Source organism: Petaurus breviceps, unplaced genomic scaffold, assembly GCF_028583685.1.
Source record: "Petaurus breviceps papuanus isolate PSGF00001 unplaced genomic scaffold, PetGlider_PUasm1.0 138, whole genome shotgun sequence".
NCBI classification, from domain to species: Eukaryota; Metazoa; Chordata; class Mammalia; order Diprotodontia; family Petauridae; genus Petaurus; species Petaurus breviceps.
The window spans coordinates 19,076,988-19,221,166 of NW_027185694.1; the positions used below are offsets into that span (position 1 = coordinate 19,076,988).

At 38.8% G+C, this 144,179-nt stretch overlaps 2 protein-coding genes and 1 pseudogene across 2 annotated transcripts; 1 reads left to right on the forward strand and 2 right to left on the reverse strand.

The window, feature by feature from the left end:
- Window positions 1-19,495: 19,495 nt before the first annotated feature.
- Window positions 19,496-102,415, forward strand: TRAP1 (TNF receptor associated protein 1). The gene is made up of 18 exons (XM_069106586.1): window positions 19,496-19,735; window positions 38,535-38,699; window positions 41,593-41,675; window positions 43,104-43,244; window positions 60,754-60,825; window positions 74,388-74,548; window positions 84,165-84,274; window positions 85,155-85,228; window positions 88,139-88,294; window positions 90,207-90,327; window positions 90,866-90,935; window positions 92,076-92,223; window positions 93,520-93,705; window positions 94,789-94,927; window positions 95,657-95,742; window positions 97,407-97,552; window positions 100,695-100,767; window positions 101,253-102,415. The coding sequence occupies exons 1-18, from the start codon at window positions 19,639-19,641 to the stop codon at window positions 101,352-101,354; spliced, it is 2,130 nt and encodes a 709-aa protein (XP_068962687.1). The 5' UTR covers window positions 19,496-19,638; the 3' UTR covers window positions 101,355-102,415.
- Window positions 102,416-102,791: 376 nt separating this feature from the next.
- On the reverse strand, window positions 102,792-114,848 carry DNASE1 (deoxyribonuclease 1). The gene is made up of 8 exons (XM_069106598.1): window positions 114,281-114,848; window positions 112,859-112,947; window positions 112,380-112,463; window positions 111,451-111,566; window positions 111,038-111,150; window positions 110,346-110,500; window positions 108,546-108,642; window positions 102,792-104,132 (listed from the first exon to the last, which is right to left on the reverse strand). The coding sequence occupies exons 1-8, from the start codon at window positions 114,425-114,427 to the stop codon at window positions 104,079-104,081; spliced, it is 855 nt and encodes a 284-aa protein (XP_068962699.1). The 5' UTR covers window positions 114,428-114,848; the 3' UTR covers window positions 102,792-104,078.
- Window positions 114,849-135,137: 20,289 nt separating this feature from the next.
- On the reverse strand, window positions 135,138-136,847 carry LOC138175980 (rab-3A-interacting protein pseudogene; annotated as a pseudogene).
- Window positions 136,848-144,179: the final 7,332 nt, after the last annotated feature.

Below are 144,179 nucleotides of genomic sequence, written 5' to 3' on the forward strand. Positions count from 1 at the left end.
TAATTTCAGATAGAATTATCAAGACAGAGAAACAGATCAAGCAGACAGATTTCCATCAGGGCTTATATAGCCTTCTCCCGGCTCAGAGAATGTAACAACCTTCTTTACCCACTGCCCAATCACAAAGTATCTCCTGAAAAACAAGCCTCCCACCACAGGCTCCAGGTGCACTTAAGCCTAGGGACAGGCAAGATCTTAAAAATTTACATTCCCATTACAGTATCCTAAAGAGATGTGTCACAAATGGGGACCAGCACCTCTGGTGAGAGAGCTGCTCACCCAACTTTGGTGTCCACTTGCTACCCAACTCTCACCTGTGACTTCAAGAAGCTGTAGCATACACAATAGCCACAACCTGATAAATTGTCACCAGATGAGCCAAACAAGGATAAGTGTAGCCAACAAGCTTCAGACCTGCTTGTGAGTTAGGGGGACGCCTACCCCAAATATGTGAAGACTTCTCCTGGCAGAATGGATATACAAAAACAGTTTGTTCCAACAGTCATGAAGGCAGCTAAAACAAGTGCTGTGCAGTATGTAGAACCTGGTAAAACATGGAAGATGCCAAGGTTGTCCACTGCATCTCAGGCCATCTCCAATCATCCTGACTTTTGTCTTGCCACCAGACTCTGGAATAACTCTGGAAGAGAGTGAAACTGACAATTGTAAAACTCTGCCTCACAAGGGAGGGAGAAAAATTTGGAACTCAAAATCTTACAAAAATGAATATTGAGGGGTGGATAGGTGGCACAGTGAATAGAGCACTGGCCTTGGAGTCAGGAGGACCTGAGTTCAAATCTGGCCTCAGACATTTAACACAAAAACTAGCCGTGTGACCTTGGGCAAATCACTTAACACCAATTGCCTTCCAAAAAGCAAAAAAAAAAAAAAAAAGAACATTGAAAACTATCTTTACATGTAATTGGAAAAAAAATACAATTAAGTGAAAAAAAAACCTATGTTTCACTTAAGTCCTGTCACATGAAAGTCAAGACATCACCCATGTAATGTTGTTAGGCTTCTTCAAAAATGAAGGATGAACAACAACAGTAATGCCAAAGAGATTAAAAAAGAAAAGAAAAAAGACCCACATGTACAAAAATGTTTATAGCAGCTCTCTTTGTGGTGGCAAAGAATTGGAAATTAAGGGGGTGCCCATCAATTGGGGAATGGCTGAACGAGTTGTGGTATATGCATGTTATGGAATACTATTGTGCTATAAGAAATGATGAGCAGGATGCTTTCAGAAAAACCTGGAAAGATTTTCATGAGCTGTTGCAAGGTGAAATGAGAAGAACCAGAACACTGTACACAGTAACAGCAATATTTTAAGGATGATCAACTTGAATAACTTAGCTATTTTCAGCAATACAAAGTTCCAAGACAATTCTGAAGGACTTATATTGAAAAATGCTATCCACCTCCAAAGAAAAAACTGATGGAGTCTGAATACAAACTAAAGCATACTATTTTTACTTTCTTTTAAAAAAAATTTATGTGTTTTATTTTACAACATGACTAATATAGAAATACATTTTGCATGACTGCACATATATTTAAAAAAACCTATATCAAAGTTCTTGTCTTCTCAACAAGGGGGGAAAGGAAGTATGGAAGGAAAGAATTTGGAACTGTGAATTTAAAAAAAAAAAATTGTCTTTACAAGTAATTATTAAAAAAGTCAACACCAAAAAAAGAAATAAATTAGGCTCAGACCAACATTTTATACCATATTTTACTACAGTAAAAAATAGATGTGAAGAGCACAGGTCCTGGCATCAAGAGGATGAATTCAAATTCAGCCTTAGGCACTGGACACTTACTAGCTATGTGACCCTGTGCAAGTCACTTAACCCTGACTGCCTTGCCAAAAAAAAAAAAGAAGAAAAAGAAAGAGAGAAAATAAGCCACATGGGCCAAGTTTAATTTTTAAAAATATTATTTCTGAGGGCAGAGCCAAGATGGTGGCATTAAAGCAGGAAAACTCCCTATGCTCCCTCCATAACCACTTCAAATACCTATAAAAAATTACTCTAAACAAACTTTAGGGCTACAGAACCCACAAAGTGACGGAGAGAAACCTCTCACTGAAGGCAGTCCAGCAAGCAAACAGGAAGGGTCCCTTGCAGTGAGCTGGGAGCAGCACCCAGCTCCACCTGAGTCTGTGGTTTTAGTCTCAGGGCGGCCTACCAGTCACCAGCTGGAGGGACTTTGGGAGAGTGGATCACCAGCAGCTGTGGCGGTTTCTAGAATTATCAACCCATAAATGCCAAAGACAAAGTGTGAAGTCAGTGTGGACTTTGTGAGAACAGGGGGTCTGGGAGTTCAGTCCAGCCTCTGCCCCGCCCCCCCCCCCCGCGGGAGAAGCGTCTGAGGTGCAGCTGCAGCTGCTGTGTGGATGCTTCAGAGCTCTTGGCCTGCAGATTGTAGGGGCTAAGCAACCAGTCTGAGGGGTAATCACTCTTGCTTTAACCTGCTTGGATCTGGATTGCTGTCTAGAGTGGAGGTCCTGGGATGTGTGACCAGTGTGCCAGAGCCAATGGAGGCTTCTGAGAGGGCAGCCAACTAAAAACTCTGGCAGCTGAGAAAACCCCAGAGATTTGGGACAAAGCTGTCCTCTCTGGAAGCAGAGTTCTACTGTGGCAAAAAGCTCAAAAGTCAAGTAATTGAGTGGCAACATGAGCAAGTAAAGGAAGAAAAGCAAGCACAGCAATCCGACTTTAGATTCCTTTTTTAGGGACAAAAAGGATCAAAGCATGGAACAGGAGGAAGACAACAAAGTCAGAACTCCTGTACCAAAATCTTCCAAGAAAAATATGAGGTGGTTACAGGCCATAGAGGAGGTTAAGAAGGATTTTGAAAACCAAATAAGAGAAGTGGAGGAAAAATTGGGAAGAGAAATGAGAATGATGCAAGAAAATTATGAAATGAGAGTCAACAACCTGACTGGATAGCACCTTAAAAAAATAGACTAACTCAAATGGCAAAAGAGGCTCAAAAAGCCAATGAGGAGAAGAATGCCTTAAAAAGCTGAATTTGTCAGATGGAAAAAGAATCTCAAAAGCTCACTGAAGAGAATCATTCCTTCAGAATTAGATTGAAACAAATGGAAGCTAGTGACTTTATGAGAAATCAAGATGCTATTAAACACATCCAAACAAATGAAAAAATAGAAGGCAATGTGAAATAGCTCATTGGAAGAACCACTAACCTGGAAAATAGATCCAGGAGAGATAATTTTAAAATTATTGGACTACCTGAAAGCCATGCTCAAAAAAAGAACCTAGAAATCATCCTTCAAGAAATTCTCAAGGAAAATTGGCCTGATATTTTAGAATCAGAGTCAAAATAGAAATAGAAAGAATTGACTGATCACCTCTCAAAAAAGATCCCCAAAAGAAAACTCCTAGGAATGTCATAGCCAGGTTCCAGAGTTCCCAGATCAAGGAGAAAATGTTACAAGCAGCCAAGAAGAAACAATTTGAATATTTGAAACAGGATCTGGCAGCTTCTACATTAAGGGATCGTAGGGCTTGGAATATGATATTCTGGAGGTCAAAGGAGCTAGGATCAAAACCAAGAATCACCCACCCAGCCAAACTGAGTATCATGTTTCAGGAGAAAATATGGTCATTCAATGAAACAGAGGATTTTCAAGCCTTATTGATGAAAAAACCAGAGTTGAATAGAAAATATGACATTCAGATACAAGAAGCAAGAGAAGCATGAGAAGATAAACAGGGAAAAGAAATCATAAGGAACTTCTCAAAGTCCAACTATTCACATTCCTACATGGAAAAACTATAATTATAACTTTAGAAACTTTTCTCATTATGAGAATAGTTGAAGGGAATATAAATGTACATATATATATACATGTATACATACATATATATGCCTATATAGGAGGGTATATGGGTATATGAATACATATATGAGTGTGTGTATATATGTGTATAGGTATACATAGACAGAGGGCACAGGACCAATCGAATAGGAAGGGATGATACTTAAAAGGTGAAATTGAGAGGTGAGAGAGGACTATAATGAGAGGAGATGGGGAGAGACAGAATGGGGTAAATTATCTCATATAGAATAGGCAAGGGAAAACTGTTACAGTGGACTGGAAGAACAAGAAGGCAAAAGGGAATGAGTGAACCTTACTCTCAATGTATTTGGCTTAGGGAGGGAATGACATATGCACTAAATAGGGTATCTCACCCTACAGGAGAGTAGGGGGCAAGGGGATGAGAGGGGGGATGATGGAGGGGAGGGCAGGTTGGGTGAGGGAAGTTGGAAGCACACACTTTTGAAAAAGGACAGGGTCAAAGTAGAGAACAGAACAAGTGGGGGGTAGGATAGGATGGAGGAAAATATAGTTAGTCTTTCACAATATATCCACTAAGGAAATGTTTTGCAGAGCTATGCATATACAACCTATATTGAATAGTTTATCTTCCCAGTAAGGGTGAGTGACGATGGAGGAAAAGAAAGAATCTGGAATTCCAAGTTTTAAAATCAAATGTTTAAAAAAATTATTATTATTATTATTATTATTACATGCAACTGGGAAATAAGATATACAGGCACTGGGGTATAGAGATCATTTTGCCCTACTGGAAAGTCAGAGGGGGGATAGGAGAGGATATAAGAGAGAGCAGATTGGGAGAAGGGGTATACAGTGGGATCGCTCTTTTGGGGTGGTGGGTAGGGGAAAGATGGGGAGAAAATTTGTAACTCAAAATATTGTGGAAATGAATGATGTAAACTAAAAATAAACATAAAATTTAATTATAAATAGATGTGACAAAATCATAAAAAAATTTATTTAAAGGAACAAAAGGTCTAGAAGATTAAGGAAAATAATTTTTTTAAAAGTAGGAATAAAGGCAAATTGCATTTCCACAGTACCAATTTTATTACAAAATTTTAATAATCAAAATTATTTGGTAGTATTTAAAAATAGAAATTTAATTAATGGAACAGTTTAGACAAAGAAGAATCAGAATTATCTGAACTCAGTAACCTCAGTGCTCAACAAGCCTGAAAACATAATTTACCAAGGAAAGAACTATTTGACAGTAATTGCTGGGGAAAAACAGGCTTACAGAAGAAGAAATTCAGGCTATCAATAGTCACATGAAAAAATACTCTACATCTCTAGTAATAAGATAAATGAAAATTGAAACAACCACTGAGGTTCCACTTCAAATCCATTACATTGGTAAAGATGACAAAAAGGGAAAATGACAAATGAAGGAAAAACTATGGGAAAATAGGCACATTAATGCATTGTTGATGGGGCTGTGAATTGGTTCAGCCATTCTGGAAAATAATTTGGAACTATGTCCCCCAAAGTCACTAATATATGCATATCCTTTGACCTAGAGATACCACTGCCAACCTATCCTATAAAGAGATCAAAGAAAGAGGAAAGGGACCCAAATGTCCAAAAAGAAAGAAAGAATGGGAAAAAAGAAGAGAATAGAAAAGAAAAGAAAGGAAAGGAAAAGAAAAGAAAGCAACTCTTTTCATAATGGCAAAGAATTGAAAAGTAAGAAGTTGCTTATCAGTTGGGGAATGGTAGAGCAAATTACAGCTTTCAAATGAAGGCTGAATATTAATATGTTATTAGGAATGATGAAAAGGACAGTTTCAGAAAAACCTAGGATGTTATTTGAAAAACCAAAAGCCATACCCCATTAAAAAACTGTTCAAAGTATATGAACAAACTTTTCTCAAGAGTAATTGCCAACTAGTAACAACCATGTGAAATACTGCTCTCAATAACTAATAAAAAGAGGAATATAAATCAAAACAACTCTTTGATTTCCCCTCATACACAGCAAATTGACAAAGATGACAAAAGAAGGCAGGAAAATAAGGATTTATATGGTGCCTATTATGTAGGCAGTATATAATATAAATTTATCTATATTATTATAAATTTAATATATTATACATTTATTTATAATACGAATGTAAATTTATATAAAGCCAATTGCTTTATATAAGTATTATCTCAATTGACCCTCACAACAATCCTATGAGATAGGTGCTATTTTACCTCTATTTAACAATTGAGGAAACTGAGGCAAATAGAAGTTAAGTGACTTGACCAAAGTCACACAGCTAGTAAGTGTCTGAGTATATATTTGGACTCAGGTCTTCCTGACTGAAGACCCAGCACTCTCCACTGTGCTACTAGCTGCCTAATGGGAACAGTTGCTATTGGAGGGATTGTGGAAAGACAGAGCACTAATTCACCCTTGATGGAGCTGTGAATTGATCTAGCCATTCTGGAAAGCAATTTAGAATTATGTAAAATAGCCATACTCTTTGTTTCCTTGGCTGTTTTTTGTATTTTAAAATATATTTTTATATATTATAGTAATATAAGAAATAATGAATATGATAAATACAGGGAAGTATGGGAAGATTTAAATGAACTAATAAAAGAAGAACTGTTATGAAAATAATTGTGAAAATAATATACACAGTTAAGTACAACAATGTAAATGGAAAAAGCAACAAGGTAATCAAAATTGAATGCGGTAAAATTGTAATGAGCAAGGTTGATTCTAAAGAAGAGGCATGAGAAGATATATCCTCCTTTGCAAAGGTGCAGATTATGGATGTGGGATACTGAATAAAATGCCACTCTAAAATATCTTCATTAGTTTTACTGAACTTTCCCCCCTTTTAAAAAAAATTTTACTCTAATAATTTCTTGGGAAAGACAAGGAAGAATACATTTGGAAATTATAGTGATATAAAAATGAAAACTTATTAAATAAAAAAAGAAACCTAGGGGTGGTTAGGTGGCGCAGTGAATAGAACACTGGCCCTGGAGTCAGGAGGACCTGAGTTCAAATGCGACCTCAGCCACTTAACACTGCCTAGCCGTGTGACCTTGGGCAAGTCACTTACCCCCAATTGCCCTACCCTCCCCCCTCAAAAAAAAAAAGAAATCTGAGTCCATCTATTGAGAATTCCTGCTTCTACTTTTCTTAAACTTCAGATCTCCATCCCATTGTCATTCATTCTCTCCTTCCTTGCTCTAGTCTCAGAAGTAGAGGCCTTTGCCCATTCCTTTACTTGTACTCTCGATCCCATTCCCTCCTGTCACCTTTTTGATTATGCCCTGTCTATGATCTCTAAGCCTTCTTTATTCCTTGATTCCCTCCCTGATTCCTACTACAAAGATCTTCCTGCTGCCAACATTTATTTCCCCCATTTCCTAACCTACCACTTACTTCTCAACCCCTTGCAATCTGTTTTTTTTTTTACCCCAAAACTCTTCTGGAGCTGTTCTTACAAGGTTACCACGATCCTTTTATTGTTATATCCATTGCCTTTTTCTCAGTCGTCATGCTTTGTGACCTCTTTCCAGTATTTGATACTATTGGCTATCCCTTCCTTCAGGAAGTTCCCTCCCTTACCTTTGTGAAACATTGCTCCTTTCTGGTCCTCCTTGTACATGTCTGACAGCTTCTCCTAAATTTCCTTTGCTTGATAATTATCCATATCCTACCTCCTGTGTTTAGTGATCCCTGAGGGCTCTATTTTGGCCCTCCTTTCTTTTTGGAGTCCCTTGATGATTTCATCAACTCCCACTGGTTCAATTATTTCCATGCAGGGATAACTCCCGGATCCACAGACCCAGCCCTTTTCTTTTTCTTGAGTCATACATCAGCATCATCCTGGACATCTCTTCTAGGACATCCCAGAGATATCAAATGAACATCAATGAAAATTTAACATATTTACAATGGAACTCATTTTCCCCACTATCCCCAAACCTATTTTTCCTAAACCTCCTTACTTCTCTCAAGGATACCGCTATTCTTCTAGTTCACAATCTCATTTCCAATTCTTCCATCTTTCTCTCCTTTCCTTTTATCCAGTCAGATGCCAAGTTTTGTTGCATTGTCTCCACATCTCTCTTGTCCATCCCCTTATCATCACTCACATGACCAGCACCCTAGTTCAGATGCTCATTACCTCTCTCAGTTCATTGAACTAGACTTCATATTAGCCTCTCTCTACCTCTAGTATATCCCCAATTCAATCTATCCTCCACATAACTTCCAAGTGACTTTCCTAAAGCATGCATTTAACCGTGTCACTAATTCCCCCACTCAATAAGTTACAAGAGCTCCCTATTGTCTCTAGAATGGAACACAAACTCCTCCATTTATCATTTAAATTCCTTCACAATCTGGGCTCCGACTTGTTTCTCCAGATTGATTTCATATCACTTCCCTTATTTTATATTTCAGCTAAAATGGTCCTTGTACTCTTCCCTGCGCACATTCCCATCTCCATGCTTTTCCACAGGCTTTCTTCCCTCTCCCAATTCTCTCCTAGAATGCTGCTCTGTCCTCACCCCTTCCTCTTTGAATCCCTGGCTCTCTACAAGGCTTAGCTCATGTGTAAAAAGCCTTTCTTGGTCCACCCCTGGCTAGTCCATGCCCTCCCCAATTACTTTATATTTATTGTATTTATTTACTACATATTTTTATATACTTCATATTTATTATATTCACTTTCTGTATTTACCTAGGTATATATGCATATATACATATGCGTGTATTCTGCTTCCAGCAGATCCTTGATATAGGGGATTGTGTTGTTTGGTTTTTGTTTTTATATTAAAGTACCTGTTAGAAAGTAGGCATTTAGTAAATGCTTATTTAATAATATTGACCTTCCCTAGACCTCAATTTTCTTCTCTATAAAATGGGGATAAACCCATAGCTTGTAAAGTGATAAGATGGTTGTAAGGATCAAATTAGAAGATGAACATGAAAATGTTTTAAGGATCTAAGGTGCCATGTAAATGCTAGGATTAAATAAGAGTATTCCAGATGAAGCATTGAGTCCTATAGAAGACTTACCATTCCTTCTAGGCTGGGCAGGTCAAAGGCTTACAAGTCCTTTCTCTTAGAAATGCCATACTTCAGTCTGACTATTTTGTCTTACACAGATAAATTTAGCCCTGAGGCCTTAAAATCTGAAATGCCAAGCATTCACAACTCATTTTCTTTGGGGAGGTTTTTCTTTTCTTCCTCTTCACCTCAAAATCTAGAAACTACATGATCTTAACAAAAAATAAAACACCTCCTACTACTCTCCCCTCCCCCAAATTTTGGACTGGATTTTTTTTTATTGATAGAAGAGATTTTTAACAAGTTCTTACAAACCTGAGAGGAAGTGGCTGTGACTCAGGTAGAAATTTATCCAAAAATTGTAGCCTAAATCAACAAAAGCTAAAGAAAAAGGAATGAGTCAGAGTTTAGTTTCCCTCATCAGCAGGAATTTTGCACATCCTGCCTAGCAAAGGGGCTGGTTGAGAAACCACGGACAGCACAGAGGTGGCTATGGATATTAGTCACCCTTTTTCTTTAGCTCCCAACTCTGCGCCTGCTTGTCTTTCTCTTTCTGTGTTCAGAGGCAGAGCACCCTATCTTACCTCATTCAATAGCCATTTCCCAGAACCAGCCCAGCCTGCTGCATGCAGCCTTTTTTCTGATTTAGTACAATTCAGCAAAGGTTTATTAAGTATCTGTTGTGTGTCTAATGTCTCTTCTCTACCTTTTTCTTTTTACCCTTCCCTGACTGTGTAGTCCTAGACATCAATTGGCCCCTCTGGTGGCTAAAGAGGTCACTAACTTAGTGTAGAAAGCATAGGCTAAGTCTCAAGTGAATACCTACTGATGTATCTAGTTTGAGCAATTATTGGTGTATCTAATATAATGCTGGTATTTGTAGGGGCATATAGAGTATGCCTCACACAGTCCATTTTCTATGACGCTTACAATCTAGACCACTCAACCCATATTACATAGTAACATGATGGAAAGATTGGAAAAACACTGAGCTGAGTCAGAAGACCTGGGTTTTAGGTACAACTTTGCTACTAATTTGCTAAATGACCTTGTGCATATCACTGTATCCCACTGGGCCTCAGCTTCTTCATCAAGATGTTGGTCAATTAAGAGATCATTGTATGTGTGTGTGTGTGTGTGTCTGTGTCTGTGAGAGAGAGAGAGAGAGAGAGAGAGAGAGAGAGAGAGAGAGAGAGAGAGAGAGAGAGAGAGAGAGAAAAGGGGGAGGGAGAAGGAGGGAGAGAATGAGAAAGATAAAGAGAGCAGGAGGAGGAAGAGAAGGAAAAGAAGAAGGTGGAGAAGGAAGAGGAGAAGAAGAAGAAAAGAAGGAGAAGAAAAGAAAGAGAAGGAGGAGGAGAAGAAAAAGAAGAAGAAGAAGGAGAATGATGTAGTGGATGCTGTACTTGGAGTCAGGATGGTCTGACACATTAACTGTGTGACTCTGGGTAAGTCCCTCAACTTTTTTCAGCCTCAGTTTCCTCATCTGTAAAATGTGGAGAATGTCTATGTATAAAAAAACACTGATAACCCCAAGGGTTTTGGGGAACTTGCCCTTTCACTTTCCACTAAAGGGCCCTTCTCAGCTTTAGACACACACACACACACAGAGGAACCAGATTCAGTCCTGGGGATCATTGGCCTCTAAAGGGAAGGATTAGGTTCTCTCATAGACTTTCCAAATCTTTAAACCCAAGGTAAATAACGTATAGCTTGAGTTTGTCCAGAACCTTGTGATAAAGAACTTTGCAAAATTTAAAGCCCTATATAAAAATGTCAGTTTTTGGTATTACTAGGCAATCTATGAGGCCTCTTACAGCCCTAAGCTTCTATGATACTGTGATTTTGGTAGGACCAAATCTTTTTAACTTTAGAATGAAGAGAATTTGCCTACTTTAATGAATATCCAGAAAAGGAAATCACACAAACTCCTTCATTGGCCTAATCCTGTATTGAACAACTTTTACAATAAAGAAGAAAATTTTTTTCGTTTTTGTTAAATTCTTTACACAGTCCTTTCAGTATACTTCCTTTGTTCTGTCATCAATGGAGGCTGAAATTCCTGTCATCTGTTGGAGTAAAAACTTCATAAAGTACAAATCCTTCTTTACTTAGAAGTCTGGAGGACAAATGAGTTTGACCCTCCTTTAGCTTTTTCTCATACACTTTCCTTTCTAATACGTTATTCTTTCTCCTGTTATAAATCCTTGCCAGTATTTCTGGGCTTTTCTTAAAATCAATGCATTGGATAGGTGGCATCTGAGGAAGATAGGTCAGAATCAGCTAGTTTAGAAAAGCTAAGTATGGTAGAAGGATTGCTTCAAGGTTCCTGAATCTCAGACAGAATCAAAGAAGTGTCCTCTGAATGTAAGGTTATAAATATTCTAGACTCCAGGTCCTGCACTCTATTCACTATGTCACTTAGTTGCCCTAACTATTCATCTACATAAGACTGCCCCCAACTACTTATCTCTGTGAGATTTTCAAGGGAGTATAGGAGAGGAACGGTTTATATTGAAATGAATCTCCCTAAGACAAGTTAGAATGGCATACTGAAGAAAAGAGCTTTTGAAACTAGGAAGGGTTTTTGAATAGGAGAGGCAAAACTTTTGCCCAGAGGTAATGACCTTAATAGCCTTATAGCCTCAGCTCTGAGGGAGTATAAGAGAAGAGGTTTCTTTTAATCCTAAACTAAGGGTCATTGCTCTAGCTGAAAAGAAACACCACTACACCCCAGATGACAAATGCAGTACCATCCAACAAGTCAGGGCTAAAAGTACAAAGTCAATAGCTTTTCAGAGGCAGAGCATCCTATCTTACCTCATCCAACAGCCATTTCCCAGTGGAGGCCCAGCCTGCTGGATGTAGCTCAGCAGCAAACCGGCCTGGTGTGGACCCAACACAGTTACTAGGTAAACTGTTTGATCCAGTGGAGCATCAGACTGGCCTACGTAGCCAAGACACCGAACCCCACAAGCAATAGTCTCAACTGAGTCATCTATCTAGCTGAGACATCATGGTCTTTGAAGAACCAGTTCAGCTGAGCACTTTTACAAACACCATGAGGACCCTCCAGAGAGAAAAGGGACATGGATATCCCACATTTCTGGAGACATGAGTTGCCTTTGCCATGTGTGTTCTTTACAAGTATGTCTCACTACCACTATATATTAATATCATGTCTACTTTTTTCCCCAAGGACTCTGTGTCTATCTCCTCCATGTAAAATAGTGTTTTCCTGACATTGAAGGAAATGTTTTGTAACCGCTATTCTTGCTATTCCACTTAAGTAAATGCCTTTGGTTAAATAACTGAGTCTACTGGTTGATTGTTAAGAGGAAACACACTGGTGGGGGCTTATGAGCTAGCATTAGGATGATAGCCATTTACAAGTATACTCTAAGAAATCTAAAAGTAGTACCATGTTTCCCCGATAATAAGACCTATCCTGAAAATAAGCCCTCCCCTTACTGTGTAAGATTCCTCTAAAATAAGCCCTATTGAGATTGCTACTGTAGTGAAGGTGATCCCCTGCGCTACACGCTAGCTACATTACGGTACCCTCTGTATGCACCCCCCCCCGTGAAACGCACGCCGCGCTCCGAGCTGCATCCAATCAGAGCTGCAGCAGTGAGCGCGTCATCCTGTTCTTTATTGAATTCATTATTGAATAAAGGTACATTTTTTTGTTCACATTTACCTGTTTATTAAAATTGCTGTCAATGTTCATTAAAATAAGCCCTCCCCTGAAAATAAGCCCTCTGGTGTTTTTCTGTCCAAAAAAAATAATAAGACAGTGTCTTATTATCGGGGAAACACGGTAGCAGCCAAATGGTTACTTCTACTCAACAAACACCATATAAAGTAAACGTTAGTAAATATGTAGTAGAGCAGGAATATTATATATGAAACTGAAAATCTTTATTATATGCTACTTCCTTTTCTTTTCAATTAAAATTTATTTTTTTATACTATTTTCTTTTTTTCTACTTACATTTAAAAATAATTTTAACATCAGTATTTACAATTTTCTGAATATTTTATTTTTTCACAATTACATGTAAAACAATTTTCAACATTCATTTTTTTTAAATTTTGGGTTCCAAATTCTCTCCTTCCCCTCCTCAATCCCTGAGATGATAATCAATTTTATATAGTTATACACGTGCAATCATGCAAAACATATATTCATATCTCTCATGTTTTGAAAGAAGACATGGTCTAAAAAGTATGCAAAAAATAAAGAAAGTAAAAAGCAGTATGCTTCAGTCTGCATTCAGACTCCATCAGTTGTTTCTCTGGAGGTGGATAGCATTTTTCATCATGAATCCTTTGGAATTGTTTTGTATTGTTGCATTGCTGAGAATAGCTAAGTCATTCACAGTTGGTCATCCTATGTACAGTGTTCTTGTGGTTCTCACTTCACTTTGGATCAGTTTGTGTGAGTCTTTCCATGTCATCAGAATCACACACAACAACTTGTTTAGCCATTCTTCAATTTATAGACATTCCCTCAATTTCCAATGCTTTGCTACCACATAAAGAGCTGCTGTAAATATTTTTGTACAAATAGGACCTTTTCCCTTTAATTTTCTTTTAAATTAAATTTTAAAATGCAATAAATTCAACTTATAACTTTTAGAGCTGCCCCATTTATCTGTGATTCTTTCTGGTCTTTTCTGTTCTCTTCTGTAGATTAAAAAAAAGGTTCAATAATCCTCTCTTGTCTCTGTGTCTGTCTTCCCCCTCCCACACCCACTCCCTATGTCTACTAGGAGGCCTGTATAAAGTCAAAGTAATTTACTTGATTTTTTCACATTCTGAAATTGTGTTTCTTATATCAAAAACCTAGTAGCATCTTTTAGTGGTGATGTAGATGGACTGAGATTTTTAAAAATTCTAATATGAATTAAATCTATATGGCACTCCCTCTTGTAGCCATAACCCTGTCTTATAATCATGGGTAAGGTCCCTAGAGGGCAGCTCCTGCTGCCATAGGTTTTGGGGAATCCTGTGGGTTTGAGTTCCTACTACTAAAATCTACAAGTTCTAACCAGTGTGCTTCCTTTTAATAGTCAGCCAGCTTACAGGATTAGATCTTGGCAAAGGCTTTTACTAAAATGGTGAAGTGCAAAACTAGCTACAAAGTGCAAGTGCTAATTGAGAGAGTAGTCTATGAGGGGATGTTGCATCTTGATGTTATTAATTAGGTTATGATTAATTACTTTATATAATTTAAAATTTCCTTCCCATATTTAGGATCACAAGTTTAACAAACAGTTGTTTTTTAATTTGTTGTTGTTTTAGCTATATTAAAGGAAAAAAAGGACTATCAAAGAAGGGTTGGGACTACTGCTCAGCGTGGATGGAACAATGATAGCAGACGATGGAGAAAAGGCAGACACTCTCAACTTGGATTTTGCTTCTTTTTCCTCTGCTAAGGAGAAAAATATTTGAACTGCAAAGCATAAAACAAAAATGGGCCATAAGAATTTGAAATCCCAAATAAGCAGGAAGAAAGTAAAAGACCCTCTTGTGCTCCTTAATGAATGTTAAGTCATCAGATTCAGGACAATTACATCCCAGGGTACTCAAAAAACTAGTAGATGTGATTGTCAATGATCCATGAAAGATTTTGGGGATCAGGAAGATGCTTACAGGTCTTGAGAGGTGTAAATGTTTTCCTGAATTTCAAAAAAGGGAAAGGTGTCTGCAAACTAAGCAAATTTTATTTTTGTTAATAGCAAAATTCAAAAATGTACTATTTTTTATTATTTGTTTTTCTCAAACATATTCCTACTTGACTAGATAGTCAACATCTCAATAAGGAAGCTCAAATCACTATTAACCAGCATGAATCATAATTTAAGATTGGAAGTTGCCTTAAAAATAATTTATTTCACTTTTCTCTCCCTACTTTACATATGAGAAAACCGAGGCTCAGAGTTTAAGTTACCTGCCTGAGGCCCCATTGCTATCAAGTCACAGAGTAAAATGATTCAAATTCAAGTCATCCTTCTCTAAACCCAGTGCTCTTTATATTATTGGACTAGTAATTACCTTAAAATAGGCATATGTTTCTGCACAAATTATATTTTTCATAATTTATTTATTTTTAGTTTTCAACATTCATTTCCACAAGATTTTGAGTTCCAAATTTTCTCCCCATCACTCCCCTACCCTCCACCCCAAGATGGCAAGCATTCTGATTACTCCTTCCCCCAATCTGTCCTCTCATATATTGTGCCCCATCCCTCCCCTTCCTTTCTTGTAGGGCATACCATACCCCATTGCCTGTATATCTTATTTCCTGGTTTCTGCATAAATTATTATTGCCTCTTTTGGCTTCTACAATCCTATCCCAGGGTTGTTACATCTTTCTTCTCTTAAGTTCCTTCTAGCCTTCTGCTTTCCTTTGTGATGGCCTAGGCAAGACTATTACGTGTTATATAATAATAATATCTAGCATTGATATGGTATTTAATGTTTGCAAAGCCCTTTCACAAATATCACTTCATTTTAACCTCACCACAACCTTGGAAGGTAGGTACTACCGGTATTATTATTCCCATTTTACAGATGAGGAAACTGAGGCAGGCAGAAACCAATGAACTTGCCCAAGGTCACATACTATGTGTCTAAGACTGAATTTGAACTCAGTTCTTCCTGACTCCGGGTTCTACTCTGCCACTGTACTTCCATACAATTCTCTCTGAGGCTTTAAAATTTACTCTGCCCCAAGAGGCATTGAGTTACTCATTTTATGGGTACAATCTCAACTATCACTCATGCTTTCCAAGTTTTTTTTTTAAAGGGCTTGTCAAGTCCCTAGTAATCAGGTCTCTGAAATCCATAATGATGTATTCCTAATTGAGTTGCTATCACAAAATTTGTGGTAGCTGGCTTCCTAGTGAAAGGGTTTTCAGAATGATACCTTATTTCCATATATACTTCCAGTAATCTTCACTTCATTCCATAATTCTAAGTCTCTTGTATGGATATTTGGTGCAAAGCTTAATTTAAACTTCTCCATCAGGTAAGAACAAATAGATGCCAAGAGTAGGATACAGGAGCTGAACCTACCATTCCTGTGGGGAATATGCAGGAGTAAATGTTTAACAGTAGGCTCACCAAAAAACAGTACAAAAGACTCATTTTTGATCTGTTTAATCTAATTTACTCAATTAACATTTTCTCCATCACTTTCTTTAAATCTACACAATCAACAAAATAATTAATCAAGTCCTTATTTGTAGCATTTGTCAATTTCCATGGTATAAATGGTCACACTGAAAATTTTATAATTGGCTCTCCTGAGCACATCTCTGAAAATATTTGGCATACAAGGGAACCTGGAATGTATAGAGAAAAATATTCCCCCAATCCTGGCTTCAAGCACTAAAAAGAATCCTAGTATGTGATAGAGGGAAGCTACATAGCAAAGTGGATAGAGTACTGGGCCTGGAGTCATGAAGAATCATCTTCCTAAGTTTATATCTGATCTCAGATACTCACTGGCTATGTGACCCTGGGTAAGTCATTTAACCCTATTTGACTCAGTTTCCTCATCTGTAAAATGAGCTGCAGAAGGAAACAGCAAACCACTCCAGTATCTTTGCCAAGAAAACCCAAAACAGGGTCATGAAATGAGTGAAAGCACTGAACAACAACAAAAATGGGATAGGTGGCTCAGTAGCTAAATTAGGTTGTCATAAGTCATTTCATAGGACCAGGAGGAAGTTTCCTGTGACAATGACAGTTTGGAAAGAAAAAAAAGGAAATACATAGGAAAAACAAATAGATGAAATTTTATGGTCAGAAATTAGTAGCAGATCTCCAATTGATAAATGGTCAAAGGGTATGAACAGGCAGTTTTCAGAAAAAGAAATCAAAGCTCTCTATAGTGCTATGAAAAAATGCTCCAAACCACTATTGGTTAGAGAAATAAAAATCAAAACAACTCTGTGGTACTACCTAACACCCATGAGATTGGCTGATAAGACAGAAAAAGAAAATGACAAATGTTGGAGAGGATGTGGAAAAATTGGGACACTAGTACACTTTTGGTAGAGTTGTAAACTGATCCAACCATTCTGGAGAGCAATCTCCAACTATGCCCAAAGGGCTATAAAACTGTGCATACCCTTTGACCCAGCAATACTGCTACTAGGTTTGTATCCCAAAAAGATAAAAGAAAAAGTAAAGGGATCTGTAGGTACAAAAATATTTATAGTAACTCTTTTCCCCCCCTGAATAGTATTTTTTTTTCCAATTACATGTAAAGATAGCTTTCAACATTCATTTTTGTAAAAATTTGAGTTCCAAATTTTTCTCTCTTCCCCTCTCAAGACAGCAAGCAATCTGATATAGGTTATACATGTACAATCATGTTAAACATATTTCCACATTAGTCATGTTGGCAGCTCTTTTTTGTGGTGGCAAAGAATTAGAAATTGTGGGGGTGCTCATCAATTGAGGAATGACTGAACAAGTTGTGGTACATAATTGTGATGGAATATTATTGTGCTACAAAAAATGATGAGCAGAATAGTTTCAGAAAAATCTGGGAAGACTTATGTGAACTGATACAAAGTGAAATGAGCAGAACCAGGAGAACATTGTACATAGAAATAGCAATGGTATATGATCATCAACTATGAATGACTTAGCTATTCTGATCAATACAATGATCAAAGACAATTCCAAAGAACTTATGATGAAAAAGTGTTGTCTATTTCCAGAGAAAGAACTGATGCAATCTGAATAAAAATCAAAGCACGCTTTTTTGGATTTCTTTATGTTGGGTTTTTTTTTGCAATAGGCCTACTATGGAAATATGGTTTGTATGACTTCACATATGTAATCTATATCAAAGTTGTTGCCTGCTCAAGGAAGGGGGAAAGGAGAAAGAATGGGAAAGAATTTGGGACTCAAAATTTTTTTAAAATGTTAAAAATTCTTTTTACCTATAAATCAGAAATATTTAATGAAATAAAATACATTGGGAGAAAATTAATAAAAGAGTAAGATAAGCCTGTTTCCAATGTGGCTATTGTCTGTTCATTTGTTCCAAGTGGGTAGAGACTACTTGAGGGACAAGCACAAAAATTAATCTTGAGAATAGCTGAGTTACAGCATCAGTTACATCAGCTCATGCTCCAGAAATGCAAAGAAAAGCAAAAACGATTTTTGCCATATACCACCCACTGAATTTCCAATCTCAGTGCCTGATTGGTCCCCATGCGTGAAAAGCACTATACTTCGTCATCACCTCTGCCTCTTAAAAGTCCTAATTTCTTTCAAAGCTTAGCTCAAGCACATGAAACCTTTTCTGATCTATCAATGACTAGTGCTTTCTCTTCTAACTTGTATTTATTTTGGACATTTTTATATATGTACATGTTATCTCCCTCAGATAGAATGTTAAGTCCCTTGAAGGCAGGGATTATTTCATTTTTGTCTCTCTATAGCCACCCTATACAATGAAAGCACTCAGTAGATGATGTTGTTTGCTCTGATGGGATTACCTAAGGAGTATTGGGTTCAGATTTAGGCATCCCATTTTAGGAGACATTCCTAAGCTAGAAAGTCTGGAGAGGAGGGCGACTAGAATGGTGCAAGCCCCCAAGAGCATGCCACAAAAGGAATGAACTGGGTGAAATTTTATTAAGAGTGCTGGGTAACATTTGTCTGACTTATGGGAACTGTTTTCAAGCATCCCAAAGTCTTTCCTGGAGAAGTGGATTAGTTCTGTTTGACTCCAGAAGGCAGAATCTGGAGCAAAGGGTGGAAGTTGCAGAGAGGCACATTTGAGGCTCAGTCAAAGAGACATTTCCTAAAAATTAGAGCTAGCCAAAGGCAGAGAGGACTGCACTCAGGAGGGAGTGGGTTTCCATCTCACCACCGGTCTTGAAACGAAGGCCAGATGACCACTTGCCGGGGTTATTGTAGAAGGGTTCTTGATCAGGTAGGGGCTGGACTAGAAGACCTCTCTCCTAACTTGGATTCAGCGAGGGTTTGTCTGAACAGGGGAGAGGGGAAAGTACTTTAGAAGTTCGAGACAGTCCAGGACTTGGCAGATTTTAACGCACTACCTAAGTGTCACATCATTAACACCAGCAGCAAAAGCAGCTGATTCAAATCCTTCTTTTTATAGATGTGGAAACAGGACGAGACGCGATTTGCAATAAGTTTCGTGCACTCGCGACTTCGACACGATCAAATGGACAGGTCTCCGTCCTCTACTTTAGCGCGTTACAGGTCACACTTCACATCCGTCTTCTTCCTACCTCACCGAAGTGTCTTGGAAGGGAAGCGGAGCGTTGCCCTTGACGACCAGACAGAAGGTCACCGAGGTCCCCTTCCGGGATCATACTGCCGCAGGTATGTCTTCGCCTAAGCCTGGCCGGCGGAGTTCCAATCTCTGCTCAGGGACGCTTTTTCTTCTCTCGCCTCCCTCCCTGGTCCAGAACGAGATTCAAAGGCTATCGGTGGCTCGATGAGAAAGTCTCTGAGGGTCACTTGAGAAGGAGAGGACGCAGAGCGGAACGGAGGGCAGCCTCGGTGCAGGCAAATGGCGTGACAGTCTAGTCGCGCGGCAGGTGACGTCAACAGTCCCCGCCGCTCGCTTCGCCAAGGCCCCGGTTGCTGCCTCGCTCTCAGTCTTCAGTTCTCTCCCCGACCCTGCTCGTTTCCGCCCCTCACTTCTACCCTGGTCAGCTGTGGTGAAGCCTTTTCCCGGGAGTAAGACATGGCGCGGGAGCTCCGCGCACTGTTGCTTCTCGGGGGCCGACACCTACGGCCTTTGCTCGGGCCACGAGAGCCGGGGCTGCGAACTATCGCCCGAGGTAAGGAGCCGGCAGGGGTGGCGACCCCCGCCCCCCGCAGCTTCCTCGGGGCCGCTCCGGAGGAAAAAGTGAGGCGCTGACCGGCGCTGGGGGAGTTGGGCTGGGGAGGATGTGCGGCCGGCTGCGGAGGAGCTCGGACACCGGCGCGGATGCAGCCCACGTGGGACTTGAGAAGCGGGGCTGGCCCCGGGGAATGACGATAATTGAGAGCAACTAATGTTTTCGTTTTCGTTTCCTTATGTTGTTTTCGGTCTTGGGATTTGGCCCGATTATTGATTAGCGGGCGCTTAAAAAAAAAATGTAACTCAAGTAACCGACGAGTTAGACTCGGTCTATGTGGAAAGCTCTGTAGTAGACTTCGAAGGATATAAAAAACTTAAGACCCAGCTCCTGCTTTCGTGGGACTTCATGTCTAATAGAGGAGGACACCAGCAGGAGCTGTAGTATGATATGCATGTATTAGAGGGGTGCAAGAAGAGTGTTAGGGGAAGATACTTGTTAAAAGTGGCTTTGAGTTGGAATTATCAAAGGGAGGAATTAAGAGAAAAGATAGCGTCAAGGAAACTCGGGTGAAGAGAATACTTGAAGGGTCTCAAAATAACTTGAATGACTTGAAGGGTCAGTATGGATTAGTTTGAGCGTAGTAGATTGTATTGAGGTGAGGAATGGGAAATAAGGCAGGAAAACTAAGGTGGTATCTGATTGTGGAGAGCCTTGAATGCCAGATTAAGGAATTTGAAATTTACCTAGTAGGCAATAGGGAGACTTTTAAAAGTTTTGAGAACAACTAAATTGTGCATAAAATTAGTTTGTCATGAAGAATCCTTTGGCTGAGGGGAGTGGAGATGGCAAGGCCTTTTAGGAGACTGATGCAATAGATTAGGTAGTTGATAATTGTCTCCATGAGAGTGGAGGCAGTGAGGGAAAGAGAGGAGGATGGGGAGGGACAAATGAGATGATTGGGTAGGAGAGAGTGGGGAAAGTCAAATCATTGACAGAAATTGTGAAAACAGGAGGAAGATTGGGCAATACCACAATAGTACAGTGGTGTGTGAATTAACTGGGACAAATTAAAACAAATTTATTAACACACAATAAACATTACAACTTTTACTCTTTTAAAGAACTTTTTAATATGCAACATTTCACCTTGCTGCAGTCACTTGCTTTACTTGATTTGATCATGAGTGTGGAAGATTTTGACATTTTCTTTAATTCATCATGAAATCATACTTTGAGCATGTTTGACATTTAAGCTTACCTTTGATAATCGATTTTTTTCCAAGATTTACCCAAAACAGAACCCGTAGATTAAAAAAAATTTAAATTCTGAATTTAAGTACCAAATGACATTTCCATATGTTGTACCTAGTATGTATGTAATAAATTCAACATAGTTTTATGTCCTGCTTGTTTACCTCTGGCTTGCTTTCTGTCTCTTTTGTATTTAAAAATATTTCAGTGACATTTTTCTTTTGACAGCCCCAATAGCCATTTCCTTTCTTCCTCCCACTCCCCACCTTTACTTCCATTGATACAGAAACAACAAAAAACCCTCTTTTGCATAGTTAAGACAAAATTTTGACAGAGATGGTTCAGAGTGGTTCCCTGAAAATGGCTGGGCATTCTGCACTTTGAGTATCAGGAGTTGTATGATGCTAAGTGACTGTGAATCACTTAGCTGTTCTGATCAATACAGTGATCCAAGCCATTTCTGAAGGACTTATGATGAAAAATGCTTTCCACCTCCAGAGAAAGAACTGATGGAGTCTAAATGCAAATTGAAGCATGCTTTTTTTTCCTTCTTTATTCCTTTTTTGTGGGGAGAGGGGAGGAAATTGTGTTTTCTTTTGCAACAGGGCTAACATGGAAGTGTTTTACATGACTTCATGGGTATAATCTATGTCAAATTGCTTTCCTTCTCAAGAAGAGGGAGGGGGAGAGAATTTGGAACTGAACATTTTTTTTAAAGCAAATGGTAAAAATTTTTGTTTATATGTAATTGAAAAAATAAAAAATAAAACTTAAATAAAATTTATCGACTAAGCTAATAAAAAATATTAAAATCAAAAGAAGAAAAAAATTGAAGGAAACATAAGGTATCTTTTAGCAAAAACAGTTGACTAGAAAACATACCAAGGAGGTAATTTCAGAATTATTGGACTAGCTGAAAGCCATCACCAAAAAAAAGCCTAGATATCATTTTTCGAGAAATCATAAAAGAAAGGTACCCAGATCTATTTGAACCAGATAGCAAAGTGAAAATAATCATTTCGTGAAAGAAACCCCCAAGTGAAAACTCCTAGGAACCATCTTGACCAAAATCCAGAGCTTCCAGGTGAATTCAAGTACCAAGAAACTACAGTGAGACTCACACAAGATTTTAGAACCTACTAATGTGAAAGAGTGGAGAGCTTGAAATATAATAGCCAAAACATAAAAGATAAAGACTTGCAACTATTAATGTGTCCAGCAAAACTGAATATTAATACTGCGGGAGGGGAAATGGACCTTTAATGAAATAAAGGTCTTACAGGCATCAATAATGAAAAGATTGCAACTTAGAAGCTTTGAAATACAAAGACAGTAAAGAGAAGTATAAGTGTAAAATGATAATGTGTAAATGAGCATTTGGAAGAGATTTTATAAGGTGAAATATTTGCATTCTAATGTGGAGGTAATAGAAGTAATCAATTATGTGGGGGAGAGAGGGAAAGGCAAGGCAATTTGTTGTGGTTAAGTGACTTGCCCAAGATCACACACCTAGTAAGTGTGTCAAGTGTCTAAGGCTGAATTTGAACTCAGGGCCTGTGCTGCACCACCTAGCTGCCCCTGATAGAAGTAATCTCAGAATTTTAATGACAAAATTAAGTAACACAGAAGTGGGGGGGGGGTGTATGTGTGGTATTACTATGTTTTGATGATCTTAAAATAAGGGAAAATGAAGGCTAAAGGAATAGTTTAAGGAGGAATAGGGGAGGGAAACTTATTTAATTGGGAGCCACAAAGAGAAGTCTACAAATGAGGAAGGGGTTGGGGAGTGTATATTATAGAAGTAATATATTTAAATGAATCTGTAAATGTGAGTAAGTGGAAATGAATATTAAGGAAAACATTGTTTGTGGAGGATTCTATATATGTAACTTCTACCCTGGGTCTCACTCCTTTGATAGTTTAGATCTGATACTGGAATGAAGGGAGACATTTGTATATCATTCAGTAGTTAATATAGCAGTGAGAGGATATGACATCATACGCTGATGGAGCTAAATAGAGCTCCCCTGTTTCTGAGTTGCCCACCATATTAGTTCACTAGCCAAACACCAGAGAGAGGCAGAGGCTCTCTTGTATCTTGTATATGTAGGTGATCACAAAATGATGTCAAAGACCTGAGCCAATTGCATCTTGGAAGGTGACTTCAGCACCTTTTTGTGGGTATAATTTCTTTTTTTTTTTTTTTTTGCCTTTTGGAGGGCAATTGGTGTTAAGTAACTTGCCCAAGGTTACACAGCTAGTTTTTTGTGTGGGTGTTAAGTGTCTGAGGCCAGAACCGAACTCAGGTCCTCCTGACTTCAGGGCCAGCGTATTACTCACTGCGCCATCTAGCTGCCCCATGGGTGCAATTTCTAAGCCAGATGTTTTGGAATGTTAAGAAATTGTGTAAAATGTGGTATCTTGAATTACAGCTTGCTCTGCCTTCAAAGAATATTAAAATATTTAACTACTTAAAAAAAAACTTTTAAAAATGGTTTGCTTTTGATCTTTTGTTTTTACATCACTGAGATTTTCCCTTTTGTCTCTTGCCCTGCCGTCTTTCCCTCCTGGAGAGAGCCATTCCTTATGACAATATTTTTTAAAATAAGAGAAAAACAGGGGCGGCCAGGTAGCATAGCGAGTAAGAGCACCGGCTCCAGTGTCGGGATGACCTGGAGACCAAATCTGGGCTCAGATACTCAGCACCACACCCAGAAATAACTGGCCATGTAACCTTGAGCAAGTTACTTAACCCCAATTGCTTAAAAAAAAAAAATAAGAGAAAAATTCACCAAATCTAATAAATCTGACATCTGTAGTATTCCTTAGCTATGCACTCTTTGCCTCTGCAAAAGAACAAAAGGAGGTGAGATGCTTTCCTTTGTGAGGGACGCTATTAGTGAATGTTAAATGAATGAAGAGCAAGCAAAGGAGACTGCTGGATTAGTTGGACAAATAGAAAGAGAACCTAGAGAGATCATTGTCAAGAAAATCTAGAGAGGAAAGAAGATCCAAGAGGAGAAAGTAATATGAGGGGTGGCCAGGTGGCTCAGTGAGTAAGAGCACCGGCTCCAGTGTTGGAATGACCTGGGAATCAAATCTGGGCTCAGATACTTAGCACCACACCTAGAAATAACTGGCCATGTAACCTTGAGCAAGTTACTTAACCCCGATTGCTTTAAAAAAAAAAAGTAATATGTATGTCAAGTGCTGAATATTAGTCAAGAAGGACCAAAGTTGAGAAAAGGCGATTTAGATTCAGTAAGTTTCTTAAATACCTACTAAGTGTAAGGTATTATGCTAGGCTGGGGATACAAATCCAAAAATGTTTTTAGGGAACTCAGGAGGGATAGAGACAATACATGTTTATATATAAACAGATAAGTAAATCCACTAAGATTTTCTGAGAGAGGCAGTACTTATAAATGGAAGAATCAATAGTGTTCAAAGAAGAGATTACTACCAACCCTAGCCTTGAAGGAAACTAGGAATTCCTAGTGGAGGAGTAGAGGAAGTACCTTTCTACCCTGAAGGACAGTTTGTAATAGACATGGAGGTGAGAGATAGGATGTAGAGTAGGGTGAAGAATAATTCACTTTGCCTGTAATGAAGAGTACTAGAAGGTTTGTGATATGAACAAGGTTGGAAAGGCATTTTGGAGCCAAACTGAAGGATTTTCATTTTCAAGAACTCATTACTCCTATCCCTGGTGATAGGGAAGTAGTGATTACAAAGAGCCAACATGGCTTTTGTCAAGAACAGATCATGCCAGATGAGAGGGGTGCTGAATGCTAATTTAAAATGCTGGTTTATCTAGATTTTAGCAAAGCTTTCATTAAAGTATTTTATATTATTTCTGTGGAGAAGATGGAGAGATATGGATTACAGAAAAACATAATCAAATAGATTCAGAAGTGGTTAGATTGTGGGCCTCAAAGAGTAATTGTTAATGGTTCAGTCTATTTGTGTTGTGCCATAGGGATTTAAATAGCCTTGGACTATTTAACACATATCAAAACAATTTGACTGGATAAAAGCATACATAGCATGCTCAACAAATTTGCAGGTAACACTAGACTGGGAGAAACAGTTAATATACTAAATGACAGTGAAGATTCAGAAGTATCTTGATAGGCTAAAATATTGGGTCAGAGCTTAATAACATGATATTCAGTGAGGAAAAATGTAAAGTTTTATAATTGGGTACCAAAAAAAAATCAGTTTCACTGGTACAAGATTTGGGAGGTATTGTTAGTGTTCTGAAAAACACTATGGAGGTTTTAGTAGACTATTACATTTATAATACTTATATGTATGCCAGAGTAATGTGGCAGCCAAAAAAGCCAGTGCTATCTTAGGCTACATTAAGAAAGCAATATCTTCCAAAAATAAAGAAGTAATCTACTATATCTTGTTCTTATCAGATTTTATCTGGAGTTCTCTCCACCATGGTTTAATAGCGTTCATTAAGCTGGGGTGGATGGGTTGGGAGGTGTTCATAGAAAAGTAGTCAGGGGGGTGGAGCCAAGATGGTGGCACAGAAGCAGGAAAACTACCTGAGCTCCCCTCATAACCACCTCAAATACCTATAGAATATGACTCTAAACAAATTTTAGAGCTACAAAACCCACAAAGTGACAGAGAAACAAATCTCCCACTGAAGGAAGCCCGGCAGGCTGGCAGGAAAGGACCATCGCAGTACGTTGGGAGCTGAGGGCAGTCCCTCCTGAGCCTCGGTTTTAGCGCCAGGGTGGTCCCAACCAGCAGTGGCTAGAGTGGACTTTGGGAGGGTAGATCACCAGCAGGTGTGGTAGTTTCCAGAATTACCACACCAAAAATGCCGAGGACAAAGTAAAAGGTCAGTGTAGAACTCTGTTGGAACTGGGGAGCACAGCACGGTCTGGCCTCAGCCCCGTGGGGCGAGAAGTGGCAGCGGTGCAGCTGCATGGCTGCTTAGGAGCTCCTGGCCTGCAGATCATAGGGTGGCCAAGCAGCCAGTCTGGGGGGTAATCACTCCTGCTTTAACATGCTTGGATCTGGATCTCTATCTTGGGTAGAGGTCCTGGGATGTGTGACCAGTTGCCAGAGCCAATGGAAGCTTCAGACAGAGCACCTAACTAATACCTCCAGCAGCTGAGAAAACCCCAGAGATTTGGGACAAAGCTCCTCCCGCTGGTATCAGAGTTCTACTGTGAAAAAAGCTCAAAAGTCAAGTAATTGAGTGGCAACATGAGCAAGCAATGGAAGAAAAGCAAGCACAGCAGTCAAACCTTAGATTCCTATTTTGGGTACAAAAGGGATCAAAGCTTGGAATGGGAGGAAGAAAATGAAGTCAGAACTCCTGTACCAAAAGCTTCCAAGAAAAATATGAATTGATTACAGGCCATAGAGAAGCTCAAGAAGGATTTTGAAAACCAAGTAAGGGAAGTGAAGGAAAAATTGGGAAGAGAAATGAGAATGATGCAAGAAAATCATGAAAAGTGAGTCAACAACCTGACTGGAGAAAATAACACCTTAAAAAATAGACTAACTCAAATGGCAAAAGAGGCTCAAAAAGCCAATGAGGAGAAGAATGCCTTAAAAAGTCGAATTTGCCAGATGGAAAAAGAATCTCAAAAGCTCACTGAGGAGAGTCATTCCTTCAGAAATTAGATTGGAGCAAATGGAAGCTAGTGACTTTATGAGAAATCAAGATGCTATTAAACAGATCCAAACAAATGAAAAAATAGAAGGCAATGCAAAATATCTCATTGGAAAAACCACTGACCTAGAAAATAGATCCAGGAGAGATAATTTAAAAATTATTGGACTACTTGAAAGCCATGATCAAAAAAAGAACCTAGAAATCATCCTTCAAGAAATTCTCAATAAAAATTGCCCTGATATTTTAGAATCAGAGGGCAAAATAGAAATTGAAAGAATTCACTGATCACCTCTTGAAAAAGATCCCCAAAAGAAAACTCCTAGGAATGTTATAGCCAGGTTCCAGAGTTCCCAGATCAAGGAGAAAATATTATAAGCAACCAAGAAGAAACAATTTGAATATTGTGGAAACACAATCAAGATAACACAAGATCTAGCAGCTTCTACATTAAGGGATCGCAGGGCTTGGAATATGATATTCTGGAGGTCAAAGGAGCTAGAATTAAAACCAAGAATCACCTACCCAACAAAACTGAGTATCATGTTTCAGGGGAAAATATGGTCATTCAGTGGAATAGAGGACTTTCAAGCATTCTTGATGAAAAAACCAGAGTTGAATAGAAAATTTGACATTCAGATACAAGAAGCAAGAGAAGCTTGAGAAGGTAAACAGGGAAAAGAAATCATAAGGAACTTCTCAAAGTCCAACTATTCACATTCCTACATGGAAAAACTATAATTATAACTTGAGAAACTTTTCTCAGTATGAGGATAGTTGAAGGGAATATAAATGCATATATATATATATGTAAACATACATTTATATGTCTGTCTAGGAAGTGTATATGTGCATATGAATACATAATATGAGTGTGTGTTTATATGTGTACAGGGAAATATAGACAGAGGGCATGCGATCAATTGAATAGAAAGGGATGATACTTAAAAAAAATTAAGAGGTGAGAGAGAAATATAATAGGAGATAGGGAGAGACAGAATAGGGTAAATTATCTCATATAAAAGAGGCAAGGGAAAACTGTTATAATGTAGGGGAAGAACAGGAACGCAAAAGGGGATGGGTCATCCTTACTCTGATTGAATTTGGCTTAAGGAGGGAATGACATACACTCTCAATTGGGTATCTTACCCTACAGGAAAGTAAGGGGGAACGGGATAAAAGGGGGGCTTATAGAAGGGAGGGCAGATTGTGGGGGAGAGTAGTTAGAAGTACACATTTTTGAAAAGGGATGGGGTCAAAGTAGAAAATAAAACAAGTGGGGGGTGCTATAGGATGGAGGGAAATATAGTCAATGTCTTTCACAGTATATCCATTATGGAAATGTTTTGTATGAAGACCAAATTTATGTCATAGAATTCCTCCTGTACCTATTTTTTTAAAAGTTTTACAAAAGTATTGGGATCAGTTGTTCTTTAGATATTAGGGAGAATTCTCTTGTAAATCCATCCCTTTTGTTTTTTTTCCCCCTTAGGGGGTCCATTTATGGCTTGTTCCATTTCTTTTTCCAAGATAATATCATTTAGGGGCAGCTAGGTGGCATAGTAAATAGAGCATCGGCCCTGGAGTCTGAAGGACCTGAGTTCAAATCTGGCCTCAGACACTTAACATTTACTAGCCATGTGACCTTGGACAAGTCACTTAACCCCAATTGCCCTGCCCTCCCCCCTCCAAAAAGCAAAAAAAAAGGGCATTTAAGTATTCTATTTCCTGTTCTGATAATCTGAGCAACTAATTTTTTTTTATGTATTCATCCATTTTATTTAGATTGTCAGATATATTGGTATATAATTGGGCAAAATAGCTCCTAGTAATTGTTTTTATTTCATCTTTATTGTTTGTGAATTCACCCAATTTATTTTTAATACTGGTAATTGAGCTTTCTTCTTTCTTTAAACAAATTAGTCAATGTTTCATCTGTTTCATTGTTTTTAAAAAGCTCTTAGTTTTATTTATTAATTCACCTTTTTATTGTTTTTATTTTCAGTTTTATTAATCTCCTTTGAGTTTTTAGGATTTTTATTTTGGTGTTTGAGTGTTTTTAATTTGATGTTTTCCTTGTTTTTTAAATTGCATTCCCAGTTTTTTGTTTTTTTTTTGCTTTCTCTTTTATTGATATAAGCATTTAGAGGTATAAATTTTCTCCTAAGTAATGCTTTTGATACATCTCACAAGGTTTGGTATGTTGTCTCATTTTTGTCATTGAGTTTAATGAAATTATTGATTGTTTTATGATTTGTTTTTTGACCTGCTCATTCTTTAGGATTAGGTTATTTACTTTCCCCTTTACTTTCCCTATTACTCACTTCCTGACTCCCTCCCTCTCTGATTGTGGTTTCCTTGAGCATTAGACTCTGCTACACTGGGAAATTCACAGTTCACCGCACTAGGTGAACTGCCTCCAGCTGACCTTTGGGTGATCAGAACTGGCCCCAGCTGGATAGGCTTTGTGGAGTGGTGTACCGCTACCTATACACATTGTGCCCTGTCATGGTGACCTGTCCTATGCCCTCTCTTTCTTAGTTCTCTTGCATGGCACCATAAATTCAGAGTCTGCCACTTGCAGTTCAGAGCTTTGCAGCACTGTTGCTTCTGTATTGCAGCCCCTGGCAGGCTTTGCCTCCTAAAGGGTTATACACATGGCTGTCAAGGCATGAAAAATTTTCCACAACCAGGAGCCAGAATCTCTATGGCACTAGAAAGAGGGAGCAAGGAACAAAGGTGAGTTTTAATGTAAGCCTATGTCTGCTAGAGTGGCCACCCTGTCATTAGCATGGGAGCTATGAGAGGAGTGCTGAGTGAGTTAGGGTTAGTAAGCATCAGTTACTGGGTTTTGTTTTGTTTTGTTTTACCTCTTTTGGATTCTGGATGTCCTAGACTGTAGAAACAACTGAAGGTGCTTTATATTTGGTGAATGATTTCTGTTTTGGAAAGATCTGAGAGGTCATGGGGATCTGAATATATGTCTAGTCCACCGTCTTGTTGCTCAGGGGACCAAGAAGTTCAGCGCTATGGTATTTACTTTTCAATTAATTTTTTTTTTTTCGCTTTTTGGAGGGGGCAAGGCAGGGCAATTGGGGTTAAGTGACTTGCCCAGGGTTACATGGCTAGTAAGTGTTAAGTGTCTGAGGCTGGATTTGAACTCATGTTCTCCTGATTCTTGGGCCAGTGCTTTATTCACTTTGCCACCTACCTGCCCCTCAATTAAAATTTTAAAATATATTTATTCATGTTGTGGAAGAAGAAACAGAATAAAAGGAAAAGCACACATACATACAAAACAAGAAGGAAAGTGAAAGTCATGTGCTTCGATCTGCATTCAAAGTCCAATAGTTCTTTCTCTGGATGGGGATAGCATTTTCCAACATGAATCTTTTTGAAGTCTTGGATCATTTTATTGCTGAGAATAGCTAAGTCATTCAGAGTCGATCATCCTTAAAACATTAATGTTATTGTGTACAGTGTTCTCCTGGTTCTGCTCATTTCCTCTTGCATCAGTTCATGAAAGTCTTTCCAGGTTTTTCTGAAAGCATCCTTTTCATCATTTCTTATAGCACAATAATATTCCATTATAGTCATATACCGTGATGTGTTCTGCCATTACCCAGTTGATGAGCATAGTCTCAATATCTGATTCTTTGCCCTCACAAAAAGAGCTACTAAAATATTTTTGTGCATGTGGATTCTTTTTCTTTTTTTATGCTCTCTTTGGGATACAGACCTTGTAGTGGTATTATTAGATCAAAGGGTATGCAGAGTTTAATTGCCCTTTGAGTGTAGCTCCAACTTGCTCTCCAGAATGGTTGGATCAGTTCACAACTCCACCAACAGTGCATTAGTGTCCCAATTTTACCACATCTCCAACATTTATCATTTTCCTTTTCTGTCATATTAGTCAATCTGAGATGTGTGAGGTAGTGTCTTAGAGTTGTTTTAATTTGCATTTCTCTCATCATTAGTGATCTTGATAATTTTGTATGTGACTCTAGATAACTTTAATTTCTTCATCTAAAAGCTACCTGTTCATATCCTTTGATCATTTATCAATTGGGGAATGACTTGTATTCTTATAAATTTGGCTCAGCTCTCTATATTTTTGAGAAATGAGGCCTGTATCAGATACATTGGCTGTAAAAGTTGTTTCCCAGTTTTCTGTTTTCATTCTAATCTTAGTTGCATTGATTTTGTTTGTGTAAAAACTTTAATGTAATGTAATCAAAAGTATCCATTTTGGATTTCATAATGCTTTCTATATCTCTTTTGGTCATAAAATCCTTTTTCCATAGATCTGACAGGTAAAGTATTTTTTGCTCTCCTAATTTGCTTATGGTATCACCCTTTATGTCTAAATCATGAGCCCTTTTTGGCCTTATCTGGGTACAGGGTTAGAGATGTTCTTTGGGTTTACTAAACAATAGAAATTGGAAAAACATCAGTTTCTCAGGGGTAGGCCAAACTAATAATAAAAATGACAATTCTGCCTAAATTAATTTAAATCAATGCCATACCAAACTACCAAAAATGATTTATAAAAAAATAATAACAAAATTCATCTGGAAGAACAAAAGGTAAAGATTATCAAGGGAATTAATAAAAAAAAAAAAATTCAATGGAAGATGGCCTAACTGTACCAAATCTAAATTACATTATAAAGTGGCAATCATCAAAACTATTTGGTAATGACTAACAAATAAAGTGGTGGATCAGTGGAATAAAACACAGTAGTCAGTGACTATAGCAATCTGCTGTTTGATAAACTCAGAGTCCAGGTTCTGTAAATAAGAACTCACTCTTTGAGAAAATCTGCTGGGAAAACTGGCACATAGTATGGCAGAAACTAGGCATAGACCAACATCTCACACCTTGTACCAAGATAAGGTCAAAATGGGTACATGATTTAGACATAACTGGTGATACCACAGGCAAATTAAGAGAGCAAGGAATACTTTATCTGTCAGATCTATGGAAAAAGGAGGGAATTCTGACCAAACAAGATAGAGAACATTATGAAATGCAAAATGGATAGTTTTGATTACATTACATTAAAAAGCTTTTGCACAAACAAAACCAATGCAAACAAGATTAGAAGGAAAGCAGAAATCTGGGAAACAATCTTTACACCAGTGTGTCTGATAAAGGATTCATTTTTCAAATATATAGAGAATTGAGTCAAATTTATAAGAATACAAGTCATTCCCCAATTGATAAATGCTTTGTTTGTTTTTTTTTTGGAGGTTTGAAGGCAGGGGGTAATTTGGGTTAAGTGACTTGCCCAAAGTCACTTAAGTGTTAAGTTAGTAAGTGTTAAGTGTCTGAGGTCAAATTTGAACTCAAGTCCTCCTGACTCCAGGACTGGTGCTCTATTCACCGAACCACCTAGCTGCTTCCCTCCCCCCAATTGATAAATGGTCAAAAGTTATGAACAGGTAGCTTTCGGATAAAGAAATTAAAACTATCTCTGGTCGTGAAAAATGGTAAAAATCACTATTGATGAGAGAAATGCAAATTAAAATAACTCTGAGGTACCACCTCACACCTCTCAGATTGGCTAATATGACAGAAAAGGAAAATGATAAAATGTTGGAGATGTGGGAAAATTGGGACACTAATGCATTTTTGGTGGAGTTGTGAACTGATCCAACCATTCTGGAGAGCAATTTGTAGCTACTCCCAAAGGGCAATTAAACTCTGCATACCCTTTGATCCAGTAATATCACTACAAGGTCTGTATCCTAAAGAGAGCATAGAAAAAGAAAAAGGACCTATATGTATTAAGATATTTATAGCACGATAATATTCCATCATAGTCATATACCGTGACGTGTTCTGCCATTACCCAGTTGATGAGCATAGTCTCAATTTCTGATTCTTTACCCCCACAAAAAGAACTACTATAAATATTTATATATTTATACCGATCTTTTTGTGGTGACAAAGAATTGGAATTTGAGTGGATGCCCATCAACTGGGGAACGGGTAAACAAGTTGTGGGGGATGAGGGAGGGAGAAAAATTTGGAACTCAAAATCTTACAAAAATGAATATTGTAACATCCACCCAGAAACACCTGGCCATGTAACCTTGAGCACGCTACTTAACCCCAATTGCTTAGGGGCAGCCAGGTGGCTCAGCGAGTAAGAGCACTGGCCCCAGTGCCCAGTGTTGGAATGACCTGGGGGATCGAATCTGGCCTCAGATACTTAGCACCACACCCAAAGATAACTGGCCGTGTAACCTTGAGCAAGTTACTTAACCCCAATTGCTTATAAAGAAAAAAAATGAATATTGAAAACTATCTTTACATGTAATTGAAAAATATGCTATAAAGAACAAAAAAGATTTGGATGCTGTACTATTTGGTGCATCTATTTTTAGTAATGATATTACTTCATTATCTGTGGCAGGGCTTCTTAAACTTTTTTCATCCATGAAATTTTTTGCATTTTGGCTGCATTTGTTGGCATTGCATGATGGGGGGGTCATGTGTAGTGGAAAGTGCCCATGCTTTGTGTTCAGAAGCAAGGTTGCAGTGAAGTTGTGCCGTGAAATATGGGCAAGTGCTGCCAGAAACTCCTTAGATTCATTATGCATTTGATTTTTAATTAATTTTTGGTTGTTGTACCTTCAGAAACCTTTTACTGTTGCCAAATTTTTTGGGATCCACAGTTTAAGAAATGCTGGTCTATTGTACCTTTTAGCATGTCTCTTTTAATTAGATCTATTTTTGCTTTGAGATTATGAAAGCTACTCCTGCCTTTTTTTTTTTTTACTTAAGCTGAATTATAATAGATTCTGCTCCAACCTTTCACCTTTACTCTGTGTGTGTCTCCATGTCAAATGTGTTTCTTGTAAACAACACATTGTACTATTTCGGTTTTTAATCCACTTTGCTATCTGCTTCCCTTTTATAGGAGAGTTTATCCCAGTCCCATTCATAGTTATGATTACTTTGTATTTCCCTCCATCTTATTTTCCACCGTTTATACTTTTCTTTCATTCTAGGAATTCTTTTTAGGTTTGTGTCTGATCTACATTTTTCTCTACAAGCAAAGCTTTGCAGAGATTTTCAAGTCATTCTCTTCTGTGTTTCAGTCTTGAGCTCCCTTGTCATCATAGAGTAGCTTTTTATGGTCAGGTTCTTTTTCACTTTGCTCATTTTTCCGGACTGCAACTTGACTTTGGATTTTGTGTTAGTGCTGGGCTCTGCTCACTTCTGTATGGAGATGTCTGACTTGAATTTATGTCCTTTTATGTCCTTTTGCTACTTTCACAGCTCAGTTCAGGAACATGAAAGTTTTCAGTGACAAAGTTTAGCAATGATTATGTGATACAGAGCCTGAGAGACTCTACAAATGGTGGTGCTATCAACAGAAATAGTAGAGTTTGGTAAAGAGGTGAATTTGATGGGAAAGATAATTCTGTTTTGGGCATGATAAGTATGAGAAACATCCAGTTGGAAATGTCCATAGGACATAAACTTAGAAGAAAGAGATGAGTTGGCTGTTTAGATATGTGAGTTATCTGGCATAGAGATGATAATTAAACTCATGGGAACTGATGAGAGGGGTGTGTGTGTGTGTGTGTGTGTGTGTGTGTGTGTGGAGAGAGAGAGAGAGAGAGAGAGAGAGAGAGAGAACTCTCAACTGTAGCTGAGTTCAAGTAGGATGAGGACTATGAAAGGGTCATCAGATTTGGCAATTAAACCATTGATGACTGGAGAGCAATTTCAGGAGTTTCCCATCTGCTTGGGAAGACAAAGTTCATGAATATGTGAAAAGTCAAATAATAGTAATAAAAGAACTAAAACAAGGGCCAGTTTTCAGATGCATGAAGTAAATTAAGAGGTATGTGAAGCCATGTGAGCTGACCCCTTGGTCAGTGTAGGTAGACTTCATGGAAGAAGAACGGTTTTGAGCTGAGCTTTTACAGGATAGGTAGAATTTTGGTTGGGATGAAATCTGTAGTGTTGTCCTGCCCTAGGCCTTTTTTGTTTTTGTGGCATATTCTGTCTCTTAATGCTTCCTATTTTGTGTGACCTAAACCACCAAATAATTTAACACTAGAACATTATAGTCTGTCATTGAGGTTTGTGGTTTTTCCTTTGGGGTGTTGGGGAAAAGAGGCAAAGAAAGAAGCACTGTAGATAATATGTTTGGTGTCTGGTTTTTATAGTACTACATTATCTGAGACTTAATTCTGTATGTCCTCATTCACCTGAAAGCTAGTTGGTCACTAGTCATGTTTCTAATTATTATAACCTCAGAATTCTACTGAGAAATATTGAAGTCTCTTTTGGAAACCATTATGGATCATATTCTTCACCTCTTTCCTTTTCTCAGTTCCAGGGTCTGCTATGAATTTGTACTTGATGGAAAGGGGAGCCCCAAAATATTGGAGTCTTGTTTGTTGGATTTTTCTATTTCTTGTGGAGCTCATATATTTGTTCCCTTCTGACTTTATTTGGCAGGGGGAAGGGGAAGTGGGGGGTGGGGGGGGCGGAATGCTAAGAGGAAGAGAATGGGATAGTCTTAGTTAAGGAAAGATGAAGGGCCCTGAAATAGTTCATGGTTCTTTTTAAGGGAGCAAAAATTAGAAGAAGAGTGAAACTGGAGAGAATAAAGCTTTGAAGAAACAGTGTACCAAATGTTCAGTGGAAATGAAGTGTGGTAGGATTTACTAAAGTGAAAAACTGGCAACCTTTTCCCTTTTTACTGTTTAAACCCTTTATGGGCCTGTAAATCAACAGGCATTGATGAAGTACCTGTTCTGTGTCTAACACTGTAGTAGTGCTTTTGGGGGAGTGGTCAAGATGAGCATTCCTGGCTTCCAGGGCAGATAGTTTGTGAACAGGGGAGGATAAGCATCGAATTTCTGAGGAACAGTAAATAGATAAATTGGATTGGTATGGAAAGACTAGATAAGGGTGGGACCAATTGTTGAAGGGCTTTCTGTGTCAGAATGAAGTATTTAGATTTAGTCTGAGAAACAGTAGGGAAACCAACCGTATTAGTTTCTTAATAAGTCAGATATTGACAATGAAAGTAATGTTGGAAGACTCATGTGTCATTAATATATAAGATAGGTTGATGTGAGATGATGGGAAAACAAGTTAGGATAGTCTGTATGAATATAATTGAAACTGTCAGATTTTGAAGCACTTAAAAGTTACAGTTCCTTCATTTCGAGTAGAATGTTAACTCCTTGAGATGAAGGACTGTTTTATTTTTTATTTTTATATGCCCAGGACCTACCTTGTGTCTTTACATAGTAGATTCTTAATAAATACTTGTTAAATTGAATGTTTTCTTGGCCATCTTTTAGCCTGTGCAGTTCAGAAATTCTAACCTGGCACCTCAGATCAGCAGATCATTCATTGATCTTTTTGCTGTGGTGTTCTTCCAGTACAACTTTTTTTTTTTTTCTGAAGTAATCCATTGAAATTTAGCCCTGATTTACTTTGTAATCATAACCTTTCAAGTAGGAATGAAATACATCAGAAAAATGTTGATTCAAACCAACTGGTTGGGATGGTATTGGATCTTTAAAGGTTAGTGCCCAGATTCTCTTTCACCCAGAAAGAACACCCCAGGAGATTAAAAAAAAAAAAAAGAGGTAAAGATTCTTCATGTACAAAAAATATAGCAGTCCTTCTTCTGGTAGCAAAAAAACTGGAAACTAAGGGAGTGCACATCATTTAGGAAATTGGTAAACAAATAATGGTATATTAATATAATGGAATCCTATTATGTTTTAAGAAATCAAGAAAAAGATGATTTCAGAGGAAACGGATCTGTATGAATTGATGTCAAATGAAATGAGTAGAACCAGGAGAACAATTTATTTCCCCACTTAATGCTATTTTCTTTTTTTTCCAATTATGTGTAAAGATAGTTTTCAATATTCATTTTTATAAAATTTTGATTTATAAATTTTTCTTCCTCCCCCCCCCATATTTTGTAAGCAGTCTGACATGGTTTATACACGTATAATCATGTTATATATATTTCCACATTAATGATGTTGTGAAAGAAGAATGAGAACAAAAGGTAAAAATCACAAGAAAGAAAAAAAAAGTAAAAATAGTATGCTTTGATCTGTATTCAGATTCCATAGTTTTTTCTCTTGATATGGATAGCATATTTTCCATCCTGAGTCTTTTGGAATTGTCTTGGATCATTGTGTTACTGAAAAGAGCTAAGTCTGTCATAGTTGATCATTACACAGTGTTTTTGTTACTGTGTACAATACAGGGGAATAATTTATACTATGATATCAACATATGCAAATCATTTCATTTTAAAGATTCAGGAACTTAGGATGAATACAATGATTAGTTTTGATTCTCGAAGACTGACGATTGAGATTTCTACCCAACTCCTGACAGAGAGACGATGAATTAATCTGAGGAATTTGACACACATTTTTGGATATGAATTTATTTTTCTTGGCATGATTATTTGTTTAAGGGCTTTGTTTGTTTTTTTCCGGGTGTAGAGGAGTGGGAGGGAGAAAAAGTTCTTTGAAAATTGGAATAAATGATTTAATTTAGAAAGCAAAAACACCAAAAAAAGGATATTATTCATACTGCCAGCAAATGAAGTAGAACTTCTTGGTATCTAATACACATGTTTTAATTTTTATTATCTGTGTATGTCTGTCTTGTCTTTGCTAAATGTTCAGCTCCAGGAAGGTAGGGACACTGTGCTATCTATCTCCTCTTCCCCTCTCTCTTTTCCTTTGCTCCTTCTTCAAACCACACTTCATTCATTCATTTATAATCTCCTTTAGTGAGATAAACATTGCCCTCCACATAGTGATTGTTTAATAAGGGACATTTAGGACCCTCTATAATATGGCTTCCATTTGCCTTTCCAATCTTATTTCATGTCACTCATCACTTTCATGTGTACTTTTTCAGTTAGACTTCCCTGATAACTTTTTCTTGTACAGGATATTCTATTTCCCTCCTTCATGTCTTTGCATGGGTCATTCACCACTGTGTATATGCACTCCTTATCTCTGCCTCAAAGGATCCTTAACGTCCTCAAGGAACTCATATGACACATCCTTTTTTCTCAACCTCCTTGCCTTTACCATGCTGTTACTACTTTCTCTGCCTTAAAATTACTTTGTATTTACTTATATGCATACACGTTTCTCTTCTAGCAGAAAGCAAACTTCTTTCTTATAGGTTGTTTTTGTCTTTGTAGCCCTAGCACCTAGCACTTTTATATGCTAGTATGCATTTAATAAATGTGTGTTGAATTGAAAGGATTGTTGGATGGATGGGGGGTAAATCAGTGTAGCAGTTCAGTGACAGGTTCCACTAGAAGTCTGGAGACCTAAGGATTAAATGAATTATGTTTTGTGAATTTCTGTATTGTCCTAGACTACATTGGCTTTTTGAGATGTGTAAGGGAGGATGATCAGAATGATACAGTTAAAGAAAACATGGGAAAACTTTGAATTAAGTTCAAGTACTGCATTCATTTCTTGTGGGGAATTGTGGGCATTTTTGAAAAATTGGTAGCTTTAGAAAGATTCATACCCTTTTCTGCTAGAGTCCTAGTTAAAGTACACTAACCTGTTCACATCTATTATTAGGCAGCCAGGTGGAGCCTTGGATAGAACTTAGGACTTGGAGTCAGGAAGACTTGAGTTTGAATTCTGCCTCAGACATTTACTTAGCCATGTGACCCTGGGCAAGTTACTACCTCTTTATGCTTTAGGTTCCTCATCTGTAAAATGGGAATAAAAATAGCACCTACCTCATAGGGTTTTTGTGGGAATAAGATGATTTAGCATGTAAATCACCTTGAAAACTTTAATGTACTATGTGAATATTATTATTATTATATTCCAACCATTTTGAATTTTTTTTCCCCAGGAAGACTGTCCCCATGTCGATGGAGAAATGTTGAGATTATAAGCCCTATGCGAAACCTGGCTGTTTCTAGCATCTATGGTGGACGGAAATACAGTACACAAGCAGCTGAAGATAAAAAAGAGGAACCACTGCACACCATCATCAGCAGTACAGAGACTGTTCAGGGTATTAACAGGACTTGGTTTGGGGATTGCTATTGGGTTCAATAATAGGAAATAGTTGAGATGATGGAAGCAATTATGTGATACAGCTGTCTGTTAACTTTGAATATAGCAGACCTCAGACACATGGGATGTCTCACTTTCCCCCCAAAATAATGTGTCATCTCTGTACAACAAGGACTTCTGGCTTTAATCCTAATGTATCTCACACCCTCTGGTGGCTGCCTATAAAACCAGGGGATGTGGTACCAACCCCTTAAATGATGATTTTAATAGTGATCATCAGAGGTAAGAAGTAAATTTGAGATTACTGGCTGAGCTTCTCCAAGGATTTGTTTCTTGAATTGTATCTTTTATTCTTCAAGAGTTTAAGAAACTTTATAAAGATTAACTTTATAACCATTTGTCAAGTCAAGTCATTTCTAGTTTTCAGTGTTCAGGCAGAAACAGAGGGTGTGAGATAGAAATGGATAAAGATAGATTGAATTTCTTGGATATAATATAGTCTCTAGGGGCTGATAATCAAGTATAAAAAAAATTTATCCTAGAGATTGCCAGATAATTGAGCTGACTAGCCTATAAAAGGAATATCTAAGACCAATTCTACAGTCTGAAAATACTTGCCAAATTTATACTAATGGTATCTTTTTTTTAAACATGAGTCCAGTGATGCAGTCATTTTTATATATTTATTTTTTCTCTCATCTGTAATTTTTATTTTTTTCCACCAATTACTTGGTTTTTTAAAAATTAAATTGATTTGTTTATTTACAACATTCAATTCCACAGTCCCTTGATTATCATATTTTCTCCCCCTCCATCTCTCCCCTCCCCCCCATCATGGTGGCATGCACTCTAATATAAGATCTACAAATATCTTCACATTAATCATTAGTCAGGTTGTGAAGAAGGATTATAACTGATGGAGTGATCAGTGGGAAAGAGGGAACAAAATAAAACAAGAAAAAGAAACACAGCAAGTAGTTTGTTTCAATCCACATTCAGATTCCGCATCTCAATCTCTGGATGTGTATATCTCTTTCAATCATGAGTCTTTTGGAGTTGTCTTATAACCTTACATTGCTGAGAGGAGCCCAGTCTATTGAAGTTAGTTGTCACACATATATTGTGTCTGTGATTGTATACAGATTTCTCCTGGTTCTTCTCTTCTCTCTCAGTATCAGTTTATATAAGTCTCTCCAGGTTATTATGAAGTCTGTCTGCTCCTCATTTCTTATAGCACAGTAGTATTCCATTACATTCATATACCACAACTTGTTCAGCCATTCCCCAAGTGATGGGCATCCCCCTGATTTCCAATTCTTTGCCACCACAAAAAGAGCTGCTGTAAATATTTTTGTACATACGGGCCCTCATCCTACTTCTCTGATCTCTTTGGGATATAACCCTAGAAGTGGTATTGCTGGGTCAAAGGGTATGCACTTATTTATAGCCCTTTGGGCATAGTTCCAGATTGCTCTCCAGAATGGTTGGATCACTTCACAGCTCCACCAATAATGTATTAGTGCTTCAATTTTTCCATATCCTCTCCAGCATTTATCATTTCCCTGTTTTGTCATCTTAGCCAATCTCGCTGGTGAGATGGGACACCTCAGAGTTGTTTTGATTTGCATTTCTCTAATCAATAATGATTTAGAACATTTTTTCATATGCTTAAAGATATCTTTAATTTCATCTTCTGAGAATTGCCTGTTCATATCCTTTGACCATTTTTCAATGGGGGAGTGGCTTGTATTCTTATAGATTTGACTCAGTTCTTTGTATATTTTATAATTGAGGCCTTTATCAGACATACTGGTTGTAAAAATTCTCTCCCAATTTTCCACTTCCCTCTTAATCTTGGTAACATTGGCTTTATTTGTACAGAAGCATTTCAATTTAATGTAATCAAAATTATCCATTTTGTATTTTATAATGCTCTCTAACTCTTATTTCATCGTAAACTCTTCCCCTCTACATAGATCTGACAGGTAAACTATCCCTTGCTCTCCCAGATTGATTACAGTATCAGCCTTTATACCTAGATCATGCACCCATTTTGACTTTATTTTGGTGTATGGTGTTAGCTATTGGTCTATGTCCAATTTTGGCCATACTATGTTCCAATTTTCCCAGCATTTTTTGTCAAATAGTGAGTTCTTATCTCCCATGCTGGGGTCTTTGGGTTTATCAAACAGTAGATTACTATAGTCATTGGCTGCTGAGTCTCATGTACCCAATCAGTTCCTCAGCCAGTACCAAGTAGTTTTGATGACTGCTGCTTTATAATACAGATTAAAATCTGGTATTCCACCAATTACTTGTTAAAACAGTTTTTAAACTTTTTTTTTAAGTTTTGAGTTCTAAATTCCTACCTCCCTTCTTTCTCTCCTTACTCCCTGAGATAGTAAGCAATCAGGAATAGGTTATGTATGTGCAATCAGGTAAAACATTTCCATATTAGTGATTTTGTACAAGATAGATACAAGATTTATTTCTTGCTATTTTAAGTTTTCATTATGTAAAATGTGTTACTTGGTACCAAGCCACCCAGTGATAATATGCAATGTGTCCTCAAATAATGGAATGACTTCAGGGGAGTGAGTTATTTGCATTAATTGGGACATAGCTATAGACTAAGTTTCTTTTTCACTCAGTTGTAAAAAGGAACCCCAGAAAGCCCAAGTCCACTGAAAATTTTTTTAGACTTCCTTACCAGTAAGACTCACCCAGAAGTTACGTTCCTGAAATGTACATTGACTCCCTTCATACCATTCACTGTTTAAAAAAAGGATAGTAAAAATCATAAAAAGTAACCCCTTCCCTAGTCATTTTTACATGTCCTTTCAGCAAATAGAAATTAGACCTTAGTGGCTGTGTATGTGATTACTTACTAGGTTCCATCTCCAAACACGAGTTCCAGGCTGAGACAAAGAAGCTTTTGGACATTGTTGCTCGGTCCTTGTACTCAGAGAAGGAGGTATAGTATTTGTTAATCATTCCCAATGCTGCCATTATTTCTATTGGCAAAGCTGTATTTTTTATACAATTCTGACAAATGCCAGATAGTATATTAGTTATGAAAATGTTCTGAACTCTTGGCAGGTTCTGTTCTAAGCTATCAGACAGTCCTTCATTTATTTATTTATTTATTTTAAAGCAATTGGGGTTAAGTAACTTGCTCAAGGTTACACGGCCAGTTATTTCTGGGTGTTGGTGCTGAGTGTCTGAGCCCAGATTCAATCCCCAGGTCATCCTGACACTGGGGCCGGTGCTCTTGCTCGCTGAGCCACCTGGCTGCCCCAAGACAGTCCTTTAAACAGAAACTGTTTCTAGTTTCATAGATAATTACACTCAGATGGTCTTTTGCATAGGTTTAAATCAATAAATCCCCTTGATACACGTCACGAATTGAGGTGATTAGGAGTTGTGCTTATTTAAGTCTAAAGTAACTAAAATTCAATTATGGATGAGTTCTTGGCATACATTATGGTTAGTAAATATGGTGCCTACCTTAGCTATCCTAAGTTTTGGAGATTTTTGAGGTGATTGCTTAAAAATTGGCCAATGAGCCATTTTTATGGAGGACCTATTTATGTGCTACATTACCAAGTAACAAGCTCTCTGAGGAGTTTAGAATTCTCACAGAGGAGACAGAATACTTAAGAAATGAAGACTAGAAGAGTCATAAATATATGTGTATATATAGTCAGTTACTGCTGTACAGAGATACATCATTGAGCATTGGGTTACAGAGAGGAGTAAAATGGAAGGGTAAGATATATGTATGGTAAAAAGGAGGGGACCTTAAAAGAAATAATGTGTAAAGCACTGTTTTAAGTACCTCAATTTACCCCAGATTAAGTTGATTTGAAGTTAAATTTTACCCTCTGAGTACTTTATGTAACTTTATATCCCATTATATTTGTAAAGTGAAGTCTGTCATTGACTTGTTTTCAGTTGTCCCTGATGATGAATTTATTATAATGGGTCCTACATATGTTTGTAAAATACTGTTGATTTCAATTTTATAGATACTTAATTGAAACTCCCTATTTGAAAAAGAAGCAGTAAATATTTCTTCCTTTATGCAATAGAAGAGATATGGTATAGAAAAAAAAATTTTGTGATAGCATTTACCTTTGATTTTAGAATTTTGCACAACTGTTCCATAACTTTTAGATTTATAGATTCAGATTCCATGTCATGACTCTATCTCTCCTGAAGAAAGGGTTTGTGGAACTGCCTTGAGAAACCTCTTTGTAGTTAAAAAGTCAGAAAAACCCATGTGTTCAAAGAACCAAAGCATGCTGGGATTATTTCCAATCTTGTAGTGGTTTTAATTATAGTTAACTAAGTATTGCAGTGTTCACTACAGATTATTTCCATTTTATCTTCCTTTCAATAGGTATTTATACGAGAACTGATCTCCAATAGTAGTGATGCCTTGGAAAAATTGCGCCATAAGTTGATTTCAGAGGGCCAGACGTTGCCAGAAATGGAGATCCACTTGCAGACAGACACAGAAAAAGGCACCATCACAATCCAGGTATCTCCTTTACCTAATCTTGTATAATTAGAGACATCATTTCTTCTTCCCTTTCAGCACTTCTAATGGGTAATATCTATAAAAATATTTTGGAGGGACACATGGTACATTATAGCCAGTGGACACATTTTACTTATTAATTTCAGAAAGTAGGCATCCTACTTTCTTGTTTTAAGTTGATAGATTTGTAGGAATATAGGATCTTAGAATCCAAGCATGGTATCTTGGACATAGTAGGTATCAAATAATGTTACCTAAACTAAATTGAGTCAGTTCCACCTTTCTTAGTTTCAGATGAAGAAACAGACTTAGAAAGGTTAACTGACCTGTTCAAGATGGCACAGCTAGTTAGTGATAGAACTGTAACTCTTAAAAAACCCACTTGTTTTTTAAATTTGATTGTCCATTGATCTGGGCCAGGGGTGGGGAACCTGCGGCCTTGAGGCCACATGTAGCCTTCTAGATTCTTGGATGCAGCCTTTTGACTGAGTCTAAGTTTTATAGAACAAATCCTTTTATTAAGGTGATTTGTTCTTTGAAGTTTTAACTCAAAGGATCTCACTTGACCTAGAGGGCCACATGTGGCCTTGAGGCCACAGGTTCCTCATCCCTGAATTTCTGGGCATTCCCTTCATCATTATAGATCTAAATCATCTCTGCCTGTGTGATTCTTGTTCATGTTCTCTCATAGACCCTCCAGAGAAGCATTTCTCTGTGTCTTTTTGCATTTTAAAGATGATTTATATCGTGACTCATGTAGATTCCATCAGTGATGGCAAAATGCTTGCTTAGCACAGTGCAGGCAGCTAGGAGGCACTGCCTTTCTGAAACTCATTTGTATATTCATTGCTTATATTGTTTTGCTGGTTTCGATTACTTCACTTTGTATCAGTTCATTAAGATTTCTCATACTTTTTCATATTCATTATTTCTTCTGGCCTAGTAATATTCTTTTACATTCACGTACCACAATTTGTTTAGCCATTCCTAAATCAAAGGCTTTTCTCAAACATCGGGTCATTGTTGAATTGTTTTTAGTGCTTGCTAATTTTGTCTGTTCCACAGATCCTACATTTCTATTTTTAAGCAGTACCAGATAATTTGATGATTACTCCTTTGTAATATAATTTGAGGTTTAAGAATGTAATATTCCTTCTTCATTCCTACCAGTTCCTGGCTAATCACTTGAAATTCTTGATCCTCCAGTTATATTTTGTCCAGTTTTGTAAATTCCTTTCCATTTTGACTCTGTTAAAGTTGTGACATCGATAAGAACTTCTTGTCTTAGTGTTGGAGGGACAGAAGTAATGATTTGTTTAGATATGTAATAATGAAACAGCAATTGAGATAGAATAGATCTTAGAGGAGATCTAGTTTATATGTAATTGAATAAGGATACCTCTATAAGTTGGTCATCTAGCATTTGTTTAATCCAGTGCAGGAGTACCCAATACCTTTTCCTCTTTTGTATATCCCTAATTGTTAGAAGACAACTGGTCCTCTGCACATTTTTAGTTTAATTTGCATTATATTAACATTTTCTCCATCTCTTTCTGAAGTCTGTTCAGTCAACGAAACAATAAATCAAGCTCTGACTGCTAAGGTGTAAATGCTCACAGAAAATATAATAATAAGCTTTCAGAGCTGATACAAACTGGTACACCTCTACAAACTGCTGTCTTAGCTTTTTGTCACTCACCTTAAATTTGTCAAGTTGATTTTTTTTTATTTTTGATGGCGGCTAGGTGGCACAGTGACTAGAGCACTGGCCCTGGAATCTGGAGGATCTGAGTTCAAATTTGGCCTCAGATACTTAACACTAACCGTGTGACTTTAGGCAAGTCACTTAACCCTGCCTTCCCCTTTCCTCCAAAAAAAATTTCTTTTTGAATTTACTTATTTGTTCATTCATTCATTCATTCATTTTATTTATTTATTTAGCTTTTTGGAGGACAATTGGGGTTAAGCGACTTGCCCAAGGTCACACAACTAGCCACTTAGCTGCCCCTCTTTTTGAATTTAAATAGAAATAAAGGAGCATTTCCATATACATAGCAGAATATAAAAGGAGATGGACTATATACAAAACTATGTATCTCCATTTCAGACTATTAGCTTTTTTCAAAAGCACTTAATTAGGGGCAGCTAGGTGGCATAGTATATGCACACAAAAAATACTAGCCATGTAACTTAGGGCAAGTTACTTAACCTCAATTGTCCTCCAAAAAAAAAAAAAGCACTTAATAAATTATACACATTACTTTCGAAACTGCCATGTTTCTTTCTGTTCTCTTCTGTGCATTTAAAAAAATGGCCCCTTTTTGGAGTCATCAGCATTTCTAATCCTCCCCCCACCTTTTAAAAAACAGAAATGAACAACAAAAAACCTCTTACAGTGAAAACATGTAGTTAAACAAAATGAATCCACATAGTGACTATATCCAAACATGTATGCCTTTCTATACCCTAAGTCCATCACCTCTCTTTCAGAAGTATAATATGCTTCATCATAGAGAATATCATTGATTATTTGCATTCATCAAAATTTCAAAACTGTCTTTCCTTATAATATAGTTTTTCTTGTATAAATTTTTCTCATGATTCTGCTCACTTCCCTCTGTGTTGCTTTATACTATCCATAAATCTGTGAAAAAATCTCTTTCATCATATTTTACAGTTTAGTAATGCTCCATTACGTTTGTTTACTACAGTTTGTTCAGCCCTTTCTCAACTGACAAGCACCCCCTTAGATTCTAGTTCTTGGCTCTGTTTTATTCCTCTCCTTCCCCCCTTTTAATACCACTGTCAAGATCGGGATGCTTGTTTTGTTTTGTTTTTGCCTTCCTGCTTTTATCCTTTTTCTTAATACCCCCAACATCTTCACCCCTGATTGTTTCCCTGTTGAGTTTGATGTAGTTCTATACCAAACTTTTCGTGTGTGTTCAGTCATTCTTTGTCCTTTTCAGATAAGAATGAAGTTAATTTGATGCCTGCTTTCCCTACTCCTTCCTCCTGTGTTTGTATACTTATGTAACTCCCTTATGAGAACTAGCAAGTTCACCACTTCTTTCCTTCTTTCTGATTTTTAGTGTGTTCCTTTTATTCTGTTCTTTCTCCTCTTTAATAAAATTTTTATAAACATTTATCTCCCTGCTCCCCTTATTAAACTTCCTTTTAAGGAAAATCCTTATAATAAATAAGTATATCCTAGAAAAACAAATTCCTATGTTGGTCTTATCTGCGTTCTCTTTGTCAGGAGGTGAATACTATGTTTCATCTTTGATACCATGGAATCATGGTTTGTCATTTCATTGATTAGAGTTCACAAATTTTTCATAGTTGTTTTTCTTATGTGATTTCCTCTGTCTCTGTTCAGTTCCATGTAAGTAGGAGTAGAACAATAACATGGTGTCATTGAATTCATAGTGGGAGCTTGACAAGGCATAAGTGTTGATAAAGAACAAAAGAGCAAGGGATTTGACATTAAAGGATAATGTAGGTTTGAACAACTATGGGATTCAAATTGGGAAGGGAAGAAAGTGAATTTAGAGCAAAGTTAATTACTGTGAAAGCACTGAAGGATAGAGGGATTGAAGGTTCTGATACTGATGCTTTAGGAAGGAGTATAAGTCTAATAAGAGACCAGATGTTTGTCATTTGAACACCAGCCTAAACTCTTGAGTTTCTTCACTGCTTTGGTCACAGGATAATGAGTTTTTAGTCATAGTAATTCTCAAGAATCATCTATGAAGTGATTTTTTGGTGGGTGGTCATTGTGGTATTTTTAATTGTTATATTGAAGTATTTTTCCCCCCCTTTTTGAATCAAGTTATCTAAAGTTAGTCTTTTAATTATTGTTTTTTTGCTATTTTTTGGAGGGCAGGGGAATTGGGGTTAAGTGACTTGCCCAAGGTCACACAGCTAGTAAGTGTTAAGTGTTAGAGGCTGGATTTGAATTCAGGTCCTCCTGACTCCAGGGTCGGTGTTCTATTCACTGTGCCACCTAGCTGCCCCTAATTTTTGTTTTCAAAGAAAGTTTTTATCAGTTAATTTTTTGGTTTTAAATTTTGTTTACCTCTGATTATCATAATTTCTTTTTTTTATATTTTCTTTCTATCTTTTTTAATGAAATTATTTACAGATATAAAATTTCTCCTCATGACTAATTTGGCTGTATCTCAAAAGTTGTGGTATATTGTCTTTTTATTTTTTTAAATGAAATTATCTATTGTTTCTATGATTTATTTGACCCATGATATTTAGAATGATGTTATTTAATTTCTGTTTAAGGTTGTACTTTTTATTCAAATATCCTTGATTATAATTTTTATTGTTTTGTGGTTAGTAAAAGATGTGTTTAATATTTGTGCTTTTTATCATTTGTTTTATGAGGTTTTTATGTCAAAACACACATGGTCAATTTTTGAAAAGATATACCATTTTTTATTCCCTTTCTAACCCTAGAAATCTATAGCTTTTCTTAAATTTATTCAGGTCTTTAACTTTTTTCTTTTTTTTTTTAAGATTTACTTAGGTTTCATGGAAAATCACAATCATTGAAAATCACAACTATTAGAATCTTTCTTCTATAATTTGATTAGATTTTTCCATCTTGTACTTAGATCTTTGAGGTTCTTAAACCTTTTGTGTCATGGAGCCCACTGGCTGATGAACCCCTTCTCAGTAATATTTTTTTGTTTTGTTTTTTTTTGGAGGGGGGAGGGCAGGGCAATTGGGGTTAAGTGACTTGCCCAAGGTCCCACAGCTAGTAAGTGTTAAGCGTCTGAGGCTGGATTTGAACTCAGGTCCTCCTGACTAGGACCAATGCTCTATTCACTGCGCCACCTAGCCACCTCTATCAGTAATATTTTTAAATGCTTAAAATAAAATAAATAGGATTACAAAGGAGACCAATTATATTGAAACAAAGTGATTTTTTTCCCATCCAAGTTCACAGGCCTCCTGAAATCTATCCATGTATGCTTTTGGGGTCTGAATACCCCAGGTTAAGAACCCTTGACTTAGAAACAGTTCCACTCGTGCATGTATTTTGGATTTGTATAATATTTCATTGTATCTGGTGCCTTTAAATATAATGTGATTTAGCTGCTTATCTCTTAACTATATTTGTTTTTACTGTTGCCTTGCCAGAAATCATGATTGCCATTCCTTTGTTTTCTTAATTTGCCCGAAGCATGCATAATTCTATTCTAGTTCCATAAATTGTTTCAGGTGTATTTTTTAATAAACAACATATTAGTGAAGAAAGACCGCTTAGAAAAAGGCACAGGAAAAAGAAACCCTAACAAACACCCCAACTAGAAAGTGTATAGTCAAGATGGAGAAAGTGGTACTGTGCTACTACTGCTGGGGTGTAAGAATTGTATCAAAATAGTTTAAGCAAAAATAATTGCAGAGAATAATTATTGACTTAAAAGAAAGAAGATAAAAAATTTAAATACTAAACAGTTTGAAGAAAACATAAATTCAACTTTTTAACGTTATTTATTTATTTAAATTATTAAATAATTTATATTATTTTTTGCTTTTTGGAGGGCAATTGGGGTTGACTTGCCCAAGGTCACATGGCTAGTTTTTGTGTCAAGTGTCTGAGGCCGGATTTGAACTCACGTCCTCCTGATTCCAGGGCTGGTGCTCTATTCACTGCACCACCTAGTCGCCCAATTTTTAAACTTTAAATGTGATTGGATTAAGCTGTCCAATAAAACAAAAGGGAGTAATGGAATGAATACAAAAATAAAAGCCACAATCTCTTGCTTACTAGAAACATATTTATGAAAGCAAAGACCTGCAGAGAATCAAAATCTGAAGTTAGAAGAAAACTACCAGGGGTGGCTAGGTGGCACAGTGAATAGAGCACTGGCCCTGGAGTCAGGAGGACCTGAGTTCAAATCCATCCTCAGACACTTAACGCGCGCGCACGTGCGCGCACACACACACACACACACACACACACACACTTTTTCCTAGTTTCCTCCCTAGTGTATTCTTTTTCCCTTTCATTTTTTTCTTTTTAAAACAGAACAAATGTACCCCCAAGCCCTAAGTTGTCTTTATTCCCATGAAGGCTGTGGATTTTTGAAGGGATGTTTCTCGTTCCCATTTAAATATAACTTTTTCCAATTGCTTAACACTAGAAAGCCCAATTTAAGAATATTTCAAAAGATCACAATACCTCACCACAGTGCATTTTTTTATATCCATAACACAAAGAAAAGAGATAGCAGTCTGAAAATTTTTATTTCAAAATAAAAAATCTTTGCATCAATTGACACATCTGTTCTTTTGCTATTAAATGTATTTACCTTTCTAGCCCTATGTTGTCTGCATTGTTTGCACTTCACAGCATTTATGTAGCTCTAGTCTTTTCATCTGAAGTATCTAAAAAAATCACTCCTTTTAAAGCTACATTATTTTCCCTCTATGGAATTATACTCGTTTTTTCAGAATATACAATTTTTGGTTATAAACCTTTTTTGGGATGGGGTATATGTGTGTATATGTGTGTGTGTGTGTGTGTGTGTGTGCGTGCATGCACACAATATTGTATTCCGAGTCCTCTGCTTTTTAATAGTTGCAAGTCTTATATGATCCTGATTACATGTCCTTGAGAAATGAATTTCTTTTTTCCTTTGTTCACAGTATTTTTATCTTTAACCTAGAAGTTCTGTATTTATTCTATGATGCTCCCAGTTATCAGTTTGGAGTTTCTTTTATCTATGCTTCAGGTCCATGTGGCCATTCTTTTTTTTTTTTTTCTCCTGAGACTGTTCTTGTATTTATTAGGGTAGTTACTATCTTCTTTTGGATAGGTTACCTCTGTAGAAGAAGCACAAGTTTTCCACAAACAATTTTATTTAACATCAATCTAGTATTCATGTATTTCTAACATAGAGATGTCTAAACCAGCATAGTCTGTCCCCTTCAATGCCCTTAATCCTGTCTTTCTACCACAAGATTATCTGAGGTAACATTTATGAGAATCTTGAATAAAAGGTAATAATAGCTTAAAATACAGTTTGGGGTTTAACATTCCAGAATAATAATCACCACTTTATTCTCCTTCCTTATCTACTCTCCTGTTCTACTGAGTAATCAAAGGGACCTCTTTCCTCTGATCATTAATTTAATCCTTTCTGAATTGAGAAAAAGACTGTGCTTCTTGGTAAGTCATATAGCCTAAATTGCTTCAGGGAATGAGGGAGGCCAGACTCTTACCAAGACAAGCTGTATTCTGTTTAAAGTTTGGCTTCCATTCTTACTCCATTTCCTTAACAAACCTTTTTTCCCCTTGTTCTGCCAGGCCGATGCTGGCACAATAAATAGAAAACTGTCCCCGGAGGCGGGAAAACCATAGTTCAGATCTGGTCTCAGACACTTCCTAGTTGTGTGACGTTTCCTGAGCAAGTCATTTAAGCTTTTTTTTCCCTCAGTTTCCACCCAGGGTTGTTAAAAGAATCTAGTAAGATAATATTTGTATAAGTATTTAGTACAGTGCCTGGCACATAGTAGGTACTGTGTAAACACTTATTTCCTTTCTGATTTTTGTCCCTGGACTCACCTGAGGAGATGAGCCTAGAAAGGGTTTTTAGGCTAGAGAATGTTTCCTAATATTTATAGAGAAACTGCCAAGTAGATTTTTAATGTTCTAACACATGGTGCTCATGTAAAACTGATTTACTGTTACATATGCTTATTAGGGCAGATGGTAGGCCAGTAAAACACCATCATCAGTGAACACGTTCAAACTTTATTTAGACTATTCAACAGTCTAAGTATGAACCCATCTCAGAACAGACCACCACCCTTGTTCCTCAAGGTCTCAGTAAGTGTCTCCTACTAGGTTCTCACAACAAGGTCTCTGCACAGCCAGAAGCTATCCATGTCTCTGTCTGAGGTGGCAAGGTCTGTCAATCAGCACTGCTTCTTGAGTGAACACAGATAGTCAAATTTCCAAATGTGGGGAGCAAGGTTTCTGTACTACTTATGAACTAGGAGCTGACTGATATCTGGCACTCTGGTGGATATTTGTGGTTCTGGCTAAAGACCAGACCCATATGTCTGGCATCATTTTAAAACTATCACTGAAGTACTTATTGCAGAAAAATAGCTAATATAACAAATACTTAGTCACAGAATAAAGACTTTAAAACTAAGTGGAGTTGCTCATCCTAAAGTAACTTATTAACTTACTTATTCCCACTGCATATATTTCCATTCCTTGGGCTTTTTATATCCCATAGTATTGCCTCATTGTATTCAGAGTTTTCTTTTGTTTACTTTTCTCTATGACATAGTTTTGGATTGAAATTTTATGCTAATCTAAGTCCCTTCCAGATCCTTTCTTCTCTAGTCTGGTTACTGTGCTGCAAGTCTTATCTAAATAAGGTGACTGGAACTAGGTCTTGCCCTGTGCTGTAGTCTCTGACTTCTGCTTCCTTGTCAGGTTGGTCCATGCTAGGTACAAGGTACAAGCCTCTGTCTTGTCTCTGACTTCTTGGGCAATCTCAACCAGGAATTTTATTATCTTCTGTGACCCTGACGGGCTCCCAGCCACATAAGGAAGACTACACTGTTTTAAAACTTCTTGGAAGGTCCCTTGATGTACCTGCCCAGGAACTGTGCATTCTCCTCCAGGGTGGGCAGACACCCTCAAACTGAGGCTCACAGAATAGTGCTGACTTAGGAGTTTGGGGAGAGCAAAAGGCTTGAATGCACTTTTTGGCCTTGTCTCCCTACAACAGTGGCCTGCCAGCCTTCTAATCTCTACCTTAGCTCTGACAGATCATGTTGGAGGTGCTATAAGCTATAGTCTCTCTTTATCAGTGATTCAGTGAATGAATGAGTTAATGAAAGATATAAGTGCTTATTCTTTTTTTTTTTTGCTTTTTTTTGGAGGGCATTTGGGGTTAAGTGACTTGTCCAAGGTCACATGGGTAGGTTTTCTGTGTGTGTGTGTGTGTGTGTGTTAAGTGTCTGAGGCCAGATCCAAACCCAGGTCCTCCTGACTCCAGGGCTGGTGCTCTATTCACTGCACCACCTAGCCGCCCCCCGCCCCCTTTTTTTTTTTTGCATTTTGGAGGGCAGTTGAGGTTAACTAACTTGCCCAAGGTTACACAGCTAGTTTTTGTGTGTGTGTGTGTGTGTGGGGGGGGGTGTGGGTGTTAAGTGTATGAGTCCAGAACCGAACTTGGGTCCTCCTGACTCCTGGCAGGGCGATTTACTCACTGCTCCATAAGTGCTTATTCTTTGCAAAGTACTGGGAATACAAATAAAAAAGTAAGAGAAATCCCTGCTCTCAAGGGAATCATCTAACGTGGGGAGATAACATTCAAGTTTGCAACTTGAAGTTTTCAGTTGCAAGTCAGATGGCAAAGTCCTATGGTCCTTAGGGTGTAGTGAAAAAGCAGATGTTAATGCTTCTTCCATACTATTAGCTGCACTGATAAAATTATATCAGTTTCTTATGTTAATAAATCGTTCGACAGTGCTGAAGACTTTAGTGGCAAGAACTTTCTTTTCTGGTTCTTTAGTAACTGTGGCAGCAGCTCCTGCAAGAACAATTGCTAGGCTTCATCTCCACAAGAATTGCTTCTTAGAATAAAGTCTGAGGGCACTGGACTAGAAGCATTGGTAATTAATTCCCCCAGGCTCTTGATTGGACTGGTTTTATACTCTTGTTTCGTTGCCATACTGCTTAGAGCTCTAGAAAACTTTTGGCTGTCTTGTGTAGTTGTGGACTGAATGGGAAATCTTAATGGTAGTTCCTTTTTGATTTTATTGGTCACTTTTCATCTAGTGCCCTTTTATATTTTTGCTACAGTGTTTTTTTGGGAACACCTGGACTGACTGGGACTTTTCATGTTTCCACTTTAACCAGACATATTGATGACTTTGTCTTAACTTCTCATTGTTACTTCCTAATAACCCTTTCTCTCAACTCCAATTAGAATGTTTTCTTATAGCAAACACATATAATTAAGCAAAACAAACCAACTGGTTGACTGTGACTGATAACATGTTTTACCACCACTACTCCGGAGTATTGGTCACTGCATTGATCTGAGTTCTGATAATCTTTCTTTTTAAAAATTAAATTAGTTTTTTCCCGTAAACAAAACTCTTATTTTCTCTTCTTCCCACTTCTCCCCCCCCCCCAAGAAAAGAAGAAGAATGCACACACACACACACACACACACACACACACACACACACACATACACACACTTATATGTCTTAAACTCCAAGTACTAATAATCCTTTCTTAAGGAGGTAGATAGAATGCCTTGTAAGTCTACTAGAATTGTGGTTGGTTATTTCACTGATCAGAGTTGTTAAGTGTTTCGGAGGTGTTTGTCTTTACAATGTTTTTATTGTACATATTGTTCTAGTTCTTACTTCATTCTGCACCATTTCATATTCATCTCCCCAGGTTTCATTAGACATATTCATATGCCATAATTTATTCAGCCATTTCCTAATTGATGGGTACCCCCTTTAGTTTCCAGTTGCTTGCCACTACAAGATATTTTTGTACATATGATTCTTTGCCATTACAGCAGGTATTTTTGTACATGAGTCTTTGATCTCTTTGGTTAAAGACCTAATAGTACTATTGCCAAGTTGAAGTGTATTCACAGTTTAGTAACTTTGGGGACATGCTTTTCAGAGTGGCTGGACCAATTTATAGATCCACAAACAGTGCATCAGTGTCCCTGTTTTTCTACAACCCTGCCTATGCCTGCCATTTTCTGGGTTTTTATTGTAATCTTTGCCAATCTTATCTTTGAGGTGGAACTTCATAGTTGTTATAATTTTAATTTCTCTAATTGTTTGCGATTAGAAACATTTTTATATGGCTATTGATAGGTTGGATTTCTTTCTTTAAAAATTTCCTGCTCATATCCTTTGACTATCAGTTGGGAAATGACTCTTAACTATCAGTTGGGGAATGACTCTTATTTTTATAAATTTGAATCAGTTCCATACATATTTTGATGATTAAATCTTTGTCGGTTTGGGTTTTTTTTTGCATTTTGGAGGGAGGAAGGCAGGGCATTTGGGGTTAAGTTACTTGCCCAAGGTCTCACGGCTAGTGTTAAGTGTCAGAGGTCAGATTTAAACTCAGGTCCTCCTGACTCCAAGGCCAGTGCTCTATTCACTGTGCTACCTAGGCATCCCTAAAAATTATCAGACAAACTCACTGCAAAGATTTTTTTCCCTAGTTACCCTTTTCTCTTATAATTTTGACTGCACTGGTTTTGTTTGTAAAAACTTTTAAATTTTATGTAAATAAAATTGTCCATTTTCTCTTTTGTGATTACCTGTGTCCCTTGTTTGGTCCTGAAGTATTTCCATAACCATAGCTCTGAAAGGTAGTTTCATCCTTGTTCCTCCAGTTTGTTTATGAGTTTCTCAGTCCTGCATATATTTGGAGCTAATCTTGGGGTATGGTCGGAGTTGTTGATCTATGCCTAATTTTTGCCAGACTGTCATTTTTTAAGCCGTTTTTGTTTAATATTGAGTTCTTACCTCAGTAACTTGAGTTTTTGTGTAATCAAACACTAGGCTTCTGTATGTTATGTACCAAATCTGTTCACTGATTGACTTTTCTATTTCTTAACTGGTACCAAATTGTTTTTATGATTAATGCTTTGCAATATAGTTTGAGAACTGATATTGTTAGACCCCTTTCCTTTTTCTCATATTTTCATTTGTTTCTCTTGAGAGAATGTAACACCAAAAAACATTATACATTATGACCAGGTTAGATTTGTACTAATAGCAGACTACATTAATAAAAAGAATTTTAAAATTATATGATTATTTAGTTGAAGGCAAAACTTTTGATGAGATACAACACCTATTTCTGTTAGAAAAAATACTAGAAAACAGGAATAAATGGGTCTTTAATACCATAAGTAGTATCTAAAACCTAATGCCAACATTATCAATAACAGGGATAGACTTCATCTCCTTACAAGTGAGCTAACTTCTATTTTCCATAACGCTGAAATTTCTCTATCTCATTATTCCTCTTAGTCCCATCTTGCCCTGTTTCTCACCTCTTCTAAATCTACTATCTGTCTTCAATTTATAACACCCAACTATAATATTAATTCATTTTATGCTTAGAGGGAAATATAATGACTTCTAAAATCCATATTGTTCTCCCTTAGCAAGTTTATTTTAGACAAAAAGTTAAGAGTTCAATCACAGTCTCTCTGAACCCTAGTTAGGAAAATTAATTATATTTAGGCAGGGGGCAGGATCTCTGCTTAACTTTAAGTTGATGACTTATCTCTGGAGCTTACCCCTCTACTGTTGTTTAAGGCAGAATTCAGTTTACTAAAAACATTTGGATAACAAAACATTATATTAGAGTGTCTGTGAATAGGCAGGTACCAAGAGGGGATGTTGTTGAAAAAGCCTATCTTTGCTTGGGACTTTCGTTAGCCTGGATCTTTTCTTTGGAGATGCCTGTAGAGCTGATGACCCTCTTTAATATCTCCTTTTCCTGGCACAGCTCATTTCTAACTTTGTCTCCTTAGGGAGGGGCAGCTAGGTGCCACAGTGGATAGAGTGCTGGGCCTTGAGTCAGGAAGACTCATTTTCCAGAGTGCAAATCTGGCCTCAGACACTTACTAGCTGTGTGACACTGGGCAAGTCAGTTAGCCCTGTTGGCTTCAGTTTCCTCATCTGTAAAATGAGCTGGAGAAGGAAATAGCAAAGTGCACCAGTATCTTTGCCAAGAAAACCCCAAACGGTCACAAAGAGTTGGATATGACTGAAATAACTGAACAACAACAACAGTAATTCCTTAGGGTTTTGATGGAATGTCACGATTTCTCCAACTTTATCTTCCCTGCGGCCTCCAGTCTTTTCACCTCTCTCAGCTTTCCCAGATCATCATTCTTGCTTAGGCCTGTTTTCCTCTCTTCCCAGTCTTGACTCCACCATCAACAAGTTTAATTCTGCTTCATCCGTTATCCCTGAGTCTCTTGCCCTTTTGTCCTATTGCCATTGATACCTTTCTAAACTGTATTCCTAGATTATTGCCATCTACCTTCTGTGCTATTTATTATCCATAGATTGCTGAATGCCAAAGAAATCATGCAACTGTGCTTGCCGGTTCATTATAAATTTATACTTTTATCTCAATTGGTCCTTCCCTGTTTGTATGCCAGTCCTTAATGCTCTTCTCTGATTAACTTTCATATTCCTCTCAGCATCTGTTCAAACCTTCTATTCCTCATGCCAACCTCAGCCTCTTCTTCGTCTCATCAGAAAACCTCAGTCCCTACTTCTTAGAGGCCATCTGTCATGAGCTCATTCTTCTCTTCAGCTTGATGCTTCAGGTCATCCTCCCACTCGCATCTTGATGCAGACTCAGAGGAAGAGCTTGCCCATTTAATCATCCCATCTCCTTTTTGTCTCCTCTTCTATTGGTCACAGACATGCCTAGATTTAGCCCATCTTTAAAAAACCTCCAATTGGTCCTTCTGTCCCCTCTTATTCTACATTTGACTTCCTGTGCTTAGCTAAACTTCTGGAAAAAGCTACACTTTGGGGGGCGGCTAGGTGGTGCAGTGAGTCGAGCACTGGCCTTGGAGTCAGGAGAACCTGAGTTCAAAACCAGCCTCAGACACTTAACACAAAAAAAAACTAGCCGTGTGTGACCTTGGGCAAGTCACTTAACCCCAATTGCCCCCCCCCCCCCCAAGAAAAAAAGAAAAAGCTACACTTCTTGCTTCTGTTTTCTCACCCCTACTACATTCTTAGCGCCATTCGGTCTCATTTCCACAACTTCATCACTTTCCTGTTTACTCCAAGGTAATCTTTTAATTGCCAAATCCAGTGGCCTTTTCTCAGGCCTCAGCTCTGCTTCTGACTGCAGGTGTGCTGTCCACTGTGCCACCTACCTGCCCCTCTGTTTTCCTGACCTTGAAACCTCCATTTCACACTGTTGTTTACCCTCTCCTGATTAATACAGTTTCCCTGCTTGCCTGTCTAAATGCATCTTCTCAGTCTTGGAGTAGTCCAAGGGAGTGATGATAAAGACTTAAAGTAGAGTGTGAATAGATGTTAGAAATGTTATGGAGGTAGAAACAACCAGACTTGGCAGCTGATTGGATGTGGAAGTAAAGGAGAGTGATTTCATACAATTTTATAGCTGAAAGTTATTTTAGAGCTCTAACTCTGTTATTTTGTAGTTGAGGACCAGAGAGGGGAAAGAACTTTGCCAAGAGCACATAACTAGTAAGTGGAGAGGGAGGGCTTGAACCCAGATCATTTCAATCCTGTTCTAGTGAGTTTGGTACAAGTTAGGCATAGATCATAGAGGGAATATGGTTCTGTCTTGAGTCAACTTTCATGCGCAGAACCCTTTTATTGTTTTTTTGTACTGATTGAATGGAATTCATCTGCAACTTGGGAATTTCTGTATTTGTCTGATAGTATTATTGGTTTCATACAGCATCTATAAGGTAGAGACTCATTCTGTCCTTTAAGTCACAAAAGTAATTATTTGTATACTCCAGCTCAAAACACCCAGATCCCAAATAAGTTTATCCGTGTCTTAAAGGATATCCAGGCTGCTGCAGCTCCTTCTTCTGTTCCTCAGTTCCTTCTACAGATCTTCAGAACAGGACCTGTCATTCTGAGTTTACCTTCAGCTTTGGTACATTTATCTTTGACACTCTTCTATGTTAAGGTCTCTAGAGCAAGAAGTGATTACTGAATTATTTGTTCCTCTATGGGTCATTCCTGTTCTCCTTTGGATTGTTTTGAGGGAAATTCTTCCATTTTTCTTCCTCTTTAGAACTTCAGCAAACACTTAGTGAGCCAGCATGCTCAAGGTGCTGTGCTTGAGCTGAGCTGTGTCCTGGGTGGTGTAGGGTTCTAGAGCCACGAATTACTGACTCCGTAGCTCTTGGATCTGGGTATATCGTTTCCCCTCTGTATACTTAGTTTCCTCTAAATACTTTACAGATATAAACTAGTAATAAAGGCAAAATTATCTATTTTCCGAGTTATTATACATAAATTCCCATAAATATTACTTAAGCATATCAAAAGATTCTGTAGTAAAAGCACTAAAGAAATTGTTAAGAAAAACTAAAACTTGTTCTCTTCTTAAAGAAATAAATGAAAAGGTTCATTCTGGTCAGGAAGATACTGTTTTTCATTAATATTTTTTACCCTCTTAATTTTGCATTATACATCTGCATTTTCTTGACCAGGCGTGCTTCCTCCTTATCTGTAGGGGGGCCACCTGTGTGAAAGAAAATGCCTGACTCTTTGTTGAGGCTCGTTCTTTTGGGGTTTGCTCTAGGGGTTTTTCTTGAGAAAAATGACTGGTAGTAAGGAACAGTGCCATCTGGTAGTTTCAGATGGGAAGTGCAGTAGTTTTTCTAATGTGATGGCAGCCATGTAGGATTGAATACATTTAAAGAAGAGTACAATTTCAAAGGAAGGTTTTAAAGTTTGTATTGATTTCAAAGGATTTTTGTCTCCCTATTCATAAATTATTAAATACTTACAACAAATACTTGACTTAACTTGTTCTTCATTCAATAGTATGGGAGCTGTTGGTCAAATACTGAAGTTAAAAGTGAAGCTCTCAGAATAGACATCTGCATGCCCATATAGTGTTATGGCCAGAGACAGTTGTTAGGTTTGTTTTCATTATCATTGTTCCTTTTTCATATACATATATTAACATTAACCTGCTATGTGACCTTTAGGACAAAATAATAGGGATTTAATGTCCAAAGTAATATTCAAATTGCTTTGTTAGAAATGCTGTCTTTAACTGGGTTGTACCTCTCCTTTTCACATATAAAAATGGATTTTTGAATACCAAAAATATATATTAGCGTATTCCTTAAATAGCACTTTTATATATCTTTTTTCTAGTGAATTTAAAATCCAAAGGAGGACAAAATGACATTAGGCACTAAAGTCAGGGAGGAGTCATTTATTTGATAACAGTGATTTCTGGTTGTCACCATCCATCCAAATAAATGTTTGTCCTGAAAGCTGTTGTCAATTTTAACTTAAATATGACATAATAGCATTTCTAGTTGTGTTTTTACTTTTTAAAAAAATCATAAAAGCATAGTATATTAGAGCTAGAAGGAAATTAGAAATTACCTGGTTCATTTTACAGTTGAGGAATCCAAGGCCCAGGAGAGGTAAGTGGCTTATTCAGAGTCACATAGCATGTTAATATTATCAGCTTAGACTTGAACTCAGGTCTTTCAAATTCTGTTCCTTCATTTTTTACACTATATTATACTGTTTCTTTACCCTTTGTGGGCCTTTCAGTTTTCTGCTACAGGTTCTTAATTGAAAATTAGGATTTCAGATGGATTCCATGAATGTGGCTAAGGAATGTACTAGGGAAGCTTACTATTTAAAAGAACTTGTAATGAAATCTTTAGTAAATTTTTGAGTGATTGGTCAACAAAGAACCAATAAAAGAATTCCCATATCTATAATGGAAAATGTAAAACCTAAACTGACTGAAAATTGATATGATAATAGCCATTTCTTCTTGTTATTTTTTTTTGCCATTACTAGGTATAGTACCATATATGATGATAAAGACGTTTGAATAAATGAAAAGAGTATACAAAATCCAAATGAGTGGAAGTGATGCTGCTTAATAAACTACAGAGGTCAGATTTTTTTAAAAGACCTTTTGGAAGTCCTCTCTTAGTTTAGTGAAATTTAAATTAGTCAGTGGACAGCTATCCAGTTCTCCTTTCTACTACTTCTTTCCCCATCTTATTCCATAAGAAGAAGGTTATTTTTTCTGGTCCTTGTTTTTTCTAATGAATGAATAGATAGGATTAGAATCATGAAATTATAGGATGTTAGAGCTAGAAGTGATCTTGGAGGTAATTTAGTCTAATCCACTTGTTCTACAGATTAGAAGACTCAGATCTACAAAGGAGAAGAAACAAATGGTTTTATTTGGCCCCAGAAGGCAGATCTAGGAGCAAGAGGTAGAAATTGTAGTTTTCTGCTTTTGCAGACTTTGGTTCAATGTAAAGAAAATCTTTTTAACAGTTAGGGTTCCCCAAAAGTGAAATGAACTGCCTCAGAGGCAGTGGATTTTTTCCATACTAGAGATCTTCAGTGGAAGGTTAAATGACCGGTTGTTGAATCCTTGGTTGGATTAGTTGTTTTCTGAGGTCTTTTTCAACTCTGAAATTCTGGGATTTAATTAAGTTAATGAAAGAGCTGAGACTAGAATTCGGACTTTCTGGCTGCCTGCCTAGTATCCTGCACTAAACCACAATAGTATCACTTTCCCCATATTATCATATCCCTCTGGTGCTTTTCAAAAAAATTTATTGTCATGGATGTTCACTGTGCCTATTTATTGTAGGACATTCGTAAAGTTAAATAGTTTAATATGGGAAGATCTAGCAAATTGTCTTTATTGGTATTATTAATATTGCTTGACTTTCTCCTTCAGGACACTGGCATTGGCATGACACAAGAAGAGTTGGTGTCCAACCTGGGAACTATTGCTAGATCAGGCTCAAAGGCAAGTAAATTCCTTATTGTCTGTTCTTTAGTTTTTTGTAAGGGTTTTTGGCTCTCAGCTTTACCAACCAAGGGTCCTTTCTTCTTAGAGCAATTACCTCCAAAATAAACCTCTTTGGAAGCAATCCTTAGTCTCCTTTGGAGTCTGCTTGACAAGTTGCTATTTAAGCAATACATTCATTGCGAAGTTACATGTAAATTGTTTTCCTAAGACTACTGTTTTAAAAATTTTCAAGTTTCTTTTGCATAGTGTATGTTTGGGCCAGAGCGGTTCTTGGGTATTTCCTTTTTTTTTTTTTAATATTTGAATATTTGATTTTAAAACTTTCAGTTCCATATTCATTCCCTTCCCCCCCCTGCCACCCACCCCCACTGGGGGGACAAGCAATTCAGTGTAGGTTGTACATGTGTGGCTAATGCAAAACAATAACATAGTAGATGTATTGTAAAAGACTGACTATTTTTCCCTCCCTCCTATCCCACCTCCCACTTGTTCTATTCTCTACTTTGATCCTGTCCCTTTTCAAAAGTGGGTGCTTCCAACTTCCCTCCCCCCCAGCCTGCCCTCCCTTCCATCATCCCCCCTCACATCCCCTTCCCCCCCTATTCTCCTGGAGGGTGAGATCCCCTATTTAGTGTGTATTTCCCTCCCTTCTCAAGCCAGATTCAATAGGAATAAGGTTGACCTATTCCCTTTTGCCTTCCTATTCTTCCCCTCCATTGTAACCATTTTCCCTTGCCTCTTCTGTATGAGATAGTTTGCCCCACTCTGTCTCTCCCCATCTCCTCCCATTATATTCCTCTCACCTCTTAATTTCACCTTTTAAGTATCATCCCTTCCTGTTAAATTGGTCCCGTGCCCTCTATCTATGTATACCTGTAAACGTATATATACACATTCACATATGTATTCATATGCCCGCATACACTCATATAAAGACATATATATATATATTTCTAATCCCTTCAACTACTGAGAAAAGTTTCATAGGTTACAATTATTGTTTTTCCATGTAGGAATGTTAATAGTTCAACTTTGGCCAGGTGGCTCAGCGAGCAAAAGCACCGGCTCCAGTGCCGGGATGACCCGGATCAAATCCGGGCCCAGAGACCCAGCACCACACCCAGAAACAACAACTGGCCATGCAACCCGAACAAGCCACTCAACCCCGATTACTTCAAACAAAAAAATAGTTCAACTTTGATAAGTTCCTTATGATTTCTTTTGCCTGTTTACCTTCTCATGCTTCTCTTGCTTCTTGTATCTGAATGTCAAATTTTCTATTCAACTCTGGTTTTTTCAGCAAGAATGCTTGAAAGTCCTCTATTCCAATGAATGACCATATTTTCCCCTGAAACATGATACTCAGTTTTGCTGGGTAGGTGACTCTTGGTTTTAATCCCAGCTCCCTTGACCTCTGGAATATCACATTCCAGGCCCTTCGATCCCTCAGTGTAGAGGCTGCCAGATCCTGGGTTATCCTGATTGTGTTTCCACAATATTCAAATTGTTTCTTCCTGGCTGCTTGTAATATTCTCTCTTTAATCTGGGAATTCCGGAACCTGGCTATAATATTCCTAGGAGTTTTCTTTTTGGGATCTTTTTCAGGAGGTGATCGGTGGATTCTTTCAATCTCTATTTTGCCCTCTCGTTCTAAAACATCAGGGCAGTTTTCTTTGAGAACTTCCTGGAGGATGCTTTCCAGGCTCTTACTTTGGTCATGGCTCTCAGGCAGTCCAATAATTTTTAAATTATCTCTCCTGGATCTATTTTCCAGGTCAGTGGTTTTTCCCATGAGATATTTCACATTGCCTTCTATTCTTTTATTTGTTTGGATCTGTTTGACCGCAGTTTAATAGGAGTATTTATTAGCTGTTGACTGCCTCCCAGGTAGGGAAGACAGCCTCGAGCCTTCTGCAGAGCAAATTTTTATAGAACGGGATGTTGCTAACAACAAAGTGTGATTCCAGGGGGGTGTGATACCATTTCTAGCGAAACCTTGATTACCTAGCAAAGCCCTGGTTACAAACAAAGCTTTGAGCCGTTTCTAGCAACACAGGTGGAAAGTCCCCTAACTACTATGGCCTGACAGGTGGTTTCCAGGGTCTCTGGTAGGGGCCCCTTCTTGCAGGGTGCGACTGGGAGGGGGCTTTGATGTATAATTCCTGGTGGACACTTTACTCCCCACTTTTTCTTGTTCATAGTTGAAATTCGGATTCATCTGAGTCCAGGGGAACATAGGTAGTGCGGAGGGCGAACAGCTTGATGGCCTGGATCCTTTTTCTAATGTATCTCATAGAGGCAAACCAAATTTTTTTCAATTATTTATTTAGTTTTAGTTTTCAACATTCATTTCCACAAGATTTTGAGTTCCAAATTTTCTCCCCAGCTCTCCCCTATCCACACCCCAAGATAGCAAGTGTACTGATTATCCATTCTTCGAGTCTGCCCTCTCTTCTGTCCCCCTAACCCCTCTTCCCCCTTACTTTCTTGTAGGGCAAGATGGATTTATATACCCCATTGCCTGTATATCTTATCTCCCAGTTGCATGTAAAAACAATTTTTTTTTTTTTTTTTGCTTTTTGGAGGAGGGAAGGCAGGGCAATTGGGGTTAAATGACTTGCCCAAGGTCACACATAAGTGTGTCTGAGGCCGGATTTGAATGCAGGTCCCCTTGACTCTAGGACCAGTGCTCTACTCACTGTACTACCTAGCCGCCCATAAAAACAATTTTTTTAACATTTGTTTTTAAAACTTTTGAGTTCCAGATTCTCTCCCTTAATTAAGTTAATCTCCTTATCCACCCCCATTGAGAAGACAAGCAATTCAGTGTAGGTTATACATAACATTTCCACAGTAGTCATACTGTTTTTTGTTTTGTTTTGTTTTTCTTTGAAGTGTTATTTTTAATTTTTTCCTCCAGAATTTATTTATTTTTCATTTTCAGCATTCATTTCCACGATTTTGAATTAAAAATTTTCTCCCCATCTCTCCCAAACAACTGTCCCAAGATGGCAAGCGTACTGAATACCCCTTCCCCCCAGTCTGTCCTCTCATATCTCTCCTCATCCTCCCTTACTCCCTTCACCCTTATTTTCTTATAGGGCAAGATGGATTTCTATACCCCATCGCCTGCATATCTTATCTCCAAGTTGCATGTAAAAACAATTTTTTAACATTTGTTTTTAAAACTTTGACTTCCAGATTCTCTCCCTTCTTTCCTCCTCACCCACCTGCATTGAGAAGACAAGCAATTCAGTACAGGTTTTATATGTGTAGTTATGCAAAACATTTCCATAGTAGTCATATTGTCAAAGACTAACTATAATTCCCTCCATCCTATCCTGCCCCACCCCACGTATTCTGTTTTCTCCTTTGACCCTGTCTCTTTTCAAAAGTGTTTGCTTCTGACTACCCCCCCCCAATCTTCCCTCCCTTCTATCATTCCCTCCTCTTATCCCCTTCCCCCCTACTTTACTGTGGGGTAAGGTACATAATTGAGTGTGTATGTTATTCCTTCCTTAAGCTAAATCCAATGAGAGTAAGGTTGACTCATTCCTTTTTACCTCCTTGCTCTTCCCCTCCATTGTAACAGCTTTCTCTTGCCTCTTTTATGTGAGATAATTTATCCTATTCTATCTCTTCCTTTCTCCTTCTCCCAATATATTCCTCTCTCACCTCTTAATTTTACTTTTTAGATATCCCTTCATATTCAACTCACCTTGTACCCTCTATGTGTACATACACACACACATACACATATTCCCTTCAACTATCATAATACTAAAAAAAGTCTCATGAGTTACAAATATCGTCTTTCCATGTAGGAATGTATACAATTCAACTTTATTATGATTTCTCTTTCCTGTTTACCTTTTCATGCTTCTCTTGATTCTTGTAATTGAAATCAGCTCTGTTCTTTTCATCAAGAATGCTTGAAAGTCCTCTATTTCAGTGAATATCCATATTTTTCTCTGAAGTATTATATTCAGTTTTGCTGGATAGATAATTGTTAGTTTTAATCCTAGCTCCTTTGACCTCCAGAATATACTTCCAAGCCCTTCAACCCCTAAATCTTGTGTTATCCTGATTGTGTTTTCACAGTACTCAAATTGTTTCTTTCTGACGTCTTGCAATATTTTCTCCTTGACCTGGGAACTTTGGAATTTGTCTATAATATTCCTAGGAGTTTTCTTTTTGGGATCTTTTTGAAGAGGCAATCAGTGGATTCTTTCAATTTCTATTTTACTCTCTCATTCTAGAATATCAAGGCAGTTTTCCTTGATAATTTCTTGAAAGATGTTGTCTAGGTTCTTTTTTTGATCATGGCTTTCAGGTAGTCCAGTTATTTTTAAATTATCTCTTTTGGATATATTTTCCAGGTCAGTGGTTTTTCCAGTGAGATATTTTACATTGTCTTATATTTTTTCATTCTTTTGGATCTGTTTTATCATAAAGTCATTAGCTCCCATTTGCTCCATTGTAATTATGAAGGAATTATTTTCTTCAGTGAGCTTTTGGACTTTCTTTTCCATTTGGTCAATTCTGCTTTTTAAGACATTAATTCTGCTTTTTTTTTTTTTTTAAATCTTCTCCTCATTGGCTTTTTGGACCTCTTTTGCCATTTGAGTTAGTATATTTTTTAAGGTGTTATTTTCTTCAGTATTTTTTTGGGTCTCCTTTAGGAAGCTGTTGACTTGTTTTTCATGATTTTCTTGTATCACTTTCATTTCTCTTCCCAATTTCTCCTCTACTTCTCTTACTTGATTTTCAAAATCCTTTTTGAGTTCCTCCATGACCTGTGACCAATTCATATTTTTCTTGGAGGCTTTTAATGCAGGAGTTTTGACTTTATTGTCTTCTTCTGGTTCTGTGTCTGATTTTTGTTTCTATAGTCTGATTTTTCTTCCTGTGTTTGCTCATTTTCCAGCCAATTACTTGACTTTTGAGCTCTTTGCCACAGTAGATCTCTGTTTCCAGAGTGGAGTGTACCGTGTCCCAAATTTCTGGGGTTTTGCATAGCTGTTGTCCAAGCTACTTCTAGGCACCTGCCTCAAAACTGTGAGAAGGACTTCCTGTCTACAGCTGCCACAAGCTCTGCCATGCCAGCCCTCCTTCTCACCCCAGGACCACCACCTAAGATTGCAACCCAGATATAAGCAGGGCAAAGCGAGAGAATCCTACCTCAGTGCCAGCAAAGAGATTTCTGCAATTGCCCTCCGATCAGCTGCTTGGTTCCCCCACCATCTGTGGGCCTGGACCTCAGGAAGCAGCCATTGCTGCTGCTATTGCTGCTGCCACAGCTACTGCCACCTCTGCTGCCCCAGGGTCAGGGGACAGACCGAGCTCTTCTCTCACTGAGGTCCAACAGGGTTTTTCCACTGATCTTTTACCTTCTCTTTGGAGTTTGTGGGTTGAAAGTCTGAAAATCGCCACAGCTGCCAGTGATTTAGTTCCCTGAGGTATGATCTGGCCGGTCTATGCCTGCACAGCCCACACAGGACTGTGTTCTGCTCCTAGCCCAGTGTGATCAACTGAAGATGTATTTCACTCTTTCATTTTGTAGGTTCTGTAGGTCTAAAATCTCTTTTTTACTGGTATTGGAGATGATTGGGGGAACGAGCTCAAGCAAATTCCTGCTTTTACTCTACCATCTTGGCTCCCTAGCTCATTTTAGGCAAACCAATTATTGTGACCTCTAGGACCAGTTTTGACTTTGAAACTAACTACAGAAAGATCCCTATAAGTTTAACAGCTGTATTATTAAGTCCCAGTGTTATTTTCATTTTTCTTTCTGTTGTTATTGCAGTGATTGTTTGATTATGTTAGATTATAATAATGAAGTCAATGTAGACTTGAAATATATGCCCTTATCTCTGAAGAATATAGAATCTAGTGGAAAAACTAAAATAAAAGGCTTTTTTTTTTTTTAAACAAAAGGTAATAGGGAGGATGTTAACAAATACTCTAATGACTTTTTAATAGTTTTGCTACTTGGAAGGGGGCAACTTTTTATCATTCTTTTTGGGGGTAGGGTTAGAATTTTCGGGAATCAGCACAACAAATATCTTAACTGTTTGTAATGTGATGGTCACTTGGGAAACAGGTTTACAGTGATGAAATAAAATATTTCCATCTTCAGGGAGTTTATTGTCTATTTGGGGGATTAGGGTGAAAAGGAACTGATATATAGCATGTAAATAAATTACTGGTCCAGATAGAATACTCTGAGGAATGTAAACAGAGTGAGATTATTTTCAGACTTTGTAGAGGGGCTAATACCATAGTTGAGCCTTTAAGTAAGAGAGATTTCAGTAAACAAAGATGGTCATAGATAAGGCTTTGGAAAGGAGGTGGAAAGGGATGAGAGCCTGCTTAAGCAGAGTGTGAGAAATCAAGACAAAAACAGGGAGCAGAGAATAATCAAATTTGACTATAACATGGGATACATCAAGTATTGTGAAATAAGACTAGAAAGGTAGATTGATGCTAGATTATAGAGGACCTTGAATGGAAAGATGTCATGTTTATACAATTTATTCAGTGGGTAACAGGAACCTGCTGAAGGGTTCAAGGTTTATTAAGGTTTTAATATTATCTGAATGGTACATTACGATAGCTATACAGACAACAGTGTGAAAGATAGATTGGAAAAAGGACAGGCTGGTGGACAGAGGAAGACAAGTTAATAGGCTGTTATCCAGTTTTGGAGTTAAAGGATGACCTAAATAAGGTAATTGTGAAATGAATTTGGAAAGGAAAAAATGGATACAAGAAGTATTACATATATAGGTAGAGTCATTTTTTAACATGTATTGGAGGAGGTGGAAGGTAGAGCTGTGGGGAAGTCCTGCTTCTGCTCTGCCATCTTGGCTCCACCCTACATATATAGGTAGAGTTTGGCAACTACTTGGATATGTGGGTAAGAAAGAGCAACAGACCAAAGATGAAATCCAAGTACTTGGCTTCCTCAGAGGATGGTAAAACCATCAAGAGAAATAAGTAAACTGAGGACAGCAGGATGCAAATGGAAAAGCCAGTGGCTTGTGGGGGGGGGAGGAAGGCGGAGCCAGTATGGCAGAGTAAAAGCAGGAACTTGTCTGAGCTCCCACTCCATCCACCTCCAACACCTGTAAAATATGACTCTAAACAAGTTTTAGAGTGACAGAACCCACAAAGTGACAGAGAGAAAAACAATCTAAACAAGTTTTAGAGTGACAGAACCCACAAAGTGACAGAGAGAAAAACAATCTCCTGCTGAAGGCAGCCTGACAGGCCGACAGGAAGGGTCTATCACACCAGATGGGAGCCAAGCAGTCTGGCATGAGCTGCGTAGTCCCAGACCCAGGGCACCCCGACCAGCAGGACAGACTGGCCAGAGTAGGCTTCAGGAGAGTGAATCACCAGCAGCTGTGGTGGTTTCCAGACTTCTCAACCCATAAATACCAAAGACAAAGTAAAAGGTCATTGGGGAACTCTGTTGGAACTGAGTGACAGAAAAGTGTGGTCAGGCCCCTGTCACCAGGGCAAGAGGTGGCAAAAGCGTGGCGGCTCAGTGTGGCTGCCTCCAGAGCTCCTGGCCTGCAGATTGTAGGGGGACCAAGCGACCATTCCTAAGGCAATTGCTCTTGCTTTGACCTGCTTGGATCTGAACAGCGGTCTTGGGTGGTGGTCCTGGGGTTGTGTGGCCAGTGTGGCAGAGCCTGTGATGGCTGTAGAGACGGTAGCTTCCTCATACTTCTGGCAACATTTGCAAAAACCCCAGCAATTTAGGACACAGCTCTCTCCACTCTGGAGGCAGAGTTCTACGGTGGCAAAGAGCTCAAAAGTGAAGTAATTGACTGGCAAGATGAGCAAGCAGAGGAAGCGCAGTCAGACCATAGAATCCTTTTTTAGGGACAAAAAGGATCGAAACATGGAACCAGAAGAAGTCAACAAAGGCAAAACTCTTGCATCAAAAGCTTCCAAGAAAAATATGAACTGGCTATAGGCCATGGAGGAGCTCAAGAAGTATTTTGAAAATCAAGGAAGAGAAGTGGAGGAAAAATTTGGAAGAGAAATGAGAATGATGCAAGAAAATCATGAAAAAACGAGTCAACAGCTTGCTAAAGGAGACCCAAAAAAATGCTGAAGAAAATAACTCCTTAAAAAATAGACTAACTCAAATGGCAAGAGGCCCAAAAAGCCAATGAGGAGAAGAATGCCTTAAAAAGATGAATTGCCCACATGGAAAAGGAATTTTAAAAACTCACTGAAAAGAATAATTCCTTCAGAATGAGAGTGGAGCAAATAGGAGCTAATGTCCTTATGAGAAATCAAGATACTATAAAACAGATCCAAACAAATGAAAAAGTAGAAGGCAATGTGAAATATCTCATTGGAAAAACCACTGACATGGAAAATAGATCCAGAAGGTGGGAGTCAGGATGGCAGAGTAGACTTCCACGGGGCTCTGGTTTCTACTTCCCCCAATTAATGTAAAAGGGGACTCTGAACAAACTTTGGAGCTACAGAACCCACAAAATGACACAGAGAAGCTAACCTCCCGCTGAGGACAGCCCGGCATGCTGGCAGGAATCGGCCAGCACAGTGCTCTGGGAACCGAGCCCAGGCCCACACAAGCCCGAGGTTTTAGCCCCAGGGCGGGCCTGACCAACCACCAGCTGGAGGGACTACAGATCACCCGCAGCTGTGACGGTTTCCAGAATTATCAACACATAGATGCCAAGGACAGAGTCAAAGGTCAGTGCAATGTGGACTTTGGGATCCAGTAGTTGGGAGTGCGTCGGTTTCTCAGAAGCCACTGAGGAGCCACGGCTGTGCAGCCACCCCCACGTGGCAGCTTCAGCTCCTGGCCTGCAGAGTATAGGGGCACCAAGCAACCAGTCTGAGGGGTAATCGCTCTTGCTTTAACCTTCTTGGATCTGGATTGCAGTCTAGGGTGGAGGTCCTGGGGTGTGCGACCAGCTTGCCAGAGAGTGTTGAAGCTTCAGAGAGGGCACCCAATTAATACCTTCAGCAGCTGAGAAAACCCCAGCATTTAGTACAAAAGCTTCCCTGTCTGATGGCAGAGTCCTACTGTGGCAAAAAGCCCAGGGGTCAAGTGACTGAGTGGCGACATGAACAGGCAAAGGAAGCAAAATATACAGAGTACCCCAACTTTACACTCCTATTTTGGTGACAAAAAGGATCAAAGCATGGAACAGGAGGAAGACAGTGAAGTCAGAACTCCTGCACCAAAAGCTTCCAAGAAAAATATGAGCTGGCTATAGGCCATAGAGGACCTTAAGAAGCAGATAAGAGAAGTGGAGGAAAAATTGGGAAGAGAAATAGAATGATGCAAGAAAATTAGGAAATAAGAGTCAATAGCCTGACTGAGGAAAATAACACCTTAAAAAATAGACTAACTCAAATGGCAAAAGAGGCTCAAAAAGCCAATGAGGAGAAGAATGCCTTAAAAAGCCAAATTTGCCAGATGGAAAAAGAATCTCAAAAGCTCACTGAGGAGAATCATTCCTTCAGAGTTAGATTAGAGGAAATGAAAGCTAATGACTTTATGAGAAATCAAGATGCTGTTAAACAGATCCAAACAAATGAAAGAATAAAAGGCAATGTGAAATATCTCATTGGAAAAACCACTGACCTGGAAAATAGATCTGGGAGAGATCATTTAAAAATTATTGGACTACCTGAAAGCCATGATGAAAAAAAGAGCCTAGAAATCATCCTTCAAGAAATTCTCAAGGAATAGCCAGTCAGGCATAAATAAGAAGGACAATGGGCTAGTCTGAAGATACAAGGAGGGACAGCAAATAAGGGTAATATAAAGGGAGAAACAGCTCATGTTGAAGGCAGGCTACTTATTTCTGAGGGTGTTTAGTTACTTTGCAGAATCACAGAGACCCTTAAGAGAGATTGGACCTCAGAAGCCATCCAGATCAACTTGTATGTTCTTAAAAAGAGTGCAGTGAAGAGGAGTGTGGTCCATTCCACTTCTGTATAACTTAACTATTAAAGTTTTTCCTTAAAATCAGCAGAATTTATTTTTTTGCAACAACTTCTTATTTCTCCTAGTTCTGTTCTCTAGTACCAAACAGAACAAGTCTATTTAATTCCTTCATTACAGCCCTGCAAATTCTTAGAGACAGCCATCATCTCTTTCCTAAATCTTCTCTAGGCTAAGCACTCCCAGTCTTCAACCAAATCACATATGTCACGTTCTCCAGCCCTTGCACTTTGGGCTTATTCTAGGTTATCTTTGTCTTTTCTGAAATGTAGTGCCACAGACTGGGTTTAGCAAAAATAGTATCTCTTTCATTCTAGACACTTTGCCTTCCTTAATGCAGCTTAGGATAGCATTAGGTTTTTCAGTGTTTTATCATACAACAGTTGACTTATATTAAGCCAGTAGTTCACTAAAACCTCCAGATAGTTTCACAAAAAATTTGTCTAGCCATGTCTCTCTACCATCCTGTTTTTATAAAGTTGATTTTTTTTTTAACCAAAACTTCTTTGCCATTAAAACCTTGTGTTTTACTTGTGTATTTCTTGTACTTTGTACGTGTGTGTGTGTGTGTATTATATATATATACACACATACATTCATACATACATACATCCCAGGTCTATGGGGTTTTTTTTTTGATGGCTCCTGTTGAATGTAGTCTCTGATGAATTACTGATCCTGTCTTCTGCTGTTCTTCCTCTGTTGTTGTATATAGTACCTCTTTGGTGCCAGGCTTGTCAGAGCTATGTGGAAAGCTTTTCTCCTCCTGCTTCCTTTCTGGATTTACAAAATTCTATGACATTTTTTTTTTAAATGAAGAGAAGCTTTCCATCTCTTGCCAAAATGCCTATCGTTGCTGTAGTTGTCCAGTGGTATAGAAATGCAGATTTTTTTCTTAGACAGTAACTTCTTCGCTGGTTGTTCAGCTCGCCTCTGTCCCCAGGATCTCCAGTTTTACTCAGATTTTTGTGATCCTTAGAAGTGCTTTCTAAGAGTGGTAACCAAAAGGATGCCCATCAGTTGGGGATGACTAGATGAGCCGTAGCAAATGAATGTAATGGGATATTCTGTGCTACAAAAAATGAAAAGCAGTGACTTCAGAAAAACCTGGAAAGACCTACACGAACTGATGCTTAGTGAAGTGAACAGAATTAGGAGAACGTAGTACACAGCAGCAACAATATTGTAAAATGATCAGCTGTCCATAACTTAGTTATTCTTAGGAATACAGTGATTCAGGACAATCCCAAAAGACTGATGATGAAGCACACTATCTGCCTCCAGAGAAAGAACTGATATTGATTGAATACAGACTGGAGCATGCTATTTTTACATAATTACACATGTATAACCTATATCTGATTGCTTTCTGCCTCAGGGAGAGGGGAGGAGGGATAGAATTTGGAATTCAAAACTTAAAATGTTTTTTTAAAAGTGCTTTTTAGAATCTTTTACAACCTATGTCTCTGACAAAGGACTCATTTTTAAAATATACAGAGAATTGAGTCAAATTTATAAGAATACAAGTCATTCCCCAATTGATAAATGGTCAAAGGATATGAACAGGCAATTTTCAGAGAAAGAAATTAAACATATCTATAAACACATGAAGAAATGCTCTAAATCACTATTGATTAGAGAAATGCAAATCAAAACAACTCTGAGATACCACATCTCACCAGTCAGATTGGCTAAGATGACAAAACAGGAAAATGACAAATGCTGGAGAGGATGTGGGCAAATTGGAACGCTAATGCATTGCTGGTGGAGTTGTGAACTGATCCAGCCTTTCTGGAGAGCAATCTGGAATTATGCCCAAAGGGCTATAAATACTTTCATATCCTTTGACCCAGCAATACCACTCCTAGGGTTATATCCCAAAGAGATCATAGAAGTGGGAGGAAGACCCATATGTACAAAAATGTTTATAGCAGCTCTTTTTGTGGTGGCAAAGAATTGGAAATTAAGGGGTTGCCCATCAATTGGGGAATGGCTGAACAAGTTGTGGTATATGCATATTGTGGAATACTATTGTGCTATAAGAAACAAGGAGCAGACGGTCTTCATATTTACCTGGAGAGGCTTATACAAACTGATGCTGAGTGAGAAGAGTAGAACTGGGAGAAATTTGTACACAATTACAGTCACAAAGTATGTGTGATGACCATCTTTGATAGACTGGACTCTTCCCACCAATGCAGTGATATAAGTCAATCCCAAAAGACCCATGATGGAGAGAAATGTGTGCATCCAGAGAAAGAACTAGAAAGAACTGAGTTTATATATAGGTGGAAGCAAAATACCTGATCTTTTTCCTTCTCTTGTTTGGTTTTATGTCCTCTTTACCATTTATCATTCCATCTGATACAATCCATCTTTATAACCTGACTAATGTATAATGTGAAAGTATTTACAGATCCTATACTTGACTATATGCTGCCAGGGTGGGGAGGGGAGAGAGGGGGATAAAATGTGAAACTCAAGGAATTGTGGAATTGAAATCCTGTAAACTAAAAGGAAACAAATTAATTTTAAAAAATTTAAAAAAAAATAAAAGTGCTTTTTAGTTTCTTCTGCTGGTATCATTTATCCCCATATTAATCTCCAGAGTGAGTAATGGTCATCAGACTTGATAATTTTCTGGAGGCTCTCAACCTAGATGTAAGTCTCAGGAAGACAGTAAACCTCTGGTTTATATGTCAGGTTAATTGATAGCAGTCTCTACATTTTTCAAGAAGTCTTTAGCAATCATTTCTCTTTCACTTTCTGACCACTATTGGATGACTTTTCATTTGATATCACCTGTAGATCTAAATCATTATTTCTTGCAACATAAGGTAGGACTTCCTCAAGAGATAGTTTGGCTTCTCCCATCTACAGGAAGAGCCCAGTATATATTACATAACTCTAAATGGTCTATAGACCTTTTCCCATCCTTCTTTGTGTTTTTTGTCATCATTTACAGCTTTATTCTTTTTTTTTTTGTTTTTTTGCAGGGGGGAAGGTTGAGCATTTGGAGCTAAGTGACTTGCTCAAGGTCACATTGCTAGTTTTTGTGTTGTGTCTGAGGCGGGATTTGAATTCAGGTCCTCCTGACTCCAGGGCCAGTGCTCTATTCATTGAGTCACCTAGCTGTCCCCTCATTTACAGCTTTTAATCGCTTTCCATTTCTTTCAAAGAATCATGTGTTCTCTCTGGTTCTACTCTCCCCCAAATAGTAGAGATGTGCTTCTCCAATCTTTTACTATTTTCCTTTAAGGCGGAGACATAGATGTAGATAATACTAGCAGGAAAATAACCATAGCCCACATACTAAAGGTCTCCACAAAACTTTGTTAACTGCCCAGAGAGGCTTTATGGAGATTGCCAAGGATTATTCATGAGAAACACCTTACCCCAAATGTGTATGTCACCATTAGGGACTCATTTGGGCTGAGCTTGGGGGTCTTTTAGGAAGATTGTACAGTGAACACATCTGCCAGTTTCCTCCCTGTAGAATAGTGGGTACCCCAGCATGGTAAACTCTTACCACTCTGACTCCTCCTTTTCACCACAGGCATTTCTGGATGCCCTGCAGAACCAGAGTGAGGCAAGCAGCAAGATCATCGGGCAGTTTGGAGTGGGTTTTTACTCTGCTTTCATGGTAGCTGACAAGGTCGAAGTTTATTCACAGTCAGCAGAGTCTGGGAGCCCAGCTTACCAGTGGCTGTCAGATGGGTGAGTGTCTGAAGGAAGGCTAGACCCTAAGGACTAGCACTCGGCAGGTAATGTATTGACAACCCGGTAGACTGCTTGAGAATATCACAAAGGGAGGGTTCATGATTGTATTTCCCTATGTGGACAAGTATCTTCTGTTTGCAAATGAAACCCATGTTGAAAAATCACTAATATGGAAAGAAACTACTTAAAAGCCCTGGAATGGAAAGAATCTGTGTGTATTTTTAGGTGACATCTATATATCGGTTTCTGATAAGCCATTGGTACTTGCTGTGGTAAATGGTGAGTTATCAGCTATGTGAAATGTGGAGACTTTTTGCAAGCTTTTATTTACAGAATTAAGATATTTCTGTCAGTTCCTTTCACATAGTAAGTAGGTGCTTTCAGTATTTTTTAAGTGATTAAGTTGAAAATCTAAGATAACAAATTGAACATTTTACTCAGCTTACCTCATCATCAGAGGTTTGGACATCAGGTAATTCAATTTTTGACCTCTGCAATCATGAAACTGTTCACTGACTAGTGGAGGGTTTCATTCTACATGTGGAGACTGATGCAGTTTTGATTTCTTGAAGTATTTCAGGATTTCAAGTACTAGATTTGTTTAACATTTGTTGAGTATCAAGACTTTCTTCTGACCACCCATCTTCTATCTCCTGCTGCACATGTCTCCTAAGAGAAGGCAACAAGGAGCCAAACCAACTTTCATCTATGTGACCATGATTCTCTAGACTTCCACTTAATAGTTATCCTCATCTGATCTCCAGCCTCAAGTGAAGGAGGGGCAAGACCTTTCTCTGCCTCTGGGCCTCTCATCTCCTGCTATGTGTGTCTCCTGAGGGAATGCTGCTGGGACCAGCTGATACAACCTCTGTCTGCCCCATAAAAAGGCAACTTCCATCTCCTCCTGCCCTGATCTCTCTCCTCCTGTAATGCAGAGAACCTCCCTAGAAGAGAATCAACCTTCTCTCTGACTGCAGGCTTTCCCTTTCCTGCCTTCTCCAGCCTTTGGAGGGAAGAGAAAGGAATTGGGGCCTCCCATCTGACTGGATTTCTTCCATCTTGTTCTACACTTGTCTCCTTTCTTATCTCCAATATCCTCTTGTCATGTAACGTATTGATAGCCTAGTAGACAGCTTGGGATATCACAAAGGGAGAATTTCTTTTAGAGCATGAAGCACCATTTACTGACAGTAGCAGAACAAGTGACCTACAAGTGGTCTATAACTCCGATTTAACTTAAATGCCAACAAGATTCCAGACCCTGCTGGCCTGAGGGCCTCTCCTAAAGTCAGCTGCACTCTTCACAGGATAGAGATGGAAACACACAGATGCCATTGAGTGGTATCTTCTGTTCATTGATGAACACAACCACACCTGGTTATGCCATATACATGGTATACCATATATATCCTATGATTCTGATCCTGTGTAGGGCATCATCAAACCTCAGTCCCCATCCCCTATTACCTCATTCAGAGGTTCCCAAACTTACATGGCCTACTGTTCCCTTAAAAAAAATTACTCAGTGCCCTCCTGAAAATCTGCTTTCTTTAACTTTTTGATGTTTTTTTTTTGAAACTTGCTTTATTTCAAAAGAATATAATTTTTTAAAAATGACACATCTTAAATTTAATATTTTATTGTAAATTTGTGCTTTTTTGCCTGCATTGACATTTTGATGATGTGTGTAACCATATCATATTGTTGTATACAAGTCATTACACATAGCTCTTCCTGCCAGTGCATGCTGGACTTCCCAACGAGGTGTGACAAGCTCACCTGCCAACACCTGCTTCTTAAGACCTGTTGGCAGACTTGACCACTAATTGGTTATAACTTGGATTTTGTGTGTTTATTTGGAAAATAATGTAATCACTATGACTTTAACTCTGTTATATAACAGATGAAACATGTATGAACACGATTTTTCAAAATTTTGTTTTCTTTCCTTAATACTTCCAGTGCCCCCTTATTACTATTATTATTATTAATTATTATTATTATTCAGTGCCCCTTAATTGCACTTGAGGCTATTACTGCCCCCTGGATTGTTCCAGCAACCCCCAGGGGCAGTATCACCCGCTTTAGGAACATATGGTCCGGTTCATCATTTCCTTCCCTCTTAACCCTTCAACCCAAAGTTTCAACCAAATACCACCAGCTCCATCGGCAGTGTCCTTTGGAATGCCTTTTTCATAGTCAACAAACTTTTTTTCATCCCAAATCTTGAACTCTCCCACTCTTACCATTTTTTAGCAATCACCAGGACCTGGCTCTTTCCTGATAACAGCCTCTCTGGACACTCTTTCCAGTACTAGATGCCTTTCCACTCATTCCCCTTGACTCACTGGTTGAGGTAGGGGAGTCAAAATACTCCTTCCTCCCTGTTGTCACTTCCAGGTTCTCCTCATACCCCCACTATTGAGGAATCTCTCCTTCCTTTGACGTTCATGTAATCAGTATTTACAACTCAGTGAAAATCCTGGTAATTGTTTATAGTCGAGGTGTGAGACTAATAGCTCCAGAATCAGATTAAAATGTAATTGAGAAATGTTCAACAAAAATAAGATAAAAATATAATACTATATAAATAATGCTAATTTGCAGTATTCTAAGTTAGTACACACCCTGCAAGGGACATTTCTATTTGATTTGACCCCACTGTTGTTCTACAGACTTCAAGGTCACTCTCATTCCTTTCACATTGAGTTCAGTAGCTGGTTCATAATTTTTCTCTCTTCCCTAACTTCTGCCCTCTCCTCTCCTTAGACTAAGTGACCTTATTGTACATGTTGACTCTTCCTCAAACACCCTAACTTACCCTACTCACTCCCATGACCTACTCTTCTGCCCACCTCAGCCAGAAAGATGGTCATATCCTTGATTTTACTATCACCCACAAATACTCCATCCCCATGTTCAAGAAGTCCAGAATCTCTTTAACTGACCGTAATATGTAGGTTTTCCACCACTCCTTCTTCCTTCCCTTACCAAACCCTTCTCTTTGTCCATAGCAGGCCTTGATCCCTCAGCTCTCTTTCAGGTCATCATCCTTATACTACCCTTTCTCTCTTCTCCATCTTGACTCCTTAGTGAACCAGTTCATATCTACACAGCCCTCTTCTTTTGAGTCCCCTTATCATATTGCTGATCTTTTCCTGTCAAACCTCAGTCTTGGATGACTCTCATAATCCCCTGCCTTTGCTACTGAATAAAGATGGAGAAAATCTCGACTGCCGTGAGCCCAATGAGTTTACTATACAACCTCAGATGACCCTCACTTGTTATAGAAGGCAAACCTTCTGTACCTTCTAATTAACTTTCTCATTAGCTTTTCCAAAACTTTTCATCCCTCTTCAAACCTCCCATGGCTCCCTCTCCCCCCACCCTCCCAGTTGAGAACTTTGTCTCATATTTTATCGAAAAAATTATGGCAATTTGCTGAGAGCTCCCTCTTTTCCCCTCCTCATCTCATATCACTCAGCAGATGCCTTTTGCTACTCTTGCCTCCCTCACCACTAACTCCTTCCATCTCTACTACTGTTGTTTTTTCCCTTTATAGCTAAACTTATTGAAAATCTAATGACAGTAGGTATCTTCACTTTGTCCTCTCGTCTTAACTCTGTCAGCCAGCTTCCAGCCTCTTCATTCTACTGAATATCCTCTCTCCAAAGTTACCAGTGATTTCCTAATTGACAAATCCAGTGGCTTTTTTCATTTTTCTTGATTTCTCTGCAGCTTTTGACACTGCTAGTCACCCTCTTCTCTAGGTTTTCAGGACACCATTCTCTCCAGGTTCTCCTTTTACATATCATACTGCTCTTTCTCAGTCTCCTTTGTAGGATGGCACACCCATTAATCACACCCAAGGGTCAGTCTGAACCTTCTCTTTCTATACTACTTCAGTTCCTCATCTCACAAACTCCCGTAGATTTAATTACCATCTCTGTGCAGATGATTCTCCAGTCTGCTTATCCTGACCCAAACTCTATTAACCTCCTGATGTCCATTAAATTCAGCATGACCAAAACTGAACTTAGCATCTTTCCCCTCAAATCTTCTCACTTTCAAACTTCCCTGTTACAAGATCCTCCTAGTCCCCCAGGCTAATCCATCCTCCCAACTACCAAAGTGACTTCCTGAAGTGTAGGTCTGACCTTGTCGCTTCCTACTCAACAGACTCCAGTATCTCCCTCACAATTCTATCAAATAACAACTTAACTAGAGGTCAGAAATATCTAGAAAAGTGTTGTCAGAGAACTCTGATACATTGTTGGAGAGAATGGTCTGGCTATTTAGGGAGCAAAATAGCAATATGCTGTAAAGGTACATAGAACTGAACATACATTTTGTGAATGTATTTAGTCTGCTAGACTAAATGCTCCTCCCCTCCTTCATTTAGAAATTTTAAGAAAGAATTTAAAGATTAACCTACCCGGAGGCCTTTGGACTAATCTCAAAGAGAAGCTATTCATAGTCTTTCTTTAACTATCAATTCCAAAACAATGTCCTGCTCTCCTCTCTTTTGAAAGTCTGTGGAGGACTTCCTAAACTAATTAGGGCTGTCACCTTATAAAGGCTGGGGAGGAAGGGGTGAACCTGGATGGATGGATCTGGAAGCATTCCCTAGAGGAATTAGGTTAATGATTCCCCTAAAAGAAACAAGAAACCTCTTTGATTATGTAAGCCTATAGAAGAATATTTTGGATTATTTTTTGACCTACTAGATTCCACTGTGAAGCAAACTGTTCACTGAATGTAACAATCATTAAAGTGTGGATCCTTGCTTGCTCTTGACTGATGATTGAAATTTACTCTGACATCAAAATGACTTAGGTGTCCTAAGGTATGAGGAGACTCTTATATTTAAGCATTTCTTCCTTAGAATATTCATAAATGAATAAAAACTGTTTTGGAAGCCTTGTGCATAAAATACAGAGTACAGAATTTTCTTCAACACTTTCACCTCTGTTATTCTTTTGCTAAGGAATCTATCCAAAAGTCACTAAAAGAGGAAGAAAGATCTATGTATTTAAAAAAAAAAACATTCACAGCTACTCTATTTGTAATAGAAAAAAGAATTAGAAACCATCTGGAGAATAGTTGAATAAGTTATGGTATTCTAATGTTCGTGTCTTATGGTTCTTTAAGAAATTATAGGTATAATAGGGGTAGCATGAAGTAGAAGATAGTGTGATTGCCTTGAAATGAGAAAATCCTGCATTCAGATCCCACCTGACATTTGCTATCTGTGTGATAGTCTGTGGCTAAATGACTTAGTAGTCAGTAACTTTATTAAATGTCTACTGAGCAGGGACCGGCTCCAGTGTCAGGATGACCTGGGGATTGAATCTGGGCTCAGACACTTAGCACCACACCCAGAAATAACTGGCCCTGTAACCTTGAGCAAGTTACTTAACCCTGATTGCTCATAAAATATATATATACCTAAATGTCTACTGAGTGACTGGCACTGTGCTAAGTGATGGGAATGCCAAGAAAGGCACAAGACACTTCCCGCCCTCTAAGAGTTTACAATCTAATGGGGAAATATGTAAAAAGAAACTGACATGGGATGGGGTGTGTGGTGTGGAGCCCTGCAGCTGGTTTGGGAAGTGATCTGAGGAGGTGTGAGTTGCAAAGTTGATTTCATGTTTCAGAATGATGAATTCAGAACCAGAACATAGGGAGAGAAGAATCGCATATGGCCTTCTCAAGGAGCTTAGCCATAAAGGGCAGAAGAGATTTATGAGGGATAGTAGGATGGACACGGGCATGTGTGTGGGCCGTAGAGAAGGAGCGAGTAGATGAGTGCAGAATGAAGATAAGTGGGGGATTGGGGAAGAGAAGGAGTCGTCTGTTAGAGGTGGGATGAAATGGGATCAGTTGAATAGGTAGAAGGCCTAGCCTTGGTAGGGAGGAAGGCCACCCCTTCAAATGAGATGGGTGAAGAAGGAGAGAGTAGCAAAAGCCATCCGTATGATATGCAGTGAGGAGAGGGGAAGTCCTCTTGTATTACATAAATTTTCTGGGATGTCAGTAATCCTGAGATTTCTGTGTTGTGATTTCCAGGTTTGTCACTTAAGTCTTTGGTGTTTTCTGATAATTTGGATAATTCTTTTTAACTCTCAGTTACTAGTTGTGCTCTGGATTGTGGGCATTTCTAAATTAATTCTCAGCTAATTTCTTTTCTTGATTTCTTTAACATCAAATTTTTCTTTTCTGTGGCTCTGTGATTATTTTTAAGCAATACTAAATCATGGGTAATCTTTTTGAATGTCATTTATTCAGTTGAGGATGTCTCTTGAGAGATCTTGTCTAGTAGTTTTCTTGTGTAGGTTGCTGTCTAGAATTGTTTGTTATATATTAGCATTTTTCATTGCTTATTTTAAAATTTTGATAGGTTTGTCCTTTCGTTTTTAATCATCTTTTCTCATAATAGTCTCTATTTTCTGGGGTGGGGAGCATGAGAAGCTTAGTTTCTTTGAGCTAACTAACATCTAACATCTTGGATTAGTCTTCTGAGGACTTCTTGATAGTAAAATGAGAAGTTAAATCTTTTTTTAAGTTTAAGCCTCATCTCTAGTTTCCTTCTTCCAAAGGATATGCACTTTATTCTTCCTAAGCTTCCTGATTTCGTTTTCTATTAGTATTCATGGCCTCCTAGTTTTCTTCTTTCATTCTTATCATAGATTATAATCCTCTTTATATTTTCTTGTATGTTTTGAAAAGAACAAGTCTGCCACATTCTCATCAGCTTCCAGTGTCTCCTCCTTGAAATATTGACCATTGTAAAAAAAAAGTTACATTGGAATCTTGTGTTTTTTCATTACATTCCCTACTGAATCACCCTCACCATCTTCCACTGAGCTCGTAACAGTGAATGTTTTCTTTCTTTCTTTTTTTTTTTAAGCAATTGGGGTTAAGTAACTTGCTCAAGGTTACATGGCCAGTTATTTCTGGGTGTGGTGCTGAGTATCTGAGCCCGGGATTTGATCTCCAGGTCATCCCGACACTGGAGCCGGTGCTCTTACTCGCTGAGCCACCAGGCCGCCCCAACAGTCAATGTTTTAAAAATATTTTTAGACAGGTAGGTAAAACAAAACATAATGAAAAAAGTCTGACATTAGCTGCAGGGTTTTACCACTATAGTTCTCACCTGTGCAAAGCAAGGAGAAAGGCTTTCTCATTTGTAGCGTTCACTTTGGATTGCTTCATTCATTTTATTGTTGCTGTTCTTTCCATTTATGGATTGTTTTAGTCATTTGTTATAATGTTTTTCCAGGCCTGCTTACTTTTCATTGTTTCACTTAAGTTTTCCCATGCTTCTCTATTCATTATTTCTAAGAACCCAATGATAATATCAATCACATTCATGTACCCACATTTTATTTGGCCATTCTCCAGTGTATGGGCCTCTACTTTGTTTCCAGTGCTTAGCAAAAGTGCTGCTATAAATTTTTTGGCATTCACAGAACCTTTTTCACAGCCTTTTACCCTCATGAGGTTGATTTTTAGTGAACTCTGTGTCAAACAATTTTGATACTTTTTTTTTTTTTTGCTTTTTGAAGGGCAGTTGGTGTTAAGTGACTTGCCCAAGGTCACATGGCTAGCTTTTTTGTTAAGTGTCTGAGGTCCGATTTGAACTCAGGTCCTCCTGACTCCAGGGCCTGCGCTCTATTCACTGCACTATCTAGCTGTCCCTTTGATACTGTTTTCATAAGTTTCCAAAGATGTTCTCTAATAAAGGAGTGTTTTTTGTTTCTATTCCCTACTCCCAAAATAATAATAGGTGGATGGAATTTCTCACAAGTTGTGTAGATGTTTCTAAAACATAGCTTGGTTTAAACAAAATGGCTTCTACAGCTTTAACAAATTTCACATTGCTTTTGACTTTCTAAAGCATGTTGTCTTATTTTTTATTCCATTATATCATATCTGACACTAATACCAGCAACTCTACAATTTAGAGGAAATACTAAATAAACATTTATTAAGTTATTTATAACTCTGTAAACTGCCACTGCTACAAATTTCCAGTGTTCATCTTATGAAAATAAAACCAACTTAATACTTAGGCAAGATCCCATCAAGGCCCCCTTTTCTGGTTCTCCCTATTCTTATTATGTTTCTACAGAATACTTTTCTGTTTGGTTTTCTTCTGTTCATAAGACATGGAAGGAAGAGCATAAAAAAAAAAAAAAACACTAGATAGGACCAGAGATGTCCTGGAACCAGATTATACCAGGGGAGTCAATTGTTAAATTTTCAGTGAGAACATTTCCACCTTGGAAAATAGCAAATGCTATAAATCAGGACTTGTTTTATTCATAGTCTAGACTAGAGGTGTCAAACAATTACAGCTTGAGCCAGATTAAAATGCACTTGGAAAACATATAACAAAGTAAATAAAAATAAAATAGAACATAATGTTAATATGTGGTTTTTCAAATCAATATGCTGCCTGCAGGGATCTTTAACTAATGTTTAGTGGCCCTCTTTCTATCTGAGTTTGATACTGCTGGTGTAGACTTAAAGAAAGTGATAGAAAATGTGTCAGTAATGTAGATTAAAGTTAAAAGTATGTCATGTGTATTTGTTTATTCTGAATGAAGTCAGTGGTTAAACATTTAGCAGCACATACCTGGGTGGTAGGCCTCAGGAAAGTAGTTAGAAGTCCAGAACTCTTCCAGAATTTCTGCTTGTTAGAGCAGAGAAGGAAGGACCCTTTGCCCTTTGACAGACCTCTGGCTCTGCAACCTAGACCTGGTCTGTGAGCAGTGGACAGCTAAATCTCAAGATCTACCTCTCCCATGGTCTCCACTTTGTATTGTAGTTCCAGAGTATTCAATATTATGTTCATAGCCTTCTAGAACTCTTCCAGAATTCCTGCTTGTTAGAGCAGCAAGCAATAACTAGTCTTCCCTAGATCAGAGCAGCAGTTGTTGGAGCCCTAAATTTCTCTTTAATAAATAAGCAGAAGAGGAAGGGAACAAACATTTAAGTGTCTACTGTGTACCAGGCACTCTACTAAATGCTTTATAAATAATATCTGACAATAACCTTGGGAGGTGGGTGTTAATATTAATCCCATTTTACAGTTGAGGAAGCTAAGGCAGACAGGTTAAATGGCTTGCTCAGGGTTTCATAGCTAGTAAGTGTCTGAGGCTGAATTTGACCTCAGGTCTTTCTGACTCCAGGCCTAGCATTCTGTCCATTGTACCACCAATTGCCTGTAAATAATAATCTTGAACATTTCTGTAAGTGCAAGCATTATTGTGCTCATTTTGCAGAATATGAAATCAGGGCTGGGAGAGGGGAAGTGATTAGTTTTACACACACCCTCCCAGCTGTTAGGAGACAGAGCCAGGACTTCAAGCACCAGGTGGAATGAATGCTCTTTCCATGACAGCATATTGCTGGGGCTCTGTGGTTTTCATGAAGTAGAAGCTGTCATCTTGGTTACCGTTGAAGGTATAGGAGAAACAGTTGCAATCAAGCAAATAGTTGTTTCTTTGACCATTTAGGATCTGTCCTAAGGTAAAATAACTTATTTTCTGTTGTAAGATTTATTTACTTACATGACATTTTTTTCCCCTTCTTTTCCTCTTAGCTCTGGAGTATTTGAAATTGCAGAAGCTTCAGGAGTTAGAACTGGAACCAAAATAATCATCCATCTTAAATCAGATTGCAAAGAGTTTGCCAATGAAGACCGAGTACGAGGTGAGCAGAGAAAGAAGGCCCCTTTGCCCTTGGACAGACCGCTTGCTCTGCAACTTAGACCATCCACTTTCTATTGTAGTTCCACAGAAACTTTACTTGGGGTAGCAGTGAGTGAGGAGTAATGGTGCTTTTCTTTGTGGGACTGTTGATGGAAATCACAGCTACCCTTTTGAAGGGTAGATACAGGGAAAAGGTACAGGCCAATAACATGTATATGAAGAGGAAAATCCTTGTGAATGGATTGGTACTATAAATAATACTATAAATAATCATAATATAGTAAAAAGTTTACATTTTTATTTTGCAGTTTTAAAAAGAATTTTTCTTATCATAACTCCGGGAGGTACATAGGGTCAGTGTCCATAGTTAAAAGTGATGGAGCAAGGACTCCAAACTCAAGTCTTCTGATTTCAAGGCCATAGCCCTTTTTGCTACACTGTCTTGTGTCTGAGACAGCTTTCTGGCTAGTTTCATGGTTATAATTTGGTCAGAGTTTTCACTTAGACCTTATAAAAAGAGAAAGATTGTTTGGAAGCAGAGGATTTTTATGCACATTCATTCCCTTTACAGCTTTCTGTATTCAGTACATCTTAGTATTTTGAAATTAATTCCATTTGAAATCTTCCTTGTCCGGCCAGTTGTTTCTTTCTACTCTTGCTCATCACAGACATGCCCTCTAAATCCACTTATTTGAATCCTTCGTAAGATCCATGGTTTCAACCCTACAGATTTAGATTATAACCCATGAATTGCTGTGGCCAACATTCTGGTGATGAATCTCATTACTTTTAACTGGTTAATTCATTCAGCAGGGTACACAACTTGTTTTTTAACTCTCAGTTTTAATCATTAATGTGTAATGCTTTTGTTTTTTTTCCAGAGGTAGTGACAAAGTACAGTAACTTTGTTAGCTTTCCGCTTTACCTAAATGGAAAACGCATCAATACTTTACAGGTAAAACTCAGTCAAGGATCCCAGAAGGATATTCCTTATGTAGTCTTGGGAACAAATGGGCAGCAGAAAGGAGCCATTATCATTGCTAGTATCAGGAACTGTGAGTCCAGTAGCCAATCCTGCTCTCATCTACACAGAAATTCCCTCTTCAAAATCCTCAATAAATGGTTATATTAAAGACAGAAATGGTTATATTTGAAGACAGAAATCAGCAATCAGTCCATCAACAAGTACTTACTAAATGCTTAGTTTGTGCTATTGATGATAGAAAATTCGGGAGAAAACAAAGATAAACAGAAACAGCTGTTGTCCTCAGCGGATGTACATTCTAATTGGGGGTGACGTAGAGCAGCACATATAAATCAAAACATATAAGAGAGAATTGATAGAAGGTAACCATGTAGGGGATGGGGGGGGGGAGGAGAGAAGGGGACAGCAAAGGTATCCTAGTCAAGTTGACTTGAACTGAATTTTAAAGCAAGCTCAGGGTTCTGAACCCCAGAGGTTGGGAATGAGGACATTCCAGGTCTGAGTAGCAGCTGGTGCAGAGACCTGAAGATGAGAGAAGCAGTGTCCTGTTTGAAGAGCAATAAATATACTCTAGGGCTTAATCCTAGAGTGTTTTAAGGGGAGTAGACTGTATAACTAGAAAGATAGGAAGTGACAAGGTTGTAAAGCACTTTAATTGACAGAAAAACTTTAAATTTAATCCTGGAGGCATTAAGGAACCACTGGAGTAGATTGAAAACAAAAAAAAAGAGTTTTATGGTCTTTGCCTTAATCTTTAAGAAAATCATTTTGGTAGCTATATGGAGAACAGATTAGAGTTGGGAAAGAATTGAGGTGTAGAGGGTCCAATAAGGAGGCTATTGCAGTAGTCTAGGCAAAAAATAATAAGGGTCTGAACTAGCATGTGGCTTTGACTCACATAAATAGAAAGGGATGTATGTTAGAGATCACAGAGAAAGAAATTACATATTTTGGCAGCTGATTAGATCTGTGGTAAGTAAGAAAGAGGAGTAAAGTATGACACCAAGCTTGTAGATGTTGGTGACTAGAAGTAGAGGAGAGAAAGTAGATGCACCTGGCCAAGAACTGGAAATCAGGGGGATGCCCAGCAACTGGGGAGTGGCTGAACAAGTTGTGGCATATGAATGTAATGGAATGCTATTGTGCTATAAGAAATGAGGAACAGGCAGGCTTCAGAGAAACCTGGAGAGACTTATATAAAGTGATGCTGGGTGAAATGAGTAGAACCAGGAGAACATTGTACAGAGTAGCAACCACAGTGTGTGATGACTGATTTTGATAGACTTAGCCCTTCTCAGCAATTCAGAGACCTAAAATAATTCCAAAGAACTCATGATAGAAAATGTCATCCACATCCAGAGAAAGAACTATGGAATCTGAATGCAGAGTGAAGCAGACTATTTTCTATTTTTGTTTTGTTTTCTTTCTCATGGTTTCTCCCATTCATTATAATTCTTCTATACAGCATGACTAATGTGAAAATAGGAATATTTAATAGGAATGTGTATGTAGAGCCTATATCAGATTGCATGCCATTTTGGGGACAGGGAGAAAATTTAAAACTTGTGGAAGTGAATGTTGAAAACTAAAAATAAATAAATTAACTTAAAGGAAAAAAGAAAGTACCCGCATCGAATGTAGATGACTTTCTTAAGAGTAGCTGAGAGGGGCGGCCAGGTAGCCATGAGTAAGAACACCGGCCCCAGAGTCGGGATGACCTGGGATTGAATCCGGGCTCAGATACTTAGCACCACACCCAGAAATAATTGGCTTTGTAACCTTGAGCAAGTTACTTAACCCCAATTGTTTAAAAAAAAAAAAAGAGTAGCTGAGAAAGTGAAGAAAACTGTGGTATGAAAGATGGAAATCTTTCATAATCTAGTGAGGGTTGTTTTTTAAAAATGATGTTAGATGGTCATATTTGTAGGCAACAGTGAAGGAATTAGTAGATAAGGGAGAGATTGAAGAATGGGGTGGGGGCAAAGTTATGATGGCAAGGACAGTGCTAGAGAAGTTGGGAATAATTCAGGGTTAGGATTTGGCAAATTATAATCAGTGATAGTCTTTATTTTTAATAGTATTTTATTTTTTCCCAATTATATATAAAGACAGTTTTAAAATTCGTTTTTAAAAAATCTTGAGTTCCAGATTTTTCCTTCTCTCCCTCATCTCTTCCCTTCCTAAGACAGTAAGCAGTTTGATATAAATTTTATATGTGCAGTGATGTAAAACCTATTTCCATATTATTCATGTTATGAAAGAAGAAATAGAAGAAAGAAAAAAAAAACAAAGTGAAAAATAGTATGCCAGTCTGCATTCAGACTCCATCAGTTCTTTATCTGAATATGAATAGCATTTTTTACCATGAGTTCTTCAGAATTGTCTGGGATTGTTGTATTGCTGAGAATAGCCAAGTCATTCACAGTTGATCATCATATAATATTGCTGTTACTATGTACAGTGTTCTTGTTCTGCTCGCTTCTTTTTGAATCTATTCATGTAAGTCCAGGTTTTCCTAAAGTCTGTCAGCTCATCATTTCTTGTAGCTCAATAGTATTCCATTACATTCATATATCCCAACTTATTCAGCCATTCCCCAAATGATGGACATCCCCTCAATTTCCAATTCTTTGCTACCAGAGAAAGAGCAGCTGTAAATACTTCTGTACAAATAGGCTCTTTCTCTCTCTCTCTCCTCTGATTGATTTGCTAAGTCTAATACTATAAGATATCCAGACCTGAGCACCATTTTGTTGACTGGAGCTAACATTGTAGATGTTGATTCACTAAAACATTAAGTTAGATATGCTTGTCTGCATTTACTTGATAGAAAAGAAGCATTTTAAATGGATTGCTTTTCCGATTTATCTCCTTTTGCAGGCACTTTGGATGATGGACTCTAAAGACATTAGCGAATGGCAGCATGAGGAATTCTACCGCTACATCGCCCAAGCTTATGATAAGCCCCGTTATACTCTCCACTACAAGACTGATGCACCACTGAACATACGGAGTATTTTCTATGTGCCAGAATCAGTGAGATACTCATACTCTGATTTTTGGGTCTTAGGGAATGTGGTGAGACTATAAGACAGAAAGTAACGCAAAGTGCTTTCTTCTACTTAAGCAATAAACTTCTACGGTTGCTTTCAATTGGAGTCTTCTAGCTGTGACTGAAAGAAATAACAAGGCCAAAAGAAGTTAAAACATTTCCTAGCAATGGCAGTACCTTAGCTCCCTTATCAGATTATAACACAGATCATTCCATATCCACAAAGAGAACTTAGAAGTCATATCTAAAAGAAAAATATGTTTGTGAATGAATTGTGAATACAGATAAACTCCCACATATGGGTCAGAGGCATTTTGGGACTTTTGAAATGATGTTTTTCAGGAGAGACAGAGAAAAACCCAACCATTCAGGACTCTAAACCTAAACCTGTTTTGGGCTAATAATGTGACTCAAGGGTACCCCTTGTGGTTCACAGCTCTTCACATCTATGGGTTATTCTCCAGGTGCTGCTGTGCAGGAGTCCAATGCTTTTTGTAAAGATGCTGCAGATATAGAGTTCCTGACAGCAGAACAGATAGATAATAAAAGCAGAGAGGGCAGGGGTGGGAATGGAGTGTAAAAAGATTGAGTGGTTTTCATTCCAAAAATATCTATCTCATTGGCTAAATACTATTAAATATTGTAAGATGCCATTGTTTTATTATGAAGGCTTAGTTCGCTTTTAAAAATAAAAATCCCCTTAGGGGAGGCTAGGTGGCGCAGTGAGTAAAGCACCGGCCCGGCCTGTTCCCCTGAGTTCAGTTCTGGCCTCAGACACTTACCGTGTTTCCCCATTAATAAGACCTATCCCGAAAATAAGCCCTCCCCTTACTGTGTAAGATTCCTCTAAAATAAGCCCCCCCCCGAAAATAAGCCCTATTGAGATTGCTACTGTAGTGTAGGTGCTCCCCTGCGCTACATGCTACATTACGGTACCCTCTGTATGCACCATCCCCCTCCTTCTCCCCGGGTGAAACGCACGCCGCGCTCCCGAGCTGCATCCAATCAGAGCTGCAGCAGTGAGCGCGTCATCCTGTTCTTCCCCAGTGATTTGCTTATTGAATAAAGGTACGTTTTTTTGTTCACATTTACCTGTTTATTAAAATTGCTGTCAATGTTCATTAAAATAAGCCCTCCCCTGAAAATAAGCCCTCTGGTGTTTTTCTGTCCAAAAATTTAATAAGACAGTGTCTTATTATCGGGGAAACACGGTAACACACAAAAAACTAGCCGTGTAACCTTGGGCAAGTTACTTAACCCCAATTGCCCTCCAAAAGGCAAAAAAAAAAATCCCCAAGAGGTTCCTAGTTAAGCTTAGTTAACATTTAGCAAGGGATATTTCACAGCCAACTGAATGGGACCCTCCCTGTATTTGATGAGGGTGAGCACATGACAGGAAAGGAGAAAAGAGGAAGTGGGAGGAACAAATAGCTTCCTTCACAGTTTTGTCCATGCCTGGCCCTGAATACCTAGTTTTATTTTATACAATCTCTTTTTCCTGTTAAAATCAGTATCTTGATTACTCCCGTTGACTTTTTTTAAAAAACAGATTTTTATTGATATCTTTTATTTTTACATCATCTTGATTTCCCTCTGTGTCTTTCCCCCATCCCCTCCCAGAGCCATTCCTTATAACAAATAGTTGTTTTGGGGGGAAAAAACCCCAGCAAACTGCTCATTGTATTGAAAAAATATGACATTTGATGTTCTATACCTGCCAAACTCCTCACCACTCCACCAGGAATTGCCTTCTCATGTCTTACCTCTTTTTTGAGGGGTCAGACTTGTTCTTTATAATTTTCCAAGATTCATCTTTAATTTTTTTGTAGTTCTTTTCCATTTACATTGAAGTTGTCTTCCCACTAGCTTTTAATATTCTTTCTCCCTATTTTGCAGAAGCCATCCATGTTTGATGTCAGCCGGGAGCTGAACTTCAGCGTTGCCCTCTATAGCCGAAAAGTTCTGATCCGGACCAAAGCTTCTGACATTCTGCCCAAGTGGCTTCGCTTCTTGCGAGGTGTGAGGGCTAGCCTTCTTTGTTCCTATCCTCAGAAATGGTGGAACTTGACCACATGTGTGAATGATACCTAGTATGAAAGGTCTATGTTGAAATTACCCTCAGAAAATTCCTTTTAAAAATCAGTTCAGCCAGTGTTTGTGACTGAGATAATTTTAAATGTACATTCAGTTAGGATAAGTGACTATAGACACTTAATTTCAGAAAGTTCTCTACCTTTAGTGTACCAAATCCCTTTTAGGTTTTAATCTCAAAAACCCACAAAAACTGTGTTTGGAAGAACAGTCAGAAAAATTGTCTCTCATTATGTTTTCTTCTTTTTTACTTCCCTTCCACCCCCAGCTGAGCTCATTTTCAGTATTAGCTGAGAAAATGGAGGGGATGGTATTATTAAAGAGTACTGTTAAGTGATAAATTTGGCTCACCTACAGAGAGACCTTGTGGACAATAATAAGAATAATTTAGTGGGTGAATGTGAACTCTGAGAGAGTTGACTTTGTTTTTTGTGTTTGTTTGTTTGTTTGTTTTTCAACACAAGGTGTTGTGGACAGTGAGGATATTCCCTTGAATCTCAGCCGGGAGCTTCTTCAAGAAAGTGCCCTTATCCGGTAAGCACATGTGTTAGAGGAGGAAACATTGTATTTAAAAATGAGGACTCCAAGCTAGTGTTTTCCTCCTGTTATCAAGTTCTGAGCTATCAGCTGAGAAAGTAAGAGCTCCAGAAATACAAGAATTTAATTGTCACATTCTCAAGTAAATCACAAAATTCAAATACACCAACATTACCTTTTCATTGAAAAGCTCTGTGACTATCTCAGGTTAGCCTGGTCCTTTGAAGAAAAACATCAGATAAATTTGTTCACCCTCAACTGAATCTTTTCACCTTCTTATTGTCAACTGTTGCAGGGAAGATCTTAGGTCCAGAATGTTAGGGGAACTATGAAAGTTTGAGATCTTGTGGCATATTTGGTTAATGGTGTGATTTTGGACCAGTATGACTCCTTCTGAAGGCAGTGAGGAGTTAGAGTGAGAAAAGCTTCTTATAGATTGACAGCCCTGAGAACTGTTGTGAGACAGAGCAGAACTTGGCATCTTTTATTCCCTTGTTTCCAACGGCTTTGGCTATTAGTAAAATATAAGGGGGAAAATGGGTAAAAGACAGACAGTGTAACAGAGAACTGATGTATAGGGTAGACTTGGGCTTCATCAGTTCCTTTTTTTTCCTTTTATATTTTTTTGTTTTTAATTTTGTTGATCCGTATTGTTTTGGTACAACAAACTTTTCCAGTAAATGCCTAAAAGTCAGTTAATCACTTTTAACAGAAAGGAGGGGTGCATGGGATGGCTAGGTAGTGCAGTGAATAGAGCATTGGACCTGGAGTCAGGAGGACCTGAGTTCAAATCTGGTCTCAGACACTTAATACTTACTAGCCACCTCGATGCCCTGAGTTTTTCCATTTTTTAGCATCATTGCTGGTTTGGTAGATGTCAGGTAAATCCTCTTAAGATTGTGTTAATTTGCATTTCTCTGATTATTACTTATTTTTAACGTTTCTTTCTGGAGGTTATTCATAATTTAATTTTAGAGATTTGTTCATTATTAAATATTTTCTCTGTACAGAACATTGCACTAGGCATTGGAGATACAGGGATGAAAAATGTTTTAACCTCTGCTCTCAAAGAGTTGAACATTTCAGTAGGGAAATGTTTAAAATTAATATCTTAATTTTAAAAATTTCATTCTGCAGAAAACTCAGAGATGTTTTACAACAGAGGCTGATAAAATTTTTCATTGACCAGAGCAAAAAAGACCCTGAGAAGTATGCCAAGTTCTTTGAAGATTATGGGTTGTTTATGAGGGAGGGAATTGTCACTATTGCCGAGCAGGAAGTCAAGGTAAGAGTTTTGTGTTTTTAGGTCTCCTTTTGGCTGCCTTAGATCATGAGGCATCGTTGAGGCAGGACAGGTCTGGGGAAGAAATATTGAGAAATCAGTGCTCGGGACCAAGAACTCCAGGCTGGATTGCAAGGCAGTAATTTTCATTTAGTCTAGGGGAACCTCTCTTTGGAACAGCAACCCTGATGGTCTTCCCCTCCTAGCTAGGGGCTATCTAATTAAAGGGGCCATCCTTTGAATCACTTCTTAAAGAGGTCTATTCACTGAATGGACTCTAAGTTAGTACATGAAAAAGCCTTAGCTTAAAAGGGCCAGGGTCTCCCATTACATTCTGAGTTATCTCCAGTCATCCTGATGAATATCTGGTCACTGGATTCAGATGGCTCTGGGGGAGAAAGTAAGACTGGTGACCTTGTATAGCCCTCTCTCACCCAAATCAAAGTCAACTACAAGTCATATCATCATCTCCCTGATGCCGTGGTCCTCTTCGAAAACGAAGGACAAGCACAACCTGTGAGTAGAATGAGCTGCTTGGATGGGGACCCAGCTAGTTGGGTGACTCATCTCCTCCTCTGCTTCTCCTTCTCTTCTCCAAAGGCAGGTAAAATTTGATGACCAGAAAGGAGCTGCCCACTTAACTTGGGCTTTACTAACTAGGTTCCTTCCTTTCTTCCTTCCTTCTCTCTCTCTTTTCTTTTTTTTTTTTTTAAAGCAATCAGGGTTAAGTAACTTGCTCAAGGTTACACAGCCAGTTATTTCTGGGTGTGGTGCTAAGTATCTGAGCCCGGATTTTAACCCCAGGTCATCCCGACACTGGAGCTGATGCTCTTACTCGATGAGCCACCTGGCCGCCCCTTCTCTCTCTTTCTTTTCTTCCTTCTCTTTCTTCCTTTCTTTTCTTTCTCTCTTTTCTTACTCTCTCTCTTTCTTCCTTCCTTCTTTTCTCTCTTCTTTTCTCCCATTTCACTCTGAAGCACAATAGATCCTTGCCCAGGCTCCACTTAAGGGCTGTATTTTAGGCCCTCCTGGCTTAGAGTGAATGTCAATGGCAACTGTTTCTCTTTGGAGCAGCAACCCTGAGGGTCTTCCCCTCCTGGCTTGATTTTTTTCTTTTTCTAATTAAAGGTTGAGGGGTGCCATGCTTAGAGAGACATGCTGTATGGGAATGGAGCAGACTAGAGCAAAATATCCTCTTTAATGAGTAGCTTGTGTGGGTCACTCTCTAGTCCTCTGAGAAATCTAGCCCAGTTCATCTTGGAGCTAATCACTGAAATATGTCCTTACCTCCATTGCCAGGAGGATATTGCAAAGCTCTTGCGTTATGAATCTTCAGCTCTACCTCCTGGCCAGTTGACCAGCCTTATGGAATATGCCAGTCGAATGCAGGCTGGTACCAGGAACATCTACTACCTGTGTGCCCCCAACCGACACTTGGCTGAAAACTCACCATACTATGAGGCCATGAAACAGAAAAATATGGAGGTAGGTGAACTGTCAGAGTCATGTGGGTTCAACTGAATAGCAACTGAGAGAAGCCTGCAATGCACCTTATTACAAATATAATTAAAGTTGGCAGAATAGGATCTAGAACACGCAGCAAGGTCACTCACTCATCACTTAACAACCCTTATCACTTGTAAGATTGGAGCTATAAGGTACCTTAAAGGCAATTGAGTCCAGCTCCTTCATTTAACAGATGTGGAAAATGCGGCACAGAAATGTTAAGCAGCTTCCCCAGAGCCTTAAGACTAACAGGTGTGAGGGGGGATCTGAACCAGGGTCTTTCTGACTCCAAGTGCAATACTTTTCTTCTGTGTCCCCCTGCCTCCCATGGTCCACCTGTGCTGATTCATCACCTTTATCTTCCCCCTTGATTTTGGCTACTTCTGAGTTGCCTCAGTTTTCTGGTTACCTATGCTCCTCTGTACCTTCTCCCAGCCATCCAGTCTATAGAGTGACATGAAATGAAGTTTCTAAGAATGTGTATGTTTTGGGAATGTATATAAGAATGTGTATGGAAATGAAATTGTGTCTATATTATTAACAAATTATATATTCAATGTCTATATTCCAGGAGAGATATTTCATACTCTGTAGGCTCCGAGTTAATTATAGTTTTGCTGCTACTGTGTTTGAATGTTGAAAGATAAATGAATGATTGATACAAAAGAGGCCTGAATAAGGACTTGCTTTAGTTAATACTTTATCTTTGCTCATTTAGTCTTCATAAAAAAGAAACTGTTAAAATATTTTAATAGAATTTATGCAGACTTTAAGAACTGAAAGGTATAAGAGGTCGCCTGGTCCATTTCCTAACTACATTTCTAGTGATAGGGATTTTCCATCTAGGTCCTAACACCTTAGCACAGCCAGATGCTTTCCGTGTTATAAACCATTTCTAAAAATAATTCCAAACAATCTTCAACTTCTCCCTAGTGTATTATTTGGCTGCCCCTGACTCGGAAATTCAATGGAATAAAAGAAGCAATTTTTTTATTCACTATACTCATTGTTATTCTACCACCATGAGTAGCTTCTGGTAGCCTTGGGTCTGACTCTTCACAGGTACTCTACTGCTATGAGCAGTTTGATGAACTGACCTTACTGCATCTCCGAGAGTTTGACAAGAAGAAGTTGATTTCTGTGGAAACTGATATTGTTGTCGATCACTACAAAGAGGAGAAGTTTGAGGAAGGTTCTCAAGGTTGGTGTCTTACATATTTACAGGTCCCCGTTCTCCCACTATGCTATGCTAGTAGCATCAGAGTATATACTTCCATGGCAACCTGTGTCTCCTAATTACTTAATCCTAGTTTTTGTTTAAATTCCGGAGAGGTGGAGGGTAGATGTTAAAATAAACCATGGTTGAGATACAGAAGGCATCAAACTGGCCACAGTGTGCAATCTTTTACTTAGGTTTCTTTACTGTCTTACATATTAGTGAATTTAGCATATTTTAAAAATATTTGTATAATGTTCACAGTGGTTATTAAGATAGAAATTGATTCACTAAAGATGCATTAATGGCTAATGATTAATCATCAAGAACCTGGAGATTTTTCAGATAGCCGAGTCTTAGCTCCTTGAAATTAATCATGCTTCCTAGTCTGTTTATTTAAAAGGTAATAATACTTTCACTATTCCAGATAAGATGGTGTGGACCCTTTTCAAGATCCTAGGTGACAAGAAAATATGCTTTCTATTTGTCTTTCTGAGTTTTAAAGAAAGAAGTCTTTTACTTAGCCAATGCATTTTTTTCTTCTGTGGTTACAGAGCCAGTTCAAGTCTCAGGCCCATTGGTATTTTGCAGTAAAATTTGTCATTTTGATTTCCTTTGGGAGGCAGTACATGGATATAACCCAGATATACAGGGATTGGTAGGAAAATGTCATTTGAAGAGAAAGCTTAGTTTCTAGTTTTCTTTCTGTTCTAGCTGCTGAACGTCTTTCAGAGAAGGAAGCAGAGGATCTAACAGCCTGGATAAGAAATGCACTGGGTACTCGGGTCATCAATGTCAAGGTGAGGCTGCCCTTGGTGTTTGAGGCTGAAGGTACAAAATTAAATTGTGATGAATAGTTCTTAGACACAGACTAAGTGAATGTATGTGTCTGTGTGTTCATGGTACTGTGCCTTGTCAATATTCAGGGAAAAGTTAAATAGGCTTTCCTTTCAGTTCATATACTAAAACAAATAACCTCTACATAGTCAAACACACTGAATACACAGTGTGACAGTTATGTACAAATTGCAGTAAATAGCTGGCTGTTCACAGAACATTTAATTTTGTCTCATATGTTTCTCAGGTTATGTATGATTGTCTTCAAAGGAAAGGGAGTGAATAAGCTTGGATCTCCACCTTTTCTTCCTATTTAGTGAAAAAAAGCTTTGTAGAGAAGGTGGGGATCTAAGCAGCGTAGTAAATTAGCAGTGTAAGAATTCTTGGTGGACCGTGAAAAATGATGAAAAAGGAATCGTGTTAACCTATGATATTTGAGTTGGTAAACTAAATGAAGCATGAGCTACTGTGGGAAGGTAGAGAAGAATTAAGATGCAAACCCTGTTTTTCAGACGCTTAAAGCTCCTTAAGAGTGTAACTGTAAATGCAGAACTTAATAAACACAGGAATCTAAGAACATTTACCAAGGAATGTAAATAAAAATTAATGTAGAGTGGGGCCAAATAAAGGCATAATTAAGTGTTGAAGGGTTACAGAGGAAAGGAAGGTAGAATCCAAAAGGAGTCTGTATTGAGCCAGGTTTTGGAGAATGATAAGGGCCATGGATTGATCAGTGAGTAAAGGGGTATGCTTGGCAGGGGCAATGACAGAAACAAAGGCATGCAGATGAAAACATCAGTCTTGTAGGAAAAGATAATTAAATTAACTTGTCTCAAACTATGTCTCTTAAGTAAATCAAGGACAAGTGAAATTTGTAGAGTAGGCAAAGAGTACCAGAGTTTGATGAAGAACCCTGAATACTAGTCTGATTTTGGATCTGATGTAATGGTGGCCATAATTGTCCATTATGCATTCTTGAACAAGGAATGAATATGATGAAAATGGCACTTGATTATTTTAGCAGTCATGTAAAATTATTCTAGCGATGTGTTTAGCATGAGATGATGAGAAAAGAGAATTTAAGGCAAAGGAATCAAATAAAAGACTGATGCAAACACCAGTGCAAGGTAATAGCAGCCCATTGAGAGTGAGGGAGGAGCTATAGAAAAGGAGAAAATATTGCAGTCAGGAGACCTTGGAGCCGGACTACTTGTGTTGAAGAGTGGCAGGATGAGAGAGTATGACAGAGGACAGTTTAGAATGACTTACCTTTGAAGTTGGGGAAATCAGAGGAATGGCTGAACTGTGGACAATGGAAGGGGGAATAATTCCCAATCGGGATTTTGTAACAATATCTCCCTCCTAGCACACATGGAATTCTCTAAACATGTGCCTCTTCTCATAAGGGGAACTACTCAGGTTCTCAAGTGTTGCCCTCACAGTTGGTGAATAGTTGAAAGGGAAACCTTAATTAGAAAAGTAGCTAATTAAGATTTGTGAAAATATATTTCCTCAGAAGAACAGTTAATGGTTAATCATGTCTTGTTGTTTAAGAGGAATTTGAACACTGACCTTTTCAAAATCCTGGCATTTCTTTCTGTGCCTTCTCATCACACTTGGTCTTTAGGTGACTCTTCGCCTGGACACCCACCCTGCCATGATCACTGTGTTGGAGATGGGGGCTGCCAGGCACTTCCTGCGCATGCAGCAATTGGCCAAAACCAATGAGGAGCGTGCTCAGATTCTGCAGCCTACCCTTGAAATCAATACCAGGTACAACTGACTATGCCTAGGGATTCAGTTACCATCTGACTCCATTCAGAGTCATTTTCCCTGTAATAGACGAATGAGTCAACTCTCAGGCTAATTCTTAGTTAATGACATATCTTCCTTTGTACCATGATGAAGCAAGAAAGATTGTCATATTTGTTAAGAAGAGAGGCCTAAGATTGAGGAGGAGAAGAGGTGAAACAGTATCTGGAGTGATCGGGGTCTGTAGTCACTGGGGATGTGGATCCAGCAAAGAGGCCCAGACCAGGGTGTACCCCAGCAGCAGTGCTGCCATGAGTCTGGAGTCTGACACCACTTCCTCTTCCTAGTAGGTTACAGAATTTTAAACTTGACTTTTGTAATCCACAAGGCTTATAATAAATACTTACTGGAATGTATGTATAGCTAGCATTACTCAGAGCCCTGGGACAGAGTATGAGGAGTAGTATAGAAAATTCATACAAAAAATTTAATTCTCTGAATAATCGAGAAGTTGGAAATGGAATATATGTTATAATAGAAATTAATGTTCATAATCAAGAAGTCACAGTGACCAGATAAAATATGTTCTTGCTTCCTCATCACCATAGCATGAAAGTGTCATCTGCAAGGGTGCAAAGCAGAATGACTTACCCTGAGTACATATAAATCAGAAGAAAAAGAAACTAATCACTATACCAAGGTCTTGTAGAAAGCCCTGAGGAAATTAAAACTATTCTCAGTGGAATTTTATAGTATATATCTATTAGAACTTTCTGACCTATAGGTAATCCAGTTATTTTCCTCATAATTTATTTTAATTCTCTCTTGTTGCTAATTTAAAATATTTTTTTCATGTTTCATAAGTGGAAGCTCAAATTGTTCATCATAACTCAATAATGAGAAGTCGCTGAATTAATATATTTATAACAACTTTCTCTTGAAATATTGCCTTTTAATAGTTTCTTTTTTTAGGTGTAAGCAGGGATTAGGACCAGAAACAGCGAGACTGTTACAGATGTGAACATCTCTAGAATCTATACAAAGTTTGCTACAATAAGAAACCAGTTTCCTCAGAAAGTTTTTGAGGGCATGAAAAGGTTTAGTCTCGTTGTTTCTTCCCTTAATAAAAGTATTTGTTCTATAAAACTTGGACTCAGTCAAAAGGCCATACCCAAGTATCTAGAAGGCCTTATGTGACCTCAAGGATACAGGTTCTCCAACCCTGGATTAGGATAAAAGGTAGACAGTATGTATTGTGAGACACTGGAATTCTATAACCAGTTAAATCTTTCTTTGGACACAGGAATTGATTTTAGGTATTGTCCTGCATAATGACCTTCCTCCAAAAGCCCCCTTAAAAGTGTACTGATGGGTTATTTGGTGTGCTTAGTTAGCAAGATTGAGGAAACTATAGATGATAATTTTGACAATAAAATAATTTTGACTACTGTACTATAATTAGATACAAAGATAATAATTAATTATGCCATTGTTTAAGATGACATGTTAAAGATATTAACATCTACATGTTTTTATTCCATTTACCCCACTTTTATGTATTCATTTTCTTCTGAGTAAGATGTACCCAAATTCTTGTCCTAGGTTTCACCGCCACCAATTCTGTGACACCTGGGAGGTCAAATTTGCTTTCTTGCACTAGGACCTCTAGCTCATTTTTCTTGTTGCATAAGCTTTGGCCATCTGTGTCTAGACAAAGTGGATTTAAGGCCTTGAGTTTTATTTCTGGTTCCTTTTCTTGAATTTTGTGTCTCAAGAACTTCTGCTTGTCTCAGCCGCTGTTCTTTCATCATAGCTACTGTTTTATGGTATCTGACAGTGGATATATATTGACAGTTCCCCCCCTCCTGTCCTTTAAAGCCATTTTTATTAGATTTTTCATGTCTGGCCTTACAAGTGTACATGAATACTCATATATGTGCTGTGTAGCATGAATGGTGCTGAGGACGGCCTTTCTGTCCCCCACTGTACATCACAGTGCCTGAAATCCCACTACTAGGGATTTAGAATACATTTTGGTTTTGAAGACTTTTCAGTCTTCAGGAGTTTTCCACTGAATGAGAAAAACCCTAGAAAGGTAAGATCTCAAACCATTGTCAGTTAAAACTTTAGTAGGGATTATTTGGCAACTACTTGACCTCACCATACAGGGGACAGTTGAAAGAGGTATGTTTGGGGCAGCTAGGTGGCGCAGTGAATAGAGCACCAGCCCTGGAGTTAGGAGGACCAGAGTCCAAAAACAGTCTCAGACACTTAACACAAAAACTAGCCATGTGACCTTGGGCAAGTAACTTAACCCCAATTGCTCTACCTTCCTCCCTCCAAAAAGCAAAGAAAGAAGAAAAAGAAAGAGGTATGGTTTTAGTGGGTACCAGGAACAGTAAGAAAGGAACAAAGACTAAATAATTTTTCCTCTGTCTAGCCTTGATTAGGAGAGGAGTGTAAAACTTAGGGAGGGAAATCTTAACTGAAGTCTTTTCCTGTTCTTTAAGGACTATTTGATGTAATTGTTTTTCTTGAATTCACTAATGGGATTTTATTTTTTTGCTTTTATTCCATATTCCTTTGTTCTTATCATCTCTCATCCAGACACTGCTGGCTGTAAAGTACTAGTTGTTTCCACAAATTCATGAGCTTATAGGTCTAGCCCATCATACATTGTGTTTCCCAGTTGTGTATCTCACTGGGTACTCGAATTGCTTTTAGGTTCATTTTGCATATTTATCCTTCCCTCTCTCTGGAGCATCTCTATCCGTCAGGAAGTTTTTGGAAGAAAGTAATGGTGGTTCACAAAGAAATTCACCGAGAACTTCTGAAAATTTTTGGAAAACTGATAATCACCTTAATTGATGTATGTAGGAGTATTCCACTTTAAATAAATCATATAGGAAAATCCATGTTTTCAAAGTTTTACAAAAGGATTCTTGAACCGTTTGAATGAACTTCTCAACAAAGGATTTATGGGTAGGATTGTTTTAAATAGTGAGCTCCTTTAGTACAGTTGTTAGAATTCTTTCTCCATGTCATTATTTAAGGTGCACCAGTATCAGGGCAATATGCTCTGGGTGTCTGAGATATAATCCAAGCACTGTCACAATAATAACTGATCTTGGAAACATTCTTAGCATATTGGCCTACATTGCAGGCATCCTCTGATCAGGAAGCTGAATCAGTTGAGGGAGAGTCAACCTGACCTGGCCCAGCTATTGATTGATCAGGTGAGTATGAGAATGTGTTTCTGGGGGAAAATGGTCTTCAGTGTCCATGGCTCCTGCTTTCAAGAAAGGAACCCCATATTACTCCTCTTTTCTGATGGTTCTGGAGCTTTTCTAGCTTGTTGTAGAAAATACAGATACCTAAAAGGAAAGCTGATTATGTTCAAGGAGTTATGGCTGCTACTGAGACATTTGTATTTTCCCCTTAAATCCCATTTTGAGAAAGCATCCACTCATATCTTTCATCAATCTAGAGGAGGAAAGTCTTTCTTGATGTTTTTGTTTGTATTAGTGCCATGCATTAGAATAGAAATGAGAGACACTCCCTTGTTGCCCTGCTGGTTCAGAAAAACCTAGCCCACTTTTGTTAACATCTGAACCAGAGCCCTGAACTCTATAAAGGTTAGGGATTCCCCGAATGTGGCTTTTTATCTCTTTTTCCTGATACACATTGATGTATATTTTTTCTTTTTCCCTTTGCTTTGCAGATCTATGAGAATGCTATGATAGCAGCAGGACTGAATGATGACCCGAGACCAATGGTGAGCCGTTTGAATGAGCTTCTCACCAAAGCTCTTGAAAAACACTGACTGCAGCTATATTCAAAGGATGGACATCTCTTTCTGGCAAATTCTAATGGTCTTTTAAGGGATTGAATTGAATTCATTTTGAATTTATGGAGCATCAGAAGATGTACTCTTATTGTAGAGGGGGTGAAGAATGGAAAAATGTACAATCATAGTCCCTCTGATCTTCTGTAGTAAAAAGTAACAAGAAATCTTCCTATTACACAAAAGCAAACTTGAACTGTGAAGGACTGACTTACACAAAGGGAAATATCAGAGATAAACCTCTTTTGTCTTATTCAAGGAAATTAAAGTGTTTCTTAAAGCCTCTGTTCTTGTTCTTTCAGAAGGATGAGAGACTGAAATGTTATTCTTTTGCTTTGCCCCAAATTAACTTTGATACATGTATATGCTAATACACATTTGGTACTTACTCTATATAGATATATAGATACTGGCAGGTAGGTGATGCAATGGATAGAGCGTAGCCTGGAGTCAGGAAGACATATCTTCCTAAGTTCAAATCTGGCCTCAGACATTTAACTAGCTGTGTGATCCTGGGCAAGTCTTTTAACCCTGTTTGCCTCAGTTGACCTCATCAGTAAAATGACCTAGAAAAGGAAATGACAACTCCAGTAACTCTGCCAAGAAAACCCCAAATGGGGTCACAAAGAATTGGACATGACTGAAATGGCTGAGTAACAATATGGTGAGCCCCTAGCAATGGCAGGTGGGGGTGGGGCACCAGACTGCTTAAGGAGGGGCAGACCAACCCAGGTCAGAAACAGAGAAGGTCAAAACTCCCATGCCAGTTAATAGTGGGATCATACCCATGAGTGGCCACTGTACTTCCAGTCTACCCAGTGTTCCTCCTTGTTCTCTTCCTCACCCCTCCAAAAAAAAGAAAGAAAGAAAATGGTTTGAGTTTTCCTGGAAATGGGAATGGAATTTATATTGGGTCACCCCTATACTCTTATCCAAACCCCTTTCTAACTTTTAGCATATTTGTGAGCTGTCCTTCAGGGATTTAATATGTACAATCTATAGTTATAAAAATCTAATAAATCCAATTGCCTATAAATAAATTTGTGATTTTATATATATATGTATATATATATGTGTGTGCATGTTTATGTACATATTTGTGTGTATATGTATCTACAAACACAAGTATAACTATGGTTATATATTTTTGGTAATCTGAATGTCTACCTTTTTAAAAACTTCCTTACTCTAATACATTAAATCTCTTTGAGTTTGTGAGACCTCCTCTCTCCACCTCTGGGACACAAAAAGCCAACACTGTTACAGGTTGCATATAGGAACATCTCTAGCTTCTATACAAAGCTTGCCAGAGTAAGAAATCAGTTTTCTAAGAAAGTTTTTGAGGGCATGGAAAGGTTTAGCCTTATTTTTTCCTTGGTATAATCCTTCCATTAACTCCTTTGTTAGGCGGAGTCAGGCTTTGTCCAGGTCACAGCCAGAGTTATAACTTAGAATCCTTTGCCTGGGACAAGTTCATTTGATTTGGGAGGCAGTTCATACCCCAGTTAGGAGGGAGAAAGGATGCTGATGGGGGTAGACCCATGGTCAGTTGTATCTCAGTGTGCTATGCCTGCCACGTGAAGACACTAAGGCAAGCATTGAGGGTTGTTTTAGGAGAAAATATGTGTAGTCACAGGACAGTCTCTCTTTACTCCCCCTTTAACCCTCTATGGCAAAACCCTAGTGATTCTGTGCTGGTTAAAGCTCTAATCACAAATGAGTTTCATCCAAACAAGGTAAAAAGAGAGAGACTAGAAAACTCCTTTGTTGAAAGCTGTAAAAAATCAGAAATTAAAGGACTATTTCTGATCTAAAAAGCTTTATTAGATGATTCTATAATCACTTATGATTACATTGCATTGAGACATATACAAATGTATGTTAACTGACACACAAAGTATAATACGGATCAGGACCATGACAGTCATTTATGGAGATGAGTAGAGCACACATTTTGTAGTGAACACTTGGAACATCAACAAATAGTAGTAGAATCTACTATGTACTTGCAATCTAAATCACTTTAATATGTGCTAAAGAATAGCAAATAATGAACAGAAACACATTTATTAAACATTTACTGTATGTCAAGCACTATGCTAAGTATTAACAAGCAAAGACATCCCTGCCCTTACAGAGCTTATATTCTAATATAGAAGGGGAAGACAACGTACATAAATAAGGGGTGCCCAGGACCAGGGTCTTTAATATTGATGGGTGAGTAGGGCCATAGGATATGTTGTTATTCCTTCTAGGAACAACGAGTGTTGACTTTGATCAAAGGCTTTCCTCGATTCCATTGAAGGTCTTTTTAATTACTTGTGTTTTAATTCTGTAACAATCCAGGAATGGGTGGTTTCAGGACCCTGGCTCTGGGATCTAAGTTTTAAAGCCTAATCAGCTCAGTTATCTCTTTCAGTCCTATGAAGGTAGTAGCTATTGGGTTGTTTTTTTTTTTTAGCTAAATCAGAGATACATCTTGTATCTTCAGCAGATCCTATAAGCAGTTTGCCCAAATCTAACGATAAAATACTTTGCATATTGATATTTAGGAGCCACATGAGAGGGATGGAGGCAAATAAAGGCATCAGCCATCATTTTCATTTCTTTTGGTGACTTTGACTATGGATGGTCATAAGTAGAGAGGCAGTTAGGGAAGTAGATGAAATAAGGAAGTTAGATGAATAAGGCCGTGGTGGAGATTCAGACTCTCTTCAGTGTCACTTCCACAGGATAATGATCACTGATGGCTAGAGCCTAAACAAAAGAAAAACCTTGTGATTAGGGCCATGCAACATGGATAGGAATACATTAACAAACATGGAACACCACTTTTCAAGGCAAGTATACTTAGTTTTGGGGGCACTGGGGAGGAAAGATGTGAGTCTTGTCCTCAAACTTCTATCTTGTTAGGGAAATGAGACGTAAACTTGGGAAAGATAACTAATGGTATGAATAATTTTGATAAGGGTCAAATGAACTATAACACTTGTCTGTACAGAGAGAAGGGAGTATTCCGGGCATGATTCAATAGGATCAAAAGTGGGACAGTGGAGGCAGAGTGAAGATGGTGAAGGCAGGGATTTGCCTGAGCTCTCAAACCCTTCAAAATACCTTTAAATAATGATTCAACAAATTCTAGAGCAGCAGAACCCACAAAAAGATGGAGTGAAAAAATTTCCCAGCTCAAGACAACTTAGATCAGCAGGACCCCAGCAAACCAGGAGCAGGCCTCAGGGCAACTGAAGCAGCAGTGGTTTCCAGACTTCTCAGTCCACAGATGCCAAAGGCAACTTAGAAGGTCAGCAGGAAATGTCTGTTGCATCAGGATGAGAGGAGTGCAGGCTGCACCAGCACAGCCCCAGCAAACCAAGAGTAAGCCTTGGGAGCCACTGAATCATCAGTGGCAGCAGCTGCTTCTAGAGCTTTCAGTCCATGGACGGTAAGGGGGTCAAACAATTGGTGAGAAAGAGATCACACCCTAGAAGCAGAGCTCTACTTTTAAAAAGAGTAGAGGTCAAGTAATACTCTGGGCATATGAGTAAGCAAAAAAAATTCTGACCATAGAAAACTACTATGTTGACAAGGAAGATCAAAACACACTCTGAAGAAGATAACAGAATCAAAGCTCCTACATCCAAAACCTCCAAGAAAAAATGTGAATTGGTCACAGGTCATGGAAAAGTTCAAAAAGGATTTTGAAAGCTAAGTAAGAGGTGGAGGGAAAGTGAGGAAGAGAAATGAGAGTAATGCAAGAAAATAATGAAAAATAAATCAACAGCCACACCAAAAAAAAGAAAACACTTTAAAAAAAAGACTAGGCCACATGGTAAAAGAGGTCCAAAAAGCCAATGATGATAAGAATGCAAGCAGAATTGGCCAACTGGAAAAGGAGGTCCAAAAGTTCACTGAAGAAAATAATTCCTTAAAAATTAGAATGGAAAAAATTGAGGCTAATGGCTTTATGAGAAATTAAGAAACAACAACAAAAAAACCTCCAAAAGGATGAAAAAATAGAAGACAATGTGAAATATCTCATTGGAAAAACAACTGACCTGGAAAATAGATCCAGTAGAGAGAATTTTAAAACTATTGGACTACCTGGAAGCTATGATCAAAAAAAGAGCCTAGACATCATCTTTCAAGAAATTATCAAGGAAAACTGCCCTGGTGTTCTAGAACCAGAGGGTGAAATAGAAATTGAAAGAATCCACTGATCACCTCCTGAAAGAGATCCCAAAATGAAAGCTTCAGGAATATTATAGCCAAATTCCAGAGCTCCCAGGTCAAGGAGAAAATATTGCAAGCATCCAGAAACACTTCAGATTTCATGGAGCCACAATCAGGATAACACAAGATTTAGCATTAAAGGATCGGAGAGCTTAGAATATGATATTCCAGAGGACAAAGGAGCTAGGATTATAACCAAGAAACACCTACCCACCAAAACTAAGTTTAATCTTTCGGGGGGGGGGGGGGGGGAGATGGATTTTTAATGAAATAAAGGACTTTAGAGCATTCTTTTTTTTCTTTTTTTTTCGAGGGCAATTGGGGTTAAGTAACTTGCCCAAGGTCACACGGCTACTTTTGTGTGTGTGTGTGGGTGGGTGTTAAGTGTCTGAGGCCGGAACTGAACTCAGGTCCTCCTGACTCCGGGGCTGGTGCTTTACTCACTGCACCACCTAGCTGCCCCAGTTTTGAGCATTCTTGATGAAAAGACCAGAGCTGAATAGAAAATTTGATTTTCAAATACAAGACAAGTATAAAAAGGTAAAGAGGAAAGGGAAATCATAAGGGACTTAAGGTCAAACTGCTTACATTCCTATATAGGAAGATGATACTTGTAACTTATAAGAACTTTCTCATTATTAGAGCAGATACAATGAGTACATATAGACAGAGGGCAGAGGTGTGAGTTGAATATGAAAGGATGATAACTAAAAAAAGTAAAATTAAGGAGAGAGAAATGTACTGGGAGAAAGGGAAAGGGAGAAGTAGAATGGGATAAATGATCTCATAAAAGAGATAAGAAAAAGCTTTTACAATGGAGGGGAAGGGGGGGAGGGGAGTGAGTGCACCTTACTCTCTTATGAATTGGCTCAAAGAGGGAATAACACATTCAATTGGGTTTAGAAATCTCTTACCCTACAGGAAAATAGGGAAAAGGGATAAGAGAGGTGGGTGGAGTGATAGAAAGGAGGGTAGATTGGGGGAGGGGATAGTCAAAAGCAAAACATTTTTCAGGAGGGAAAGGGTGAAAGGAAAGGGTAGAATAAATGGGGAGGGCAGGGTAGGGCAGAGGGAAATACAGTTAGCCATAGTAACTGAAAAAAATTTTTGAAGCAAGTTTTTCTGATAAAGGCCTCATTTCTTAAACATAGAGAACTGAGTCAAATTTATAAAAATAGGAGCCATTCCCCAATGATAAATGATCAAAATATATGGTCAGTTTTCAGATGAATTAACCAAAGCTATCTATAGTCATGAAAAAAATGTTCTAACTCACTACAGATTAGAGAATTCTATGGTACTACCTCATACCTATTAGGTTGGCTAATAGGACAGAAAGGGAAAATGACAAATCATAGAGGGGGTGTGGGAAAAATTCTACACTGTTAGTAGAATTGTGAACTGATTCAACCATTCTGTAGAGCAATTTGGAATTATACCCAAAAGGCTATAAAAACCATGTAAAACCTTTGATCTAGCAATACCAATTCTAGGGGTGTATCCCAAAAGAGATTAAAAAAAAAAGACAAGGACCTATATGTACAAAAATATTTGTAGCAGCTCTTTTCTTGTGGCAAAGAATTAAAAATTCAGGGGATGCCCATTAGTTGGGGAATGGCTGAACAAGTTGTGTTATGTGATTGTGATGGGATATGCTATTATGAGAAATGATGAGCAGGATGCTCTCAGAAAAGCCTGGTGAGCCTTGCGTGAGGTGATGCAAAGTGAAATGTACTGTGTACAAAGTAATAGCAATATTGTAAGATTATCAGCTGTGAATGACTTAGCTATCCTCAGTTTTTTAAATGAATGTTAAAATTTTTTTTACACATAACTGGGGGGTGGAATAAAATACTAAATAGAATTTTTTTTTAAGTGGGAAAGTGTGGTTTGGGGACCTATGATGAGTTAGACAAAAGTAGAAGGTATGCATGGGAGTGATGGGGAACGTGATGTAGCAGACCATGAAATAGCAGGACAAGTTTGGACTTGATCCTGCAGCTGTAGGTTGCTATTGAAGTTTTCTGAGGTGAAATGCAGAGTAACATTAAGTCCTTATTTGGGGGAAATTACCATGGTGTCACATGAAAGAATTTTGGAGGGAGGAGATGAATACTTTTAATTTATGTATGAGAAGGTAGGGACTGAGACTAGGGTGGTGACAATAAGAAAAGTAAATAAAGGGACAGATGTGGAAAACATTTGGAAGTATTGATAGGGATTGATTATAAAGAGAGGAAAGATTATAAATTTATATGGATGGCAATTTACAGAGGTAACCAGAGATCAGGGTTTTAGTTCTAGAAGGGACCTTAAGATCACCTAGTCCAACCTTCTCATTTGACAGCTGAGAAAGGAGACCACCTAATTTGTCCAAGGTTAGGTGGGTAACAGCTGCCACTTGAGCCCAGGCTGCAGACTCCATATCCAGGCATATTTCAAGCCTGGGTGACTGGGAAGACAGAGTAGACCAGATTTCCTTGGAAGAGATTGTAGAAAAAAGATCCTGATTTTTGGGAACATCATAATTGGGGGGCTGAGGAACAATGAAGAAAGAAAGGAGCCAGACATTCTTAAGTCCTTTGGTACAATGCTACATGGTCCTAAAGGAGGCTTTTGTCTCAATGGAAGATGCAGGGATGTGAACACAAGCACTAAAGTGTGTCTCCGATTCCAAAGTGGAAGTAAAAAGCTGTATATTGTCTGGGCTTAGCATTAGTTGATCAGCAGTTGAAAGATTTGTTTCACTTTTGATCAATGCCAGTCTTTGAGGAAGGGCCTTTATAGTACATGCATAAGATAAGTTTATCTTGAGCCAGATAGTATAGGTCTTAGCTGAAACTATATCCAAACTGCTTTAAAATACAGTAACTGTAACATCACAGGCTCACGTTCAATTAAACTTCAAAACAGGATAAAAAGTGAATGAGAAAAACTTACCATTTCATAACTCAAATTGTATGCTTCCTGGAAATCAAATGTGGTGGCTGATCCAGGCACAATGGCACTTTGTAGCTTAGTTCCAGAGGCCACAATCCTGTAACATACACCAAGGTACAAAGATCAAACCTCCCCTTGAATTTCAGGATCAACATACCTGGAGAAATCATTGCCACTCATGCCTCAGTCATACTGAGAGGAAATGGACCTGCAAGGCTAAGTGGTATAGTGCTTTGACAGGCGCATAGCCTGTAAAACTCAGAAACCATCGTCCTATTATACCCAGGGTGGACCAGTACTGGAACATTGGATTGGGACCAAGGCTGGTTTCCATATCTTCAGGGGAATGTATAGACATTGAAGAGGGTTGAAATGGGAACCACAAAGTCGGAAAACAGTGTATATAGTATCAATTGAAGATGAGACTGAAAAAGCAACTTTCAGGATCCTGGAGCCCCAGATCTGCTGAAAGCAAGGGATAAAGTCTAGCATTGGAGAATCAACCAGAGGCATAGTGTAACCCTGTCCTGACAGGTCAAGCGTATTCATAAATTGTTACTAGTCCAGAAAGGATGCCTAGGAACTTGGCAACTGTCCTCACTTCTGCTTTTGCTTCATCTGGATTAGTCTGGGTTAGACAGCACTTTGAAGCTGAATTCTTGTGATTACAGGAGCTAATTAGTTAAGGAAGGAGAAGGCAGCTGAAGACTTTTCCACCCTGAAAACTCGTTCTTGAAAAGGAATTTTGTTGGTTTTTGTGTTTGTTGTTTTTTGTCTTTTTGGAGGGGGGAAGGCAGGGCAATTGGGGTTAAGTGACTTGCCCTAAGGTAACACAGCTAGTAAGTGTCAAGTGTCTGAGTTCGAATTTTTACTCAGGTCGTCCTGACTCCAGGGCCAGTGCTCTATTCACTGCACCACCTAGCAGCCCCTGTAAAGGAGTTTTTAAGAGGACTTTGAGCTTGTCACCCCCACTTCCTGACACTTTGTGTAGAATGTTAGATAATGCTCTCCAGCTTTCTGTACTTTGTAATGTTGGACCTGAGGCAGGCAAGGAAGCAGCCTTACTGCCTCAGAGGGCAGTGGTGAAATGAAGTGACTCAAGAAAGTCTGAAAAATCAAAACCCTAGATTCATTCTGATCAATGATCGAGTTGTTTGGTTGTTTGGGGTTTTTTAGCCTCAGTTATGAATGTTAAAAATGGAAGAGATCTTAGAGACTGTCTTGTTCATTTTACTATTTTTGTGTATTTGCTATTCACTCAAAGTTACAGTTTGATGCCATCTAAAAAATGCACTTGCATGCCTTTTAATCCCCAATATGTCTTTTCCTGTATGTTGCATGCTTTTTGCTTACTGTACGATTCATGTTCCAAGAGTATGGGACTTAACAGAGAGTCAGGAAGTTAAGGGACAAAGGCAGTGGCTTAGCCAAGGTCTCACGGCCCATAATCTGTGAAGCTGAAACTAGGTGCTATCTCTCCTGAATCATGTAGCCCATCTTTATTTTGAGCATATAACATTCGAGCTGAAAGGCACTTTAGAGATCACAGAGCCTGACCATCTCATTTGACAAGTGAGGTAAATGCTCAGGAGGGAAACTGATCTGCTGAAGATTCCACAGTAGTTAGTGCCAAAGTCGGGGCTACAGCACAGGGGAGCTAAATGCAGGTAGGAAGGACTTCCAGTACTTGTTAGCAATGAATTCCTGTATCAGCATGAAACGGCCAGAATGCCACTGTTCGGAAGCTTTTCGAGGTGATCTCAAACACAGCCAAGCAGGCAGCCCAGGAACTAACTCTACCTGTCATAAGCACAGTCAGTAGTCGTCACAGTGGTGTCCGCAGTGTCAGGAATTAGCCACTGGAATGCTGGGTCAGTGCGAAGACGGATAGATGACCAATGGGAAGGGGTGACGTAGGTGCAACCAGCATTGAAGTCTCCCATGAACAGAATGTCCTGTTAAGTACAGTCCCATTGTTAGACAGGAGAGCTCTGTTTCTTTCTTTTTTTTGAAAGGAGAGGGCAAGGCAATTGGGGTTGTGACTTGCCCAAGGTCTCACAGCTAGTAAGTGTTAAGTGTCTGAGGTCGGATTTGAACTCAGGTCCTCCTGACTCCAGGGCTGGTGCTCTCTATTCACTGCACTACCTGCATTAGCATACCTCAGGATGCTAAGTGGGATAGATGTAGGGACCAACAGTGGACCTGTAATCCCTGTATAGGAAACTCCCAAGAAAGGAAACTCACTCCACCAGTGCAACTTATAATTTTACATAGTTGCCTTGGGCATTGAGAATTTAAGGGACTTGCCCAGGGTGGCATAATGGATAGATATCTGGCCTCCAAGCAAGGGAAATCCAGGTTCAAATACTCTCAGGTGGGATAATAGAAAAAATGGGAGGGGACACCATCCCTTCCTCAGCTCCCCTAACCCCCTGTCTGGCCTAGGAAGAGTGAGGTGTGTGAGGTCTGTGTTGGGCTCCTCTGGCTCGTACCTCTGTGTCCCATTTTTGGCGGACATCTAGGTAGACATCATAGAGAGCATCGATCTCAGCAACAGCGTCATCTGGGGCTGCATGCAGAGGCACGATGACGAACTCTTTCACCTCTGAGGAAGAAGCAGCAGCATCTACGGTCAGTGCTTGTCTCTGCTGTAGCGTCCCAGGCCCACTTTCCATGTCTGCATGCTCCCTGTCCCCTTTTCCCACCACCCCTGCCCCTTCCCAGCCTGGGGTACCAGCATGCTGAGCCCCACCCTCCTGAGAGGGTAGAAGTGTAGGTAAGGAGTAATGGGGGAGAGCCCTGAAAACAAGGTGCTCTTATCAGGCTGGGGGAGGATCCAGGGACAGCCTAGAGGAGGTTGGCTTTGGGGAGGCCAGGTAAGTCTTTTCCTTTGAATGCTTCTTGCCTGTAGTTGGAGACGAGAATTTGACAACGGCAGGCTCCCGGCTGAAGGTGTCATTTCCACAGGGTTCACAGCCATCATCGTAATGATAACTGTCTAGGACAGACACTTTGTCAGGTCTGCAGGGGGAGAATTCAGGCAGAGAATGAGCTTAGGGAGTGGTACATGTTCTCTTCCCTAGCTGATATATAGTCCCCAGGGTGGACGCTGGGGAAAGGATGAAGGAAAGGAGAGAATGGGTAAAGAGCTGAATTTCTCAGCTTTTGCCTGGTCACTTTCTCCTGACTTCCAAAGTCAGATATGAGCAATGAGCCCTTCTGACTCCTACTTTCTAAAGTGACTCTCCTATAGAACCAAGACTATTGATGGGGCATGCTCATAGAAGGACATGGAAGCCTACAAACCTTTACTGTTTCAATCCTGGCCTTGGAGGGTTAGGCCACTAATGATGTCTGCAGCTTCCCCTGCTCACTTTCTCATCCTGGCTTTGGGTTTTAGGTTCAGATCTCAGTAACCCTGCATCTGCTGGTCTCTGGATTCTGAGACTGACCCTGCTGATGATGTATGTCATCTATTTCTGACTCCGGCATGTCCTTAATCTGATTCTTCATTGTTCTTAGTTCCGGATCCTGTCTTCATGTGAAATGGGTCCCCTAGCTTCTCCCAGCTTCTGCTGACAGAGATGCTGAAACCCTAATAAAGTCTTGGTAGATCAGTAGAATACTAGGTGGGGAGTAGGGTGGGGTGAGAGTGGGGGAGAGGGTAGCAGGGTCCCTTTCATCCAGTTTATAGGTAGAATTCCACCTGACACAACTGCTATTACCCTTCTACCCTTAGAGGGGTAAATGCTTGTGATTAAGGATCTCAAAGTCCTTTATTTTTCTTTCCAAGAGAAGCCATCTTTGTTTCCTCTCCCAATTTGGGGGCATTACCTGAATACAAAGAGATAGCGTTCTTTATAAGTACTGCGCCCTAGAGGCTCACTGACCACAAAATGATAGGCATTTGGTGAATCTCTGAAAAGAAATGAAAAATTAAACATTTTATTCCTGTAATTAGAGGAACTATACGAAGATGGGACCAATGATGCCCTATCTCACATAACTATACCTTCTACTCTCTATATTTTCTTTCTAGATGTTTACCTGGTGCTGGAGGGTATGGTGGTCATTGTATCTCTGATTCATGGAAAAAGAGCTTGTTCTAAGCCTAAATATCCTTGGACTGATCCTGAAGATTTATGTTTTCACTATAAGCCTTTCTTAACCCCCCACATCAAACCCTTTCCCAACCTCATTGTGGTCTGGGTTTTAAACCCAGGATCTCTCCTGAGCAGCCCTCCTCTCCCACATCTTGGGATGACTAGTTACCATCTCCTTTTTGTATTTGGCAGCACAGCTCAGAGACCTACCTATTGAGTTTATCCATCAGTTTCCCCACAGCTGTCAGATAGGTGTCTCTCACCTCCTGGATGAGGGCAACATCATACTGATTCAGGATCTGCAAGTGGGGAAAGTCTCAATACACGGAAGAGAGAATTTCTGAATAAGGAGAAGCTGATATACTTCTGGACTGCGGGGTGGCATCCCCAAATCCCACCAGCCCAACTGTTCCCTCCATTCATACCTACAGCATTCTTCCCCAAGACTTCTCATGCTCCCCAGGTTCCCCACAATGACAAAACTGGAGTCAGATTTTTACTTTGTAAGCCTGCAAGCAGAATCCTATCTATTAAACTCCTCAATTCCAGTGAGCATGCTAGTGAAAATGTCAAAGTCAGTACAAAACCAGTAAGCAGGGCTACTTCTCTATTTTTATTTCAATCCTTAAACTTCCATCTGCCAGAATGAATTCTATGTTAAATAGTAAATCTCTGTTTCATACCACTTTTTTTCAGTATATATCTTTCAAAACTGTTTTCTTTTTCTGTGCTTCCTTCTAAACTTCCTTCTGTTTTCTTCTATACAATTTAAAAAATGTTTCTGTGACTTTTTTTTCTAAGATTCTTATTAATCTTCCTTCCTAAAAAAACTCCCTTCTAAGTTAATGGGGGAATAAGGGAGTGGGAAGAACTCTTTGTGATAGATCCATGTGAAAGAGCAAAACAAACACTGTGGTCGTGTCTAAAAATGGAAATCTCTTTCTGCCCCTTGTGCTCATGCCCGCTCTGTCAGGAGGTGGGTGGCAGGCTTCTTCAGAGATCCTCTGGAGACATGGTGGCCCTCCAGTCTTGCTGCCTTGGGACACATTAAGCCCCTGGCCTCTCTGACTGCACTGGGAGGCTACCTTACCAGACTTAGATAGCATCTGCCTTTATTTCCCTCAGGAAAATTGCTTCCTTATGCAATTTTTGGAGAGAACAAGTCACTGTAGTTTCTTCTTAGATTTCTTTATAATTGGTCTGATGCAAACTTCAGGATTTTGTTAGAGTAGGTATAAGAGAGTTGGGTGGTCTGCTACCCTTCCATCCCCTCCTTCAGACAACCATCTTAGATGGAAGTCTCATGATTACTTTCAAAATACACTAAAGAAATGTGTTAGTAAATGTTTAACAACTCGTTCTCAGGAGAAAAACATATGCATGACTCACTTTCAAGTTTAATATGCATTATTAACTTTATCTCCATCACTTTTCTGAAGTCTAGATAGTCAACAAAAAAATAAATTAAGCCCCGATTTGTAGAATTTGACCATTTCCAAGGTGCAAATGTTCACAACAAAAATTTAGCAATCAATTCAGAGCAGGCTCTAGCACACCCATGACTATGCCCCAAGTCTTCCTAAAATCAAGATCAGTTATGGTAACTGGTCACCTGGGTCACTCAGGACTTACCGTCACAATATAGTCAGAGACAGTGTTATTAGACATCTTGGTCTCACCAAAGGTCCTGATGTTGAAAGAGGCAATTCTCAGGCACAGAACCACTTGCAGCAGAGAAGCCAGGGAGAGGAGTGATGCTATTAGCTTCATAGTGGTCATCACCTAGAGGAGTCAATAATTAGTGATGGTGACTCCCAGATACCAACTTTGGGCTCAAAGTACAAACTGAGGAGTAGCAATAGCACAGGTGAGATATGGAAGAGGAGAAAAATATGGGAGGGCTGATTCTACCATTGGACCCACACAGATTGGACTCACCAGTCCCAGGGTATTCATTCTGAAGATCTGAGTTTGAATGCTGGCTTAAAGTGACCCCAAGAAGGCCACCTTTCTGTGCCTCAGTTTCCTCATCTGTAAAACTTGGATAATAACAGCACCAACCTCAGGAGGATCAGGTGAGTTGACATATTATTTATTCAATGAATACTGTATCGAAACTGTAGAGAACTGCTTAGTGAATTTTTAAATCTTAGCTGATTCTATAAAGAGAGATGCTGTCCACCTTAGTTGTCAAGCTCAAGAATTAGATTTTGAACTTTTTTTTAATTAACAGAAATCTGTTTTTTCTTCCTCACATCCTTCCCCACTCTCCATTCCATTGAGAAAAAAAAAAAAAGAAACTCCTTGTAACACATGCAGAGTCAAGCTAAACAAATTCCCTTATTGGCTCTGTCCAAAAAATATGTCTCTTCCTGCACCTTGAGTCCATTTCTCTGTCAGGAGGTAGACAGTATGCTTCATCATCAGTCCTGTAGAATCATGGATAGTCTTTGCAATGAACAGAGTTCTTACATTTTTTCAAAGTTATGGGCTTTAAACTTAACAGACCCTTAAAACCTTCTCATCAGATAGGAGTCCAGCCTAGGTGCTATTTGTCTAGGAATCTTCCATTAAAGTGGGGGGCTGGGGGTGGAGAAAGGCCCTTTTCTCCTCCTGAGATTTTTTTTATGTCTTTCTTAAGTCCAAAGGGAAAAATTAAGGTTCCTGGTACTTCCACTATGTAATTTCTACCAACATTCATAGGAACTGATTGTGAGCATAATCAATGACTATAAAAGAATTGATGTTCTGTTTTACTACCAGATCAAGAAAGAGAACATAAAAAGAGAACACAGACAAAAAGGCTTTTGATGGAATGTAATATAGCGGAAAGGATGTTGGATTGAGAATCAGAACTACTTGGGTTTGAACCTAACTCTGCTACTTACTATCTGGGCCTTCTTGACCTCTTGGACTAGTTCTTTCAACTTCCTGGGTCTCAGTTTCCTTATCTGTAAAATGAGGCAATTGGACTAGATATTTAAGATCTCTTTTGTCTAAATCTATGATACTACATCAGCTAAAGAACCACTGTGTCCACTGTAAGAGCTATATGGCTTAATCAAAACATTGTTTTGTATTTCCCGGCTTTTGCCTGGTCTCTTACCCCTGACTTCCAAAATCATATATGAGCCTTTAACCCTTCTAATTCCTACTTTGTAAAGTGGTTCTCCTATAGAACTAAGACTATTGATCAGGGATGCTCATAGAAAGACATGGAAGCCTACAAGCCTTTACTGGTTTAATCTTGACCTTGGAGGATTAGGTCACTAATGATATCTGCAGCTTACCCTGCTCACCTTCTTATTCTGGGTTCAAATCCCACTTCTAAAACTAGGTTAAATGACCTTGGGAAGGTCATTTAACACCTGATCCACTGGGTTTACCCAGCATTCCTCAACTAGGTGGGGTGGGGAGGGGGGGAATGAGCTAATGGGAAGGAGGAAGACCTCAGGGACCACTGCTTCTGGCTCTGACTGAGGGGCAGTGATTCCTCCATATACCCCTTTCATGTCCCTTCCAAACCTTGTTTTGGGGCTCCACATTTAGCCTCCTGCTCCTTGCACACACATCCAATGATACTCTCCTCTTAACCCTCTCCTTTAAATACACTTTGCACCCATTTATAGCCTACAATCACAGCGCCTGTCCTGCTCATGTGCTGTACATCATCCCCCATTGCTCATGCCACCAACTAGAAAGTTGAGAAGGAGAGTACTTGCAGATTCCTCCTGTCTCTTTCCACAAACCCTGCACCATGACCTGGTGGCTACAATCCCAATGAAGCCTGGAAGTTTCAACTGCCCTCATTTCCAGAGATGTACCCATGGCTGAAAGTAGCATCTATGCAAACAGGGACTTATCTCTACTTAAGGTAGAGATCACAGACATAACTCCAGTTTGTCTCCAGAAGCTTGCCACCTACCCATAATGATAGTCTTTATGCTTTAGTACAAAGCAGAAAATGACAATGTAAAAGCATATTTAGGCAAAGGAGTCCCAAAAAGCCTATGAGAACAGACCTCAAGCTTGTCACCCAGTAAAGCACCCTGAAAAGAGGTACTTTCTGCAGTCCACTTCTGCAGGACTATATGACAGCATGAAGAGCTTTGTCCTATCTGCCTATAGGTAAGAAATCTCTAGGACGTACACAGCTTTCATAAAAATTGAACTGAACAGTGAGATGCTGAAAAGGAATATTTCTGTTTTCCAAACTGATATTGCTGTCTGAAAAGAACTACAAGATTCCTCCTCTATAAAATAAAGACTGGTCCAGAAGATGATTTTTAAGGTCCCTTCTGGATTCTGACATTTCTCCTGATCATCCCAACTGACCCAGTGGAGTTAGTTTCATGGACGATGGACTTGAAAGAAATAAGGTCTCACCTGAGATGGATCTTCCACAAGCTCTGGCACAGGTAATCTCAAGAGTTGGTGGTGGTGGTATTTTTTCCCCTTAGTATCAATTGTCTTATATTGCTGTACTTGGAAAAGTCTTTTGTAAAAAAAACAATCTGGAGGAGAAGAGGTTATTCAAAGATACCTTAGCCTGGTTCTTTTGCAGTTGTCCGAATTCTCCTGCTCAGGGGTTTTAAACGTTCACACAGCAGTGACCTTTCCTAGAGTGTATGAACATTGCGTCATCTCTGAGGATGAAGAACAATGACACTGTGTTGATTTTTAAGTGGGGTAGCCTGCTGCTACAGTGTATTTATTCTCAGGCCTAGAAAGACTTTGAACCATTGTAAAAATGGCACTTCATATCATATCAGATAATAGTGTTTACACTTGTTTTATTTTTATTTCTAAGACTATCTCCAAAGACACTTACATTATCAATATTTGAATCTAAATCAAGGGATCCAAACCAGCTATTCATTCAGAAAAAGTCAAAGTAGAATCAGATTTTCCCCCTTTTAATTTAATCTCTCTAGTTCCCTGGACCTCTTTTCTAGGAAGACTCTGGAATCCATAGTCTTGCAACTGACAGTCCCAGATAGACCTTAGGCTGTTATGAATCTAATACTGTCAAAAATGAAAAACTGCCCATTCCATAGTCAGACAATTCTATTGTTTCCTGGGAAGTTCTTTAGATTGAGTTTAAATCTGTTCTTTACATTTACAGGTTGTGGTTCACCCCATTCCCTCTACCTAAAATGTCCTTCCTGTCCATTTCTGCCTATGGAAACCTAATCCAACCTTATTCAACCCAGCTCCAATGCCACCTCCTCCCTGAATCCTTCCAACTAGAAGTAGTAATGGACCAGATGATCAGTAAGCCCTTCCAGCTTCACATCTTAGGATCCTAATCTCTCCCCCCAACTAGGTTCCCATAGTACTTTGCTTGTATTGATACAATAGTACCATCCCATTCAATCTTGTATATATTTGTGTATGCCTTATGTACTCTAGTAGATTTTAAATTCCTTGAGGGAAGAGACTATGTCTCATTTGTCTTTTCCTAAACTGAATTCTACCCAGTTTAGCCTAGTCCTGTCCTTTGGAGCTTTCCTTAGGTTATAAAAAAGATTCACTGTACATAAATAGGTGGAGTATGATAGCATATCCTACAGGTAAGCATGACCCTTCCCCACAGATATTTACTGAAAAAAAGAGGGGAGGTTTTCAGTTTATCAGGTGAAGATGCAGAAATATTCCTCACTGGGGAAAGGTCAGCCCATATTCTGTGTAAAAGAGAAATTAAAGAGAAAAAATTGAACCTTTTACTTTGTAGACCACAAAAATTTTTCTTCACTAACCTTTTTCTCCTACTTACTTACATGGCCCTATTTTTTTCCTAATCTATCTACTGTAAGAAATTGGGAGAAAATAACTCAATTATGGGGTTGGCATGAGTAGGAATGAAAAAAAATATCTGTGAAACTCCATTGTATTTGTAGGGAGTGGTGGGAGTCAGAAGGAATGCTGAGGAAAACAGTGAAATGGACATGGGCCAGTCTAGGTTGTAGAAGCTTACATGCTTCTGATGCTATTTTAAATTGAACCTGTCATTCTAATGGTTTGGGAACTCCCATTGAGGAAATTCCTTCTGCTGGTTCAGATCAGCATCAGCTCTGCAAATTATAGCTTTAGAGAATGGCATGGGATCCTGAGAGTTAAAAATTACATATCCAGGATCAGTATAATCAATAAGTGTTAGAGACAGGACCTGACACATGGCTTTTAGGCCATCTCTCTATACACTGCACCACCCTGCCTCTAATGCCTTTGAGAGAGTTCAGAAAAGTGATCAGAATAATGAATCCAGTACATTTAGGATACATTTATTCGAAATGCCAGCATGAGCTGGGCCATGCTATTTCTTCTTCAACTTCTTCTTCTCCTCCTTCTCCTGCTGTTTCTCTTCTTTTTCTTTCTCCTTCATGACATGTGGTCCCTTTGTCTACATAGGGAGCCATACCCTTACATGTGGGTATTCCGTCCAAAGGTATATAATGTTTGGTTGCTTATATTTTGTAAGACATTTTGGGGTTTGGGGGTAAGATTTCTTAAATTTCCTATTTATTTCATCTTTTTTTTTAATCTAGGTTAATTAACTCTTTGTCTTGTACAGTTTTTATGATTTCTTGAAACATAGCTCTGAAAAAACAGGCTTTGAAAAAGTCCACTGTGATCCAAATGGAGCTAGTGGAATATGCCTTTAAACCCAAATCATTCCAGTTTTCATCCCTGAGCCAATAATAGTCCCAGTCCAAGCCTCTCTTGCTGGTTGTTTGGGTTTTGATGACTCAAAGTGAGTGTAAGCAGGAATTATTTTCTGTTCTGGCCAGAAACTGTGAAGATCTTCCCTTACAGTTTGAGTCTTTTGTGATGGCAAACTAGGCCATCTTTTGTCTCAGTTCTAACCTAGCCCTTAGCCACTGAATGGGTACTGCCTCAGACAAACTGAGACCTGGGAAAGATCTTAGTTTAAAAAGGCCCAAGGTCACCCATGCATCCTGGGACATTACCAGTAGCCTTGACTTTTGTCTTGACAGGTGTCTTACACAGATGTCTCTGGAGGAAAGAGTGAGGCTGATGACTTTGCACAGCTCTACCTCACTTAAACCCAATTCACCATCAAGTCAAGCCATCATATTCATGATGTCATTAGTCCTTTTTGAGGACAAAGGACAAACCACAACTTAAAGACTTAAAAATACCTCAGCATGTAGTCCAACTTTAAAATTATTAGTTTCCTAAAGATCAACCAAGAACAATCTTTTCCTGATAAAAAAGATTCTAAAAAAGAATACTAAAAATACTAAAGTATCCCCAAATTGAGCCAGGGATGGAGAGGGCGCCCCCTCTGGGCCTCATTGTCTTTATCTGTGAAAGGAAGGGCATGGACTAGATCAGTGGTGTCAAAATCAATCGGAAACTGAGGCTCACCAATCTGCACATAAGAATCCCTGCATTGTGTATACCAACTTAGTTTTAAAATATTGTGCTATCTAGGTTTCATTGTATTATTACTTGTTTTGTTAAATATTTCCCAATTACATTTTAACCTGATCAGGGCCACACTTGGGGGGTTGGGCTGCATGGGGTCTGCAGGCTGGGACACCCCTGGACTAGAGAATCTCTAAAGCCTGTAACTTTTCTTAACTTTCTTTTCCCTGAATAGTTTGGCCCTTGGCATCCCATGACCCCTGCCCATACATTTATTTCCACCATCAACTCCTGCCACTCTCTATGGTCCACTCTCACTTTCCCTTTTCCTGCTTAATGTTTCTAGGAGGCCCAGCTTATAACATGGGAAGGAGCAGAGGGGCTTGCAGTGGACCCAGAAGTCAACATAAGTAGAGATTTGGTGAGAAGAACCCTGGGGAAGGTCAGAGCCAACAGACCTTAGTTTAACTTGATCAAGCAGGGAGGAGGCTAGACAAGGCCAAGTCACATCAGCATTGAGTGACCTGTTGTAGCTTTGGGTTAGATGAGGGTGGGAGCTGTGAAGGGGTGCCTAGTAAGGCTAGAGACAACATATATTGCCAAGGAACTTATGGAACACTTACACCATTAGCAATAACCATGCCCTGAGGTGGTGACTTCAGCATTGGCCTGCTGAGGGAAGACTGGCCCATACATGTGAGAGACTAGCTATTGGAAAGAATCTGCTGGACTGGAAGTCAGGAAAGACTTAGGTCTGAATCGTGGGAGTTTGGTGGCACAGCAGAGAGGAACTGGGAGGCATGAAGACCTGAGTTTGAATCCTGCCTTTAGCTGTGTGAGACTGGACAAGTCACTTAACCTCTCTGTCTCAGCTTCCTCATCTGTAAAACAGGGATATAATAGCATCTATATCACAAGGCTGTTAGGAGGATCAAACATGTAAAATGTTTTGCAAACCTTGGCTACACACACATACACACACATGCACACACATGCACACGTATGCACACATAAACACACACAAAAACCTTAGCTACTATTGTTATCGTTATCCTAGCAATGATATTTTCTATTTTTCTTAATTAGGGAATTTACTCTTTGTTTGAATATGTTTGGGACATTTTCAAAAACTGATCACACTCTAGCGTATAAAGAACTTGGGACCCTGAGTCTGAGTCCATTCCCTTATCCATGAAACTGGAAAGAATGATATTTGTACGACTTGTACTACAGGGTTGTAGAGCACTTATCAATGTGAGATGTTGAAACTAGGTAAGGGTTAGTGACTGTTTTGAAGAAAGTGCTTTTGTTTACCTGAAAGTATTATATAAATGTGAGTTGGATCTCCTACAGTATCTTGCTAGTACAGTTTGCTTTGGCTAGGGATTGGAGGTTAGGAGACAAAAATATGGCATGTAGATGATGGGTTCTAGTCCAGTTCAGAGCAGCCTCAAGGTCAGACAGAGCAGGGGAATTTCAATGGATCTCTGCAAGCTAGACTTGAAGTGACTGGCTGACCTAATTAGAAGTAAAAACAGAAAGGAGGCAAATTAGAGACCTTAAACTTATTTACCTCTTAAGAAATTCCTTCAGCAGTCCTGTGTGCTCCCTCCTCTCCTCCCTCCTCCCCCCTCCCTTTTAAGTAATAAATGTGTGGTGACAGACAGTTCTGGCTGGCACACCTAACTCAGATCAACCTATTTTGCCTAAAGAAATGCTTTTGCAATTGCAGAATGACTAAACAAATTGTGCTATATGAACATAATGGAATATTTACTGTACCATAAAAAAAGTATTAAGAATACAGAGTCAGTGGCCATGTAACCTTGAGCAAGTTACTTAACCCCAATTGCTTAAAAAAAAAAAAAGAATACAGAGACAGATGGGAAGACTTAAATGAACTGATGCAAAGTGAATCAAGAAAATAATTTACATAGCTACAGTAATGTAAGTAGAAAGAATAACAAAACGATCAAACTGAATGCTTTCAAATGATAATAACCAAGTTTGGTCCCCAAAAAAGAGCTTTAAGAAGGTACTTCTGACCCTTCTTTACCTTCTTTGCAGAATTGGGGAACTATAGGTATGGAACACCAAATATAAGTTGGACATGGTCAATGCATTAGTTTGTTGAACTTTTTTTTCCCCTCTTTTTCTGCTTTGTTCTAAAGATGGATCTCTGGGAGAGAGAAGAAGAAGAGATTGGAAAAGTAATATAAAAACACAAAGTGTTTGTGAACAATATTAGTTCCTTCAAAAGAACAAATTTTATCCTTTTCATGGTCTTTGTTATATAAAGTCATCTTGTCAAGAGCTCCATTTGTGATGTTTTTTTGTTCCTGTTAAAGGATTCTTGGTTCTATCACGAGTAAGCTGTCTTCCTTCCATTCAGGCCCTACCAGTCAATACCAGGAATTCAATGACTTGAGGGAGCATATAAGAAGTATGTTGGCAGCTGGAGCAAAAGGGGTGTTTTATCAGAGTAAAGTGTTGTAGACGTCGGGTGATTGAAAGGAAAGGAACCAGGTGATGGGAAAAAGACACTGCCCAGGTCCGTGTTCCAACAGCACCTAGTGGCAGATAGAGACAGAAGACAGGAGTAGGCAAGTCTGAGCTTCAGACAATTTCTTCAGTGTTACTTCAGAAGGAGATTTGTTATTGCCAACCTCTCAAAGAGTTTGTTCCAAAAAAAATAAGAAGCAAATGATTTAGGCTGTGTGTCCACGTTTAAGTTCTCTCAAGTTGGCTTGACATGCATTGCATGGGAGTTACAGTCCAGAACTGGGTCCCCCTAAGGAGGGGCTCAATTTGGGATTTGGGAGTGCAGAGTTATATGCCCTTTCAAGAGTAAGTGTTCCCAAGGGGTGCCAATCAACTCTGATTGGTCAACACACTGGGAGGTGGGCTATATTAAAATGAGGGTCTTGAGTATGTGATTTAGGTCACTTAATCCTAGTATAATATCTTTTCAACAGGGGCTGATATCACTCCACCTTTGGGAAGAAGAAATATCTTTTCTATTAGATCATCTCCCATCACACCCCCCCCCCCCCCCCCCCCCACCAGACCACTCCCGGCCTTGATCTATCTAGGCAGAAGAATCTGTCTCCACCCAAGCCTTGAGCTGATTAAGTCAGTTCAGGCCAGGTTTGGAGTTTGACCAGGATAAGACTTAATGAAGTTTCATTATCAGTAATGTCCTTGGGCAGGGGCTGGAACCTCTGAGTCTCTAAGACACCAATTACCAGGAAAAATCATTTTTCACATTATCAGTCACTGATGCCTACAAAAGAAGGCCTATAGAAACTACTTAAGAATGTTGATGGTCCCTGCTCTTGTAAGAGGTCCTCCCTTGTGTGTTGTAATAGATATAAGGAAGGGAAATTACAGCCTGGCAATCAATCATTTAGAATCAAATGATCAATCCAAACAAAATGAACCCTCCTGCAGCAGCAGAGCAGAGGTAGAGCTCCAGCCCAGCTAACATTCCAATAGAAGGTCCTTCTGGTTCTAGTTTTGTTGAGGTTTAGGGTTTAGGGACACCAACACGCTGGGTCCTGCCGAATGAATTTGACTCAAGTTTTCTCTCAGTCAAAGTAAAGCAAAATTTATTAAAGATTCACCATAATGGGTAGACCCTGAAGGAGCCTAGGTATCTGTGACACTTGTATTGGACAAGCAGGTCAGAATAATCTGACACAGAGTGAGTCTGCCCTACATTGAATTCTCAGTACCTACTTGGAGGCAAGATGGATCTTACATACAGAAAGATTGTGGGAGAATTTAGGGGTGGTCTAGGGGAGAAGTTTGGGGAGGGTCTTGAGGAGGAGTCTAAGGAAGATCTTTAGGGGACTGTGTGGGGTACAGAGACCCTACCTTCCCTAAATTGACTACTTGGAGATGTCTCAAGGTGAAAGCAGGAAGTTTTATTGAATCTCACGAGAATCAGGTGGTCCGTCACTGGGAAGTCCAGAAAAAGAAGGCTGCCATACAGAAGCCAAAGCGGGATTATATAGCCGAAAACAATGTGAAAACCACAACCCTCCCCTCCCTCATGTAATCTTTTAAATTGATCGGCTGTTTTGTTAACATTACCTTACTTGGCCGGTGAGGTAACAGGGGGATTTCTGGAGTTTCATTTTTCCCCGGCCAGGTCACCTGACTGAGGCCTAAAGGCTTCTAGTACTATACCAAATAGCCTACCTGAGAAATCACATTTCATTCTACACAGGACTAAGGTGAGACTCCAGTAATAAGATTAAGGGTGGGAAATAACTGAAGGCTACCTGGAGATGACAGACAATGGAGGGCTAGGCTAGTTTAATCGTAACAGATTTGGGTATAGATATTTTGATACTGATGCCTGCACCAAGTAAGGCACCTCACGGAGGAGCATGAAATGAAGAGACATGGGCCAGGCAGGTCAGTAAAAACTGAGCCAATTTATTCATCTGAGGGTCCAAGTATATATAAGAAAAAAACTCCATAGTCATGCATAGTCAGCATAGTCTTTGAGAGCTACTTTCTTGAAACACTTCCCTATGCCCTAGTTCTCATACATCTCATAAGTGACTGCCTTGTTCTCTAATCGCAGTTATCATGGCACAAGAGATGGGCAGGATGTTCCAAAAACCTCCCTTGGGGCAGGAAATGGTTATCTCAATGTTTCTGTTTTAGTTCCATGATGTCAGGCTGATGAAGTCAGGCAAACCTTGATTGCTGTTGATGAGGTGCGGACTCTGGGAATCCCCGTGAACTCTCCTTGAATCTTTGAGGTATAGGCCCTGGGAACCTACCTTGAACTCTGATTAAATCACCCCATTTGATGAGGCACTTGCATGAGGCCATAAGCCTTACATTGTGGCTGGGCCCAGACCTCTGTTACTAGCCTAGCCCTCCATTGTCCATCTTCCTTCTCTGTGACAGTATAATTTTCACTGCAAGAGAGTATTATTTTTTAAAGTCCCCAAAACAGGCCATGATTCATGATCTTCTAGGTGATACCTAGGCCAAACAGTGTTGCAAAAACCCACCAGCTTTTCCTTTTTAAGGTCTCCAGAGAAACTAAATTTTTTCCAATGTTGTAAAAGACAACCCAAAGGTGAACTTTTGGGAGCTACAGACATAGGGCCTGGAATTCCCTTCATCCATAAAGGAAGGTTTGAGAGTAAGCCTTGAAAAACAAACAAAATCCCCCCACAAAAAAGTACCTGAAGTTTTTCCAGTTCCCTAGCACGAAGAGAATTGAGAGAATCTGGCTTACACTTCCTGATGGGGTGTCTGTCCTTGTCCTCCATTCTTCAGAAGCTGCACACATGTCCATGTTCTCCAAAATAACCAAATAGGACCTAGAACCTGAGGTCAGGCTGAGCACAAAACAGCCTCCTAGCTGTCTGGCCTTCCAGTCCTGGCTGGAGAAGAGCTTGAGATTAGCTGTGTTTCTGGTATCAGGGAACCATAAAAATGAAGAGGTTACCCATAAAGAGGGTTAGGGTTGCTCTGGAGACCCCAAAATACCAACATGCCGGGTCCTGCCAAATGAATTCACCATAATGGGTATGTACACAGCAGATAGTTAATAAATACTAATTGATTTATTAAATGCTTTTCTGAAATCTTGCTGTACAACATCTATGGCTTTTCCATGATCTACTAGTCTAACAACCACAACAATAAAGGAAATGAGGTTAGCATATTCCAGGCACAAATCATTTCTTACCAAGCCATAGATACTAGTGAGGTTTAACATTAACATTAATATTAACATTCTCCATTAATGTTATTCTTACTTTGTTACACCTGCTATGGCATCTGACTTGATGTACAGAATGGGAGTTGTTCCTACTCCATCTTCTGATGAAAGTCACTTGATATTAAGTCTCTAGGCCAATATATTTGCATTGACCCCCATTCTGGGCACTTTTCTCCTGAGCTCATCAGCCCTCTATCTCAGCTATTCTTCAAGTGTGGCACAAGGACACTAGCGGGGCTTCAGGACCCTTTCAGAGAGTCCACAAAGCCAAAACTATTTTATCACAATATGAAGGTATTATTTGCCTTTTTAAAATATTCTTCCCTTTTCCAACAAATATTTGTAGGAGGCCAGATTTTCTTCCTATACTTAAATCAAAAGAATATATAACAACAGATTGAATGCAAAAACAGATACAAGAATCTAGATGTCTTCTATTAAGTTAGACATTAAAGAGATTTTCAAAAATATGGTAAACAATGTCACTCTCCTCCCTAAATTGTTTTTGCTGGGGAAAAAAGTTTTTTTCAATAAAAACATGCTATTTCTTTTTTTTTTTTTTTAGAGCAATTGGGGTTAAGTAACTTGCTCAAGGTTACATGGCCAGGTGTTTCTGGGTGGGTGCTAAGTGTCTGAGCCCGGATTCAATCATCCTGATACTGGGGCCGGTGCTCTTATTTGCTTTGCTACCTGGCCGCCCCAAAACATGCTATTTCTATTAATGTTTATTACTAATATTTATTATTTATACATGCTACTTTTAAATTAATATTAATTTCTAACATAGTAAATATTGATATATATATATATTTATAATCCATATAAACAAAAGTTCTTTAGGGTCCTCAATAATTTTTTTTTGAGGAAACAGGATTAAGTGACTTGTCTAGAGTCACACAGTGTCTGAGGACAGATTTGAACTCAGGTCCTCCTATCTCCAGGGCTGTTGCTCTATCCATTGTACCACCTAGCTGCCCTTCTTAATAATTTTTAAGAGTCTAAATGGATCTTCAGTAATTTTTAAGAATGTAAAGGGTTCCTAAGACCAAAAATTTGGGAACTATTGCTCTACCTTAAGCCATGATACAGAAACTCAAATCTCAGGCACAATCTTAACTAATATTTACTTCTCAGATCTTCTTTCATCTTCTAAAACCTTTAAAGAGTTCATGTCCAAATAAGGGACAGAGAGGGTCATGGAAGATGACAGGCAGACATATTTTGTCTATGCCCAAGGCATACAATTTTGATTGTATAAAATAAAAAAGATTTATAGAAGCAAAACTCACATAGTTAAAATTAGAGGGGAAATTTGTAACTAGTGGAAAATTTTTGTAGCAAAGTTTCTCTGATAAAAATCTCATATCCAGGATCTATAAGGAAATTATTCAAATCTATAAAAATAAGATATATTCCCCAATTGATAAATGGTGAGCAGATATGAACAGCTAATTTTTGAAGGAGGAAATCCAAGCTATCAATAGCCACATGGAAAAATTCTCCAGATCACAAATAATTAGAGAAATGCAAATTAAAGCAACTATGGGACTCCACCAAAAACTCACCAGATTGGAATAGATGACAAAAAGGAAAATGACAAATGCTAGAGGGGCTTTGGGGAAACAGGTGCTCTAATGTACTTCTCATGGAGTGGGGATTACTATTCCAGTCATTCTAGAGAGTAATTTGGAACTATTCTCCAAAAGTCACTAAGTGATACTACTACTAAGCATACATGCCAAAGAAATAAAAGAAAAAAGAAAAGGATTCAAGTACAACAATATTTATAGCAGCTTTTTTCAATGTAGAAAAAAATTGGAAACTAAGAGGCTCCCACCTATTGGGGGATGGATAAATCACGGTATATGGATGTAATAGAATATTAACGAGTCATAGAAATGATAAAATGGACAGTTTCAGAGAAAACTGAGAAGGCCTATATGAACTGATGGAGAGTTAAGTGAGCAGAATCAATAAGGATAATTCATATAATAAAATGATTATAAAATGTTTTAAATTTTTTATTTATAAAATTTTAAAAGAAACACAATTTTGAAAGACTTTGGAAATCTGACTGATATAATGACAAATTCCAGTGGACTGAAGATGAAGCGTGTTAGCCATCTCCTGACAAGAGATGATAGCCCCAAAATGCCGAATATTTTTATATATGGCTAGTAAAGGAATTTGCTTTGCTTGACTGTGCACATTTGTTATGAGGGAGAGGAGAGAAATGCTTGTTAATGGAGAAGAAGAATAAAACTAAACTTAAAGAATAAAGTCCCTCTCTTCATTAAGCAAACAGTGATGAAAATACCACCCTTGCCCCTAAAGTCTGCCTATGCCTTATACAGCTCCAGTCCTGTAAAAGGAAAGTGGATAGTCAGATTAGATTAGTATCATTAAAGACTTCTTACTAAAATAGAGGAGTGTATTAAGATATTTTAGATATCCAACAAGAAGGATCTTTTGGTTACCAGTTAGCCAGGAAGTTCAATTCAACAGTTGTACTCTTGACTATGACAATGGCTATCCCATGGAGTATGCTTAGAGGTGTTCTCAATTCTGCTTGACCATCCGGGAGCTTTGGGGCCTGCATCCAGTCACATGGTGACCCAAAACTGAAAGGACCATGAAGTATGTATGTATGTGGCAAACCCAGGGTAGTCCCTTGGTCTTTCACTTGCCCCAGGGCAACGTCATTGGGGGTGGTACGTTGTATCAGTTAAATGACACCTTTCCTTTGACTCTTCTTTAATCAGTGCTCTCTATCTCTAGACCCTCTATGAAAAGAGTTGGGGAGATGGGCTGGGATTTTCTCCTCTATCCCCACTGCATCTCTCACATGAAGCATGGATTCAACTAGGTGAGCTCGCACCTGGGCCCAAGGCAGACTTCCTGCTTTGTGTTTCCTTTCCCAAAGTGGACGCGTCTAAGCTGGGAGCTGACCTTGTGAACTGGAGAGGTCCTTATTCCCCTCCTCTGACACTGCCACACTCTAGTGCAGACCCTCATCTCCTCACGCCTAGATTATTGCAATAGCCTGTGGGTGGGCTGGCCTACCTCACGTCTTTCCCCACTCCAATCCATCCTCCATTTAGCCACTAAAGTCATTTTCCTAAAACTCAGGCCCAACCTGTCACCCCTCTATTGGCTCCCTCTTGCTTCCAAGAGCAAATACAATATGCTCTGTTTGGCACCCAAAGCCTTTATGGCCTAGCCTTCTCCTACCTTTCCAGTCTTCTTACACCTTACTCCCCAACACTTCCTCTTCAATCCAGTGACACTGTCTTTCTGACTGTTCTACCAACAATACTCTCCTTCTCTTGGTTCTGGGCATTCTCTCTGACTGTCCCCCTTACTGGAATGCTCCCCCTCCTCTGCTTCCTTTATGTGCCAATTAAGATCCCACCTTCTAAAGGAAAGATCCCCTGACCCCTCTTAATCCAAGTGCTTTCTTCTTCTAATTATTCCCGATTTATCCTGCCATAGCTTACTTTGTACATATTTGTTTGTGTGTTGTCTATCCTATTAGATTGTGAGCTCCCTGAGGGTAGGGACTGTCTTTTGCCTCTTTTTGTATTCTCTGCACTTAGCGATAGAGCCTGGAACACAGTAGGTGATAAATATGAAAACTAATAAAAGTTTATTGACTTAGTATTAGCTGTCACTCTTTTACACTAGTATTTCTTTTTTATATAGGAATGAAATAATTATTCTATACCAAAGTGATCTGTCTTTCCAGCATTATTGGATATTACTCCCCTCTCCTGCACTGTGATCCAGTCAAATTGGTCTTCATTCACACAACATTTCATCTCCTATCTCTGCTCATTGAATACCTTTGTACTCAACCGTATACCCATGTACTCTTATATTCATCCTTTTGGGGAAACCCTAGACATAAACCACAATCTAAGCTATAAGTATATCTTTCCCCAGGGCATTGGGGTAGAACTTTAATGTGTGATAAAAGGAAGCTTTGCTCCTTTCTCATTAGAGGCCAAACTCCCTAAGACAGAACCCATTTCAAACCAGATGCCTTGGTGTAGAGTAGAACAACACCTTAATGGGAAAGAGAATGTGGTACAGTACTATAGCCCCTTGGGGTTCATAAATGGTTCAGTGTTAAACCAGTCTCATAAGGAAAAATATGAGCATATACTTATAGTAAAGGCCAAATCAGAATCTACTTTGCTGAGAGGCCTCAATCTTTCAGGGCTCAGTGTTTTTCTGAAGACTGTGGACTGGAGGGGAAGTGACGGAAAATGTCAGAAAAAGGACTTGAAACTAGTTGTTTCTGGCTTCAAGATTCCTAACCACTATTCCATGTAGTCTCTCATTTAAGGAAGTCATAGGAAAAATATTATGGGGGCTTTCTAGTTCTCTGCCATGTGGATGGTTCCTTGGGGAGTAGAGGATCAGGAAATAGCAAGTAGGTATTTCTCACCTTATAAAAATCATAAGACTTCAAAGGGAATTTTGTGGATTTTGGTTGGGTGGGGGGAAGCAGCATATAGTGGCTATCAAAGATTTGAGGCCTCTCTCCCACATATACTGGCTATATGACTCTGGACAAGTTATTCAGGAAACTCTCTATAGACTGTAAGTTGCAGAAGCTGTATGGGTCTTCATTGGTAAAGGTAATTTCTCATTTGGCTTTCCCTGCACCAATGAAATCATAGGTCCAGGTTAAACAAAAAATGAATGGAGCACTGATCACTGTGGCACAAAGCAGGAAGTTACTTGTGCTAGGCAATTAACTTAATAACTTTTGCACTAAATTCAAGTCAATTCTACACAATGCATCCACTATGAATTATTGTAAAGATCATACAACACTGTAATAGCAAGTCATTTATCAAAGATTTATTAAGTAACTGCTAGGTGCCAAGCATTATACCAAGTACAGGAGAAAAAAAAGAAAGGCAAAAAGTAGTTCCTGCCTTCAAAGAGCTCACAGTTGAATGGGAGAAAACATGAAAGCAACTATGTACAAACAAAATATGCAGAGGATAAATTGGTGGCAATTTCAGAGGGAGGGCATTAAGATTAAGAAGGACTGATTCAATTCCTCTTCAGTAAGAATTATGTGAATGTGTTTGAAAGTATTTGTGAAAATCACCAACTTGCTGATTTGGTGGGAAGTGGAGATTGGGTAAAAGGACATTACACAGATAAGGGTGACAGAATCCCATTCAGCCAGAATGCAACCCCTACGATACCTGAAGAAAACTCCCATCAAGCCTCTTAGACTGGAACCTCACACAAGAGATGAAACTTCAGACTGAAGGATAATGTTTGTGTCAGACCTGAAAACATTTGAGATTGTACAAAAAGCTTTTTGTTGTCTTTTCAAGTTAAACAATTTGTCTTCAGTACGGAAGCTGACCTTGATGCCATTTTTGTCTTTGTTGAAGGGCTCTGACAACATTGCTGAAAACATCATGCTAAAATAAATGGAAGCAAGGATACAGCCCTGCTTCACTCTATTGGTGACTGGGAAAGCATGAGAATATGGTCCATTAGCCAGAACCCAGGCAAGTGTGCCATCACGAAACTGACATACAATACTGGTGAACTTCTCCAGGCAAAGTTCAGATGAGAATCTATTCACATCCACAACAGAAGCTCCTGGGTGCCCTGTAAGCCTGCTTCTCTGGAACACCTTCAGATTATCATCTCCCTTTGTGAACTCACTATGAACTGTGTCTGTGCAAATATATTCATGCATGAATGAACAAGTATCCACATGTATAATAACAGATGTGGACATATATTCGGCCAAGTCTCTTTGTGTGTGTGAATGTTGGGCTTGCTAAAGCTTCTTGGTTAATAAATCTCTGAAAGGTGGAATTCATCATTTCTTATGGTACAGTAAAATCCCATTATGTTCATACAACATAATTTGTGGAGTCATTCCTCAATTATTGGATACTACTTTGTTTCTGGCTCTTTGCTACAACATATATAGGTTCTTTTCCTCTTTCTTTAATCTCTTTGAGGTATATATAGGCATAGTAGTGGTATTTCAAGGTCAAAGGGCATATATATTTTAATTATTTTATGGACATAGTTCTAAATTGCTTTCCAAAAAGGCAAGATGAATTCCCAACTCCACATTTGCATGCTTATTGTTTCCTTTCCTCCAACACTGTTGTATGAGATTTTAATTTGCATTATCTTTCATTATGAGTTATTTGGGCCACTTTTTCCATATGACTGGCTATTGATAGCTTGGATTTCTTCCGTACAGAACTAACTGCTCATATCCTTTGACTATTTATCTATGGAGTGATAGCAGCCATTCTTATATATTTGAATCTGCTCCTTACATATCTTATATAGCAGATCTTTTATCAGAGGAACTTGCAACATAGATTGTTTCCTCGTTAACTCTTTCTGTCTTAATTTTAACTACACTGATTTTTATGTGAAAATTCTTCAATTTAATATAATTGAAACTGTTCATTTTACCTATTATGTGTAGCAGCAAGCACTCCAGCGTCCCCAGGGTGGCTGCCAGCACAGGCTCTTGGATGTGCTTTGATAAAGGAAAGCAACTCAAAATGGGTTAACAAGCTTACTTTAATCAGTCAAATATATATCGTTCACCTAGTTCAGGGGAAAAAGGTCAGCACCCTGAACTTCAGAATATACAGACAGAATTATCGAGACAGAGAAACAGATCAAGTAGACAGGTTTCCAAACTGTCCAACCATTACATCCATACCAAATCAGCATCTGGGTTTTTCAAAACTGGGGGCAGGGGGCTCTCAACAATGGCTTCCCAGAGTCTCATCTGATCAAATCACAGAACACTTCTCAAAGTGAGCCCCAAAACAAAGCCACACATCAGGGCTTATATAGCCTTCTCCTGGCTCAGAGAATGTAACAACCTTATTGACTCACTGGCCAATAAAGAAGTATCTACTGAAAAACAAGCCTCCCACCCCAGACTCCAGGTGCACTTTAGCCTAGGGGCAGGGAAGATCTTACAAATTTACATTCCCATTACATTATGATTCTTTCTTCCTTTTCTGGCTATGACTTCTTCCCCCATAGTTGCAAAACATATTTTCTTCTTTGTTCCTCCAATTTTTTATGATATGACCTTTCATAGGCAGATCATTTATTCATTTGGAGCTGATTAATTTCTGCTAGATTGTTTCCAGTTATCTTAGTGCTTTTTGCTGAATTTTTTGTAGTTGCATCAGAAAGCTTCTGTGTGTGTCTTAAGATTGGTCTACGAAATAGTTTTGCATTCTAAAGTTACTTTGATCAGAATTTTTTCTATCTCTTCCTGTTGGGTCTTGTTGATAATCCATAGAAAGGCTGCTGAATTAAGTGGTCTATTTTATATATTGCTACTTTGTGATATTGTTTCGATTAATTTAGTTGACTTTCTAGGTTTCCTCATATCATCTGCTGTAGCAGCAAGCACCCTAGCATACCCAGGGTGGCTGCCAACACAGGTTCTTAGATCTGCTTTTCTAAAGGAAAGTAACTCAAAATGTGTTAACAACCTTACTTTAATCAATCAAACATATATCATTTACCTAGTTCAGGGGAAAAAGTCAGCACCCTGAACTTCAGAGGATATAAACAAGTTACAAGCAGAAGTTACCAGCAGACAGAGAAAGAGATCAGCAGATAGACTTCCAGATGTCTGACCATTACGTCCATGCCTAGTTAGTTACCAGAGAGGGAAGCACCAACATCTGGCTGCCCAGAGTCTCATCTGGTCAAATCACACAACTCTTCTCAAAGTGAGCACCAAAACAAAACCTCACATCACGGTATATATAGCCTTCTCTTGGCTCAGAGAATGTAACAACCCTCATGACCTACTGCCCAATCACAAAGTAACAAGGTGCGGGCATTCCTGAAAAACAAGCCTCCCACCACAGACTCCATGTGACCACATTCAGCCTATTAGAGGGTAGAGTATATTTTCAAATTAGGGAAGGTTCTCAGAGTCACGTAAGCCTAGCCAAGGGGCAGGGAAGATCTTCAGATTCCCATTCCCATAACATCTGCAAAAACCAATCATTTTATTTCCTCCATTTTTGCCAATGTTTATTCCCTCAATTTCTTTTTCTTATCTTTTTGTTATAGCTAGGCTTTCTAGCATGATTATCAAATAATAATGGTGGCAAGACATCCTCACTTTACCCCAGTATTAATGGAAAGACCTCTAGCTTCCTGGGGTGTGAGGTGTGTTTAGGGAAGACTAGTTCCTTTAGCATGAGAACTGCTGAGCCCTTTTTGGAGGGGCTTTCCACCTTTGGAGTCCACCAGATTCACCCAACATCTGTGGCACCAAGAAGTGGTACGTTGGGCAGTAGCTATACCCCAGTCAACTGTTTCAGCAGACAGGCTAAACCGGGTTGAGAGTAACTGTGAGGTCTCAAATTTTTCAGTGAGTTAGGTATATGAAGACTTCCCCTGGTGGAGTGAATGGACAAGAATAGTTTGTTCCAATGACCATGAAGGCGGATGAAGCAGGCACTGTGGAGAGCTTGGAGCTTTGTTAGATATCAAAGATGCCAAGGTCATCCACTGCATCCTGAGCCATTGTCTTGTCTTTGTCTTGCCTCTTGACACCAAAGACTCTGGGAAAGAGAGTGAGACCAACAACTTCATGCAACTCTGTCTCATGTAAGTCCAATTTATGCATGAATCTAGAGATATCACCCATACCATTTTATCCTTTTTACCTATCTTAAAGTCCTGTGGTGACAGGCAAGTGATGCAGCAGCAGGTGGGGATACACTGGGAACTATAGTCACAACCTTGCACACAGGCAACCCAGGTCATGGGATTGTCTTCTCACTGGCCTGAGGCAGTAGTGGGATTCGGCAGTCATCTGGGTGTATGAACAATCTTTGTTAATAAACACACTGCTCACCTCTTGGTGTGAGGAAGAGGCTAGCAAATGTGCCCTAAAAATTGTCTGCTTCATCCAACCGTGGCCTACTTACCATGGCAGGTGAAGATTTTGACCCTGTGGTCAAAACCCACAAAAATGTACAAAAATGTTTGCAAAGATGATTCCACTCCCCATTGGTACATAGAATGTGCACACACTTAGGTACAACACAAAATCCAGTAAACCTGAAAAGTCAGCAGCTCTTGTTTCATGAGAGCTCAGCAGGTTCTACAATTCAAATAGCAGCCCTGAGTGAAATAAGGCATCAAAAGGAGTGAACAACAGGCTCATGACAATGCAATTGCCACTGGCAGTAAAGGGCTATGTCATCATCATCAGTGTGCACACTTCCACGATGGCAAAGCCTAGGGAGGTCAAACAAAAATTTTATAAAGACCTAGAGACCCTCATCATCAATCTAACATTTATTTAATTAGATTTTTTTTGCAACTATAAATTACAATCACAAGTACACCTGCAAGTCTTTGTCTTAGCACACAGTATGTGTCAGTTTGAAACAAATCACAGTACTCCTTAATGCGTTTTGCAAAAGAGGATAAAACATCTTGGACCCAACTCCTTGGAAATAAATATCAAGTAACCATAAAAAAAATTCAGCCATTTTAGTTATTCAGTGAAGTTCATGCATATTCAGTGTAGAGAATTAAAGTTCCTCCTTGAAATATCCCAGTTTTGCCAATGACATCTCTTTTCTCAACTGCATAACTTCCCAAAACATCTGATCAACATCCTGCTGTTTCACAAGGCCTTGCTGGATATAGCGAATCTATGTAAAAAAGTTACACACTGACGTGATCCTGTATCTGCAAAAAGGAGAAATGTAGTAGTAGTTGCTTGAGTCTCCTAATTTAATTCTGTGTTTGCATGACTTACTCTGACCACTGAGAGCACATTTCTTTGGTCCTCCACATTCAACTGCAGAAGCTTTTACAAATCGAATAGGTTGCAGTCCCACTGGTTCAATGCTTAGCGTATTGTTTTCTACAGCCTCCAGAACAGCTGAAGCCAACTCACTTTTGGAAAAGGTTAAGCATGGAAATATATCTTCCTGATAAATTTTGTCTAAAAACGGACACGTCCTGTCCATTGTGGGTTCATCCTTCCAAGATATGAACTCATTATACAGAGGTAAGTCAGCCTCTTTGCAGTCTTTTACAATAGGCTGCATCACACTGAGGTCCTGATGACTGCTACTCATAGCACCGCTTGACTTTTATTTCTTGCACGTCCCTTTTTAAAAGGAGCTTTTCCACTTGGTGGAAGTTCGTGAATTGGTGATGTTGGTGAAGTGGACAACGCAAGTGTCTTTAAGGCAGCGACTTCTGCTTGAAGTACATCAATCTTTCCCTGTGCTTCTTTTAATTGTTTTGCAGCTGTTGCCTGCTTGATATTAGCCTCTCTCACCATTTTATGAGCTTCCTCAAACAGACTAGCTGTGAGTCCTTCCAATTCTTGTCCCAGCTGATCTCGGACTTTTGAAAGTCTCTCACATTCTTCATCTTTTAGTTTTAGTTCCCTCTGAGCTTTTGCAAGTTCTTCTTTTAATCTTTCATAACCCGTTTCCCTCGCTTCTAGAACAGATGGGCTCCGTAAACGAGACAGTCAGTACTCAATCCAAAAAAGTCATCACTGCCATCAGAAATCTCTGTTATTGTGGCATCCTGTAAAAACTCTCTCTCAGCACTGTTGCTGTCCTTTGTGGATGGCAGTTTAGTTAAACCAGCTGTGACTCCAGAGGTGGAACAAAGTACTGAGTCTGCAATATGGATGCTAATACCTGATATTTCTCCACAATTTAGATGTCTGGGAGATGAATAAACGGGTTGTGTAGGAAGGTCAGAAACATTTAATGTGTTAGGCTGAACAGGTGTTGCACACAGAGGATATGGCCGGTAGATAACACTCGGTGAGGTAGTTTGCTCCTGAGTTGCTGGCTCATATACACTGAGAAGATCTGGTGAAGTAGGGGAAGCAAGGTTTACTTCATGGAAGCCTTCCAAGGGGTCATTAGCCATGGCAAAAGCATCATTACATAACACCCGGACCAAAACCCCCGCGGAGAGGCTGCCTCCGCCACGAGCCCGCCCGCCGGCGCTTAGGGACCCCGGGCGACCCTCATCATCAATATGCCAAAAGAGGACAAGTATATAATTCTGGGTAACTTTAATGTAAGAGTAGGCACAGACTATGAGACATGGTAGGGAGTCCTTGGGGGGAACAGTGTCAGAAACAGCAACAACAGCAGCACCAGTCGTTGAAGACTCGTGGGTCTTATGACCTCATCACCAGTACTATCTTCTGTTTACCCAAACGCAATAAAACTTTGTGGATACATCCTCACAGCAAACATTGGCATTCAATAGCCTATGTCATTGTAAGGGGAAAAGACAGACAGAATGTGAGAGTGACAAAGGTGATATGAGGTGCAGAGTGCAGAATCGATCACAGACATCCTTTTCAAGCTAAGACTCCCATTACACAAAAGCAACAGTATTAAGGCAAGACAACTGCCAGAAGGTTTAATGTTAAAAGATGAGAGTGCGTCTCCAGGTGTGAACATCTCATTGCTAATTTGGAGGGAAAGCTGAGCCAACATGGTTGGCAACAGTGGAGCAGAAAAGGGGTGGGTAGCTTTCGCAGATTGGGTGTACAACTCTGCATTTACTCACATGGCCAGAACACTCACAAACATCAAAACTGGCTTGACAAAAATGGTGGGGAAATTCAGAAGCTGCTAAACAAGGAATGAGAGAACTCCACCAGCAGGATAATTCATCTGTTGCTAAGAAGGCAGCACTTAACTCCATCAAAAGTAAAGTGTGAATGAAGCTTCGAGAGATGCAGGATTCTTGGCTCAGTAAGAAAGCAGATGAAATTCAGTTTTGCACTAATAGTAACAATCCAAAATGCTTTTATGATGCCTTCAAGACTATTTCTGGACCAAAGACCTATGGTGCATCTCAACTACTTAGTGCTGATGAAGCCACATTGATTAGTGATAAAACATGATCCTGGAGAGATGGGATGAACACTTCCATAATGTTCTCAACAAATCTTTATTAACCAATGTGGAAACCATTATATTTCAGGTTGAAGTCAATCCCTCTTTAGCTGAACTTCCAATTAAAGAAAAGGCTTTGAATGCCATTAGACTCCTCTCATGTAGCAAAGTGGCTGGTGCTGATTCTATTCCAGCAGAGATTTACAAGGCTGGGGGTTCACTGCTCATGCAAAAGCTGACTGAAAATTTCCAGTCTCTATGACAAGAGAATGTCATCTCCCAGGAGTTCAGGGATGCCTCCATTGTTCTTCTCAATAAAGGAAAAGGAAATGGGCTGTCCTGTGACAGTCACAGGGTGGGGGGAGTCTCTCAGTCATCGACAACAAGATTCTTGCCAGGATCTTCCTTATTAGGCTGATCCTTCACCTGGAAGATCTACCTGAGAGCCAGCGTGGCTCACCAGAGCTGAGAAATGGTCAATATGGTATTTATTGCCTTACAACTCCAGGAGAAACACCAGGAACAGAACAGAAATCTGTATAAAACATGTGTCGATATGACAAAGACCTTTGATACTGTCACTTATGGGGGGGTTGTGAAAAATAATGGCAAAATTTGGTTTCCTAGAGAAGTTCTTCAGTATTGTATGCCAATTTCATGATGGCACGCTTGCCAGGCTTCTGGCTAATGGACGATGCTCTCATGCTTTCCCAGTCACCAATGAAATGAAGCAGGGCCATGTGCTTGCTTCCATACTTTTTAGCATGATGTTTTCAGTAATGTTGTCAGATTACTTCAACAAGGATGAAAATGGCATCAAGGTCATCAACCATACTGAAGAAAAATTATTTAACCTGAAAAGACTACACACCAAGACTAAAATGGAGGGAGAGTTGGTACATGATTTTTTTGTTTTTGTCACTTGCACTTTAGTTTTGATGGAGTTAAGTGCTGCCTTCTTAGCAACAGATGAATTATCCTGCTGGTAAACCCTGTGGAGTTCTCTCATATTTTGTTTAGCAGCTTCTGAATTTCCCCACCGTTTTTGTCAAACCAGTTTTGATGTTTGTGAGTGTTCTGACCATATGAGTAAATGTAGAGTTGTAATCTCTGAAAAGCTACCCACCCCTTTTCTGCTCCACTGTTGCCAATAAGCAAATAGCTTATTTAAACAGATGATTATGCACTTAATGTAGCCTCTGAGGCTGAGATGCAACAAAATATGGATTGATTCTCTGTTCCATGTGCTAATTTTGAACTAACCATTGACAACAATAACAACAAAAGAAAACCAGGTTCTTCACCAACCAGCGCCACACTATCCATACATGGAACCATCAGTTGCAGTAAATGAAGAAATATTGAATGCTGTGGATAAATTCACTTACCTTGGTAGAATACTTCCCAGGGATGTACACGTAGATGATGAGACTGACACACTGTCGGATCTAGTTCAGTGTTCAGGAGGCTCTGAAGGAAAGTGTGAGAGAGAAGAGATATTAGATTGCCTACCAAACAGAAGCTCTACAGAGCTGTTGTGCTGACTTCGTTGTTGTGCACCTGTGTCAGGGCCATGCCAGGAAACTGAATGCCACCACGGGGTGGGGGTGGGGTAAGAGGAGAGGGAGGAGGAGAAAATTTGAAAGTCAGGGGATTGTGGATGTTGTAAACTAAAAGGAAATAAATAAATTTAAATAATAAAAAAAAGAAATGAGGAGCAGACAGACTTCACAATGACCTGGAGAGAATTATATAAATTGATGCTGAGTGAGGAGAACACAGCCAGAACATTGTACACAACTACAGACACATCGTATCTGTGATGACTGACTGGGCTCCTCTCAGCAATGCAAGGCTATAAGACAACTCCGAAAGACTCAGGATGGAAAGGGCTCTCCACATTCGAAGAAAGAATTACGGAGTCTGAATGCAGATTGAAGCAAGCTACTTGCTCTCTCTCTTTTTTGTCTTGTTTCTGCTTTCTTGTTTATTCCATTGGTTATAATCCTTCTTTACAACTTGACCAATGTTTAATGTTAAGGTATTTGTAGAACCTATATTGGATTGCATGCCCTCTGCAGGGAGAGGGGGGAAGAGAGGAAGCAGGAGGAAATTTGGTACTCAAGGGATTGTGGAACCGAATGTTGTAAACTAAAAGTAAACAAAATAAATTCAAAATTAAAAGAAAGAATTATTTCTCTTTGCCATATTAAGGAAATATCTTTGCTTTAAATTTAAAAAAAAGAAATAGGTGTTGTGTTTTATCAAAAAGTCTTTTCTGCATCTATTGATATGCTCATGTGATTTTTATTGCTTTTGTTATCAACATGGTCTATTATATGTATAGTTTTCCCAATATTAAACCAACCTTGAATTCCTGGCATAACTACTACTTGCCAACAATATATAATTTTTTGATGTACTGTCATAGCATTTTTTGTTATTTTATTAAAAATGTTTATATCTACCTTCATTAGGGATATTAGTCTACAGCTTTTTTATGTTTTGTATCTGGTTTAGATACCATGACAATATTTGTATCACAGAATGAATTTAGTAGGATCCCTTCTGTTTTTGCAAATAGCTTATTTAATATTAGAGATATTTGCTTGAATGTGTAATAAAATTCATTTGTAAATTCAACTTGACTTAGGGTTTGGGGGAGTTCATTTATGAGTTCTTCAATTTCTTTCTCAAAAACTGGATTATTTAAATTCTTTATTTCTTCTACTAATATGAGTATGTCATTATACATTTTCATCCATTTAATTTTAATTGTCAATTTTGTTGACCCATAAATGATCACAATAATTTCTAATAATTTCTTTTATTTCTCCCTCATTTGTTATTAATTCTTTTTTATTTTTGTGATTGGCAATTTAGTTTTTCTTTTAAAAAATAAGACTAGCTAGTGGTTTATCTATTTTATTTTTTAAAAGTTTCTAGTTTATCAATTCAATGATATTTTTGCTTTCATTCTCTACTTTGATTTTATGTACTTCTATAATATTTAGTCAAAATTTTAAAATTTGTTGGTTTTCAAGGTTTTTTAGTTGCATGCCTAATTTATGGACCTATTCCTCATCTTCTTTGTTGATGAAGGTGTTTAGTGATATAAATTTTCCTCTAAGAATGGTTTTGACTATATCTCAAAAGTTTGGGGGGCGGCCAGGTAGCACAGCTAATAAGAGCACCAGCTCCAGTGTCGGGATGACATGTGGATTGAATCCGGGCTCAGACACTTATTACCCACCCAGAAACACCTGGCCATGTAACCTTGAGCAAGTTACTTAACCCCAAATGCTTAGGGGCAGCCAGGTGACTCAGCAAGTAAGAGCACCGGCTCCAGTGTCGGGATGACCTGGGGATCAAACCTGGGCTCAGATACTTAGCACTACACCCAGAAATAACTGGCCATGTAACCTTAAGCAAGTTACTTAACCCTGATTGCTTTAAAAAAAAGTTTGGGGATATTTTCTCATTGTTGTCACTTGCTATGATGAAATTATACACACACACACACACGCAGGCTTTTTGGAGGGCAGTTGGGGTTAAGTGACTTGTCCAAGGTCACATGGCTAGTTTTTGTGTTGTGTCCGAGGCTGGATTTGAACTCAGGTCCTTCTGACTCCATGGTTGGTGCTCTACTCACTGCGCCACCTAGCCACCCCAATGAAATAATATTTTGTTTCCATTATTTATCCTTTGACCCACTAGTTCTTTATGATGAAGTGATTTAGTTTCCTATTGGTTTTTAATCCTTTCCTCAAGAGTCACTTAGTGATTGTAATTTTTATTGTTTTGGGGTCAATAAAGGATGTCTTAAGATTTCTGCATTTGTCTGTGAGATTTTTATGCCATAATACATGGTTAAGTTTTGGAAATGTGCCAACACAGCTATATTATATGTGTATATATATGTATGTATATTTATTTCTATTACCATTTAGTAATTACTGGAGATCTAAGGTATCTTACTCTTCTAAAATCTCATTCAGGCCCATAACTTCTTGTTTATCTTTTTGTTAGATCTCTCTAAGTTTTAGAAGGATACTTTGAGATTCCCCAAGTATTATATTTTTACTGCCTATAAACCAATTAAATTTTCCTTCAATATTTAGATGCTATACTATCCAGAGAATATATATTAAGTACTGATATTAATTCATTGTCTCTTGTGTGAAAAAAGAAACTGAGAAACCTTTGTGAACAAAGAAACCAACCTTTATTAAAAGAAACAAAGGTAGTGGTCTGCAGTCCTCCCAGTATGATCTAAGACCCTGAGATACAAAATTCACATTTATACATAGGTTACTTGTTTATGCATGGCTCAACAAATCGTCTACTTTTTGTAGGTCTTTGGGTGGAGAAGGGCTTTATGATGTCTCAGTAAGCCCTTTATATTTCAGAGGCCTTTTTTTTTCAGCATTTTAATATAAAAATGAATGTACAGGTATAATTATTATGGTCACATACTTAAGATGCACACTATAATGATTATAGTCACACTCCTAAGGTTAACTAACACAGGTTTTCCCTTGGGACTACATCATGGTTTCAATTACACAGGTTTTTACCCGGGGCTATACTTTTACTATAAATCACACAATTACTTTTTATCCTCTTAAAATGATTTTAGCTAATAAATGATTATCAAAGCAATACAAGCAAAGCACTGAAGTCATAGATCATTGATCTTTCCTGTTACATATGCCTGTAAGCATAATATAATTTCCCTAGTTAGGTCTTTTAATTGTCTATTTTTATTGTGGCAAATCTACTTTTGTTGTTGCCTTATATGAAATTAAGATTGCTACCCTTGTTTTTTTTGAGTTAACCTGAAGTATAATAGATTTTCCCCTAGCCCCTTATTTCAACTTAGCATGATTCTTCCTGTTTCAAGCATGCTTTGTGTAAACTACATATTGATGGAGTCTGCATTTCTTTTTTATTCTACTATTTGAGAGTTATGATTGTTAATTATATATTTTCCTCCTTCTTGTCCTCATACTTTTTTCCTTTTTGCCCCTCCCCTTCTTCTTTAAAAAGAGTAATAAGAGAATAAGGGCATGCTCAATATATCTGATGCGACATTTTTCTTCCTTCTCCTTTTTTCCTCACCCAGTTACCATTCATAAGTTCTTATCCCTTTTTTCTTTTTATTCCCTTCCTTCATGATTAACCCTCCAAAGCTGGAGCTTTGCTCATGAAGTCCTTCCTTCCTGAATTTATCTTCACTCTCTCTTTCTCTTCATGATTTCTTGAATGAGGTATCTAGGTTATTTATAGTCATAGTCTGGTGATTCTCATATCATTTCCTCGTACCTTGTTTTCCAGGTCAGCTTTTTTTTTTTTTAATAGGAGTTACCTCACATTTTCTTCTGTTTTTCTCAGTTTCTCAATTGTGTTCTAATATTTCTTGTTCTTATGTAGTCACTGATTTCCATTTGGGCCACTCTGACTTTCAAGGAGTCTGTGATGTAAGACTTTGTCCTTCCAGTGTTGAGCTATTAATTCTTTACTCAAGTTTCTTATCCTCCTTCTAATTCTTTACTCAAGAGCTGTCACTTCCCCCCTTTCTTTACTAGAGAGTCCTCTTTTCATTCATAGCACTTAAAACAAAACTCCTGCTTCATTTCTCCTATGGATTTTGGCAGAGCTTGGGGCCAATCTCTGATTTTGTGTGAGGCTTTGATTGCAGATGGTGTGGAGTTAGTTATTCTTTTATTCTTGATCCATGGTCCCATAACATTTCTTTGATGGGTTTTGTTTGTTTACTCATTTTTCTAGCCTTATTTCTTAAATTGGAACTTTGTGTCAACATTGCATATTTCTGGAAAAAATAGTGGCAACCTGTTCAGCTCTGATCTCTATTATCTGGGTTTTTGTCACTGCCAGCTGTGTTATTCAAGGACATCAAGGGTAGCTCTGGCCACCAAGCTATGCAAGAAAAGTCTAATCCAGAGCTCAGTCTGATTCTTGCCCTCCTGGTCTGAGTCTCACAGGCTCCTAACCCCTTTCCCCATGCTCTCAATTCAGGGTCAAAATGACAGAGCCAAATTCTCTAGGGATCCTTAGCTATACTTTGGTCTGTGAGCTAGAAGGTTTTCAAGTGCAATATTCTCAGCAATGGCTTTTCTGTCTTCACCTCTTCCATAGTGCCTATAAGCATCTTTCTCTCTCCTATTTTTTTGGAGGGAGGAAAGCAAAGCAATTTGGGGTTAAGTGACTTGCCCAAGGTCACACAGCTAGTTAAGCATTGATAATCATTAAATATCATATTTGGGCCAAAGTCTGAATTAATCAAACAGACTAGCTTGCCTCACTTTTTAAAAAAAGGCTCCTTTTCTGTCTCAGCCACTGCAGAAGCCAGATAAGGCTGGGAGTAGGATTTAACACAGGCATCCAGAGATCATAAATTCCAAACAGACCC

Coding starts and splice junctions, on each gene's coding strand:
- TRAP1 (XM_069106586.1), top strand. CDS start 19,639: ATGGCGCGGGAGCTCCGCGCACTGTTGCTTCTCGGGGGCCGACACCTA. Junction 43,245..60,753: donor AAGGCACCATCACAATCCAG/GTATCTCCTTTA, acceptor TTTCTCCTTCAG/GACACTGGCATTGGCATGAC. Junction 90,936..92,075: donor CAAGAAAGTGCCCTTATCCG/GTAAGCACATGT, acceptor TTCATTCTGCAG/AAAACTCAGAGATGTTTTAC.
- DNASE1 (XM_069106598.1), bottom strand. CDS start 114,427: ATGACCACTATGAAGCTAATAGCATCACTCCTCTCCCTGGCTTCTCTG. Junction 110,501..111,037: donor GCCAAAAATGGGACACAGAG/GTACGAGCCAGA, acceptor TGTACTTAACAG/GACATTCTGTTCATGGGAGA. Junction 108,643..110,345: donor ACTGACTGTGCTTATGACAG/GTAGAGTTAGTT, acceptor TGTATGTTACAG/GATTGTGGCCTCTGGAACTA.